Source organism: Magnolia sinica, chromosome 15 (assembly GCF_029962835.1).
Source record: "Magnolia sinica isolate HGM2019 chromosome 15, MsV1, whole genome shotgun sequence".
NCBI lineage: Eukaryota > Viridiplantae > Streptophyta > Magnoliopsida > Magnoliales > Magnoliaceae > Magnolia > Magnolia sinica.
Genome location: NC_080587.1, coordinates 66,092,420 through 66,236,598, shown reverse-complemented (window position 1 = coordinate 66,236,598; position 144,179 = coordinate 66,092,420). Strand labels below are relative to the sequence as shown.

Sequence of the window (144,179 nt, the reverse complement as noted above, 5' to 3'; positions counted from 1 at the left end):
ATACATGGGCCAAATTTGGAATAGGGTCTGTTTGGATTGTTGGAAAATGGGATACAACAATAGAGGAAAGAATATTGTCACCTGATGTGATGGTTCCAATGGTTTTCGAAAATCAGTTTTCTTTTCCTACGACTTCCTCAGTAAGGGATCATTTCCTTTTCCTCTCCATGGTAATGTGAAATGGAATTTTTTATCTTTTGCCAATAAAACAGTCTTTATGTAATAAAAAAGATGAAGTTAGTAGATGGGTTCTCTCAAGTTCTCTTCATCTCTATGTATCATGCTTGGTGTGTATTAACAAGTATAAAAATGACTATACATTCATATCACTACAACAAAAAGGGGATTAGTCGGCACTTTCGGAGTCGCATTGTACCGGCACTGAGCAAAACAGGGCGCTGCTAAATGAGGTGTATAAATACAAAAAAAGGGTGCATTTGAGTAGTTTTGTTCTATGATTTAAGTGTTAATCATAGTCAGTTTCAGAGCATTATTGGTAGCTTTTTTTTTTTTTTGCTGCTACTCAGCGGTTAATTGATTATATAGCTTCATGGTTGTTTGAGTAGTTTTGTTCTATAATTAACTCATCTGAACATTCTGGATTTATAGTGTTAACGGTTAATTGATTTGTGATGTGCATTTGTTTATTCATGTTTAGGAATGACTTTTTATTGCAGAACAAAAATACTATTCAAAACTAGATAGCGACATGAACTTGTTGGGGTTATGATTCTATATGATGACTTCATGCTATCAATCTTTCTTTTGCCATTGCCAACTTCGCAATTGTTGAGCTTTCATCATTTTATATCGAGACTAATACTCCAGTCATTCATATTTGAATTAGTAATGTTCCATCAGTTTCTGTTCTTCATTGAAATGCCAATGTTTGTGTAAGAGAAACAAGAAGTTGTCATCGAAAAGGTTGTTCGAAATAAACACAAATGTGTCACAATTGTGAAAGGCCTTGAACTCTTTGGTGAGCAATGTCCATTGTCCACTGCAATTCTTTTTCATTTTTAGTTCAAAAGTTTGATGGAATCCCTTTGTTTGCTAGAAGTTTCTAATTTTATTTTATAACTCCACATGATGCATGGCTTATTGTTTCAAGTGTTAAACTAAGTGAGGCTTCAAAGAAGCTTGGAAAAAAATTCTCAAGAGTGGGTTTGTTGCAACCTTTCTGTGAAAAAAATAAAATCATTAACATTACCTGATGATGATGATTTGTGATATCTCTCCATTTCCTCCTGTAATATAATGGATTGGGTCTTGTACCAATTGTGCCATGCTGACACTTGTACATGAGCTTTACTACACACACGTATGGCTTAGCAAATCTATGTTTTTCATTTTATTTTTTTTGGCTTAGAATGACATGTTCAAAAACATCAGTGTAGTAGTATCTATGCCTGTAACTAAGCTATTTTCTCTTTATGTGCTTTGCTCAGGTATTTGCACTTGACATTCTTACCTCCTATTGCACATGGTATCATAAGGGCCGAGGCCCCTCACTTATATTAAGGAAATTTTTTCTTATTCCCTAGTTTTAAGCTGTTTTTTTTTTCCCTCTTGGGATTGCCAGCTTGGGAGAACACCTGACCATGGATTGTATGGCCTACCTGGAACTATCATTTAGTGTTGTTTATGCAATAGATGAGGAAATTTACAAAGACCTTTGGAGTCTATGCTTTGGTTTTTATGGTTTGATCCATTTTTGGTTTCAGGACATCAATTTTCACTATTGGGTGGATTTCTATAGAAATGTTTGCCTTTTGTGATTTTTGATGCTCATATAATGGTAGTGGAGTAAAATTCTTCCAAGAAACATTCCACTGGTATGCAAGACTTATCTTGGTTATGGCGTTCTTGAAGTAATGGAACAAGAGAGGTACTTGTGTTCTCAATACTTTTAGTTGTGCAAATTAAACATTTCTCCAGTTAGTTTGGCTAGGGTTACTTAATATATCTTGGCTAAAACCATTCTGTGTAGATTGAAGAGGTGATGGGATGTCTTGTTTCCCCTTTCCAAGTACATTTATTTAAAAGAAATTCTTAGATGGCTTCTTGCTAATAAAAGTATTGACTCTCAATTGAAATGATGAGCCAAACCTCATCACTACAAGAAAAATGGCTATTAGGGGCGTTTTTAGCACAGGCGGCCACAAAAAACCACCATTGTAGATGAAATGAGGGGCGTTTTTATGTAACCACTTGTGTACAAAATGGGCCACCGTCGCTATTTTTGGATTGTTGCAAAAGAAGGTTGCAAAACAGAGGTTTATTTTATTTTTTAATTTTTATTTTCAAGTGGTTTGATTTGGGTTTTCTCTAAAACAGAGGCCCTTTGTCTATTTTATCAGTTAAATGATTGTTAGGCCATGTTATATCCATGATAGGTCTGCAATTTAACCGTTATGCATAAGACTATGCAGTTCATGATTCTCCACCATAGAAACAGTCATGTTTTCCATGCCAACCTGGAATTTGTAAAACGGACTTGCTATCTGGTGGAACACGTATACATCAAATGTGTTATGAATCAAGTTTTCTTAACTATCTATTCTTGTCTACACGTGAGGAGCACATGATTAGACCATAGACCCGAGTTTTGGGCCAACACATCTAAGTTGTGGCTCCACCCAATGAACAGTTAGGATCTCAATCATGTGTGGATCAGGAGTCCCATTGGAAAATTCTGAAACAGATTTGTTATAAGTCCATGAATACATTTCTTTTTCTTCACTATTTGGAGTGCTTCATGTAGCTTTTCCTTGTTTGACTGTAGGTTTATATTCTTGAGTTGGGAGCTTTGTGTATCATGTCTTGACATCTTCACAAGTTCACATTTTCTTTTTCCTTTTTGTTCTGTTTTCCTTGTGTAGATTCATATTTTTATAGATGAATGTGAAGTTTCCTATTAATTGTTGTGGGTGTTTTTGGTTTATGGGTTGTTGTCCATCACAAAGCATACTGAAGCATGGACATTTTCCGCATGTAGTACTAAGTGTAGGAAATTCTATATCATGCTCAAAAAAAAAAAAAAAAAAACCAAACAAACTATGGACCTAGCTTGTATAATAAGAAGTAGCTTGATTTTTCTATAGAATATTGATGTCATATTTGGATGAACCTGTTTGAAAATGATTAAACCATTGAGTGAAGGGCATATTATCCCTTGATCCCATCATCTAGATGTTAACATCTAGTCCCCACATAAAAATAGCAAAGGCCAGCTTTTTTTTTTTTTTCAACTAGCTATGGAAATGGGTATTCCTTGTTGTGTTAGAAATTGGTACTTAATGATGAATGTACTACTTGTTGATTTATTTTTTTTTATTTATTTTCTAAGTCGTCATCATCATCTAAGCCTAAGCCTTTATCATAGCTAGTTATGTTAGGCTTTCTCACGAGCTGAAATATGTTTGACTAATGCTCATCATGACTTGAAAATGTAAAGCATGTAGCAATTTTGGATTGAGTTAGACACATCTACACAGTTTATTTTTATCTTAGTTTAATTATGGAGGGCACATCTAAACTCATCTAATCTCTTTAATTTAATTTTAATTTTATAAGATTATGATTTGTGATTTGAATTTTGCATTTGCATGTCTTTAATTTAATCTCTTCTGTTTCTTTTCTTTTTACATGTGGTCACTTAGTCATCATATTTGTATTGTAAGAGTTCCTATCATACCTTTTAGTAAATTTGCATATAAGTCTTAGGCTCCATTTGGTCATCACATCAATCTTTATGAATATAATTTTTTCTCAAACCAAATGGAGCTTAAGCCCTTTTTTAACTCCGCCACTGCAACTTCTTGCATTGCCGGTCCCAAGCCCGGGTAAAGGAGGAGGGAAAAGGGCATCAAGGTGAGTTGTGTCATTTTCTTCCATTTTATTTTACAAACAACATTAATCTTCTAATCACTCGACTAATTTTCAAGTCACTTGACTAATTTTCAGGTCACTTGACATACTCGGCACGGCCCACGCTCTGTTTGGTTGTAAGTGAAATTGATCTACATACTTTCATATGTACTTTCCCTATTTCAAATGTTATGGTCAATATGAATAGAGCAGCATGAATGTTGGGACATGGATTTCTTGATTGCAACCTGTGTTTGCTATCATGCAAGGCCTATGCATGGACAGGACTGGGCATGAATATGGATTACGAAATGATGTATTTTAATAAGGGAGTTTGATGTATTTTAAGAAGGGAGTTGATATCGTCCACACCCACCATTTTTCCATTGTGAGAATTGAAATATTACGCTTTTGTACTATTTCAATTCCCAAATGGAAAATTTGACTGTATGCTAGTGACAAAGGTGGGTGTAAATTGTGGGCTTCTTGAAAGTCACATGAGTAAACAAAGGTGACACTGGACATACATCCGATATACATATGGCACACTAATGATACTCCCAATTGAATGATCCAAATGGTCCAAAGGTTGACTATCTAAATGGGTGGTTAATAAACATTGATAAATTGCTTGTTTCTGATCCTTACATTTGTATGTTACTCTGGCGCATGTGTGGGTTTAGCAAAGCTCTCCCAATCCATGCTCCACCATATCAACCTCTCATTGCTTTTGGATTCTGTTTAGTTTCTGCTTGTGATTCTATCAGATTTCTCAGCACTTTGTATGTAATTCATATTCAATAAAGGAATGAGAAATGGCTAGTATCGTCCTATTGCATTTTGATCATGAATGCATGTTTACCTACCAGTTTTTAATGGTTTATGATTTGTTTGTTTACTTCCTAAAGCATTGATATTAATTTTGCACACCATCCCTTTTGTCAAGGAATACTATTCTTCTCGTGACAACTTAACCATCGATCACGTTTTGCCGGTTTCACGAGGCGGTGAATGGAATTGGGAAAATCTGGTATGCGTTATAGTTTCTTGTAGTAGTCTTCTTTTCGCATTCTGTTTTCTCATTGATATGCTGAGTACCGGTTGTATCATCATTGACATCTGAATCTAATAACCGAATATCACAAGGAATCTTAGTTTCAGTATCAAGTATGTGGAATCTAATGCATGCAATATGTTAAGCAGATCAAGACTTTACATTGAAGTTCTCCTTAAATGACAACAATTCACTGATAACTAATAAGTGGTTTGATCAGCCCCATGTGGCCAATTAGTAAGAATTAGACCTTGAAAAGAGATGAAGAATGGAAGGTGTACTCTCATGTTTATTCCAAAAGGTTCATACAACCAATATTGCCATCATCATCTAAGCCTTACCCTGAATAATTGGGGTTGGCTACATGAATCCTCTTATGACATTCCGCTCTATCAAGGGCCATAACTTCACCATATTATAGGACCAACAAAATAAACATGAAATACCGCTATCCCCGCTCTCCCATATTAAAATAGTTACATAACTATATATGTCTGTGTGCACCCGCTATGTGCCGCTCTCCCATATTAAAATAGTTACATAACTATCTATGTTCATGTACTTGTGGAATAAGTAGCTTATCTTATGCAACTTACGATCCAAACACCCCCTAAATGATTTTCTTCCCGATTGCTCGTTTAAGGCATCCCCTTGTTCTTAACATTTACATTTTGTTCTAGGTTATGGCTTGTGCAAAATGCAATTCAAGGAAAGGGCAGAAGACTCTGGAGGAAGCAAACACAAAGTTGATTAAGGTCCTAAAGGTCAGCCACCTATCCATCTACACCGTTGCTTTTCTTATATGAGAATTATTGAATGCCCCCATGGTGCTCTCCACATCTGATGCATGCAATGTTGTCCAATTCATACAATTCATATCATATTCATGATTTGAATTTTATATCATCTCGTATGGGCATACTATTCAAATCATACACCCAAATTGCAAATATTAAATAATTGTACAATTATCATACAAATTGTGTAGAATCGTACTATAATTGTAGAATTTTGTAAATGGGCCCAAAATTACAGAACATATCAAAAATTTTATTTTTTTTATTCATTTTTTTTCTTCTTTTTTCTTATCCCTCTGCTTTTAAAGCATGAAAAAGGCTCCTTCCTATGCTTATTCATTTTTAGCTTCTTTTGATTTACCCATATTTTCTTTTTCTTTTTTACCCTTTTTTACTCTTGTGTAAGATAATCTTCATGTACTGGAAATGAGCTGCTTGCTCCAATAGTTCTAAAACTGGGTGATTCGACTCATAACTTGGCTAAGTCAACTTGACAAGATTTCTAATCGAGTCGCTTAGAAACTTGCTGATGATGGGGATTAGCTTCTGACTCGCCAAGACTCACTAAATCATCTTGTCAGCTTGGTTGACTCGACGGCAAGATCCAAACCAAGTCACTCGTTGAGTTAAATGTCATTTAAACAAACACCCAAAAAAAAAAAAAAATCAAAGCGGGAGAAAGGATTCAAACACCTGACCTCACAGCTTAGCTAGACACGCAATTACCACCTTGCCATGCATTGCTTTTGGTTAAATTAATCCTCTATTTTATAATCATACTATCATAAACATTTGTTGTTATTCTAAACACTTCTTAGTCTAATCATTAAACATCAAGATGATTAAAGTAGAGTCTTCGGGTCAATCGGACCCTACTGGACATCGAATCGAGTCAAGTTTTTAGGTTTTTGAACTATATATGATTACCCTCGATACCACAGGCCCCAAAAGTTTTTGACATACTGGCAATACCCCTAACAACAACAGCACTACATATGCTCAAGATGAGAAGAGGCATGCCTGATGAGTGGCGCTAGTACCTATCAATAATTGTTGACGGGAACTTGAATACTGCAATCACATCCCTCCATTTCTTCTCCCCAAGAACCTTTTCAAATCCACCTCTTTAGTCACCTCTCCATATAAAAGATGCAAATCAAGCCCTTTCCCTCCAATAATAGGAATCATGAATCTTGTTCCAAGGGTAGAATGAAAACGTCTTAGAGTGTCCATGAAAACTCCAGGCTTGTTCATAACCTCTTCATGTAAGGCAAGGGGCAGGATTGAATGGTATTAGGGTGGATGGCATGGATTTCTAGGTAATGATGGTGTTGTCAGTGGATTGTCTTGAGATCCATGGGATTGCTATATCCAGTCTGTTTGGCACGCCTGGCCAATCCAGGGATTAAACCTTCCCATCCCTTCCAATCCCACGAACCAAACATGTCTCAGGCAAATTTGAAGGGCTTAGGGTGGATTGGATGGGATTTAAAGGTAAAATGATGGTGTTGTTAGTGGATTGTCTTAAGATCCATGGGTTGGGATCAGATTACCGACTCTGTTTAGCATGCCCGGCCAATCCTGGGATTTAACTTCCAATCCATTCCAATACCATCCAATCCATTCCAATCCGACCGGCCAAACGGGCCCTAAGGTAAATTAATGGAATCTTACGAATATGAATGAACTGAATGAATATTTATCATCTATATTCTGACTGTTGAGTTTTCTTATTTCTTCAGGTTTTGGATCCTTCTTGTACATGCCTGACTAGCAATGAAATCCACTTCAAGAATATCAGGTGATAACTTTTGTTTACTTTTTCTTTCTCAACTTTTTCATACTTGGTGTGTTTTTCTTACTGGTTTTCTTTTACAAGGCCAATTTTTGTTTCCTTTGTTGCTTATGATTTGCAATACCTGCCAGCAAGCAATTGAGTAGGGGTTGTATTGTGGTGCTTGTAAACCTTGTAGCACCATATAGTTTGATACAATGACAATTTATTAATGTGATTGAAGTTCCAATTGAAGCCAGATCATTAAGAAAAAAGGAAATGAAAAAAGAAAGAAAAGAGAAGAAAAGTTCCAATTGATACAATGACAATTTTTTTTTACTGTGACACTTTCCCAACTATAGAGGTGACTTGTGAAGCTGATTGTCCTTTTATTTTCTTGTTTATCATGGGCCTTGATTGTTTATAAAGGTTCAAGCCCTCAACAAATAGAGAGCCTGGTTCTGCAACACTCTACAGCTCCAAGCAGTATAATCTCAATGTTGTGCCACTTACTGAATCAGCTATGCTTCTCAGCCCATTGCAGGGAAACTTCCGAAGGAGGAATTTGGGCTCATTGCAAGAAAAGGGCCTACATCACACATAGTGGACATGTGATCAAGGCTAGTGAGGTTGGTATTGTAGACATTTGCCAGAAGATGTGGCTAGGAAAGGAAGACATATGATCGGTCCAGAAGGGGACCTTACTGAAACATTTCATGTGGAAGGCTAGGAAAGGAAGACATTTATAGTTTGTTTTGAAAACTTTAAATAGACCATTAATTGTTTTGTTGATATTGTGCTAATTGTTATCTTGATGAACATTAGATTATTGGGTAATTCAAATTCTTGTCATCAATCATAGGTTTTTGATAGTTATGTGGATAGAGATTTGATAGTCAGATCGATGGAGATTTGATTGTAGGATAGCAATTATAGGAAAGGATTAGTCAGAATCAACAGGAATTTGTGTGAAAGGATTAGTAAAGAATCGGTAGCGATTTCTATTATCGGCACTTTTACCGGCGTTTCTCCCAATCTCTTTTTAGCACTTGTTACATCTTTACCGGCGTTTGTAAGAGGCCTTTGTTTTACCGGCGTTTTGCAGTTTTTACCGGCGCTCGTTTCGTGCGGTTTGCAGCACGCGCTTCTGTACTTTTTAGCGGCAGTCACCAGAAGCGCTAATAAAGTATATAAAGCGCCGGTAGAAGTCAATTTTTGGCGGTGGCGTTAAAAAGGCCAGTAAATGGCGCGACCGCCGCTAAAAGATACAGCGCTGGTAATTCTTCTACCGGCGGGTTTTAGACTTTTAGGGGCGGTTTTGACCGCTGGTAAAGGTCTATTTTCTCGGACTGGTTTGAATTTAGCTGTAAATTTAATTCTAGGGTGAAAATTCGATTCGGCCGTGACAACACTGAGCACGTGATAAAATTGCCGAAAACAACAAGCAACACATCCAACCGTCAAGGATAGCTGTGATGTCCCCACGCAGATTTGGACCATCCAATTCTCTGATCCGAAAGAGCTGATCTCATGAATCTCACTAATGTAACCACGATAGCTTGGCGTAAGCATTGCAATTAGCCGCATACCCGGCAAGTTGATAGGAACCGCCTACTGACCACTCTATCAAGACCAAAGGTGCAAACTAACCATTCAGTCCGGTTCATACGCTGATTTAAACCATTCATCTAATTCACACAACACTGCAATGAACCGTGCAAAGGTCCAAACCGTTCACTAGATACGCATCTTAGGAGTCCATCACAACCGTCCAAATCCTCATCCCAAACGTCAATGGTTAAGGAAAGGTCAGCCACGCGTGTAGTGTTAAGAGAGGCAGCAGCTTGAGTACAGAAGTGGTGTGCCTCTCGTAATCAAGATGGATTGGGATACCAACAACATGATGACCTCCGATATCTGACGTCCATTTTTCATTCAATCCAACCACAACTGTCCATTCAATACAAACTACAACCACTCAATCCAACCACAGCCATCCATTCAAAACATTAGTTAGAGATACCCTCTCAGGCGATCCGAACCAACATGAAGACCTCCAACATCTGACGTCCATTTTTCATTCAATCCAACCACAACTGTCCATTCAATCCAAACCACAACCACTCAATCCAACCACAGCCGTCCATTCAAAACATTAGTTAGAGATACCCTCTCGGACGATCGGAACCATTCGTCGATAAGGCCCCTATGGTCACAACATAAAGTGCAGTGCACACGACCCGAAATTACGCCAGAACACACGTGTGGCATGCCAAACCGGCGCCTCCTTTCCATTTTAAAAACCCCAAAGACGCGTGGCGACGCCCCTGAAATGGCAAATCCTTTCCTTCTTTACCTTTCCGTTTTCGGCGTGCCGTTGTGGGACGCGGATTGCGTCCTTCGCCCGCCCGTCTTTAGCCCCGAACGGGCAGTTCTGTGGGCGGGACCACTGTGATGTATCGGTTTATCCACGCTGTCCATCTCTCCTCTCGATTCATTTTATGGAAGCAGCACAAAAATGAGGCAGATCCAACGCTCAAGTGCAACACACCACAGATTACCCTTGGGTTGCATTAAATGCATAAAACGTTAAATACGAGTTCCATTAAATGTAAGGGTCATCTGTGTCGTGGTCCACTTGAGCGTTGGATCTGCATCATTTTTGTGCTAATAACATAAAATGATCTAAAATGATCCTAAAGGATGGATGGATGGCGTGGATAAACCGATACATCCCAGTGTCCCAGTGGGCCCACCCACAGAACTGCCTGTTCGGGGCTAGAGACGGGCGGGGGTAGGACGCAATCAGCATCCGCCATTATGGGTCCTCTCCGTCCACACGCGTGCATGCACACGAGTGAGGGAGGGATGGTGGACTTAGTTTAAAACTTAAAAAAAAAAAAAGGGAAACAACAGGATCGATCAACGTGATGTTGCTGGAAAGATTTCATGAATCATAGGGATGGCATACGATTAATTGGGGAGGTTTCAACGGTAGCATCTCCTTGACCCACCTTTCTCTTCTATGACCCACATAAACTTTGGATTTGACTCGTCGCAAGGCTTGTTGGAAATTATACAGAATAATAGTATTTTTGTAAAATATGGAATCGAAAAAAATCAAGATGATCTGAAATAAGGACAGGTTGAAGCACGTCTGAGACGCTGTCCTTAAAGTGTTATTTGCCCCCACTCAAAAATAGAGTATACTGATAGGTTACAGGCAAACCACTTCTAGGATACGACGAGCCTGCTATGGGTCTGCATTCAGCAAACACGAAGGCCCACTAATAGAACTCTTTTACACACAGTCTGGCAGAAAAAACAGAAAAGAAAAAATCGCATAAGAAAAGAGAAAGAAGTATTATGATTTGGACCACTGCACTAGTCAGTTCTTCAGCCACTGGTTCAGTTGAACCGTTCTAGATCACACAGCTGGTCTAACCTTTAAGCAAATGTTTAAAGTTGTTGACTTGCTGGAATCACTAGAGTATAGGAGATGGGTGGCTACTCAGTTTATATTGGTCTGCTAGAGTGGGTTGAGATATGGTTTGGAATCCCATCCAGACCCTTTTTATATAGGTTGTGGTGGCTAGGGGGTTATGGTCCAGAGAAATAACTCTCATTAAGCATTTCTAGCTGTTGGAAAACTAACCATTTTATGGCCGTTTTCTAACTGTTGTGCATGAACCATAACCACTGCTGCATGTGACTGTTGTGCATGAACCATAACCACTGCTGCATGTGACTGTTGTGCATGAGCCATAACCACTGCTGCATGTGACTGTTGTGAGACAACAGCTAGCCATTTTCTAGCTGTTGGGCTAGCCATGTAGTAGTTACAGCTGGTCTCTGTACTAATGGCACAGCTGTTACAGTTCTGCCGCAACAGCTTTTTTCAGCATCTCTCTATATATACTGGAGGACTCTCATTCAGTCCTCTAGTCTTTCCTTCAGTCAGCCATAAGTGCAAAGTGCACCACTATAGCCACACTGCCTCACATGCCCTCGCACTGAGCCCGTGACCAAGACCGAGCCCGAGCCCTTGCCCAAGCACGAGTGCGCGTAGGGCTGTTTTAATGCTACGCACTGGAACACGTAAGTCCCATGGTCCATGGACTATGTGGGCAAATAATAAGGTACTCCACTATTTTCATATAAACCACAAAATCTTTCTTCCCTTTCCCATGTGGGACTATTCTTAAAACCCCAAAAAAGATATTTTTCAAACACTTTTTATATAATATATATAATTTTATTATTAAAATATATTTTAAAAATTAATATTTTGCAACAATCCCCCACTTGATTTTTATTAAAATATATTTTTTCAATTAAACATTTCTACCAGAATAATTAGTTTATATGCATAAAGAAAAATATCTTTCGATTTTAATCTTCCCTTAGTGTAAGTATCTCAAAATTCTATCAAAATAACTGGTATCCGAAGCGTTGAACCAGTTATTCTTATATAATCACACATATTTGCTATATGTAATTAGATTTTCCACAATTTTGCTTAACAAAATTAATGACCATGTGCTTATCCTAATTAGTGAACGATCTTGAGAAAAAACTCCTAACTCTCATGAGAGACAGCATCATCTCTACGTTCATATAGGTGAAATCCTTCTAGTGTGTTCATTACTATAAGACACTTGTCCTTTAGACTGGATTTCATTAAGAGTTATAAGACTCAACCCTCTTTCGTAATGCTTAGCACTTATCTATTATGGATGAGGTTTTATTATTTAGTGTTGAAAACTTTTCACATATCAGTGACTTGTTCTTACCCATTAAACCTAAAATCAGAGATTTTTTGACTTTAGGTTGGGTTACCATCACTGGTGGAACTTTAGTTGAAGAGTTTTAACCCATCCTTCTAGATGTTGCCTTTACTACCTCTCTCGATAGATGCTTAGTAAAATGGTCCGTAAGGTTATTACTTAATTTCATATAGAAAATATCAATGATTCCATCTCGAATCAATTGTCTGACATAATCATGTCGAAGACTGATATGTCTAGACTTATCATTATATGTGCCGCTATAGGCTCTAGCTAATGTGGCTTCACTATCGCAATGTAGTGACACAGTCGATATAAGCTTTACATGAAAAGGACCTTTAATAGAAGATCCCTTAGCCACTCAGCCTCTTTGTCTGTTATAGTCAGGGCTATAAATTCAGAGTCCATAGTCGAGTGCGTTATGTAGGTCTGTTTCTTGAATCCCCAAGATACAGCTGCATCTCCTGTTGCGCAGCATGCCAACAACGCAGTAAACCGAGATCTAATCTCTGGTCTCACCCACGAATGATAAACAAGAAGAAATAAAAAAACTAGAAAAAGAATCAAAACATTCTAAACAAACCACAAGACAAGATATGCGTGGAAAAATCTCAAACAAGGGTAAAAAACCATGGATGCAAACTTTCACTATAAAGAAAAATGAATATTACAAGGCAATATACTAACCTCTCCCTTTAGATGTACAGAGAAAACCCTTTGCTAACACCTTCGAATTATTTTTCATACCCTAGAAAAGCGCTAGGGACACTTATTTATAGTTTAGGCAACTTTCCTTTCGCACCTCTGCGAAAACTGACTCAAAAATTCACAGTCCACATCAAATCCGGAAACGAATCTGCGTAACCTTGACTGGTCGAGTAGGCTGCTCGACTGGTCGAGCATGGGCCTCTACCGGTCGAGTATTGCGGAACCAAAAAACCTATGCTCGCTAGATTTTAAGTCGATCCAATCCACGACTGGTTGAGTGGGCTACTCGACCGATTGAGCAGGGCACTCGACTGGTTGAGCGGCCTCCAAATGTGACTTCACATCTCAACAATCTCCAACTTGAAAACATATCACCATAAACCTTCGTCTTCTACATCTGGAGTGCACCACCTCCCCATCTTCAAGCCTAAAGACTAATCAAAGCTGAACAGAGCTTCAGCTTCTCTTGTGTGACCGCCTTGGTCAGCATATTCGCAGGATTCTCACTTGTATGAATCTTCTCCAGAGCAATCGATCCATCTTCCAGTAACGAGCGTATGAAGTGATATCTGATGTCAATATGCTTAGTCTTTAAATGAGAGGCTGAATTCTTAACCAAGTGTATTGCACTCTGACTGTCATTGTATAGCTTGCAATCTGCTTGCTTCTTACCCAACTCTTCCATGAAACCTTGCATCCACACCATCTCCTTGTATGCTTTTATAGCCGCAACATATGCTACTTCCGTCGTACTGATAGATACTATCGTCTATAACTGAGAGACCTAACTAACTGCAGCACTACCCAGAGTAAAGACAAAACCTGTAGTGCTTCTTTTGTTGTCGATATCTCCTACCAAATCTGAATCTACATAGCCTTATAGCTTAATTTTCGATCCGCCATAACACAGCCCTATATCCACAGTACCTACTAAGTATCTGAGGATCCACTTCACAGCTTCCCAATGTTCCTTCCCGGGGTTGTTCATGAACCTGCTAACAACTCCCATTGCTTAAGCAATGTCTAGCCTCGTGCTCACCATAGCATACATGAGACTCCCAATAGCTGACGCGTATCAGACTTTAGTCATGTAGTCCCGTTCCTCCTGCGTCTTTGCACCTTGCTTCTCAGAAAGCTTGAAGTGGTTTGCTAATGGAGTGCTAACCAGCTTAACACCTCCCATATTGAATCAATCAAGTACCTTAGCTATATACTCTGCCTGTGACAAACCAGTTTCTTGTTTTCCCTATCACGCTTTATCCTCATGCCTAGTATTTGTTTTGCAGCTCATAAATCCTTCATGGAAAATTCTCTAGACAGTTGTCTTTTGAGATCTGAGATATCCTTCATGTTTGAACCAGCCACAAGCATATCATCAATGTACAGAAGAAGAATGATATACAACGTATCAAACTTCTTTAAATAACAACAGTGGTTTACATGACATCTCCTAGAACCATTTCCCGACATGAACCTATCGAACTTCTTTTACCACTACCTTGGGGCCTGCTTCAGGCCATATAGACTCTTCTTCAGTCTGCACACTTTGTTCTTCTTTCCTGCTGCCACGTATCCTGTCGGTTGATGCATATATATCTCTTCTTCAAGGTCACCATGAAGAAAGTCTGTCTTAACATCTAGCTGCTCTAGATGTAAGTCCTCTGTACCTACTATACCCAAGACCATGCAAATCGTAAACATTTTCACCACATGTGAAAATATTTCAGTGAAATCGATACCTACCTTTTGTTGAAACCCTTTCACAACTAGCCTAGCCTTGTACTGTTTCGAATCATCATGCTCCTCCTTAAGTCTGTAAACTCACTTGTTATGAAGAGCTTTCTTACCCTTAGGTAGAGTGACTAACTCCCATGTATGATTAGACTCAAGAGAGTCCATTTCATCATCCATGGCCTGCTCCCACTTAACCCGTGTATCTGACTATAATGCCTCTTCAAAACACTCTGGTTCACCATTATCTGTCAGCAGTAAATAATATAAGGAGGGTGAGTATCGGACCGTGGGTCTCCTCTCTCAAGTAGACCTCCTCACAACCAGTGTCTGTAGCTCTGCCTCATAATGCTCTTGTGCATGATCATCCTGTGGCGCTATAACACCCATGTCCGATAACTCTTCCAACTCTACAAATTCTCTCGGCCTTATTTTCTTTCACGCTATCCTGATGCATCACTTTCTCATTGAAGACTACGTCCTTGCTTCTGATGATTTTCGTATGTTCTACATCCTAAAACCTGTAGTCAAAATCATTCTGCCCATAACCTATAAACATGCACCTTCTAGACTTCGCATCCAACTTGTTTCTGTACTCTACATCAATGTGAACATATGAAGTGCAACCGAACACTCTGAGATGTGTAAGGTTCACTTCTTTCCCAGTCCACGTTTCTTCTTGTAGCCCATCATCCAATGGTGTCAGGGACTTCTATTGATGAGATATGTGGCAGTATTCGTAGCATCTGTCCAAAACATCTTAGGCAACCCTGCATGTAACCTCATGCTCCTAGCACACTCAAGGATGGTCCTGTTAATGCTTTCAATCATACCGTTCTGCTGCAATGTCCCTAGAATCATTTTCTAATGTTTGATTCCATTTGTTGCACAATACTCCTCAAGTTTTTTATCACAGTATTCTTCCCCATTATCAGATCTGAGAAATTTTACTGTTTTACCTGTCTCATTTTCTATTATTACTTTTCACTTCTTAAATATATTAAATACATCAGATTTGTGCTTTAAGAAATAAATCCACAGTTTTCTACTAGCATCCTCAATAAAGGAAATAAAATAACTTGAACCACCAAGAGATGATACCTATGACAGTCCCCACACATCAGTGTGTATAAGCTCCAACAGATGTGTCTTTAAAGTGCGTCCGCTCTTCTTGAAGCTTACCCTCTTCTGCTTTCCATACACGCAGTCCTCGCAGAATTCTAAGTCAATAGACTTCAGCCCTGGTAACTTCCCTTTTGACAATAGCACTTTTATCCATTTCTCACTCATATGTCACAACCTCTGATGTCATAACTGCCCATTCACTCCAATTGATGTGACTACGAGTGAACTATACAATCTTAAAGTCATGTACAAAGTATCTTCCTTCTTACCTCGAGATATCACCAAGGTACCTTTTGTGATCTTCCAGGAATCGTTGGTGAATGTCATCACATAACTGGTATCGGCCAACTACCCCACTTAGTCAAGTTCCATTTTAAACTTGGTACATGTTTGACATCCTTCAATTTTTAAGTCGTTTCGTCTTTCTGATTTATATGAACGTCTCCCTTTCCAACGATACTACACGGCTCATCATCACTCAAGTACTCTCCCAAAGTCACCTGACATATAATCACGCAGAACTTCCTTACATGAAGTGGCATGAAACGAAGCACCCGAGTCTATAACCCAAGACTCATTCCTCGTATCAAGAGATAAGATGAACGCCTCTGTGTCACTCTCTTCAGATAAATTCACCAAATCCTTCCCGCCTTAAGAGTTTTCTTCTTATTTCTTGAGCACCCTTCAATCACGTTTTATGTGCCCCTTCTTGCTGTAATGCCAACACTCGTATTTGTCTTTCGATCCCTTGGACTTCTTCCTCGACTTAGAACGTCCATATTTATTGCCTCCTTTGTTAAGCGATTTTCTTCTTCCTTCAACGTTTAGAGCATTCCCTGAATCCCCTGAAACTCTTGATGGCTTTCTTCTAGATTCTTCGCTGAGAATTAGACCAACCACATCATCAAATTTCAGTTTTATCAACCCTAAAGAATTGCTCACAACAATCATCAAACAATCCCAACTGTCTGATAAACTGGACAAGATCAATAACGCCCTGACCTCGTCCTCAAAATAATACCAACGAATTCCAACTGGCTCATGATTGTATTGAACTCATTTAGATATTCAGCCACGCTCCCACTATCTGACATCTTCATGTTGAATAGTTGTTTCATAAGATAAAACTTATTGGATGCTGAGGGTTTTTCATACATGGTAGCTAGGGTTTCCATTAATTCTTTTATAGTTTTCATCTTGGATATATTGAAGGCAGTGCTCTTAGACAAAGAGAGTCGGATCGTTCCAAAGCCTTCCAATCCAATAAAAATTATTCATCATCTGTCATCTTTTCTGGTTTCTTCTCTTTTCCTCCTAAAGGAATATAGAGGTCCTTCTGATACAGATAATCCTCCATCTGCATCTTTCAGAAGGCAAAGTTTGAACAATCAAACTTCTCAATTTTAGTCTTCCATTCTTCCGTCATCTCTCCCAATAGAACTAAACCAATAGCTCTGATACCAATTGTTGCGCAGCACACCAACAATGAAGTGAACCAAGATCCAATCTCCGATCTCACCCACAAACAATAAATAAGAAGAAATAAAAAAACTAGAAAAAGAATCAAAGCATTCTAAACAAACCATAAGACAAGATATCCATAGAAAAACTCCAAATAAGGGTAAAAAACCATGGATGCAAACTTTCACTATAAAGAAAAACAAAGATTACAAGGCAATATACTAACCTCTCCCTTTGAAAGTACAGAGAAAATCCTTTACTAACACCTTAAAATTATTTCCCATACCCTATAAAAGCCCTAAGGACACCTATTTATAGTTTAGGCAACTTCCCTTTCTCACCTTTACGAAAACTGACTCAAAAATTCGCAGTCTGCATCAAATCCAAAAATGAATCTGCGTAACCTTGACTGGTCGAGCAGGGGCCTCAACCGATCAAGTACCGTGGAACCAAAAAACCTATATTCGCTGGACTTTAAGTCGAGCCAGTCCACGACTGGTCGAGTGGGCTACTAGGCCGATCGAGCAGGGCACTCGACTGGTCGAGCGGCCCCTAGATGTGGCTCCATATCTCAACACCTCCTAGGGTGAATACCCACTCTGTAGTAGACTTGTTGTCTCTTACACTTGATATCCAGCTCGCATCGGTATATCCTTCCAATACGGATAGAAACTCTGAATAAAATAGTCTTAAGTCTTTGGTTGCTTTTAAGTAACCAAGGACTCTAATGATTGCATTTCAGTATTCAGTACTGGGGTTACTAGTAAACCTACTAAGTTTACTCACAGCATATGCAATATCTAGTCTAGTGCATTACATAGCATACATAAGACTCCCTATAGCAGTTGCATATTCTAATTGTGCAACTGTTCTTCCGTTATTCTCCTTTAATTTGATACTTGGATCAAATGAGATTTTTGCTTCTTTTATATTTAGATGGTTAAACTTGTTTAGTATCTTCTTAATATAATGAGATTGACATAAAGCATAACCCCCACAATATTTTTTAACTTTGATACCTAGGATGGTATCAACATGTCCAAGATCCTTCATTTTGAATGTGGAAGATAAAAACCTCTTCGTTTCAATCACACCTTCCATTTTATTACTTATTATTAACATGTCATCAACATACAAATAAATAATAATCATGCAGCTGTTATCTATTTTAGAATATATGCATTTATCAGCAACATTATGCATGAAACTATGAGATAGTATTTTGGAATCAAACTTCTCATGCCATTGTTTTAGTGCTTGTTTTAATCCATACAAAGATTTGACTAATCTACATACTCTTTTTTTATTTTCTGGGAGAACGAATCCTTCAGGTTGTTCCATATATACCTCCTCATTAAGGTCACCATTCAAGAATGCGGTCTTTACATCTATTTGGTGGATGTGAATATGATGTATAAAAGCTAGCGTAAATAATATCCTAATGGATGTTATCCTAGATACGGGAGAGTATGTGTCAAAATAATATATCCCTTCTTTTTGTCTAAAATCCTTAGCTACTAGTCGAGCTTTAAAGGTTTGGATAGTCCCATCAGTGTGATATTTCTTCCTAAATACCCACTTACAACCTATGAGTCTAAAACCTAGAAGTAAGTTTACTAGTTCCCATGTTTGATTTGACTTATGAATTCCATTTAATCATTTATAGCTTCTTTTCAAAAAGCTGAGTCTCTAGAGGATACAACCTCTTTATATGTTTTAGGATTATCTTTTATAGTCATTACTATACGTATTTTTCTTATAAAATTTTCTCTATCTCCTTCTACAAGATGAAAAATGATGCATTGTGAGTCTATGTAGTCATCTCCTAAACTCTTCTCTATTCTTTTCCTTTGACTCTTATGAGGTTCAACAGGAGCTTCCACTATCTGTGAAGTTGTGCTATCTAGTTCTCTATCAGGAGTTTGGACTTCATTATCCTTTGACTCCAAGGATAGTGAGTTCTCAAAGAACTCGATGTCTTTTGATTCTATTATTGTATTACATTCTATGTCTAGAAGTCTATAAGCTTCACTATTTTGTGCATACCCTATAAAGGTGCACTTAATAGCTTTGGGTCCTAACTTAATTCTTTTTGGATCAGGAGTTCTGCAGTATGGAAGACACCCCCACACTTTAAGATATCCTAGGTTAGGTTTTCTTCCTCTCCATGTTTCATATGGAGATATTTTATTTTTTTAGACGGAATTCTTTTTAGTATATGGCACGCTGCAAGCAGTGCCTCTCCCCATAGACTTAGTGACAACTTTACTCTTATTAGCATTGAGTTGACCATCTCCACTAATTTTCTATTCTTTCTTTCCGCTATTCTGTTTTATTGAAGTGTGTATGTCGCAGCACATTGATGGATTAGTCCATATTCTTCACAAAATTTATCGAACTCATTAGAGAAGTATTCTCCTCCTCTATCGCTATAGAGAATTTTTATCTTCTTATTTAGTTAATTCTCTACTTCTGCCTTATATACCTTAAACATATTCAATGCTTTATCTTTGCCTTTTAATAGATAAACATACACATATCTAAAGCAATCATCTATAAAGGTTATGAAGTACCGTTTACCTCCACGAGTAAGAATGTCGTTTAACTCAAAGATATCACTGTGCACAAGATCTAATACTTGAGACGTTCTTTCAACACTTGGAAAAGGTTTCTTCGTCATTTTGGATCGTATGCACACTTCACATTTATCGGTTTCATTATCTGTGTATGAGATTAAACCATTCTTAGTCATGAACTTTAAGATATTATACCCTATATGGGCTAGTCTATCATACCACAATCTAGCGGATTCAACCATATACGTATAAGTATTACTTTCATTCAGAGAAAACTTAACCATACTATTACAAGTATATCCCTTTTCGACAAAATTTTCATTCTTAGACATAATCAGTTTTCCTGACTTGTACACCACTCTTATGCTTGGTTTACCCAGAAGATCCCTAGAAACTAAGTTTCGCCTCATGTATAGGACGTGCAGTACATTATTTAGAATCACTTTCTTCCCAGAGATGAATATCAGTTCGACAGTTCCTTTGCCAACAACCTTCGATTGGACTTCATTACCCATTTGGACTTCTTGACCATCAGTCAATTCCTCATAGGTTTTGAAGGCTGATTTATCGTAGCACACATGTATGGCAGCGGCAGTATCATACCACCAACTTAGAACTTTGCCTTGGATGACATTCACCTCAGTGATCATAGCCACAATATCACCTTTTTCTACTGCGCTTGCCTCTTTTTTAGATTTGTGATATCAGCATACTCGAGCATAGTGCCCATTTTTCCTACAGACATGGCATGGGCCTTTGAACTTTTCATTCTTCTTTTAGGCGATTTCTTGAATTTTCCTTTATTGGGTTTCAGGGAATCATCCTTCTTCTACTGCATGTACCTTGGACGAGGCATTCCCGTTATCATTCTTTCTGTCGCGGTTACAGGATTCTTCCTCAATTCTAAGGTCTTTCTAGATTTGTTCAAGTGTGCAGTCCTCAGTCTTATACAGCAACTTCTTTCTATAATCTTTCCACATCAGCGGCAATTTAGCGATTATAGCCTCGACTTGAAATGATTCAGGAAGATCAATTTTGATAGCTTTGATTTTGTTAATTGTTAGTTGCAGTTCTTTGATTTGGGCTAGCAGCGGTTTGTTATCTACCATGTTGTAGTCAAAATACCTGGTAATGAGAAACTTGTTGATACCTTCTTCTTCAGCCTTGTATTTGAACTCCAGAGCGGCCCAGATTTTCTTTGCTAATGATGTCTGTTGGAACAAATCGTACAGGCAGTTGGAGAGCACGTTTAGAATGTGTCCTCAACACAGGAGTTCATCTTCAGCTTGTTTGGTGCGTGCAACTACTTGTTCAGGTGTATCAACTTCAGTTGCTACAGGCAATGGCTGAAGATTAGGATCTAGTATGTAGAAGATCTTCAATTTTATTAAAAGAAATTTGAACTTGTCTTGCCATCTTGTAAAATTGGTTTCATCGAACCGATCAAGACATATCAAGTCCTAATTCATCAACTTAATGGATGAAACACTATCGGCTTTCATGATAAATAACGCTTTAAGATTGTTGGAAATTATATATAATAATAGTATTTCTGTAAAATATGGAACCCGAAAAAATCAAGATAATCTGAAATAAGGACAGGCTGAAGCACGTCTGACATGCTGTCCTTCAAGCATTATTTGCCCCTACTAAAAAATTGAGTATGCTGATAGGTTACAGGCAAACCACTTCTAGGATACGACGAGCCTTGTGTGGGTCTGCGTTCAGCAAACACAAAGGCCCACTAATAGAACTCTTTTACACACAGTCTGGTAGAAAAAACAAAAAAGAAAAAATCTTATAAGAAAAGAGAAAGAAGTATTGTGATTTGGACCACTGCACTGGTCAATTCTTTAGCCACAGGTTCAGTTGAACCGTTCTAGATCACACAGCTGGTCTAACCTTCAAGCAAATGTTTAAAGTTGCTGACTTGCTGGAATCACTGGAGTAGAGGAGATGGGTGGCTACTCAGTTCATATTGGTCTGCTGGAGTGGGTTGAGATATGGTTTGGAATCCCATCCAGACCCTTTTTATATAAGTTATGGTGGCTAGGGGGTTATGATCCAGGGAAATAACTCCCATTAAGCCATTTCTAGTTGTTGGAAAACTAGCCGTTTTATGGCCGTTTTCTGACTATTGTGCATGAGCCATAACCACTGTTACATGTGACTATTGTGAGATAATAGCTAGCCATTTTCTAGCTGTTAGGCTGGCCATGCAGTAGTTACAACTGGTCTCTGCACTAATGGCACAGCTATTACAGTTCTGTTGTAATAGCTCTTTTCAACCTCTCTATACTGATAGACTCTCATTCAGTCCTCTAGTCTTCCCTTCAGTCAACCATCCGACTTAACCAGTTAGTCGCACCGCAACTCGCACCTGTCTTAATGCACATGTGCGAAGTGCAAAGTGCGCCACTACAGCCACACTGCCATACATGCCCACGCCCTCGCACTGAGCCTGTGACCGAGACTAAGACCGAGCCCGTGCCTGAGCCCGAGCCCAAGTCCGAGTACGAGCGTGCGCGAGTCCCATGGTCCATGGACTATGTGGGAAAATAATAAGGTACTCCACTGTTTTCATATAAACCACAAAATCTTTTCTTCCATTTCCCATGTGGGACTATTCTCAAAACCCCCAAAAAGGTGTTTTTCAAACACTTTTTATATAATATATATAATTTTATTATTAAAATATATTTTAAAAATCAATATTTTGCAATAAGGCTCATGTCCAAATTGCTCTCTCTTTTTAGTTTCAATTTCAGTCAAGTGATATGTGCAGGCATGTCAGAATTGAAAGTGTGGCTCAATTCAAACCTAACAACTATAACCTTAGGCACCAAGATGGGTAGATATGTCAGAAACAACCGTATGTTACCAACATTAAATAAGATTAGTCACCTATTCAACCACTTGCACATCCATATTTAAAATGATTAGGCGATTACTAGAAGGTGGGGTTCATCCCTTGAAAAATGGGTTAATCTCTACCATCCGTACGAAAGGACTTCTTTTAATACAAATAAAATAAAAAGAAAAATTTTACAATTGATGACAAAGAACAACTGCAGAGCACATTTTTGAATAGAAAACTTGTTTGATACTCAAACTGAATCCAGTGTGTAAGTGTAGACTCGAATTACAGATGAAATTAACAAGTATTTGGCTATTGCTATCGATTACACTAAGGACTGTAAATGACAAATAATGTTAAGGAGCACAAAATAAATAAAAGATAGATTTGGTTTAGTTTGGTTGGTATGAGACCCATTCTCTACTAAATTTCCTTGTTATTTATAGTCTTAATTAAACTAGCCATGTGGATGCTTTCCTCATTCTAATGGTTGTTATAACCGTTTTAGCATTACTCGCCTTCTGGAGCCTTACCTTCTTAACTTGCCATATGTCCCGATAATCACTATAAGCATTCTTATTAACTCGACCATGTTCCACTCGACCCCTCCCATTTTGTGGATGACATGGCATCGCTTGATAAACGCCGGCTATATCACCACAAAATCCTCTTCGAATATCTCTGCAGATGTCAAATACATCATGCAACTCTCGTAAAACTATATGTGTCCATCTCTGATTGGCTCTCGTAGGAATAGATAGAAATAGACAACATTACCCGTTGCTTCGCTTTTGGTAAAAGGTGAAAGCAACGTGACCCCTCATAAACGCATCCGTTCTTTATGCCATGTGATGACGCTTCATTTACCACACATGACCAAGACAATTTTGAACGACGATCATGTTTTCCTTTTTTTTAACAGAGAAATACTTCTGTGGTGACGTGTGTACAAGTATTGTACTATATGAGATCATGATATCATCTCAATTAATACACCCAATTTCAGCTAATATAAACCCCATTTTAACACATTTCCCAGTTTCTCAAGCTCTCTTCCCTATTTCTTCGTCTTTGAAATCCTAACTCTCTCATTCCAGTGACGGCTGTTTCCTCATCCTTTGTCTCCCCAACCTTCTAGCAAGATGATTTAATACATACATTAGATGGCCTTTCCAAAAAGTTTACCAATGAGATTATCTTCAAATCGCTAATCGAAGATTATTATTACCTTTGCCCAACTTTCTTTACTGAAATCAAAGCTGATGGCATCTATCCATTAGACTGTTTATTTCCAAACTACCTTTGTGAGAACATGCTAATCTAATCTCAATCGATTCCAAATCTTTCCAATACCCTAAATACTTCGCAATCCTGGACGAAAGTCTTGCTAGGATGGTGCGATTGGTTTGACCACATCGTTACATAATATGAGGCTTCTTGGGGAGAGATCGGCATCTACGAATGCATTAAACTGTCAGTATTTGATTACGTACCAATCCCTCCTTTTTACTGCATCATCATTCTAGAATCTGTCCACTGACACTTTCTTCTTTGGACGCTATCCTATGAGTCTGACAATTTTGGATGTTTGTGCTCATAACCAGCTTCTTTCTTTTGGCGAAGCAGTTTTTCCAAGCTTCACTCATGATGAAGAAAGAAATTTCAACAATAAGGTTGGCAAAGCCTATTCTCATTTAATGCTCGCTTACCATAAACATGAAGGCCAAGTCGAGTATAAAGAACACATGGCCTTTTTAATGTTATGGATTTGTCACCACCTACTCTGTGTTAATGCTCTCTAGATCACCAACAAATACATTTAACTGGCCGAGGCACTTACACGGTAGGAAATTAGCACTTAGGCCCTTTATACTCGGTCACTTGTATAAAGGCATGTATGAGCTAACCACTAAGGGTCTATTTCACAGTGGAGGACCATTATAGATTATATAAATATTTTTATTCTTTTCTTGTACATTCTCCTCTTCCTTCTAATATCATCTATACCTCTTACAGTCATCACAACATTCATTTCCCCTAAGAAGCTCATATGTTTTCTACATACATGGACTCTCTTTTCTTTCCTCTTAATGATGGTTACCGTTATCGCACCTTTACCCCTTTCTACTTGAAAGAGTTTGGTCTAACTTGGTTCATAGGCAATTTTGAAGAAAATGATGAACAATCGACCTCACTGATGCTTCAGGCATGGAAAAGTTATCTCATTAGCAGGGATGTCCCTTATGGCAGCACAGTGAAAACTGGTAAAAATGCCAAGGATGGAATCGAGCAATACTATTCGAATTTACTTGCTTGATAATTCAACCTCTTCCAATGTATACATTATCTCTTTACCCAAAAGACTTGCAACCAACCCCTTACTCTTGGCCGATCGTCGATCAAGTTGAACTCTATCATTCTCTCCATTCCACTTTTCAGTTAGCCATCATGTCCTTTGAGCTTCCCACATTTTCAAACCGTCCCCAGATGATGGATACCTTTTTTGAATGGTTGAAGGGGCATTATAAGTAATTGGTCGCCACATCTACTAAGCCTATTACTACTCATCTCTATTCCTCGATGGACTTAAGAGGAAAGAAGAAAATTGCATCCCAATCAGTCGCGACTTCCAGTTGAAGCACAATCAAGTTGAAGGATATATCAGCCAAAACTACTCCAACAGCAGCAACTCAAGTGGCCGAGACTATTCGTAAACTGAAACGCCCAAAAGTTATGGTGAAGGGGCTTGTACCTTGAAAAACTCCAGCCCTACTATCTTTTTCATCTGCTCCCACAAGGATTGCTGATTTGGGACCTTGTCTCGTTCCACCTCCTGAAGCTCCTACTCTAGTCATTGTTCGAGATGACCCAACCACACGTCCTCTTATTGCTACTCCCTAGAGCTCTCAGAGAGTGTCATCCTCATGATGCACTCCGACATCCACTCGACAACCATCTCCAGTTTTGGGATATTCTTCTCATGATGAAGAAGAACCACTTTAGTCGTGCACAACATTTGAAGTTGTCATCTCTGGCCAGGTAATGATAGAAGTTAAGGCAGCCGATATTTCTCTCTCATTCAGAACCGGTACCTTATTAAGCACTGATGACATTTGATTATGCTTCGGTATCTCCTACAACGATTGAAGACGTGCTTTCAATTGTAGACATTCTCTCCTCCCTCCAACAAGCTCTTAGCGAGGATATTTTTATGATCGAGTCTCCTATACCCTCTTCTAAGCTACAATAGCTTAAAGAGGAAACCCAATAACTCGTACGCTTGGGGGTGCAAGAGGCTGCGTCGACCGAATTGATTGAGAAGCTTATCGAACTCATCGACCTCATCAACCTCATTCAAGTCTCTCTTGCTCGAACAATAGCCTTGTGGTCAAACTGCCAACACTTAGAGAATTTTTTGATCTCATCAAAGAATGTCACAAGCTCCATACGATATTCGAGCATCTTGAATTTGAGCAAGAACATGATTTCTCAAGTGGCTACAGTCAATGATGCCACAAAGAAGCTCTCGATCGAACATGAAGAGTTGAAAAAATCCGATGCCAAGTTAGAGGATATGAGCGTATAGATAGTCGCTCTAGAAGCACAACTGGAGGTGTTGAAGAGGTGTCTCGTGGAGAAGAAAGCAAAGCGTGTCATAGGAAGAAGGCAATTAAGGACCTAGTCATTTTTGCCAAATCATAGACAGAGGCAATCGGCCAGGTTAGACACACAACCTTGAAGCATCAGGCTATTTTGGATAGGAGGAAAGATAGACATGAGAAAATGAAGGATGCGATTGCTCGATTTTATTCTTTTGATTCTAACTTTCTTCCTGTATAATCAACGATTAATATAATCGACCTCCTAACCATCTTTGTCTTATTTCCTTGATCATCTATTTACTTAGCATTTTCTTTATTTTTACAATCCATAATTGACTTGGTGATGTGACATGTAGAAAATGAGGAGTCACATGCTACTGCAGCCAAAATAAATGCCATGATGGCTAAACGTTCTGACTTCCTAAGAATATGAGGCATTATTCCATGCCATTACTGCCTATGATGCAACGAATATGGGGGAGGCATAATCGGCTATATAAAATGCACTCAATCTCATACTGTAGCTCACTAAAACCCACACACTTCCCAAAACTCCTATCTTAGATTTTATGAATATGGCTTCCAACCAATCCTCTTCTTCTTTTCTTGGTTAGGGCAAGGCCTACATGAAAGAGATTCTCGATTTTGGCTTTACTAATTATGGCTAGTCTTCTATCTTGTTTGACACTGCTTTCTTAATCGGTGATACCTCTGAAGTTGTCACTACTAACACACCTATGGGATAACTTTTAGAGGTACTGAGGAAACTCTATCACCATAGAGAGATTCTTCCTTCTTGAATTCGAGTTGTACAGGGTTGTTGAATATCTGAGATAGCATGCCTCTGCCCAAGAATAATCTGATTCTATGGGTGAGGCTTATGGGAGACCATGGAACGACCGCCTTCGCTGGAACAGGGTGCACCAGTTCAACAGGATCATGCTACGAGTCCTCCAATCTCAATGTACTGAACTCATGGATGATATCAAGGAGAAAGAGCATCCTTATGTTATAAAGGATCCTACCATCCCAAAGGATCTCCTTTCCTTCCTGAACTTGCAGATTGCCGACTACCAAGCTCGGTCGTGCATGAGCCTTGTTGGCAAGAGAGAAGCAGATGACAAAGTTTCATCAATCGGTGGTCGTATCAATCAACTCCTATACTTCCTGAACATCTTCATGGCTAAGGGGTCTCACTAGAAGAACTAGAAGGACTCTCTAGAGGACAATAAGATGTGCGCCATCAGTGAGTTTGAGGAAATCAAGGCAACAATACCTAATCAGCTTTTCTCGGCCAGTGGTTGTTTTCTCTTCTTCTTCTTCTTCTTCTTTTTTTTTTTTTTTTTTTTTGTAATTCAACCGATGACCCACCTTTCATTAAATAAAATTGCTTTATTTTCATATCCTGTGTATCACATTATATTACTATTCACTTGGTCGTATCATTCCCAACATATGACAATATTATTACTATTGCGATATCGTCATTTGACATTTCATATCAAAAATACTAAATAATAGTATTGTTGTTGTGATCAATCACTTCTGATATAGGATACCTACTGATGAATCTTTCGACCATATGTGAAAGAGGACAAGATCATTGCTTTTACTACAATTTACATTATCGGTTAACTTCATATAGAGATGGTCATTGATTGGGTTGTTGATGATTTTTCGCTTAATAAAATCAGCCAATGTAGTGTTAAATTCCAAGTTCGGCTACCGTCAACACTTAGTATTTTCCTCTTTCTTCTAGTCATAACTTCCTAACTGACAGGGCAAATAAAAATGGGGAGACGTGCATGCTATTTTTGAAGGATCGACATTTATTGCGACTACGCGTTCCAACTTCTTAGGAATACGATTCGGCGCCATAAACTACTCGAGGACATCGTCCAGCTTCGATGTCATCGAACAGTGCAACAGGTAAATTTAAGACATTTGTTTACAACAATCTTCACCATGTCTTCAATCTTCAACCGTATATCTTCTTGTCCTCTTCTCTTATCTCTGCATCATATCAAAGCTTCTCGTGCATACTCCGTCCTTCTTTTACGTCATCGCTAAGCCCAGAGAAGTTACACAGAACTTGAACTTCTCTACAGGAACAACCTTGGTGAGCATGTCTGTCGGATCTAAATCCACATGCCCAACCACCTTTGCTCTTGTCTTCCCAAAAGTAAAGACGTAGTCTTCTCACCATCTCACCGCTACCCAATATTGCTTGCTGGGGTATTTGCTCACAACATTGATAACCTGTAAAATAACCGATCTAATACAGACCATGGCATACACTGTCAACCGCTTTTGAATAAGGCTCATGTGATATATTCTGCTTTTCCTCATCTGTTTTGCGATATATCCTGAGGAAAACTTGAAGAGAGATGCGTAAGGAACGCTCTCCAGCTTTGCCTAGTCCATCACATACTTGATCAATACCTACTCAAGGTATTCTGCCTAAGATAATCAAAGCCTACTCCTCTTTCAATCTCAATGCCAAGAATCATCTTTGCAGCCCCCGATCCTTCATCCTGAATGTCCCACTTAACAGAGTCTTCAGTACATTGATTTCAGACATGTCATAATTGGCGATCCACATGTCATCAACATACCATTCCTGACTCACCATGAAGGAATCAAACTTTATACCACTGCCTAAGCGAAAGGTCGTACCATGACCTCCTGCAAACTTTTCTCAGCCCTTTTAAACTTCGAACCCTTCTAGTTGCTTCATGCAGATCTGTTCTTCCAATTTTTCGTGTAAAAGTTCAGACTCTACATCCATTCTTTCCAGCTCAAGATCTGTAATGCCCTGTGTTTTTAAGACCCGAGTATACGGCCTGTTTCCCAAAAACCCAAGTGTTAACCTATAAAGAGCCAAATTTCATGTATTTATTTTTTTTCTTTTATCAGAGTTAGTATATAAGCGTAGAATGGACAAGTCAGCATAGAGAGAAATTTACATTTACGTTTAAATTATACAAGGGGCTGCCCATAATGACTTATACAAACCAATATTTTTTAAATTAACAAGGACAAGATTTACATGATTTAATACATGAAAAATAAGAGAAAGTATATAAATATAAGCCGCAAGACCGTGCAGTTCCTCTTAGCAATACAGCCGTGCATCCCTGACACTTGTACCCGACTCCTCATCAGTCTGAACCTGAAAATTACTTAAGATACCTATGCTACCTGTATAGTTATATATTTGATGGATGAGTGGCCAACTCGGTATGAATTCCCCTTAAGATTACACACCGCCGCCTCAGACAATTAAAACATAACAAAATGCAGTCTTATTATACGCATGGATGCATGAATGCATCAACGCCCCAGGGATACGCATCCGTGCGAAAGTTGGGCTCATCACCTATGCAAGGGCTGGCCATTAGCGAAGCACATCACGTGTGCATATCACGTCCCGCATAACGATTTCCTATCGTACATCACGTACGTTACCGATAGACGATGGTCTGTGCCATATATGCATGATTAGTCAGGCCTTTATTAGTTCAATCACAATTATCCGATTTAGTAAAAGTCAAGATCACTATGAGGGCTCGTCACAAGCGTAGGCCGAAGGCTCGGGCATAGTGTCCCATGACCACCATCCCCGGCCCATAAGTCTACCGCCTTAGAGTGTAGATAGAACCCATCAACACATGGTCAATTAATTCTCAATGTATGGGAAACTACCATCCTATGTTGAGTGGAAATGAAAGTCAAAGATACTAAAATACGACGATTAAAATAGTCGGTAAGCCTGTCTTAAACACGAATAAGCAGCGATAATTTTTAAAAAAAAAGGTTAAATGGTTCATCCCAAAATGAAATAAGTGGATTCACCCCATAGATGATAAGTACCATGAATAAATTGCCACTAACATAACCTCCATTTTGAGGGTCTATTTCTAGCACAATCAGTATTATTACACCCTGAGTACGGACTCTCTTTCTTAAATAGAGGTTCACCTCACAAACTAGAGAAATTTCGATTCACATGTGTCTTGCAAGCAGTACAATAGCATATCCAAATAGCATAGGGATCAATTATCGAACTAGGATACCATTCTAGTAAAATACAACTTAAGCATAAGTGTACAAATACAATTCAAGAATTATTAAATGAATCAAGGCCTAAGATATGCGTTTGATATTCATGATCAATTCTCAAACATATATCCAAGTAAATTAATCATATAATTAATCGGGCTCTAAGGCATCATTCTTAATCAATTTAAAAGTTATCCTTGATTTAATTTAGAGATGAAAATCTCAAGGAAAAAGTCATCACCTTATGTTTGAACCGCCTGTACCATTGCTAAGAAATGCGTGTTCCCTTAGAATCAATTCCTACCATCAATCCTAAAGTTGTACAATTAGATCCAAGCTTACACACTATTTAGGGTTAGGGTCTTAACCTAAGGTTTAGTTAAATGCTTAGATTCTAGGATTTGAATACTAAATTATTAGTATTATTATTATTATTATTATTATTATTATTATTATTATTATTGTACAATGGGTCAAATAATATTCATAATAGGAGTATTAATCCATCAATGTTAATAATGATGGTTCATAAGTTCACATTTAAATACACCGACATTATCCAATATTCTTATAATGACTGATAACCTCTTAAATAATATAAGTAATAATAATAAAATCTTTACTAACGATGATATTTCCTAATGATAATAATAATATTTATCATTAATGAATCTAGTTATGATTTAACATTAAGGATAATATTTAAGAGGGTTAAATGAAATACTACTATTAAAATTTTGTTTGCAATAACTAGATTGGGTACAAATAATCTATTAATGGCTAACCAATCCATCTCAATAATTCCCAAGGCCTTTATCAATCTAAATTATCGAAGTTGTGTGGGGGGTTTGTAAGGGCCCATGAACAAGGGCATTTAGGCCTGCATTAGAGTGAACAGGCCCACACTTGTGGTCGAGGTAATTACATGCATTGGTTTATAGTACATGCATAAAGCTTGGTAGTGTGGTTATATGGGTTATGAATTCTGTTTCGAAAGGTTCCCTAATGAAAATGATTGGATTGAGTGTATAATCTCCAACGTGCAATTTCTCCAGGCCCATCTACCTTTTTTTTTTCCTCTTTTTTTTAATAAAAGGTGGAGTGATGCCACCAAATATATTCAAAGGGGAAAATGTACATCCATTCAGGGCGGTCCCGACAAAAAATAGCGGGCCGCACCAAATGATGGGGATTTGTGCATATCTAAGCCATCTAGACAGGGCCCGAACTGGGCCTAGATTAGCCCAGCCATTATTGTATGGTAGTGGGCCCAAAACTGGGCCTAAACTAGGCCTGGTTTGGCCCACCCTTTACTGTCCAATGGAGACCCAGCAACCGGACTATTCCATGGTCCCTGCGGCCCACTAGGATTCAAACTGGGTGCAGCCCACTGGATTTGGAGGGCGAGGCCCACTATGATGTTGGCTTGGGTTTGGGCCTATTTCAGCCCAGCGTGTAGCCCACATCCACGGTCCACCTGATGGGCGTTTTCAGTGTATTGCATGGCCCATCTGAAGACCCGTTTTCGGCTCTTCACAAGGCCTGATGGAGGCCCATTTTCAACCCTTTCTTGGCCCACTAAAAGACTAGTTTCAGTCTAGTTTTCCACAACCTAACAGAGGCATTCTTCAGTCCATTTACACTGCCGGACTGGGAGCCATTTTAGGCCCGACTAGGCAACATTTTCAGTCCAGGTTGCGGCCCAGCTAAAGGTCTGTTTCAGCTCAGTTCAACACCTTGACTCGGTTGTATTAGATAAATCTGGGAGGTGGGCCAGCACGAGTTGGGGTCCGAGCCACGTCTCTGGGCTATAGTTGCTACCATGGCCTAGAGAACGGTAATGGTCCCAACCACAGTAGCTATGGCTGGAAGAAAATGGAAGGGTAAGGGGGCGGGGCATTACCTGGGCTACCCACAATGTCAGCTAAGTCGGCTCAGTTCGAGTGTGGTAGTGCTATGCAATAACTACACATCTTTTTCTTCTTCTTTCTCCCTTCTTTTTCTTTCTTCACAGATGGGCCGGTAAGGAGGTTGCGCCGGAGCCAAAACAACCCCGTTCAACCAGCTGGTGACTTCCGCATGACTCAACCGAGTCGGGTTGGTGCAACAGCCACCAACTCGACTCTCTTCCTTTCTCGATTCCCCTCCTCCTTTTCATCCTTTTCTTCCGCGACCTGCATGGGTTGCTGTAGAGATGTCTTACCTAGTAACTAATCTGAGAAACAGGAACTAACGGCTGAGCTTCTGACAAGGAAGACGACCTGGCATTAATGGTAGATCATGAACGTCCGCCTTTTCCTTCAAAATGATGCCTAAGGACGATGTAGACAGGCATAAGGGAGCTTGGGAAATCAACGGATCGAAGCTTCATGGAAGTTCTCATGGTGGGTTCGATCATTGAAGGTAGTGACTGGTTTTCAACGTTATATATATATATATATATATATATATATATATATATATAGTATTACATCCAGAATAGGAAACAAATCGCACAGTTATGGAAAAATGTGCAAGTCGTTGATCTAAGCATTGATCGAGCAACCCTTGATCGATCGAGCTTGAATGTTTGATCAAACAAACATGCTTAAAAGTATCCAGAGATTTAACATAAATTTTTCAAATTTTGTTGATCGCTCAAACCTCTAAAATTGATTAATCGAACCGGTCCAAAATTGTCCAGAAACCAGTCTATCTAATTTGAGATTCACTCGATTGATCAAGCAGACTGTTCGATCGATTGAACTACCTTGTTCCTACACAGATTGACATCCAGACCACACATAGCTTATTCTTATTCTTCTTCTTGATGACCAGGGACCGAAAGCCTATCTCACAGCCCCATCCTGGACATCTAGAACACCAGCCTCACCCAATTCCAGAAGACCACGAGCCACCGCAGCTAACCGAGCCCAACCCAATCTAACCCGATCTGACCTGAATTTGGTTACGTTGAGTATAAATACCTTGCGTTAGGTTGTGTGTAGTTGGACCTTGGGCCTGCTCTTCTTGATGTTAGGTTGGCTTGGGTTGACCCAGCACCCTGAGTTGCACCCCTACTGATAGGCACTCAAAGCTGATCAAATGCAAATCCAATGTCACTGTATATGTATGGTACTCATCGGAACCTGACAAGACCTGATCCCGTTTTGTTAGTTGGGTCATCCAGCAAAACCAACCTACTGTCAGCCGTAGGTCACCTGTGGCCCATCTGCTCAGCCGACTGGCTAACTCTTTTGGTGAAGGCACAATGCAGTATATGGCCGACATGATGACTCACCTAGATATGAGAAATTGTAGGTCCTGATGCAACATAACATGAAAACTGTGCTGATAAATCCAATTCGTACAATGATGCCGAGGTTAGGTTATCAGTAGCATTAACGTGACGGGCAGTACAATGGAAGACCGGAACCCCTAAAATCATTCCAGATCATTAGAAAACATTGATCTAATATCTGGCCTTCCTAATAGACTGTACTGTGAATTTTCTGACCCGTCTATAGGTAGGGCTCTGATAAGAAGTCATTGAATCTTCTAACTTGGTTATTTTTTAATGGTTCCGCCATCCAGGATGGCACTTATCAAATCAATGGTTTGGATCACCCAACCATGAACACCACTTTCACAAACTGGCACATCACCTTTACAAAATTATAGGAGCTGGATGAAGTAAGTTACTTCTACCACAAAATTCCTCAAGATTTCGATGTTACCAGACTTCTTTTACTAACCCAAAAATGATCCTCGGGAGTGAAATGACCAAAATGCCTTCATCTATTTAATTTTTTCCTAAGTGGTCTAGTTCAGTATTGTGGGTCACATGGTGTACGCATGAGATCCAATCTATCCAAGAGGTGTAACTGATATAGAGCAGGTCACGAACAGTTTCATGGTCAAGATGGATCAGAAAATGCCCAATAGGAGGCAGAAGTGATCCAGTCCGTTATAGCCTTAAAATGGTTGTATCTCGCAAACCGGAATGAGTTTTCATATGTGCCATATGTGATTTTGGGGTAGGACGAGCTACTTTAGCCACCCAACCCCACTATGCTGGGTTATGTACACCAAATTTACGAAATACCATCTGATCGACGGTTGAATTATTGTTTTATTTATGTTTTTACTATTTATAGTAAGTTTTAGTTAGGTTATAACTCTTCATCTGTTCGGCTTTAGGAGTTGCACCAAACATGAAAAGTGCTTAAAATAATTAGGAGAACAGCATGGTAAAACCAAATAGGACACATACTATTTTTGACCGAAAACCATGCGCGCTAGTAGGCATCACGACCATCTATAAATAGTAAGTTTACTATATATAGTAAGTCACGATTTTTGGGAGTTTTAGTTGTAGTTTAATTCTAAAACTTCTTCCATGGCTTAGTATCCCTATTTAAAGGGGTGTAAACTCGTTTATTGAATCACCAATCAACTTATGGATATTCTAGAATATTATTTCTATTTTCTTGCTATTTTCTTCATGAATTTGAGAAGTCTATGAGAGGAGTCCAGCAAAACTTTGTGAATTTGAAGTAATTATTCTTGAGGAAGATGGTGATTGATGTTATCACGTTTATCCTTGCATCAATAACCCACCATCATGAATAAAAAAAAAAACCAAAAATTATGCTGATTCAATCATCAGGTGGTTTTTTTAGGTCCAATTTCATCCATTTTTATTGAGGTAATTTGGACTTGTTTATCGGGAATTGATCTAGATCCTAAGATATATGACATTCTTGATCATTCATTTTCTTGGTTTTCTCCGCTGGAATATGCCAAAGAACGCTGAGCATTCACCTTGATTGATGCGAATGAACAGCCAGCCTGATTCGTGCAGTAATTTTACCAGGGAAGTATGTGGGTCTTTCTTGTATGGGACAACAGAAGTATTGATAGAAATACCGGGGGTTCGGATCCCTCTCCATCAGCAAGGTTATAAGTTCCCTCTTGTGTTTATCTATAGATAAGAACGAATCGGATCTACTTGACTGATGTGCCACACCATAGAAAATAATGTACACCACCCGAAAACCTCTGAACCCACATGCAGCCCACCGGAAGGATGGACCGGCCTGATTTTTGGATTCCTGATTTCCATAGCATAGTCCAACCATTGGTCGGGTTGGATATCATATACTCACAACATGGTCCTTACAATTCTCGGAAGAATATATATATATATATATATATATATATATATATATATATATATATATAGACTGAAGGGCATTTTAGTCATTTCATTAAAAACCACACAGTAAATGTTCCAAGTCATGTTTGGTAAAATCAGAAGTCTGAAGTAAATTTATGCTACAAGTCCCGAATAAAGGAGCCACAAAGAGAGGGGTACTGAATTCCACTTTTGCATTTTTACTCCATTTCTTTTTTTTAGGTTAGAAAGGGAGACAGCTGAACAACCCACAAGCGAAACGGGTGGGGGAAAAGGCCTTCACTCTCAGATACGGCCCTCTTTTTTCTTTTCTTTTCTTTTATTATTTTTCTTTTATTTATTTATTTATTTAAATTAGGAGTCTATGGGATAAAGAACCGGAGGAGAAACGAGTCCAAGTCTCCGTTTCTGGTGCTGCTTTGCGTGTCTGTTGATTGACTATTATTAGAGGGAGAGAGAGAGCTCTTCCTTATTCCAAGTGTCATTTTCCAAGATATACTCTCCAGAAGGAAGAAACCCAAATTCCCCTCCTTCTAATGCATTCTTCTCCTCCTCCTCCTCCTCCTCCTCCTCTCTCTCTCTCTCTCTCTCTCTCTCTCTCTCTCTCTCTCTCTCTCTCTCTCTCTCTCTCTCTCTCTCTCTCTTCTAAAGGAATAAAGTCTCTCGGAATTTAAAGTTCTTTCCGTTTCCTTTATACCCTATTGAAGAAAATCAGATCCACGGCTCGTCTATTGGGATACCTTGAAAAAATGCCCCTTCAAGGTGTTTTCATGGAGTCATCCTCGGTCTCAGCTCCTGATCTATCCCTACACATTAGCCCCCCGAACAGTGCCCGGTCGTCTCTATGTAGTGGAAACAGCGACCAAGAGATCGGCTTTGATCTTTGGCCTAACCATGAAGTTCTCAAATCCAACAGCGACGGGACAATCCGACCTGACTCACTTGCTTACACTAATCTCTCCCTCGCCTACCCAACTAATGCAACGGAGGCTGAGAGTCCGTGGAGGAGGAACTTTGAGAGAGGAGTTGAAGAAGATGAAATACGACAAGAACAGCCAGAAATGAATCATGGCCTCTCGATCTTAGAAGCCCCTAATACGCTGAGGGCAGTAAAGGGGATCCCTCTCTATCAAAACCATACATTCCCCTTCATCGGTTCAGATCATTCCAGAGAGAGAGATCCGAGGATGGGTTTCTATCAAATGGCTTATCAACCATGGTCATCTTCTTTTTGTTCATCGTCGACATCATCCCTATCTTCTTGTTGTTCTGCTTCAGTGGCTTCACCCGTTCTTCTGGGGAGGGGTTTGGATCCTGTGGCGGCACTGAACTCGGGCCCTGCCTCATCTTCTCCATCAGCTGCTTATCTTATGGCAGCTGCGAGTAGGTATAATGGGATTTCGTCAGATTTCATGAAATCCCACCACTTGCAGCACCAGTCACAGTATAGTGTCGGAGTGTCTGATGGTTCTTACGGCATGATTAGGTCAAGATTCATGCCCAAGCTCCCTAGTAAAAGAAGCATTAGGGCACCAAGGATGAGGTGGACTACCACCCTCCATGCGCGGTTCGTTCATGCCGTAGAGCTCCTTGGAGGCCATGAAAGTAAGGGATTTCAACTCTCTCTCTCTCTCTCTCTCTCTCTCTCTCTCTCTCTTCTTCTTCTTCTTCTTCTTCTTCTTCTTCTTTCGTTTATATAGTATCATCAGATTCATTTCCTTTGGATTTCCTCTTATTCTTTTTTAGATTTTATTTATATATGTTATGGATTTTTAGGGGCTACTCCAAAATCAGTTTTGGAGCTCATGGATGTCAAAGATCTCACACTAGCACACGTTAAGAGCCATTTGCAGGTATGCATAAAAATGAAAAAAAAAAAAAATTTCTCTCTCTCCCCTAATCAAAACACCATCTATTCCTTTCGGTGTCTGGCACATTAGCCGATGTATCAATGAATGAATGGAGGAGTCTTGTTTTCTCAGACGAGACAGCTTCTACTCTGAGAGAGAGAGAGATGAAGAGAGAGGGTGGAATGATACAGAAAAGTAGCCATCATTTCACAATAATACAATGCCATTACTGCCCTCACCAAACATCAACCTCGTGGTTAATGAAAAAAAAAAGGAAACCTCAAAAAGAGAGAGAATACTCATTTGATTTTGAGTGCTTTTTTTATAGGGAAACGCGGTCTTTATGGCAGTATCCTCCCACCTTCCTCTCCTTCTTTTCTATTTTATTTTATTTTTTTTTTGTCTCCTCTCTCTTCTTTCTCTCTCTACTTAAGGCTTTGTTTTACTTTTCCTTTGCAGATGTATAGAACTGAGAAGACAACTGACAAGCCTGCAGTTTCTACAGGTAATTCGTATTGCTTAGCCTTCATCTTTTCTATTCTCTTTTTACCCCATTTATTTCGGAATCTTCACTTCCCAAATGGGAATTTGGAATTTCCTTTCTCACTACAATCCTCTCTCTCTCTCTCTCTCTCTCTCTCTCTCTAAAGCTCAAATACAATCTTCTGGAGGATTTTCCTCTCTTTATCACTACAATCATCTCTACTATGCCCTAAGCCTCTCTCTCTCTCTCTCTCTCTCTCTCTGGAAAGAAGAAAAAAAGAGTCGATACAATCTTACAATCTTCCGCCCTGCAACTTTCCTTAGCATTCCAATCACATATCCTCCCCATACATACCAATGATGTCGTGTGCAAGATACAGGCTGTTCATCGATTTAGTCCCACCAAAATATCCAGAGACCTGAAAGTAAGGCCCTTCCCATCATCTATCGGGCCAAACTTGTATATTGATCACGGACCGTTGATCAATTCCTTTGTACATTATTTTCATGCACTTGTTGACCACCTGATTACTGGACCAGCCTGATAATTGGACTAGGCATATAAAATGGAACCCATCAAATAAATGGCTCAGATCCTGCAAGCACGTGCCACACATGGACACACATCTTAGGGATCCTACATTCATACTAGAAAACGGATTGGAGGAATTGCAGAGAAGAGCTCTTCCTGATCCTTGAGAAACAAATGCCCAAGCAGATCCACAACATCAAGGATTTCCCTCTCACTGTGAGAAGGAATGATGCTCAATCAATTAAGATCAAGAAGAGCAAAGATGTCATGAAATTTAAGGTCCTGTGTTCCAAATAACTTGACACGCTTTGCGTGTTTGATTCAGAGAAGGCTGATAAATTGAAGCTGTCTCTTTGGCCAGGTCTGAGTGTCCAGAATCTGTGGGAATGGGTTGGTAGAACTTGAAGAGCATGTTGGTAGGAACTATTTAGGTTTTGATGTTGTGGTTGATTTTGGTATGTTTTTGGATTTTATACTTTTGATGTCTCAGTGACTCTTTTTTCTTTTCTTTTAATTTTCTTTTTCTTGCTTCATATGGTTAGAGAATTAGTTACATATCTTGCGTTGCAATGATTTATTGAAGTGTTTCCTCAAAATAAATAAATAAATAATAAGACACTACATTGATGAACCGATTTTTAAAAACAAAAATTGAAGTGTTTGATTGTTTCTAATCATTGATCAACAGATAATTCTGGACCAATGCTCTGAACTTTTCTTGACCATCAAAAACTGGCTGATGTATTTATGAACTTACAGATGGTGTATCTTAAGATTATGGCTCCTCCAAGAGGTGGTCCACCAATTCCATGGCTCAGATTATGATGGCCCGTAATTACCCCCACATGGTTACATTGTCACTATACTAACAATTGTCCTTTTTTTCTGAAGGCCAATCTGACGGTTCAGGTAAAGAAGATTTCCAGCAAGTGGCTGTGGCAAGCGATCTCCACCTTCGACGATTTATACACGAAAGAGGGTCAGATGGGCCAGGGCAACATGACATAGATTACCCTTCTTCTACCACTCTATGGAGTAACTCATCAAGGTAATTTCCTCTCTCTCTCTCTCTCTCTCTCTCTCTCTCTCTCTCTCTCTCTCTCTCCACATACACATATGAGAATTTCTCACATCCAACCACGCCTTATTCGATCAACCATTAGAATCACCTTGTGCAAAAATCAGGTGGTCACACTATAGAAACAAATTTGTAACCGTTGATAAATAATAAAATACAAGTGTGGACCACATAATGAGTGGATGGAGCTGTTTTTGTACAAATTGTTATATGGTGGAGCTAACCTATTCGACGGATTGGATTTTGCAAGCATAGGACATTTCAAATTTATCCACTGGGTGGAGGATAATGGTAACTTATACTTCAACGGGTTGGATGAGAGCATCTCTCTCTGTATTGACACACATACATGGGAAGATTATGTACACCCCCAATTTTAAAATACGCCCTTCTTTCTTTTTCTTTTTTGAATGTCCAGACCTGCAACGTTAGTAAATTAGTAAATTTTGAAAAGAAAAAAAAAAAAAAAAAAAATACCCTGAAATGTTACTGCATTAGGGTAGGTAATAAAGAGGGCGTGTAAATATTAATTACCTGTAATTATGTATTGGGTCACCATTTGAAAATGGTGGTCACTCATCCTCCACACGTGTCACTTATGCACTGGATATCCAGACCATCCAAATTGTGGGACACGTTATTGATGGAGCATATATCTGAAATCACATTCATTGGTTAATTCTAACTGTCCAATTGATGATTATCTAATGGATGGTAATAAGTAAAATAGTGGGTGGTGCGAATTCCAAGGTAAAAATCTGATGGTTGCTGTCATGTCTCACTTCGGTTTGTGCCATCCAATATACAATTGGGTTAGGTAGTCCGGATCGCGGTACAACAACGACATGTGGATGGTTGAAGAGTCATCTCAACGGTGGTGAAATACCATAGGAGTTAAACCGAATATATAAATATGTTCGTAGGGCTAGACAACTATGTTACTTTGGCACCATTTATAAAATAGTGGTGACTCGTCCTCCTTTCACATGGCACTGATGTACGACGTTAGAAAATTTTGCGGCTGCACTTTGTAGGGAGCTTTAATTTCCTCTAAGATTAAGCTGATCAGGCAATCCTAACCATTCAATTAATGGCTATCAAATGAATGATTAAAAGTACAACAATAACTCTTCTTAAAATGCAAGGGAATTAAAAATCAGGTGGTTAGTATTATCTTCTCAGTACAATTTCTCTGCAATAGGCGTAGTTATTTTGGACGCTCAGGATTAATCTATGTATGTGTGTACGTGTATATATCTAACGTGCTGGTTACAATGGAGAAGTATGATTTCTCTTCCCTTTTCTGTTTTTATTTTTTATTATTTATTATATTTTATTATTTTTTGCATGGATAGCTTACCCCCACGTCCTCCCATTTCTGAAGAATAAAAGGGATTCTATGGCAGCTTTTGCTTTTCTGTTTGTCTTTCACACTTTTAATGGAGATGAGCTAATTAGGTTAAGGGCTAAAAGAAAAGCTACATTCAAAAACTAAAACCCTAGTGCAGAAAAGGGCAACCCATGCTAACCTATAATATAGAAAGCATCCAATGCTAACCTACGATATCTTACCATGCACAGTTTCCATGCAAGTGGAAGATACAAATCAGATCCAGACCGTTCATCTATTTTATCCTGCTCTGGATTGGCTAGATGCCGACGATCACACCATTCAAATAATCCTAGCCTTCTATTGGTGGGTTACTCACCAGTGCATTTTTCGAGGTATGCCCTAGTAAGACTTGAGAGATTAACGGTCCCGATCTTGGATTGGCAGCATGCGAAAGTACAACACTCATATGATCCTAGCATTCTATTGGCGGGTTACTGACCGATGCGATTTTCAAGGTATGACTCCACAGTAAGACCTAAGAAATGAAGAGTCCCGATCTTCCGTGGGTGCACGGAGTGTACGGATATTAGATGCTCTCTCTCTCTCTCTCTCTCTCTCTTCTTGATATTAGGTCCTCGGTAAGATCCAAAAGTCCACCTTTGACTTTAGGTGCTGCTCTTTGTTTTTTTAGGGCGCATTATATGATACCCTGGCTGCCTATCACAGTTGATACGCAGTAACTTATAAACGGTACATGTGCCATCGAAGTAACAAAGATTAAATTGGGAACTATTGTTACAAAGTAATAGTCCCAAAATCAGATTGGTCGAGCAATCCTAACCTTTAAATCTTGGACATTTATTTGTTAAAATAGAACTATTGGCTATTTAGCGTCCAATAGCTGTCCACCAATCCTGTTGCTGGATAATCAAATAAACGTGGCTTTTTCTTTATTCATTATACATCTTACCTGAAAAACAGTCCAACATAGTCCGAAAACCATAGTGTGGACGAAGGGGACTGTATTGAGTAACTCAATACCCAATTCTATGGGGGCCACCACGATGTATATGTCTTATCCACGCCATTTTAGAGCATGAGCCCAAAATTGAAGCGTATGAAAAGCCCAAGCGGACCACAACACACAAAAGAATGAGATAATGACATCCACAGTTAAAACCTTCCTAGGGCCGATGGATGATGGGAATACAAATATCTGCTTGATCCAAAACTTCCTTGGTCTTCAAAAAGTTTTCAAATGTAGGCATTCAATTCACAACGTTTCATTTGGTGTAGTTTACTTGAGCTTTAGATATGCTTCAATTTTAAGCCCATGTCCTAAAATAAGATAGTAAAACAAATGAACAGCAAGGATAAGATACATACATCACAATGAGTCTCATAGAGTTCACCGTATTAAATTATAACTATTAAAGGCCTGTTTTATTCATGAACTACCGTAATAATGCAATGTAAAGCTCATATTATTACTTCTTAATTTTGATTGAATATTGCCAACCCTCAAATCACTATAATCCTTCATAATCACCCCACAGTATGTGTTATATCTACACAGTCTATTCCCCTTGCATGATCATCTATGGAATGAGACAAAAAATGAAGTAGATCCAGAGTGGTAATGTACCACACCACATTTGGCAGTTGGGATTGTACACCTATCATTGAAAGCTGCCTAAGATCCACAAAAGCGTTGGATCTTCCTCATTTTTGCGGACATCCTAAAATAATATCCTATTATAGATAGGCAGTATGAATATAACACATATTGACAAAATTACATCCAACGAAAAGTACTATAAATGCTGAAAGTGGAATTGCCAAAAGAATATTAAGAACAGTAATTATTTTCCTTTGCTTCCTACTAAGGTAATAATTATTATTATTACTTTTTGACTGCACATTAAATTACATTACTGTTGTAATCTCTAAACTAAATAGGTGGTAAGTTACTTAAATATACAAACCACGTCCAACATGGACTGTATAATTTGAATTACTTATATTATGCCTATGCAATTTCTCATTAATTTCTATATCCTGGGTTAGGTTATCCAGGTATTTCAGGTTTTTTTCTGGTTTAGTAATAGTATAGAAATTACACTTGCACTCTTACACCTACCCATTTGATAGATACAACCTTCATTTCTACTTTTTCTACTTTAATAATACAATACTACAAAGTTGTACTATCTTAATACCAAAAGTATAAAAGGGTTTGTTTATCGACGAGTGGGAGCAGATATCAATTAGCTTTCCGTACGTGGTATCATCTGAGGGGAAAGGATCCAATGCCTCTGGAGGCACTGCATTTTCGTAACCCCAGATTGTGAGCCATACACGTGGCATGCGTATATAGTGATCCAAGCTGGGGCATCCTGTAGTATCCGCCGGTGAATGTCCAATGACCAAAAACTGCTTTGAATGGATTATTTTTGTTTTATAAATGAACTTTTTTGTGTCACTGAATTAGAGCCGATGCTGATTTTTGATCTCCACGTATTCATTTATACGCCGTCCAAACGTTGTGATTGTTGGATCACGGCTCGCTTGCTACTTGAAGTATCTAATCAACGGTTCATTTTGTCCATTATGCCACGTGGACAGAATGACATGGAACTGCAAAAACACGCTCGCATTATTATGTGGTTTCACACTAGCTGAATTTGCCTCGAGCATGATACCTTACACGTCGACGGCCTGGTAGTAGATCTAGACCGTCCATCTGGTGTATCCTATCTACGGATTTTCCACGATAAGAAATGCATCAACGAGATGATCATCCAAACTATTTATTTATTTTGCCCGTGTGTGGGCTGACAATTACTCAATGTTCCACTCAACCATTTCCTTGGCCGTACATTACCTCATTACTAATGTAGCAGCTAAGATGGGTAAAGCTTTGTAATATTTACCCACTGACGGCCTACTATATCAACATGAGTCTATTAGGGAAACGAGTTTTGTTTTTCACTCACACACGCTCGACCAACGTCAGAAACTGATCGACCTAGAATCTGAGAACTTATCCTGTGTATAAAATATAGGAATAACACATATGAGGGATGATGTGAAGGACCCAGGGATACCATCTCCATGGAAGAGAGATCGGACTCTCCTGATGTCTTGCCATTCATCTCCCAGCATTCAATGAAGAACGCTCCTCAGAAGCCATCAGCCCCGCCGAGTTAACGGCATGTGCAAACTCCTGAAATTGGTGGAATCCGGTGTGTTACTCCCAAGTCTTTCCACAGAACTCAAACTGCATTGAAGTCCCCACAAAAAACCCATAGGTTACAAATGAAGTTGGCTAAGTTCGTCATATCTTGTCAAAGCTCTCCACACAAAACCTTCGAGCACTTGTCATACTTGGCCGAAACGGAGGCCTTAATGGAACATCATTGCAACCCCACTGATGTAGAGCGCGTCGTGGACACTTTCATGGCCAAGATGGACCAGAGAAGGCCCAATTAGAGGCGAGGACCATCAAAACCCTGAAGCAGGCGTATCTCGCAAATTGAAATGAGTTATTTGACATACTATATATGATTTTAGGGTATGATAAGCTACTTTATTGACGCAAAGATGAACGTGATGAGGTTGATCATGGTCTTACTCAAGGATAACTACTCCGAAACGACGGAGCTTCTCTAGACTCCTCATAGAGACTTCTCGAATCCACGAGGAAAGAAAGCAAGAAAAAAATAATAAACTCTAATAAATTCAAAATTTGATTGATCAATGAAATAAATGAGTTCACAACCCTTTAAATAGGGATACCAAGCAATAATAGAGAAATCAAAAGCAAACTATAACTAAAACTCCTAGAAATTCATAATTTACTTTTTATAGTAAGTGTCCTATGTGTCTTAACCACGTTATTCTCCTAATTATTCTAAGCGCTTTTCATGTTAGACATAACTTCTAAAGCCCAACGGATGAAGAGCTATAATCAAACTAAAACTTACTATTTATAGTAAAAAATGGAACTAAACATGGAATTCGGCCGTCGATATGATGGAATCTCGCAAATTTGGTGTGGGAAACCTGGCTATGCAAAGTTGTTGGCTAAAGTAGCTCGTTCTACCCTAAAATCATACATGGTACGTCGAGTAACTAATTCCGATTTGCGAGATAATGCATGTTTTAAGATTCTGAAGATCTTAATGGCTTCTGCCTTTGATCGGGTCTTCTCTGGTCCATCTTGGACATGAAAGTGTCCGCATCTTGCTCTACATCAGTCATCTCCACTTCAAACAAACTCGTCCTCGAGTTCTCGTGCTACTTCGGTTCATGATACTCGGTCTGGTGCGCCCTAACGATACCTGGATCAAAATTTATGATTAATTTATGGTCCACCTTTTGGTCCAACCATGCTAGGAATATATTTGTGACACGTTCTACATCAGACCCCTCTGCTTGGAAAAAAAAACTTGTCCTCAAGTTATTTAAGGGACTTGGTTCATGATTCTGAGATAACTTTTGATACCGATGTTTATTAGCCATTTTTTTATACTTGACATTAGACTCTTGAGTTAACACAATACATGTATTCATGCTCTCCCCTAGTATGAATCAGTTCCTTCACTTCTGTCTTCAAGATCTCACTTTCCTTTTGATAATGTGGGTAATTAGGTAGACTTATCCATGTGACAAAATCAATGTAATTTTGTATATCTCATATGGGAGGCAATTTATTAGAGAGTTCATCAAGCACAATCGCTTTAAACTCCTTCAACACTGGTTCCAAATCCTCTACAATATTCACAGGCTCTATATATTTTTTCTTTTCAACTAATGGATATATATCTCTTGTTTCCTCAGATTGTTTAATAAAAGTCTGTTCAATTGTGAGAGATTGTCCCTTCACTTTAGAAGTCTTAAGTTGGTTCTCCCTTCCTATAGAGAGAAGGTCAATCTTTCTACCATCTTTACTAAATATAAATACGTTATCCTGACCTCTATGTGTAACAATAGCATCAATATTATTTTGTCATGGTTGACTAAGTAATATATGACAAACTTCCATATCGACTACGTCACAAAATACTTGATCCTTATAATTTTTACCAATTGAAAATGAGACAATAAATTGTTCGGTTACCTCTGTTTTGTTCACCTCCTTAATCCATCCAATCACGTACGGAGATGGATGTTTTTCTATTTTCAGTCACAGCTTTTTCACCATTATTTTCGACACGAGATTCTCACTGCTCCTAACATCGATGATTACATTACAGACTTTTTGACTTACAGTGCACCTCGTTCAAAAGATATTATCTCGTAGTAAATTTATTTCTACCTTTGGCATGTATAACGGCTTTCTCATGATCGAAGTGGTGGCCTACGATTTACCATCATCTGATGGTGGTTTGCAAAAATCGAGGTTGTGTCGTATAATGACCATGGGCAGTTGAATATCGCTTCAAGCTTAGGATAAAATTAGCGCATCTGTAATACAGTTGAGGGTTGCCTACAGTTCTTGCATGGTCAACTGACTCTCTCGGTAGAAAACTTCAATTCTTTCCGAAAGATAATGAATCCCTGGATCACCGTCCACAGGATTTTGGCTCATACCGTTATTGTTTGTCATTAGCCTGAGGGGTATCCTCGCTCTGATACTAATTGATGTAGGGATGAACGTAATGAGGTCGATCACCATCTTACTCAAGGATAACTACTTCGAATCCATAGAGCTTCTCTAGACTCCTCACAGAGACTTCTCGAATCTACAAGGAAAGAAAGCAAGAAAATATAAATAAATTCTAATAAATTCAAATTTTGATTGATCAAAGAAATAAATGAGTTCATAACCCTTTAAATAGGGGTACCAAGCAATGAGAGAAAAATCAAAAGCAAACTATAACTAAAACTCCTAAAAATTCGTAACTTACTATAAATAGTAAATTTACTTTTTGTAGTAAGTGTCCTATGTGGCTTAACCATGTTATTCTCCTAATTATTCTAAGCACTTTTCATGTTGGATACAACTTCTAAAGCCCAACGGATGAAGAGTTATAATCAAACTAAAACTTACTATATTTAGTAAAAACGAAACTAAACATGGAATTCGATCGTCGATATGATGGAATCTCGCAAATTTAGTGTGGGCAACCTGGCTATGACAAGTTGTTAGCTAAAGTAGCTCATTCTACCCTAAAATCAGACATAGCACGTCGAGTAACTCATTCCAGTTTGCGAGATATGCCTGTTTTAAGGTTTTGACAGTCTTGATGGCTTCTGCCTCTGATCGGGCCTTCTTTGGTCCGACTTGGACATGAAAGTGTCCACAACCCACTCTACATCATTTATCCAACAAACCCACTATGTCGGGTTGCCTACGCCAAATTTATGAGATTGGATAAGCTACCTTAGCCAATCAACCCACTGTGTCAGGTTGCCCACGCAGAATTTATGATAAGCTACCTTAGCCAACCAACCCATTATGTCGGGTTGCCCACGCTGAATTTACGAGTGTCCATTGGATTTATAGTTGAAAGTCAATTTTAATGTCGTAAAGTTGATTTTAATTTCATTTTTATTATTTATATTAAGTTTTAGTTCGATCATAACTCTTAATCCTTTGAGCTTTAGGAGTCGTGCCCAACATGAAAAGGGCTTAGAAAAATTAAGAGAATAACATGGGTAGGCTAAATTGGACACTTACTTGTTTGGCCGAAAACTATGAAGTCCAATAGAAATCATGACCGTATATAAATAATAAACTTACTATTTATAATAAGTCACGTTTTTAGAGAGTTTGATTTCGAAACTTCTTCCTAGGTTTGATATCACTATTTAAAGGATTATAAATTCATTTTTATGATCAATTAATTCATTAGAATTTGTTTCTATTTTTCCTCGTGGATTCGAGGAATCTCTGGGAGGAGTCCAGAGAAGCTCCGTGGATTCGGAGTAGTTATCCCTGAGGAAGACAGTGATCAACCTCATCACGTACATCTTTATGTCACCCACTGAAAAGGAGAGGTGTTAATCAACTGTCACAAATACCTCCACCACTAGAGAAGACTTTGTGAACATCTAAATCTTACCACCTTGAGTAGCATTGGAAAACAATGAGTGAAAGCCAAGCTTAAGACCTTTGTGAACTCTTTTATCATCTAACCATAGGTTCCAGAAGAATAACAATCCCTAGGTCAAACTACTGAATCAACCTCCTAATGGAATTGGTAATAAGGGCATTGCTCGCTCCCTGAGCATTCTACACAAGGGCTCTATCCATTTGTAACACTATAAGATTTCACATTCTAACACTTCGGCTTTCTCAATATACCATTCCACTCAATTAATTAATTTTTCCACTGAAGGTGGGAGACGACGTTATTGTCCCTTAACTGCTCTATTTAAATTAGGCTTCAAGACAACTTTTGATTAAGCAACCACAGTTGGTCCTACACTAGGATCATCATCGGTGTGGCTGATTACTTCTGAATTGCTACTAGTTCTATAATTGTGCCTGAGGGAGCTGATGATACTCCTAAACCAACTACATTGTCCATTCCTCCCTTGGGAGCATCTACCTCCATCTCTCCACGCAACAATCACTCACTCATTATTAACGGAGGATATTCCGCAACAATTTCCTTGCTATTGATATCATCACCCTCCAAGCATGTTACTACCATCTTCTCAGCCTCATGATCAGAAGGCATCAACAAACTTAACATGTCAATATCTTCTACTCAGGCAAGGGAAGCCCCAATGATATGATTTTCTGTTGCCAAGGCTGAAAAATGGTGATAGATCAACTGCTAAGGCCTTAGAAGTTGTTAGCAATGCCCGTACACCAAAGAAGTTGATGGCAGTGAATGAAAGCTGAAAAATGGAGTCGAAATGGGTGATGATGGGTCCTTCGAAGACATGTTTAAAAAGTAAGAAGAAGTCCCAGAAAAACAACAAAGAAATAAGAAAAATAATTTCCATATGGACATCAAGTTCTAAAGTAGGGGCATTTTTGTCCACTAACTCTTCAAAACGTGATAACAATGCCAACTAAGAAATATATTTAAGAAGGCTCTCTGGTTGAAGTTGGGGTGGGCTGCCAAGTATAAGGAAGGTAATAGCCTGTGAAAAATTTTCATTGAGGCGAAATACAAGTTACTTCAGTCTGCGGCTGGTTCTGTCAACCCGTCATTGTTCGCCTGTCCCCTTTAGAAGCAGATTCATGCGTTGTTGCCTATTCTGGATTGTAATGTGCATTGGCAAATTGGTAGTGGATCCTATAGCTTCTGGACAGACAATTGGTCAGGTATGGGCCCACTTATCAATCATTCCACGTCTCATATCCCTACATCTTTGCTTGCCACCCCAGTTAACCAGGTGCTTGGGCGGAACGGGCCTCTCCCGCCTTCGTCTCTCTTCTCCTTTCTCCCTCAGCATGTTATAGACTTTATCTTTCAGGGAGGCTTCTGCCTGTCAGATAGAGCAATTGCTGTATCTGGCCTTTCATTGCATCAGGTGTGTTTTCGGTTAAGTCAGTGTGGCAGCTCAGCAGGGCAGCCCTCCTGCGCAGGGCCTGGTCGAGATGGGTCTGGCACGAGAAAATGCCTCCCAAAGTCTCTTTGTTCGTCTGGAGAATCTTGCATAGGGCAATTCCAACTGATGTAGACGTTCAAGGGTGAGGTGTATCATTGGCCTCTAAGTGCGTCTGCTGCGATGGCATTGCATTCGGTGGCCATAAATATGAATCCTTACATCATCTTTTCTTCAGCAGTGAGACAGCTTCAGACGTATGGAAAAAATTTTAGCAGGCTTTCAGCATTCCTTTTGTTGCCAATTTGTCTATCCTAGACACCCTCGACTATGGTGGAACCCAAAAGGACTGCATCGGCATCTTTCCCCGCTTCTTAGGATTTCCCCCTCTTTGATTTTGTGGGAGATCTGGAAGTCTAGGAACTCGGCTAAATATGATAGCAAGCCTATGAAGGTAACTGAGATTGTGTTCAAGGTGAGGTGTGAGATTTCTTCGCTTGTTAAGCATGCCCCTGACCTATTATACCCGCCTCCTTCCAGTTTTTCTCGCTCTTTTCTGGGGATATTTGTTCTCCCCGCCCTCGCTCTCTCCCTACAGTCGTCAGGTGGGAGAAACCTCGTAGGGGTTGGACCAAGCTCAACACTGATGGCTCGGCAAGGGATAACCCAGGGCTGGCTGTGGGTGGAGGCATTTGCAAGGGCGATAATGGAGAGTTTATCTTTGCTTTTTCAGCTGGCTATGGGCTAGCTTCCAACACATATATGGAACTCCGTGCGGTCCATGACAGGATTGCCCATTGTTTTAGTTTAGGCTTCTCCTAGATTATGGTAGAGTCCGACTCTAAACTGGTGGTTGACTTCCTGAACAGTACCGCGTGCCCCTCCTGGAAATGAGTCTATTGGATAGATAAAATTCTAAGATGGAGATCTTTTGGTCAAATTCTTTTCTATCATATTTATCAAGAAGGTAATGGTCCTGCAGATGGTATGGCTTGTATGGGCAGTAGTCCCAGGTTTCTTCACTCTTTCGTCGCTCATCGCTCCTCCCGAGGCATGTTAGAGGTAGCCTTCTCCTTGACAAGCTGGGCCTAAGGGCAGTTCGGCTTGGTCCTCTCAGTAGTTAGATCAGTGTTACTTTATTATCCGTTTTCTGTTCTCCGTCTTATGATAGGCTTCTTTCAGGTCCTTTTTTTTCCTGAAGAAGCCTGAATGTCTATAGGGTAGTTTTTCTTTTGTCTTCTCGGGCCCGGGCCGCTCCACGGGGGTGTCTCCTTGTCTAGGTTCGGCCAGGTTTGCTTTTCTTTGGAGCGCCTTGGAGCGTCAGGCTATATTTCCTCTATTTAGTTCATATATGGAAAGCATTTTCGAAAAAAAAAAAATAATAATTCATGTTAATGAAATTTAAAAAATAAAAAAATAATAAATAATAATAATTAAAAAAATAAAAATAAATAAACTAAGAAATATATTTAGGAGATCGGATTTTTTAGGCTTTTGACAATAGCACAAGGCTAGCACAGTCAAAAGCCCAACATTTAGCTTTATATCCACCATGAGTACTATATAATATCCACCCCACATACCTTTAAATCTTTTGTTTTGACTCATGTTACTAAATTAAGCATATCATCAACTCAAATGAGCCATGGAAACAATGAGAAAAAGAAATAAAGTGAATCATCAACTCAAATGAACAATAGCAAGGGAAACAATGAGAGGGGCAGTCCACCTTTACTTCTCTTGCTCAGTCTGTCTCCTTGTGTAGCACCCCTACACGTAGCTTCTATCATTTTATTTTATTTTTTTCGTTTTTTTTATTTTTATTTTTTTGTTATCAAATTGTACCATCTTTTCATATATGCAAAGAAGTGTTGTACACCGTATGGATGGGCCTGCAGGCAAAAAAGGAGTAGGCTCGCAAAGAAAGAGGAAGCGACAAAAGGCGCTCTCTACATCTCACGCAAATAGCCTTAAACCTATTTTAAGACCCCTGAAGAGAGTGGGTAGCTCCAACATGAAACGGAAGACATGGTGGATCTAACTACTACTACCCATGCGAGCAAATTTGTTCGCCAATCTTATATTCTCTCTTTCTATCTTTGTCTCTCTCTATCCCCTCCTCACTGCCCATGCAACTGCCATAAACCTAGTCACAGATAAAATCAACAGTTCTAAAATAGAGGGTGACAACTGGTCCAAACCCCCAATTGAATTCTCATTAAACGTGTACAGTTAGTTGGATTTTTATCTAATAGTCTATCTTTTATGCTTTCCACCAATCAGTGGTTAGCATATCCTCGTCAGAGACCAACAGATGAAAGGTTCAGATCTCTTAGACATATCCCACATGCACGGATATCGAATGCTTGACCACCATCTTGGGTAGTACGTATAGCGTTAGAACCCTCTCTCTTAAGATTTTTACAACATTGCTGTACAAATGGTTCGCTTCTTTTTTAACTTGTAAGGGAAATATACGGTTGGTATATACTACTGTGTAGTGGAAATCTACACGTACACGTGGAAAAACGGACTACAACGATCATACACGTGTGATGATGAAGATAATGACGATTATGAGAAACAGACGGTCTAGATCGTGCGTCCAGATCTGGAAGATCTCTCTCTCTCTCTCTCTCTCTCTCTCTCTCTCTCTCTCTCTCTCTCTATATATATATATATATATATATATATATATTCAAAGGTTGATTGTGCCAGCATTGCATTTCTACCATCTATTTAAAGGGCCACAATTTGCATGACCAAGATCCTCCGTTATTAGAGGACAGTTTGCAATCACAGGCTCACCCTCCACGTGTCAGCTTATAGTTCTTCCTTCGTCACGTTCTTTCTGCGTTTGTATCAACAGGTAATAGGACAAGGACGTCTGGTAGCCAAACAGCACCCTTACAGGCAGACAAATGGCACAGGTCTATGACATCCGAGCTGCATGTCAGGTGGACCCATCATCTGACGAAAAAATTCAGGCTGTTCAACAATCAGGTAGGCCACACATGTACGGAAATAACTACTACCAGCTTAAAGAACTCACGGGCATTTTTAGGCCGTCCATTATTTTCATACATGTTTGGCTTATGTTATAGTCAAACAGCCTTAGATATGTCAGATGATCTAGACGGTGGATCCCACCATGCCAAAACCTCTGACGTCCTGTAGGCATCCCAGGTTGCGTATCTGGCTACTTGTGGAGAGGGGCATGGGCGAGATAGTAAACCTACTCAGAAGGACTAACTACTTAGAAATTTTCCAAATAAGACCACTCAAACCTCATTAAGTAGAAAATTTAGAAAAAACCCTTGTAAGTAATGCTACTTCATACATCTACACGTTAAAGTATGTTCTATTTTGATAGAATAGACCAATCGACATTCATGTTACTGTGTCATATTACCTTACTATGACATGATTTATTTCTTTTGGTTGAAAGTTTGTGTTTTGTACACATTAATTTGCGAGATCTGAGCTTTCCATTTGATTGGGAATAATGTTTAGGTCTTTTTTTTTAAAATTTTTGAATAGAAAGGTGGGAGCTCACCTCCTGAATCTTTGTTACTCAAGATGACTTTTAGAAATATTTCGGGCAGGCACCACAAAAAGAAGAGCCCCCACCTATCATATGAACCCTTACACAACGAATCTGAACCCCTATGAAACTCAAAAGGAAAGACCCAGAATGCATGAATCTCAAGAATCAAAAAAATTAGGGGCAAGAGGAGAGAGCATGAGAGGATTCAGCTTGCTACTTACCGGGACCACGAGTACCTGGAAGTTAAGGTCTGGAACCATTTCGCCCGTCTTTTTTATATGCATGTCCAATTGGATAAGTCTATAGCTCAGAGAATCAGGCAGTAGACCAGCGGGGCCAGTTCATTGTCCAGATTTCAGCAACTCTAGGGGATAACCTTGTGTTTTATTGTTTGAGAGGTATGGTTGGGGTGCAACGCCTGCAGATTTGATATTAAGATCTTGTCAGCTCGAGCTATTATCTCTATGATATGCAAATGGCTAAGGTAAGTGGGCATGTGTCTGAGATTGTCATTCTGCAATCCCTGGGCTTAAAGAGCAGCAATATTAGGAATGAGGAAAGGTTTGAGATCATTAAGTGGTGTAGACCAGAGTAGGATTGGCTAAAATTGAATGTGGATGGCTCCTTAAGAGGAAATCGGGACAATAGTTTAAGAGGAAGGGTTTGCAAGGACCATCTTAGTCATGTGATTTTTGCATTTCACAATTTCTATGTCGGGTATCTAATACAATATAGAGAAGTACTAGATTTAATCATTTTCTGGTATATTCCTTATGAAGGAGTTCTTATAGAGAAGAAGAGCAGTCAGAAATAAGTTTTTTATTTCTGTTTTCTCTTATTTCAGTGAAGAAAAAAGCTATACGTTAATGCATATAAATGTATGTTATTTGAGTTGGTACTTTGACTTGTTGTATTGGTAATTTTCTTTTTGTGATTTAGCTAGTCCTACATTATTCGTGTGCGAGTATTTTTTTCACAACAACAAAAATAGTATATAATTCAAACAATATTCTAGCTATCCATTTGTTTTATAAGCTATGTGTGAAATAATCTGATTCTTAGGCCAGAAGACCTGAAACAGTGCAGCCCACCAAGTGGAAAGCTCAGATTTTGCACAGGCATTTATTTCAATTTGCCACATGTTCTATATAAGAGAATGTCTACGTTTACCACCTCCCTCATCTTTGCAATGAAAAGAATGTATACATTTACCAACTTCTTTGCCTTTCTTCTTGTACAAAAAGCATGATTTTCGTTTCTACACAATAAATAATAATGATTTCGAAGATTTTCCACCTCTGGCATGCATTAGACACATCTGACCAGAGAGGTGGGTCCAATGCAGCCTCCATTTTTCTTCATTGTTGGATACCCTTATCTTCTTAGAAGATTTCAGAATGAGAGAATGCAGGATGTAACTTTGCCATGACAAAACTTCAAAAGGGCCAAACTTTCCACTCAAATGTCTGTTTTCTAAATATTTACATGATTTCGTGGTTATCTCACAAAGGTTTTTGTCTACAATGAGATGGACAATTACAACTGCCTAAATTGCAATTTTTATTTATTTTGACCCTTTAAACTTCTTCCTTGTGGTTCAAAACTTAAATAGTATTTTTTGTCTTTTATCTAGATTTTGGGTTCTTATTTTATTTTATTAGAGTCCATTCATCCTTATTGTTCTTGGATGTCCTCTTATAACTCCATTGATCTGCTTGCCTTTCTGGAAGTATACATCATACTTCTACATGTTTTACTAAATGTTGATGCTCTTTCATATTGTGTTTGGTTGGGTGTATGAGTATGTTGGTTTTCCATGAATTCTATATTGATGCTCTTTCATGTTGTGTTTGGCTGGGTATATGAGTATGTTGGTTTTCCATGAAAGCTATTTTTACGTACATGTGTGCCTTATCAGATGAGCATGCGAAGCCAATTTTAATGCAGGACATTCATGGGTGGACCCATATGATTAACATTCTTGATTTGCAATGCATGGGTTGCATCACTTGTCTTGGATGGCATGTTTGGCTACCCTCTTCTTGAATTTAAATCCATGCAGTAATGTTCAATTTAAAAGAATAGGAGAAAAAAAAAAGACCCTAAAACCTCAAATTTCTAGAAGGTTAAGATCATTCATCAATGTCTATATATTTTTCATATTCACAGCCAAATGGATTTTAACCTCATTTCTTTTGGTACGTGTATAATGCCTACCGCATATTAAAAATGGGCATCCAGTCCCCATACAGCCCACCACATATGCCCATGTCTGCCACGTGTAGAACATCCTATCCATCCATGAGGGAAGCCCCACAAGCCATATTCCCTGACTCAAAGATTAGACAGACCAACTCATCAGGTGCACCACAGTTTAGAAACAGATAAATGGGGCCGACCATCTTCATCTGTCCACCTGTTCCATAGATGGATGGTTTGATCTTGCACAAAGGCATCATGATAGTTTAGTAATCTGACTCTTTTGCATGCTCTTTCATTATATTTCTATGTGAAATTTTTCAGTAGTAGAGGAGCATGGCTACAGACTAACTCAAGTGACTTGGAAGGGCTGAGACCATCAAGCTTCTCCCCTCTACAAAGATCCGGACTACCGTTTGAGGTACTTCTGACCTACTAAACTCCATGCACCAAAATGAAGAGTTAGGATTTTAAATTGTTGGGTGGGCCACACATGTATGATAACGATGGACGGTCAAGATTTGGTGGGCTATCCCTTTCTTTGGTGCATGTGTGGCCTTTCTGAGTGTTGAACAGCCTGGATTTTCGAACAGATCGTCAATGGTTGGATCCAACTGATACACGTATGGGTGTCCTATTTAGTGCCAGGTTGGCACGTCTACGTGCTTGTGGAGTTGCATGCTGATCACTACGTGGGGGGCTGGCAAACCTCCACACGTATAAACATGGCCGTCAGAAATTGGCACATGCGGGATTATCATGCGGACGCGGATTGCCAACTGACGCTGTCAGTAGCCAGTAGCTACTGGACGGTGGTCCGTGGGCCCATCATGATATTTGTGCTTTATCAACGCCGTCCATCTATTTTTTTCAGATCATTTAAGGATATGACCCCAAAAATGAGCCAGATTCAAATTTCATGTTCACCACACCACAAGGAAACAGTGGTGACTGAACGTTCACCATTAAAAAATTCCTGGGGGCCACAAAAGTTTTGGATGGAAATATTACTTTTTCAATTCATCCAGCTCTATCTGGAATAATCAACAGATTGGATGGAAAGTAAACATTACAGTGGGCCTAGGAAGTTTTTAATGATGGGTGTCCAATCACCACTGTTTACTTGTGGTGTGGTCTACTTGATACTTTTTATCTTTCTCATTTTTGGTCTTATGCCCTAAAATGATATGGAAAAATGGATGGATGGCGTGGATAAAGAACATATATCATGGTGGGGCCCACAGAGCAGTGTACAATAGCCACCTCGCTACTGGCAACATGTGTAGATGCCACGCCAGAATATCAAGCCAATCCACTCATGAGGTGGGCCACATCGTACGGAAATATTAACCTACACAAAGTTCCAATGGTCAACATTCCAAATACAGCGGACGGGCTATTCATCAGTAACCCTGGCTCAGCCCACCCAGACACCAGGCCTACATTTCAAACTGAGCCTGACCCTCGGGCCAAGTTTATGGGCCCAAGCCCTGGCCCATCGCATCCCTACAAATACATGGTGTGCCGAACGGTTGTACGGCTCAGATAAACCCTGCAGCTATGGGGATAGTATTTATGACCAGATGGGGGAGGCGTGTATACACACGTGTAGGGTTATAACCCCTCTATCTAGCGTGCAACCAGCCATGCATAAGCAGATGTTTGCTAACAGTACATGGATGTATTGTATTGAGGATTTGGGATCATGTTCGTGGGCCATTTTTTTAACGTTCAGGATCTTCCAACCATGAAGACTTTCAATATAGCCACTATATCTTATCAGATGAACGACCTGGATCACTCAACATGACCTCATATCCAACATATATATAGTACTCCTAACACATAACCACAATAATAGGTCGACATTGTAGCGCACATTTGCGTTAGTATACCAATGAAAGCATGCATATGGCCATCTCAATATGTCTGGGTACATTCAATGCATTACACGCACGCTACACATACACGTGCATGAAGCATGTACTGATTAACCACAGACCAGTGGCTGTAGAACATTAAAAAGATGTTTGTAGAAAATCTGAACTCCTGTAGATTAAGATATTTTAACTGACTTTTCACATGTTTGTATATAAATAGTATAATTATAATGATTGCACTTGTAAATTATTGAAATATCACATCAATACCAATCATTAATATCAATGATATATTGATTTTATGCTCTCTTTTTTTTTGGAAACCAAAGTTTATATATATATATATATATATATATATATATATATATATATATATATATATATATATATATATATATATATATATATATATATAAAGATATAAAGATATAAAGATATACAACGCCATCAGGCGGGCATATTGATTTTATGCTTGGATTGGAAATTTCAAAGGAAATACAATGTAAAATTTATAATGATTCCTGATTCCTTTACCACCCTCTCTTTACATTTGTAATTGACTGATTACTCTTTTACATTTCTTTTCTATGGTTAATGGCAATCCAAACAGGCCTTAAGTGACTCTAGCAGGATCTTGGGTGATATTTTAATGATCAAACCGTCTATGTGATGGGCCTCATCATGAATGGGGAATATCAATTTGGAATATTTCGACCCTTTTAATATATTACTAGTTTTATGGGCCATTTCATTTAATCATTATTTTGGGTACCATTTATTGACACATAACTTTGAATATTTCTTGGGTTCCCCCATTAATGGTAAGACACATCATACTGACGGTTTAGATCATTGAAACATGTCTCCAGATCCAACGGCTCAAATCCAATTAAACCAAGAAAAAGCAATGCTTTTGGGTGTATTGTAGCAAAACCCCTAATAAAATGGTTTTAGAATGAGATGATTGAAGCGTTTAACTTGTTATTATTACAGGAAAGTTATTCTACTCAATCCAACGGTTCGCATGCGTTCCATATGGACCATAGAAATCCTAGCTTGGAGATCACCCTAGGAAGACCGGATTGGCATGGAAATGAACATGATTGATGACATTAGAGGGTCTAAATATTTTGATTTTGAGTTTGAAATCCCTAATTGGTTCAATATCATGAGAAGAAGATATACATATATATACATGTAATTCTCTCACTTCTTTTCCGAGATAGATCATTTTGGAATGTCTGCCTAACTTGCAGCAAAGGAGAGAGAGAGAGAGAGAGAGAGAGAGAGAGAGAGAGAGAGAGAGTGTGTGTGTGTGTTTGTTTTGAGTTGAAGTCATCATGTAATTGTGAAAATCAGGAAAGGGAAAAGAAAACGAATCCTGTCTGAATGATGCATTACAAGCTTGTTTATCATGAAATGTTCACAACTAATTTTGCATGGAAACTGTAACATACAATGCTGTCTACTTCATAAAGGTGTCACTTACTATAACATCTCATCCACACGCAAGGCATGGTATAGCCAGCAGGTGTTGCCGCTGCTGGTCCGGAGCTGTACAGAGCAAATTACAATTAGGGCTGTCCTTTCGCAAAAACAGGAGAAAGGAAAACCCATCTTGCCCTCGAATTCTACTTCTAGCCAAGTTTCAGTTCGGGAAATGATTTGGCTGCCACCAGTGTTTTTTATTTTATTTTTTATTTTTATTTTTTGGGCGCTTGTGTCATCTGTTTCCGAGGTAGCTGCTCCTTATGGCCTGCAAAAGTTCAGGCCCTATTCTCAGTTTCCATGGCTGGGAGGTACAATGGAGGCGGCATCCGTAGCGGTAGGGTTTTCAATGCTATTAAGGATATCCGAATCCTAGTGCTATGATTCGGACACCACCTACAATTTATAGATTTGAAAAGGGGTCTGTACATCTATACGGGCACAAAAGAAAAAGAAAAAAAAATAAAAAATAAAAATCGGTGCCTAGCCTATCATGATGGCACTTGCGTGCATGCAGTGGCACCTGGTGGATGCGGGTTTTGAAGATGAGTGCAAGGTCTTGCCCAGGCTTTATTTCTGCGCCTTGCATAATGAGAGATAAGTATTTTTTAGGCATATTTTTTGGATGTCTATATAAATAGGTAAATTTTATTTTGTTTAGTTTTATTTTAGGCTTTATTGAGAAGTCTCTTTATTTTATTTTTTTGAAGTGGCTTTGATCGTTTGTGTAGATCCTGTGCAAGAGGCCAGGCCTTGCCATCCCCTTGGTTAGTGCAAATTGACCCTATCAATAAATTTTAGATGGTCCTCTCTTGTTTTTTTTTGGGGGGGATTTTGACCAAAGTAGCATCACGGTAATGTCAAACACCCCAAAAATCAGGACCATTAAAAAATTTTCAGGGATAGACTGGATCCAGGGAATTTAACTTTAACAGCGGAAGCTTTCGAAGCGACGCAACGAGAGAATCGGCAAGCTATGCAAGGGTTGTAGGCTTCCATGGTTCGAATGGTGGATTGCATAACGGAGGTCATATGGCAACTCTATGTTCATGGTGGGAATCCACCACCAACTATTGCTGGAACTTGTAATCATCCTGATCGCGGAATAGTGTCAGCAACGAACCAAAGGTTCATTCCTGAGGAAGGAGGATCCAGCGACGAGGAGCTTGACAACATAGTCCTCTAATATCCTAGACAAGGTGGCGATCAAATAGATCGAAAAGATCGAAAATTCAAGATGAAGGTCAATATTCCTAGCTTCAATAGCCAACTACATATTGAGGATTTCCTCGATTGACTTTCTAAAATTGAGTGATTTTTCGACTATATGGACATCTCTGAAGCAAAGAAAGGTCAAGCTTGTGGCCTACAAGTTGAAGGACAGAGCTTCAACTTGGTAAGAGCAACTATAACTCATACAAACGAGACAACCGAAAGCACAGATTTGCACATGGCAGTGGATAAAATAACATGCACAATTCCTCCCTAGTGACTACGATCAGGTACTATTCCAACAATACCAAAATTGTCGACAAGATAGTCAGACAATGAGAGATTACGCAGAAGAATTCTACTGCTTGGCGACGCTTAACAATTTGACCGAAACTAAATTGCAACAAGTCACCCGATTCAACTGTGGATTGCATATAGCGATCCAGGATTGGGTCTATATGTAGTCCGTTTGGACGATGAATGATGCAATCAAGTTGACTACTCGAGTGGAAGTGCAATTTGAACGTCCCAACACACAGACGTATCCTACCGCTAGAGTTGCCACAACAGGTCCGCCCCGGGAATCTCCACAGCCCAGAGGGAAGGAGCCTATAAGAGCACGCACTTAACCTCCTACACTCGTAAACCGAGATCAAGGAAGCAGACAAATTAAGCCCCAAATGGGCGTATTGACTGCTGCTGGCCCAAGCAAGATCCCAAACCCCTATGCTTAGCCAAGGCCAGACAATTACTTCCATTGTGGCCAGCTGGGTCACCTATCAAATACCTGTCCCCTAGCTACAATTGGCGAACCTCCTCATTAATGATGGTAATGCTGAAAACACCGATGAGGATCCAGGTGTTGAGGAACCAGAGCATACCACAAAAGACGAGACGAATGAGTCATGTTAGGTTCAATAGGATCATGGCAAATTGCTCGTTGTGATGCGATTATTATATGTGCCAAGGAAAGAAATACACCTACAACGACATAAAATCTTCCAAACTAGGTGTACGGTGAATCGAAAAGTTTGCGATGTGATCATCGACAATGGGAGCAGTGAGAACATCATCTCCAGGGTAATGGTAGAAAAATTGTAATTGCAAAACAGAGTGTCATCCATCCCCATATACCAATCGGTTGGATCATGAAGGTCAATGAAACAAAGGTAACTGAACAGTGTACCATATCCTTTTCAATTGGTAAACATTATAAAGATGAAATAGTATGTGATATGATTGACATGAAAGCATGTCACATACCACTCGGTCGACTCTAGCAATCCGACCATGATGCCACTCATAAAATGTGAGATAATGTGTATATTTTTGTCAAGGACGGCCGAAAAATCATATTGGCCCCTATGGATCTAGAGGGACCACCTGAAACTTCTAAAGTAAAGAGCCTTTTTCTCTTAACCATATGAGAGTTCATGGAGGAATATAAAGAAACAAGACAGGCCTATGCACTAATTGTAAAAGGGAAAGAACTCGGTCCCACCAACATCCCCAATGAACTAAAACCCTTACTGCATAAGTTTAAAGAAATTTGGCCTGATAACTTTCTCAATGGATTACCTCCCATGCGATATATACAACACCATATTGATCTTGTCCCTAGGTCCAACTTGCCCAATCGTCCTCACTATCAGATGAGTTTGAAAGAGTGCAAAATTCTACAGGGGCAAGTGAAGGAACTGATCCGTAAGGGTCTTACCCGAGAAAGCATGAGCCAATGCAATGTACCTGCTCTATTAACTCCTAAGAAATATGGGAGTTAGCGCATGTGTGTCGATAGCCGAACCATCAACAAAATCACCATAAAATACAAATTTCACATACCACGTCTGGACGATATGTAAGACATGCTTGAGGGCGCAAAATTATTCTCTAAATTGGATCTAAGGAGCGGCTACCATTAGATTCAAATACGGTTGGGTGATGAGTGGAAGACGGCCTTTAAGACCAAGAAAGGGTTGTACGAATGGATGGTCATGCTCTTCGGTCTTTCGAACGCGCCTAGCACATTCATGAGGTTGATGAACCAAGTTCTCTAAACATTCATTGGGCAATTCATTGTGGTTTATTTCAATGATATTTTATTATACAGTCAAGATGAAGCAACCCATATGGAACACCTCAAGAAGGTCCTTCAAGTGCTCACTGAAAATAAATTATATCTCAATTAAAAAAATCAGCTTCATGACCGATAGCATGTTGTTTTTAAGATTTGTCGTGACATCCATGAGCATTCGGGTGGATGAAGAAAAGGTGAGGCAGTTAGGGAATGGCTGGTTCCCACAAACATTCACGAGGTATGGAGCTTTCACGGACTGACGACATTCTATCGTCGGTTCGTGAAGAATTTTAATATCATTATGTCACCAATCACAAATTGCATGAAGAAGGGACAGTTTCACTTGACTGACGAAGCCGACATGAGCTTTGCTGAAATTAAGCACAAGTTGTCCATAACTCCAGTTCTTATACTTTCCAAATTTGACAAAATGTTTAAAGTCAAATGTGATGCCTCATATGTCAGAATTGGAGGAATTTTGTCTCAAGAAAGTAGGTCGGTAGCCTTCTACAGTGGAAAACTTAGCGATGCACGTAAGAAGTGGTCTTCATATGAGATCAAATTGTACACAGTAGTCCAGGCACTGCGACATTGGTGACGTTAATTGTTTCAAAGAGAATTCATACTTTATACAGACCATTAAGCTCTCAAATTCATTAATCGTCAAGCTAACGTTAACCGTGTGCATACTAGGTGGATTTTGTTTTTGCAGGAATTCACGTTTCTGCCGAAACATAAGTCTGGGCAACAAAACAAAGTAGTCGATGCACTAAGTCGTCATGCAACTTTGTTAGTCACTATGAGCAGTGAGGTTGTCGGGTTCGAGCTCCTCAAGGACATATATACCAACAACGACGACTTCAAGGACGCATGAGTTAGATGTCAAGAAAGTCACCCCGGTGACCTACATATGCAAGACGGATTCCTTTTCAAATGGAATCGACTATGCATCCCCAAAAGTTTGTTGAGGGAAAAGATCATCAAAGAGCTACATAGAGGTGGCCTTAGTGGACACATTGAACGGGACAAAACACAAGCGTTTGTTGAAGAAAGGTACTACTGGCCACAGTTAGTACGTGATGTGGGTAGAGCGGTATAGCGTCGTCATGTTTGCGAAGTCTCCAAGCAGCAGTCTCAAAATATGGGCCTCTACACACCGTTACCTATACCTGACAGCCCTTAGGAGGACCTATCAATGGACTTCATGTTGGGTCTCCAACGAACACAATGTGGCATGGATTCGACGTTCGTGGTGGTGGATCGTTTCTCGAAGATGGCTCACTTCAAACTATGCAAGAAGACCCTTGACACAACACACGTAGCAAAATCATTCTCACAGAAGTCGTGCAGCTACACGGGGTTCCTAAGACTATCGCTTCTGACCATGATACGAAGTTCATTAGGCACTTCTGGTGGACTTTGTGGAACCGATTTGGTACACGACTACAATTCAACAGTGCCTACCACCCACAAACCGACGGACAAACTGAAGTTGTAAATCGCATGTTGGGGAACCTCTTTCGATGTATTTCAGGAGAATATTCGAAGCAATGAGATTTAGCCTTATCTCAAGTAGAGTTTGCATTCAACAACATGGTAAATCACTTGACAGGGAAGTCCCCATTCCAGGTTATTTATGGTCGAGTGTTTTGCCACACACTTGACTTGGTCCTTTTACCCAAACTCGCAGGTATGAGCATTGCAGCAGAACATATGACAAACACGATCATGGGCATTCATGTTAAGGTACAAGACAAGTGACATACCTTGAACGACAAGTATAAGGAGCAAGCCAACATGCATCAACGACAAAAAATATTCGAGGTAGGCGACCAAGTTATGGTCCATTTACACAAGGAGAGATTTCCGACTAGGACGTACAACAAGTTGAAGAACAAGAAGATTGGACTGGCGCTGATCCTCTGAAAGATCAATAACAACGCTTACGTTGTTGATCTTCAGACGACATGGAGATCTCGAGGACCTAATCAAGTATCATGAACTGAAGAAGGACGAGTTCTTTTGAAGTGGAGGAGACTGATGTAGCGTGGGTTGCAGATAATTTCATGGCCAAAATGGACCAAAAAAGGCCCGATCGGAGATGGAGATGATCCAGATTGTTTGAACTTAAAACGGTCATATCTCTCAAACCGGAATGAGTTATTGGATGTAAAATATATGATTTTGGGGTAGGACGAGTACCTAACCCCTTCCTTCTCCGTCACTAAGGTCCTTACTCGAAATCCCTAACTTCGAAGTATATGCGGGAGTCATATTAGTTGGGGATTTCCTAACCTAAGGACTTGTTTGGTCTGTGGAATAAAATGGCATTGAATTGTATCCGATCCCATGTTTGGGATAAAATTCTTACCATGGGAAAACACTAGATTAAGCAAAATCCTATTTGGTGGACCATGGAATTGTAATCAACGGACCAAATTCACAACAGGTGTTGTTCACTTGTACACATATATAACCAGAATATCATGTTTAAATGGTGTATGTGGATGGAAGGCATAGATAAACGCATGTATCAATGTGGGGCCCACATGTGTAGTGGATTTCAAAATCTACAGAAATCCCATGTGAGACCAAATGCAATTCTATCCCACCTAATCCCATCAAATACCCCTTGCCAAATGCCCCCTAAGGCGATTCTACAAATCTAGCCAACCATATATTCTAAGCTTATATCAACTAGTAGCTATTCCAAGTCTTTCAAACGCACTATTTTAAATTCACACAATATCCTATTTAATAATTAAAGGAGCATCCACTTCATACCTTTAGTGTGCAGGCACCCTACTCATGTAAAGACCACGGACACAACGTGTCATTACTAATGATCTGATGAACCACACAAAGTCTAATACTTTGGAAAAATAAAATTCAACATTAAATGTCGTTCAAGAAAAGCCTCACAATGAAGAACCTATCACATGACTAACCTTTTGTTGTGGATGCACTAAGGTAACATCCATATCTTCAAGTGAATGAGGTGTGGGACTAAATCTATATGCGGAATAGGCTCACGGATCTGTCTGTGCATGGGACATGGTGATCAGGGGTCGGATAGCTTACCTAGCTGAGACGCCGCCATGGAAGCCGGATAAGAATACCAGAATACCTATAGAGCTTAGGATCTTCCTTTCCTTCACACTCTTTCTGCAATTCATAAGATGAGACTTGAATTTCTGCTGTGGTGTAGGATCGGGGACCCAGCTCTCTTTTATAGAATCTGTGGAGAGAGAGTTTGAAACTCATCACAACTCTCTCTCCCACGCTCCACATTGTAGCATCCTAGTGCAACTCAAATTGCTGTCTGCGTAAGACAGCTATAGCATTCCAGCCCTAGTACGCAGAGCTGCGCAGATAGACTGCGCAGCGCATCACCTGAAGTGGGGTCCACTGGTCTACTCAATCATCTAATCCAACTATATGACAATCTAGACCGTTGATCAGTGAGGCCCACTAAATAGAGTTCTTACATTCTCCCACTTGGGCCTCATTGAGCAACGTTAATGATAGTCATATAGAATTATTTAGAAAATAAGTTTTGATCTTTTAAGAAAATATCCAAATGGTTAACCAATGAAAACAGTTGGACAGTATGAGTAATGTTATTCAATCTGGTCCATTAAGACAGTCAGTATCGAAACACGGTAGTTATCACAACATTTAGGCGAAGTGAGTCTAAGCGCGATCACAAATACTTTCAATCTTAACGACATAGATCATGAACTAAGAAATGTGGTATAAGGATTACACACTTTAGTGTGATGTTATGTGCCTTCCTTAGGAGGTCCTGAAGCTTTTACATGTTTCCAACGAGACACGACTGTAGTTCTACTTACTCAAAATTTGCGCATATATATAGAGAAGAAGAAATAAATCTTTATATCAAAATCATCCAAACAAACTGTATAAAACGAAATCTCTACGTGTCTGTGAAAATTAAAGTACGCTCAACTCCCACTAACTGAAAACATCTGTGGGATCAGTGACTCCCATGAATGTTACATGCTCCTGAAATGGCGTGATAGAGAGCCCTTTAGTGAGCGGATCTGCAATCATCTGCTTAGTGCCGATGAATTCCATGGACACTTGATGATTCTGAACCATTTCCTTTACAACAAGATACCTGATGTCGATATGCCTCGACCTTGACGAATGCTTGTTATTACTAGAGAAGGAAATAGCAGCCGAATTATCGTAAACTATTCTCAATGGTTTCGGGATATGCTCCAGTACCCACAAACCTGACAAAAAACTCTGTAACCATAGTGCCTGATTAGATGCCTCATGGCAGGCAATAAATTCGGCTTCCATAATGGATGAGGCTGCAGTAGATTGATTCACGCTTTTCCACGACACAGCTCCTCCCACCATCATGAAGATGTATCCTGAAGTAGACTTCTTAGTATCAACGCAGCCTGCGAAGTCTGCATCTGAATATTCGATTAACTCTAACTGATCAGACCTTCTGTATGTGAGTCTGAAGTCTTTCGTTCTCTGAAGATACCGTAATACTTTCTTTGCAGCTATTCAATGTTGCATTCCTGAATTAGATAGATATCTTCCCAACATTCCAGTGACAAAGGCAATGTCCGATCGCGTACAGACTTGAGCATACATGATGCTCCCTTCTACTGATGCGTACGAAAATTCTTTCATTCGATTTTTTTCTAAATCATTCTTTGGACACTAAAATAAACCCAATTTGTCGCCTTTCACAATGGGCGACTTTCCTGAAGCACAATTTTACATGTCATACCTTTCGAGTACCCTAATAATATAGGCCCTCTATGATAAGCTGAGCAGTCCAAGTGTTCTGTCACGGCGAATCTCAATGCCGATGACGTAAGAAGCTTCACCAAGGTCTTTCATTTCAAACCTTTGAGATAAGAATTTCTTAATGTCACTCAACATCCTGGTATCACTGCTAGCTAAAAGAATGTCATCAACATACAAAATCATCATAACGAACTTACTCCCACTGGTTTTAATGTAGATGCATTCATCTGTAGTGTTTTCTACAAAGCCATATGAAGAAATTACTTTAAGAAACTTAAGGTACCACTGTCGCGATGCCTGTTTCAACTCATAGATGGACTTCTTAAGTTTGCAAATCAAATGTTCTGAGCCAGTAGCTACAAAACCTTCGGGCTGCAACATGTACACATTCTCATTCAGATCCCCATTGAGAAATGCAGTCTTTACATCCATCTGATGTAACTCTAAATCCATATGAGCTACAAGAGCCATTATGATCCTGAATGAGTCTTTCTTAGATACTGGTGAGAAAGTCTCCTTAAAGTCAATGCCCTCATGTTAGTTAAAATCCTTGGCAACAAGTCTGGCTTTATATCGTTCGACATTACCTTTGGAGTCCCATTTGATTTTAAATATCCATTTACAACCAATCGGCCTTATTCCAGTGGGTAACTCTACAAGATCTCATACTTTATTGTCCTACATGGATTTCAACTCATCTTTCATGGCATTAAACCAACGAGAAGGATCAGCACTTTGTTTAACTTATGTAAAGGATTCAAGATCCTTTTCCACCCCTATGTCAAAGTCGTATTCTTGTAAGTATATGATGTAATCGTATCGATTTACAGGCCTTCTCTCTCTTTCAGATCTTCTTAATGGTTCAGCTTATTGGGTCTGATCTTGATTTTCCTCATCAGTGGTTTGTATATGAGGTTCTACGTGGTGCTTTGCAGTGACTGCAGAATTGACTGTATCATTAATGTCCATGTGATCTGGATTGACTATGACAGGAGCCGTAGTCCTTTGTTCCTCAAATACAAAATTTCTTATGTTCGTGCTCCCACTATTTTCAGTGTCCTCAATGAATCTGGCATTCCCAGTCTCAACAATCCTAATGGAGTGGGAAGGAGAGTAGAATCGATAGCCTTTTGATCTTTCTGGGTATCCAATGAAGAAATAACTTATGGTTCTAGGATCAAGCTTCTTTTCATGCAGGTTATAAATTTTGGCCTCAGCAGAACAATCCCAAACATGTAGATATCGGAGACTTGGTTTTCTCCCATTCCACAACTCAAAAGGAGTTTTGTTTACTGCTTTACTGGGAACCCTGTTTAATATATGAACTGCAATTTTAATCGCATCACCCTACAGAGATTCTGGCAATGTTAAATTGCTGACCGTACTTCGCACCATATCCATAAGGGTGCGATTACGTCTCTCAGCAATTCCATTCTGCTCTAGAGTACCATGCATAGTGTACTAAGCAACAATGCCACAATCCTGCAGGTATTTAGCGAATGGCCCTGGATTGCGTCCTGATTCGTCATATCTGTCATAGTATTCACCACAACGGTCAGATCTGACAACTTTAATTCTCTTATTGAGTTGATTTTCAACCTCGGCCTTATAGATTTTAAAAGCATCCAGGGCATCTGATTTCTCACTGATAAGGTATAAGTACCCAAAGCGAGAGTAGTCATCTATAAAGGTAATGAAATATTTGTGGTCACTCCATGAGGCTGTAGGAAATGGTCCACAGATATCTGTATGTATAACCTCTAATAGATCTACACTCCTGGTTGTACCTTTCTTTCTCATTCTAGTTTGTTTCTCTTTTATGCAATCAATGCATACTTTATAGTCAGAGAAGTCTAGAGAATGCAAAATTCCTTCTCGCATAAGCCTGTCTAATCTCTCACAAGATATATGGCATAGCCGCCTGTGCCACAACATGGAAGAATTCTCATAGTCTAGTCTTTGCTTGGATCCCACTACATTTCCATGCAAGGTATTAATATTATAGACGTGAGAGGCAATCAAGTCTAACTGGTATAAGTTGTTTACTAAAGAGCCGGTTCCAACTTTAATCGAATTAAAGTAAATACTAAAACTTTTATTTCCAAAGTGGAACGAATATCTCAACTTATCCAAATAGAAAATTGAAATTAAATTGCGCCTTATAGACGATACACAGAATGTATTTACTAAATTCAAAAATGACCAGACTTCAACTTAAGCCTATAGACTCCTATTGCCTCTACGTCAACTTTGACACCATTGCCTACGTATACTGAGCACTCCGCATCAGTTGGTGGCCTAACCTGTAGTAATTCCTGCATAGAAGTGCATATGTGAATAGTAGTTCCTGAATCTATTCACCAGGAATCCGCTGACACATTGGTCAGATTAGATTCAAAACAGACAAGAACAGAATGATTAGCTTTTTTTATGAGCCAATCCTTAAAACCTTCGCAGTCTTTCTTTAGATGACCCGTCTTTTTACAAAAGAAGCACGGTTTACCTTTAACCCGTTTGCGTTTAGATCCATTTCCAGATTGATTCTCATGGTTTCCAGATGGAGGACCAGAGAATCCATTATTAGAACCTTGTTTCCTCTTCCTTCTACCTTTATTCCCTTGCCCATGCCCTTATCCTGAAGTCACTATATTAACATTTTGAACTTTTATCATCTGTTTGATCCTGTCTTCTTCTTGGACGCACTGAGTGATAAGTTCATCAAATGTCCACATGTCCTTTAGAGTGTTATAGTTTACCAGGAACGTGCCGAATTGGGGAGGTAAGTTGTTCATGATCAAATGAACCAGTTGATCATCAGTGAGTACAAGCCCTAGAGCACGGATCTTAGAAACAACTTCAATCTGCTCTACAATGTATTCACGGATGTTGCATTTTCCATCGTAGGACGAGCGAGTCAATTTATTCAAAAGAATGCCCACTTCAGATTTATCAGATTTCTTGAATCGTTTTTTCATTTCAGTCAGGAAAACTTTAGCCTTATCAGGCATGGCACCCTTCATCGATTCAGAAATTGAATACTTAATGACTTTCAGGCATGTATCATATGATCTAAACCATACAACCCATCGATTATATTCAGCTTCAGTGGCATTATCAGATGGCTTTGGCGGTTCTGGTGTTATTAGGGCAAGATCTAATTGAAGACAGCCCAGTACAACTTCAATGGCGTTCTTCCATTGAGCGTAATTAGATCCATTAAGGGCAGGGACTTGATTCTGGCTAGTTGGAATTGAGACTGAAATAAAAGAGATGCATTTATATTCACATTAGTTCATAATTTCACAAAACAATTTAGTGAATGTAAACAAATATCAGCCAAAGTTAATCAATTCAATTGCTAAGGGAGGCATCAACTGAATCATCCAGGATGACGATGGGCCCAACCATCTCATCCTGGTGAGAATCTGTTACATCATCATCATTCCTCCTGTGGGTGGTAATAATAATATGCTAGTGATTCTCCTGAACATGAAGCTAACTGATGTCAGTCATGTAAATTTGAGACACTCAACACCTGTGGGTGAGATGAGTCTTTCAGCTTTACATCACCAACACCATTTACTTCACCCGTTCACGTGTTTGCAACCGATAATCGTCTATGTTTTCGTTACCGTACGCATGAAAATGTGAACACAATTGTATGTTATCCTCCTTATCCCAATGTTATAAGTCTGTACTTGTAGAATTTTGATTGATTGAGGTCACTATGGTGGCTAACACAACCGAATCCAATATTACTAATACAGACATAGGATAACAATTATAATCATGCCTTTCAATGGATTATATCTTAATCAATCTGATACGGCCCACAAGACGGTTAGTATTGATCATTGGAAAAATAGTAACCTTAATATAAAACAAACTGAAAGGTTTCACACCATATATTCCAATGGTCCATATCAACTCTTAAGGATGGGTGATGGGCCAACGATAGGGCCGAATTAGAATTCTATATGATCAGAACGTGTCTAATGAGCATGACTGAATCAGTCCCTGAATAGCATGGAGTTATATAATTAGATGGGTAGGTTCGTGCACAAGTCACTACCAAAAAAACGGGCAAAGGCTACGGATTTAATCCGTAGCCATAGGCCTAAGGCTACGGATTAAGTCCGTAGCTAGTCCATAACACGACCGTCGTCGTAGGTGCCATAACGATAGGTCTGGAACCTATGGCTACGGATTAAATCCGTAGCCTTAGACATATGGCTACGGATTAAATCCGTAGCCTTTTTCCCTGTAGCAAAAAAAATAAACAGCTATAGATATTATTTGTAGCTGAAAGTCCATAGCAATAGGCCAAAATTTAAAAGGCTACACCTATCTGATTATTAGCTACGGATTTAATCTGTAGCTATATGTTAAATAGTTACAGATATAATCCATAACAATTATATCTGTAGCAAAAACTTCAAACAGCTACGGATATTATTTGTAGCTGAAAGTCCGTAGCAATATGCCAAAATTAAAAAAGCTACACCTGTCTGACTAGTGGCTACGGTCAGTATCCGTAGCTATTTTGTACATTGAAAAATTAAATCACCTGTTCATTCAATTACCACCTGTTCATTCATTAACCACCTGTTCATTCAAATACCACCTGTACAATCATTCATTCATTCAATTACAATCATTCATTCATTCAATTACAATTATAATCCTTCGTTCAATTAATTACAATTACAATCAATTACAGTTACAAATACAATAATGCTGAAAATATAAATCTTTGGCTTCATTAGAGAAATGTGCTCGACTTCACCGAATTTCAGCAGCTTCGTATATTCCATCATCCTACAAACAGTCATGTCATTCATAAATTAGAATGCCCATTAGAGAAAAGAAAGATAGTGAAAGAAGTGCATCACGTATAACCACTTTTTTTTTTCTTAATGAATTAAAAAAAAAAACTCAAAGAGGAATGAAATTGACACAAAAGAAATGGTCTCACCATATGATTATAGGTTTAGGTTTGGTTTAGGTTTAGGTTATAGGTTTAGGTTAAGGTTAGGCTATAGGTTATAATTAAGTTTAGGTTATAGGTTAAGGTTTAGGTTATAGGTTTTGGTTTAGGTTTAGGTTAAGGTTTAGGTTATAGGTTATAGCTTTTGGGAACTTGATTACAGGTTAAGATTTAGGTTTAGGAAATCGGGTCCGGGTTTGGGATCGGGTTTAGGTTTGGGCTTTCAAGTTTAGGTTTAGGTTAGGGAGTTGAGATTAGGATGAGGTGTAGGTTTGGGTATAGGGATAGGTCAAGGTTTAGGTTAGGTTATAGGTTATAAGTATAGGTTTAGGTTAGGTTATAGGGATAGGTTTAGGTTATAGGTCAAGGTTTAGGGATTTGATTTTAGGCTATAGGTTTAGGATTAGGTCTAGGTTGAGGTTTAGGGAATTGAGTTTAGGTTATAGGTTTAGGTTTAGGTTTAGGTTTAGGTAATAGGTTTTGGGATTTGGGAATAGTTTTAGGTTATAAGTATAGGTTTAGGTTAGGTTATAGGTTAAGGTTTTGGGATTTGAGTTTAGGTTATAGGTTTAGGATTAGGTCTAGGTTGAGGTTTAGGGAATTGAGTTTAGGTTATAGGTTTAGGTTTAGGTTTAGGTTGAGGTTTAGGGAATTGAGTTTAGGTTATAGGTTTAGGTTTAGGTTTAGGTAATAGGTTTTGGGATTTGGGAATAGTTTTAGGTTATAAGTATAGGTTTAGGTTAGGTTATAGGTTAAGGTTTTGGGATTTGAGTTTAGGTTATAGGTTTAGGATTAGGTCAAGGTTGAGGTTTAGGGAATTGAGTTTAGGTTATAGGTTTAGGTTTAAGTTTAGGTTGAGGTTTGGGTTTTGGGATTTGAGAATGGGTTCGGGTTTAGGTTATAGGTTTGGTTTTGGTTTAGGGAATAGGTTTTGGGATTTGGGAATAGTTTTAGGTTTTAAGTATAAGTTTAGGTTAGGTTATAGGTTAAGGTTTAGAGATTTGAGTTTAGGCTATAGGTTTAGGTTTAGGTCTAGGTTGAGGTTTAGAGAATTGAGTTTAGGTTATAGGTTTAGGTTTAGGTTTAGGTTTAGGTAATAGGTTTTGCGATTTGGGAATAGTTTTAGGTTATAAGTATAGGTTTAGGTTAGGTTATAGGTCAAGGTTTAGGGATTTGAGTTTAGGCTATAGGTTTAGGATTAGGTCTAGGTTGAGGTTTAGGGAATTGAGTTTAGGTTATAGGTTTACGTTTAGGTTTAGGTTGAGGTTTAGGGAATTGAGTTTAGGTTATAGGTTTAGGTTTAGGTTTAGGTTTAGGTAATAGGTTTTGGGATTTGAGAATAGTTTTAGGTTATAAGTATAGGTTTAGATTAGGTTATAGGTTAAGGTTTTGGGATTTGAGTTTAGGCTATAGGTTTAGGTTTAGGTCTAGGTCTAGGTTAAGGTTTAGAGATTTGAGTTTAGGCTATAGGTTTAGGTTTAGGTCTAGGTTGAGATTAGGTTATAGGTTTAGGTTTAGGTGTCATTTTGGGTTTAGGGGATTTGAGAATGGGTTTGGGTTTAGGTTATAGGTTTTGGTTTTGGTTTAGGTTATAGGTCTTGGGATTTGATAATGGGTTCAGGTTTAGGTTATAGGTTTTGGATTTGAGAATGGGTTTAGGTAATAAGTTTTGGGATTTGGAAATAGTTTTAGGTTATAAGTATAGGTTTAGGTTAGGTTATAGGTCAAGGTTTAGGGATTTGAGTTTAGGCTATAGGTTTAGGATTAGGTCTAGGTTGAGGTTTAGGGAATTGAGTTTAGGTTATAGGTTTAGGTTTAGGTTTAGGTTGAGGTTTAGGGAATTGAGTTTAGGTTATAGGTTTAAGTTTAGGTTTAGGTTTAGGTAATAGGTTTTGGGATTTGGGAATAGTTTTAGGTTATAAGTATAGGTTTAGGTTAGGTTATAGGTTAAGGTTTTGGGATTTGAGTTTAGGTTATAGGTTTAGGATTAGGTCTAGGTTGAGGTTTAGGGAATTGAGTTTAGGTTATAGGTTTAGGTTTAGGTTTAGATTGAGGTTTGGGTTTTGGGATTTGAGAATGGGTTCGGGTTTAGGTTATAGGTTTTGGTTGTGGTTTAAGGAATAGGTTTTGGGATTTGGGAATAGTTTTAGGTTTTAAGTATAAGTTTAGGTTAGGTTATAGGTTAAGGTTTAGGGATTTGAGTTTAGGCTATAGGTTTAGGTTTAGGTCTAGGTTGAGGCTTAGGGAATTGAGTTTAGGTTATAGGTTTAGGTTTAGGTAATAGGTTTTGGGATTTGAGAATAGTTTTAGGTTATAAGTATAGGTTTAGGTTAGGTTATAGGTTAAGGTTTTGGGATTTGAGTTTAGGCTATAGGTTTAGGTTTAGGTCTAGGTCTAGGTTAAGGTTTAGGGATTTGAGTTTAGGCTATAGGTTTAAGTTTAGGTCTAGGTTGAGGTTAGGTTATAGGTTTAGGTTTAGGTTTAGGTTTAGGTGTCGGTTTGGGTTTTTGGGGATTTGAGAATGGGTTCGGGTTTAGGTTATAGGTTTTGGTTTTGGTTTAGGTTATAGGTCTTGGGATTTGATAGTGGGTTCAGGTTTATGTTATAGGTTATGGATTTGAGAATGGGTTCAGGTTTAGGTTATAGGTTATGGATTTGAGAATGGGTTTAGGTAATAGGTTTTGGGATTTGGGAATAGTTTTAGGTTATAAGTATAGGTTTAGGTTAGGTTATAGGTCAAGGTTTAGGGATTTGAGTTTAGGCTATAGGTTTAGGATTAGGTCTAGGTTGAGGTTTAGGGAATTGAGTTTAGGTTATAGGTTTAGGTTTAGGTTTAGGTTGAGGTTTGGGTTTTGGGATTTGAGAATGGGTTCGGGTTTAGGTTATAGGTTTTGGTTTTGATTTAGAGAATAGGTTTTGGGATTTGGGAATAGTTTTAGGTTTTAAGTATAAGTTTAGGTTAGGTTATAGGTTAAGGTTTAGAGATTTGAGTTTAGGCTATAGGTTTAGGTTTAGGTCTAGGTTGAGGTTTAGGGAATTGAGTTTAGGTTATAGGTTTAGGTTTAGGTTTAGGTTTAGGTAATAGGTTTTGGGATTTGGGAATAGTTTTAGGTTATAAGTATAGGTTTAGGTTAGGTTATAGGTCAAGGTTTAGGGATTTGAGTTTAGGCTATAGGTTTAGGATTAGGTCTATGTTTAGGTTTAGGTTTAGGTATCGGTTTGGGTTTTGGGGATTTGAGAATGGGTTCGGGTTTAGGTTATAGGTTTTGGTTATGGTTTAGGTTATAGGTCTTAGGATTTGATAATAGGTTCAGGTTTAGGTTATAGGTTTTGGATTTGAGAATGGGTTTAGGTAATAGGTTTTGGGGTTATAAGTATAGGTTTAGGTTAGGTTATAGGTCAAGGTTTAGGGTTTTCAAGTTTAGGTATAGGTTTAGGTTAGGGAGTTAAGATTAGGATTAGGTGTAGGTTTAAGTTTAGGGAATTGAGAATACATTTAGGTTATCGGTTTAGGTTTAGGTTTTAGGTTAAGGTTATATGTTCAGGTTTAGGTTATAGGTTTAAGTTAAGGTTGAGGTTTTGGGTCATAGGTTAAGGTTTTAAGTCATGGGTTTTGGTTTAGGTTATAGGTTATAGGTATAAGTTAAGGTTTAGGTTTAGGTTATAAGACATAGGTTTAGGGAATTGAGAATAGGTTAAGGTTTACGTTTAGGAAATCGGGTTTGGGTTCGGGATGGGGTTTATGTTTGGGTTTTCAAGTTTAGGTATAGGTTTAGGTTAAGGAGTTAAGATTAGGATTAGGTGTAGGTTTAAGTTTAGGGAATTGAGAATACATTTAGGTTATGGGTTTAGGTTTAGGTTTTAGGTTTTAGGTTAAGGTTATATGTTCAGGTTTAGGTTATAGGTTTAAGTTAAGGTTGAGGTTTAGGTTATAGGTTAAGGTTTTAGGTCATGGGTTTTGGTTTAGGTTATAGGTTATAGGTATAAGTTAAGGTTTAGGTTTAGGTTTAGGTTATAAGACATAGGTTTAGGGAATTGAGAATAGGTTAAGGTTTAGGTTTAGAAAATCGGGTTTGGGTTCGGGATCGGGTTTATGTTTGGGTTTTCAAGTTTAGGTATAGGTTCAAGTTTAGGTTTTGGTTTAGGTTAAGGGTATGGTCCCTGCAAAGCAAATACAGATATAAATACGGCCATCCGACATAAATGCCAGGCCCCTCCAATGCTGTCCATAAAAAATGGACAGCTTCATCATGGTCATAATAGCGGTTCCCTCTTTCCAGGGAACCCCACTCTTCCGAATAGCTCCGACGCACATCTGGGTCTGCTCCATTAATTTCAATCAAATACATAAACACGGCCTGTCCAAATGGCCAGGCCCCTCCAATGCTGTCCATAGGAAATGGACAGCTTCATCATGGTCATAACAGCGGTTCCCACCTTCCAGGGACCCCCGCTCATCCGGATAGCTCCGACGCACATCCGGGTCTGCTCCATTAATTTTGAGCAAATTTAATGGAGCAAATACGTAACCACTTGGTCCCAAATACTTACTTTATAAAAGAAAATCTCCTCTGTTTTCTCAAATTTTTCATTTCGATCTTTTTTAGCCCAAATCCATGTTAATGCATGAGAATCATGCATAAACATGGATTTTAAGCAAAATACATAAGGGAAATTATAACATAGATATCATGCACACGATATCACATAATGTATTGTTTGATGAACTACACATGTGCATTCTTGACAAGAGACGTACCAGATGCTTGAATCTGAAATATGCAGCTCCAACCCTCCCACATGTAACATCCACCTGAGGCAGAATAGATGCCGTCATGCTTGAGTAATCAACACAGGAATGTACAACATCCACCTATACTTTAAAGCAAATAGCACCCTGCCAAATTAAATGCTAAAGACTTGGCCCTTGGGCACAAAGCACTTGATGCAGCTTTCACTTCGCACACATGCATCATCTCAAGGTGCCCTAAACTTTTCCCTAACTGGCGTGCTACACCCAAGTGGCAGTTAGATGGTCTGTAGGCTGGTGTTGGTTATGTGGTCCTGAGGATGTGTCAAGATGACTAGATTGTTGGAACGGTTGCCTGGGTGAGAAGGGGGTGCCTTGAACAATCACATGACTACTAAGAACAGGAACAATACCTATTGCAAAAGACAATAAAACCTCTACATAAGGAAGGTCCATTGAATAATGATATAACTATTCAAAATAGGCACAGGATCCATTGCACACACCAAAACCTCTGTATAAGGAGGGTCCTATGAGGGGTTTTGTACATTACAGCATTTGGCTTTTCTCTACAACTTCTCTTTCACAAAACTCTATCTAGAAGCCTTCATTGTTCTTTATTTATTTCATTGTCTTTAATTTGTTATCTTGCCACTACAAAGGTAAGAAATGGACTTACAGATACAGCTTCTGTTTACATTCATTGTTAAGAGGTATTTGGGGTCTCAATCAACTAACACTATTGAGTGGGAGATCAAAGACGGGTACCCTAAGCTTCATTGTATCCTAGGTATGGATTGCAGTAACCTAGTTGCACACTCGGATTTTGTCCATAGTGGGGGTCGATACTGCGTTAAGGAAAGTGACTTCGTAACACACCTTGAAAGCCACTTTCCTTGTCAAATTTCCATTCCCCTGCCTTATTTCACTTCAATATTCTAGAGATTTTGCAATATGGATCAGCTATGGTGCATACAACATGAGTCTTGCAACCGTGCTAGCAACTAGCTTGGTCAGGTTTACTAAAGAAATTGCCACAAGCCCAACCATGGTACATTTTTTATCCTCAAAATTTTAAAACTAAAAAAGAAAAAGAAAACAAATGGATAATTCAGAAAAAAAAAATCAAATAAAATTGAATCATCAAAAACATTGAATAGATGCATTGCAATAGAGCTCTTGGCAAAGGTAAGAGAATAATGGCACACTTGGTTGAGGGTTTGAGTACCCATTGGTGGTGAAATCCCACCATGGCGTGAGTGTGTGGTGGTGTGTGTGCGTGTGTTTAAAAAAAAAAAAAAAAAAAACCATCCATATGCTATTACACAGTCTACCAATGCAAGGAATGTTGAAACCTAAAGCATGCCTTTCCTTCATCAAGTAGGATAGATGCCCAATTGATTTCAATCAACCAAACACATAACTGTTGTCCTAGACCCAATCACAATCATCCATTGTAGAGATAGATTATACCCTATGTAGCCATTGGAGGAGCAGTTGACCACTCTAACCTCTCCATTCATTTCTAATTTCAAACACAAACAACACGGCTAAAATAAAAATGTTTTTTTTCAGATTAATTTACAAATAAGATTCTTCCATTTATTTAAAATTTATGAAATATTTTGTTCGGAAAAGAGGCAACATGTCCAGATTTGTCCATGAGGAGCTGCACTAGATCAAGTAACAAGAGAATGAAGTTCTTGAATACATGTCACATTGGGTTCCTACAGCTAGCAGTACCATTTAGAACTTTATAGGAATCATCCTTAGGAGAGACTCTCTGAATGATTGTACCAGGGAATTCTACCATACATGCAGCTACTACTGTCGATCCTAGAGAGCCTATCCAAAGGCTCATGCTAGATTTTACAAAGTGGGTGATGCGTTTTTGTATTTCTATGTCAAGCTCTTTGGTAACCATGATTCCTAGTAGTGATTCTCAGCATATTGCACATAAGAAATCCTTCCTATGCCAAGGAAGGTGTTATCCAAAACTAAGCTTTGTATGGCTGATTCGTTCCCTCTCTCTGGATGTACGTTTTTATTTCACAAATAAATAAAACAGCGAGTGCAGTCCCATGAGAAGAGCAAAGTAACATTAAGGACAATAAACAAATCAACAAATATAAAGGCTTGAGATTGCGGTCTTGGCATTACTAGAACATAGACTTACTAAAAAAGAAACACTTATAAAACAAACGAGAAACCCAACTAAATCCAAACAATTTATCTGAATAAATCTAAATTACCATAGAAACCCCATACAAACTATAACTAAAACCTGGGAAATAGTTGAAACATGCACCAATTATAGCAGAAACTTCTGCCACAATTTGTCATTTCCGCTCTACTGAACAAATTATAACAGAGTCCAATTCAATGGTGAGTCCAAACGCAGCTTAAAGAACGGAATGGATACTGGGGGACTACTTGCAGCCAACGCTCATCGAATTGTCAGTTTTAAATGATCATACAGACATATCAATCATAAAGTAACTTACTTCACTACATATTCTACTGAAAAGGATGGGAAATTAACCTTGAGGCATCCAAGTCTCTCTGACTGAATCCCGCCTTTTCCTGCTGCTAAAGGCGGTATTAATTCCAATCACAATGAATGCCTTCTTCCTCGTGGCCTCACAAGAGTCCGAGGCTACAGAAGAATTGCCAAGGCCTACCATCTCCTGAGAACTCCGAGCAGCAGCCAGCTCCATCTGAAGTGTGGAAATTGTCTTGTCCAAAGATCTAAAATTAAGCACCGAAATAAATTAATTTTTAAGAAATTGTAAGAATAAATTAATAAATATCCGAGGAAATGGATGGAAAATCCGCTACTCACTAAATTGCTTCATGGGTCTTGAAAACCTCCCCCATAATATCTTTATCTTTCCCAAGAGTCTGACTTAAATAAAAAACAAGATTAAGGGAATCTGTACAAGGCGAAAAATCATCGCCATAAATTTTATTTAAAAAAAAAAAAAAAACCAATGGCATACTAACCCTCTTCGTCTCACGTGCCTCAGAGACCACCAGTAGCTTCTGCTCTTTCCTCTACTGCGAGATGATCTGATTATTCGATTCCGGTGGGGCCCATACCCTGCAATACAATCGAAAGCATACTCAATCCAACGGTCGAAAATGTTGAAATCTTTAGGGAGTTGAGATTAAGATTAGGTGTAGGTTTAGGTTTAGGGATTTGAGAATACATTTGGGTTTTAGGTTTAGGTTTAGGTTTTAGGTTTAAGTTATAGGTTTAGGTTTAGGTTTAGGTTAATATTAGGTTATGGTGGAATCTTGTGTGGTAGGCGAAGTACTGAATGTTTACCTCTAGCACTTCGTCCAACTCAAGAAAACTTCTTTTTATTCCGAAGTACTATCTCTACATTAATTTGGAGGGCCAAAAGACGCAAAAATTTAAGTTGATAATTGTCAAGGAATTAAATACCTTGTGTAGTTTCAAAAAGAGCAAGATTTAAACAACTGGGTGATAATAGCTAAAGGCTTGAACCACACTATTTTACAATTATATCACCCTAAATGGGTACATCCACATTATTTATAATCTTTGATAATTAATTTAATAAAGAGGAACTCAAAAGTCGAACTTGAAATGAATCAGATGCAATTCTAAAAGCATCATTGCCATCTTGGAATTTAAAATCACTAGAAGAGAATTCTAAAAGTCAAAATCATAAAATAAATAACAAATAGAGATGTGTTATATACCTTGTAAAGGGGGACCTTCTTTACACTAGCCCTGCTTTGCAAATAACAACTAATGCTACTAGCATAGCATTTGGCACCAAGCTAGAAAAATTACAAACAATCATTATCACCAGAGTGCAGAAAAGGCCAAGAACATGTGGAAGACTTCATAGTTTAACTACGAAGATGCAACTAATACACGAAGGAGAGGAAAGGCAAACCAGGCCTAGTTGGTTTAGTGATACAAGAATAAGTACACCCTTGTCGCGGCTTTAGTTTTTAAGTTTGGTTTTAATTTTTATCACTTGAAAATCATACGAATACCACAATGGGGAAAAAAAAAGGACAACGCAAAAGGCACCCATCACAACAACAAAAAAATTAATTCCATCCATTTGGGATAAAATGATTCAGAAAATCATAATATTAGGGTGTCTGCACTCACGGAAGGCTGCAAGCAACACATCCCGACTCATTCTCCCACAGAAAAAACATAATTGCAGATAACTATTAAGTTAAATTTCAGCATATAGGGAAGAAACAAAGCTCAGCTTTCAATTGAAATATATAGATCAATGCTATGAATTTAATCTGTGGAATTTTTATTTTTATTTTTTTGTTCAGGCAATTTCAGTAACTAGTATCAAAGTGAGCACAAAGCAAAGCAGAGAAGATAATGGTCCAACACCAAAATTTAAAACTTCTTTAGATATTATATGTTATTAATTAGCCTGCATTTTTCAACAAGGATTTACAGGATGACTTTGGGTTGGTGGAACATACATCCAAGGGGTGTAGCCTATCACATATGTAGCCGCTCAAACCTCCACCACACAACCCTTGTCACTTGAGTTGGATCCTTCACATAGCTCCATCAGCCCCTTTCTAGTCCATGAAATGAAGACAACCGGCCCTAGAGTCCACATTACTTGCATTTAGAAAATAAGAAAAAAAAAAACTCAGGATAAAAGCCGTATCCATAGACCTATTACAAACAGGGAGCAAACAAATGCCACAAAGCAGAGCCTCAGTTAGTTACTAGCATGAATATGAGCCTGTCCAATAATGGTACTGCCACTGTGAATGAGGCAAAGGCAACTCTGTTAGACAGTGAGAATCACAAAGAGATTAATGCTAGCGGAGATCAGTTCCCTGTTGGGAGTGGCGACAACCTGATAGGCGCTTTGGTCGAAAATCCCTCTATTCCTTTTCAAGCTGACATGGGTCTTGATGGGACTGCCATTCTGAATTCAATGACTAGGGAAGAGAAGATGCCAGTTGATCATCTAGCAGGTGATTCTAGAAATGATGTTCAAGTTATAGAGGAAGATAAAGCTTGTGATTCAGGAAACCATGTTGAAACTGCAGGTGAAGAAGATACTGCAGCAAATAGTAATAGTTATGTCGAATCCAAGCTACTGGTTGAGGATCATTCCTCTGTTTCAGAAGGCCAAAACCCAGATGCTCTTCCTATCAAGCAAGTTGGTCATCCCCTGACAACTGCTGCAGGAGACGGTGGTAACTTGGCTACAGTGGAGAAGGAAGAGAAAGTAACGGATGAGGTTAATCAGACTCAAATAGCTGCAGGGAACATAGAAAAGGTGATGACCAATGAGGTTGATCAAATTCAAATGGCCACTCATTCTACATCAGATGTGGGTGGAGACACGAAATGCAAAAATATCGATCCAGCTACTGGGATCGATGCTGTTCCAAATGAGAAGACCATGGAATCAGATGGAAAGCTGGTGGAAACTATTGCGAGTTCTGAACAGGCAAGCATAGAACTGGATAGTGAGATAGTGCTTCGATGCGTGAGTATGCAGATGCTGGAAAAAAACTTGCTGTCAACCGTTCAATGTTCTCAGAATTCGACAAAATGATTGATTCAACATTCTCTTCATAATCTTAAAGGTCCATCAATGTTTTCTTCACAATATCCATGGCCCATGAAATGAAATCATAAAATCCCCAAATCCCCAATTTGTAAAATCAGAAAAACCCAAATTCAGGGTCCACAATCAAATCTGTAAGCCCTAAAATCCCTAAATCCCTAAATGCGGGTCCATATTCGAATTAGAAATCCAAATTAAAAATTATTAAATTCCCAAATTCATAAATCAACATTGAGATTGAGAGAGAGAGAGAGATACCTCGTCGTCGAGGATGGGCAGGGAGAGAGAGAGAGGGAGAGAGAGAGAGAGAGAGAGAGAGAGAGAGAGAGAGAAGTGGAGCCGTTCGAACGAGTCCCTCACGCAGTCGAGGGTGGGCAGGGAGCGAGAGAGAGAAATGGGGAGAAGTTAGAGAGAAAGGAGCGAGAGAAGATAGAGAGAGAGGTGGGCGCGCGAGAATGAAAAACGCAATGGGCGGGCTCTTTGTTTTTGGTGCGCGCGGCCGCGAAATTGAGATGAACGGTTATGTTAGGGGCTCCGTGTGGCCCACCATGATGTATGTCATTTATCTATGCCTTCCATTCAATTCAAAGAATTATTTAGGGATTTATCCCAAGAAATGAGGCAAATAGAAGACTCAAATGGACCACACCACAAATCAACAAAAGGCACTTAATCTCCATTGTTTCTTATGGTGTGGTCCACTTGAGCTTTAACTTTATCTAATTGTTGAGCTAACACATTAAAATGATCTGTCAAAATGGATGAACGGCTTAGATTGAACACAAAAATTGTGGTGGGCCCCCCATAGAACTTCTAAGAGATCATCAATAGGAGTAAATGCTACGAATGATTAGAGCATTCAGCTACGGATTTAATCCGTAGTAAAATAGCTATGGTTTATATCCGTAGCTAAAGACTCCAATCATCCGTAGCCTTTGCTCATTTTTTTGGTAGTGAGTGTTCATAATACGGACAAATTAGTCTTAATGCTTAATACTTAGCATATAAAATTTTCATAAATACCCAGCGCATGAGTTAGTTAATATGCTCATGAGACAGTTCAGATCTAATAAACATGGAACGTTATTTGAACGGTCCAAAACTTGGCATTAAATGTACTAGATTGAAATCATGGCCCCACCATCAAAACAGCATACCGGGGCCACTACCAGCGACAGGCCCACAAGAGAGTAGGAATACGTCCCGTTCGCTGTTACTGAGGTCGGACCCGAGTACATGTAGTCGGGTCCAACGACCCGAAACTTATTAAGGTCGATTTCGACCTAATAGCTGTTGTATGCGACCGAGCAGCAGTCGTCTTCGACCGACTGAGGGCAGCAGCGAAGGAGAGAGCGAGTGAAAAATCTCCCCTTCCTGAGATGAATCTCCAGCCAGACGAAAATCTCTACGCCTCCATCATCCTCGACGCCGACGACCATGAAATCTTCCTCGAATCCGTATGAGGAGTTTGTCAACACGATAATGATGGTCGCGGTCGGACGATGTGGCAATCATCAGGATTCATCGGCCATGAATGGAGGTGGTGGGTTTGGATCCAGTTGAATCGAGGGTTATAGACAGCATCGGTGAGAAAATCTATCCTTGGCTGTCTTCCACAAACCGCTGGTAAGGGTATCGAAAGACCTCAACTCAGGGATTTTAGAATTCCTAATTGCTGGTTCTGGATGCTGAATCCGTAATCAGATTACTTGATTCAGGGATTTCAAAATCCCTAATCACCACCTGGATTTGGGGACTAGAATCCGAAATCCCTAATCGAGTGGATTTAGGGATCTGGGTTCAGAAAATCCCTAATTAGAATCTGGAATATGGGTTGGGGATCTGAAATTCCCCGTAGCTGTTTTGGGAATTGAAATTCCTAATTTGGATTTGGGATTCGAATCTGAAATCCATAATATGGATGGCTGGATTTGGGGTTTAGGACTGAAATCCCCAAATTAACTGGATTTGGGGTTCGAATAATCCCTAATTAATATCTAGATTTGGGATTTGAATTCGAAGCCCCCTAATTATGGTATTGAGGATGAAAATCCCTAATCGGATTCGAAAATCCAAATCCCAATATAGCTGATTTGGGAATTTGAAATCTGATCTGGAATTAGAATCCCTAGAGGATGAATCTGATTGTGAAATAGATAATCTGATCGCCCATGCCTTTGCATAGTGGCTCTGATACCAATTGTGGGACTAAATCTATATGCGGAATAGGCCCATGGATCTGTCTGTGCATGGGACATGGCGATCAGGGGTCGAATAGCTTACCTAGCTGAGACGCCGCCATGAAAGCTGGATAAGAATACCAGAATACCTGTAGAGTTGAGGATCTTCCTTTCCTTCACACCCTTTCTGCAATTCACAAGATGGGACTCGAATTTCTGCTGTGGTGTAGGATCGGGGACCCAGCTCTCTTTTATAGAATCTGTGGAGAGAGAGTTTGAAACCTATCACAACTCTCTCTCCCACGCTCCACATTATAGCATCCTAGTGCAACTCAAATTGCTATCTATGTAAGACAGCTATAGCATTCCAGCCCTAGTACGCAGAGCTGCGCAGACTGCGCAGCGCATCACCTGAAGTGGGGCCCACTGGTTTACTCAATCATCCAATCCAACTATATGACAATCCAAACCGTTGATCAGTGAGGCCCACTAAATAGAGTTCTTACATGAGGTAGGTAGTCATTATCAAATCCGAATCAAATAGCAAGGATGCCAACGCTTCTCTAAACAAACTTAGATATGCCAATGGCATTTTCTTTGTGAATATTGTCCATGATATCTTCTTTACTCCTCTATAACGAACTTGGATATTATAACAAACTCTCCTTCGATTTCCCCAGTGATTTTTTTTTTCTTGCAAAACCAGTCCAAGCACAAGCCCATTTATAAACCGGGCCTTGGTGACAGCCCTAAAAAGACCCATGGGCCTTTATTGACTTGGCCCGGTTGAAGGTTCCTAGTAAAAGAGGATTCCATGGTAGATCATAGATACAACCAGCCCAACTATAATCTACATAAGCCGTTGTGATTGCGGATTTGCAGTACATGAGCCCAAGGGGCACAACTGTAGGAGATCTGGATCATTCACCTAGTGGGCCATTGTGATTGACCTGGTCCAACAAAGGGTGGCCCAGTCAATTAATCGGGCACAGGTATATCGAATGAAGACCACTGGTCATTTTCTTCTAACCATCCATTTTTCTAATATAAGTGTGGCCCACATGGTAGGTGGAGCCAGCCTAATGTTTGGACCAGGGTATTTACACAATGCAACCCACATAATGAATGGCCTGGATCTCGCTCAGGGACCCTATATATACTCTTTGACTTTCATTACATGGCACTTATTGTAGTGCCCGTGGTACACTGATCTAAACCATTGGTTTGTTGGACCCCAATGTAGATGGACCATGCCCTGAATTACTCTCTGTAGTAGTTGCAAATAGATGGTACAGTAAAAGAAGTACACCAACGGCCCATAGATAACTGAAAAAGGACAACAATATGTGGCTTGGATCATCCAATCTGGAAAGTCTTGGGGTAGAGGAGAAGAGATTTCCTGTGGAAAGTGGGTGGCAGGTTGCTAATCAAGACATTGGGCTGGATAGAGCCCAGCTCATAGGCCTGTAATGGGACCAACCCAAGATTTCCGGCCCAACAGTAAAACTGTTAGGGCCTGGTTTGTTGTCTGCAGAAATACTACTGAACCCAACGGCTTGCCATAGCCATAGATTGACCACTCACCAGAGTCAGACACTACTCGTCTGAGTCGTCTTGGACTCAGTTGAGTCTAATCCGGTTCGGCAGCATGAGTCAAGATTGTGAAAGAGGGTGAATCAGCCCTGAACAAGTCGGTCCAAGTCACCGAGTCAAAAAAACCATGGTCCCAGCCCATGTATTGAACCTTGTAAGAAAGTGGACTGGGCTGATCTTGGCTAACCCTATACAAAATTTTATTAGCTCATAGATGGAATTCTCATCACTAATAATGAGAGATGATGTGTGAAGTTGATAGCACAGAAATACGTGGACACATGGTGGTGCGATGTATTAATCAGGACCAACCATCTAGTGGGTCCTGCTGTGGTGGAAAACGGTTTAAAATACACATGGATTGGATAATACTTGTTGTTCCTCTTTCGGTTCAAATTTGGTTACGTGATTTGTGCGGGTGTGCCATAATTGAATGTGTGGCTCAATTCAAACTAAACAACTACAACCCTAAGCGCCAACATATATAGATACGTTAGAATTATCAACCGTATGTGACCGAGAATGAATAATATTGGTCGCCCATCCAGTCACTTGCACAACACTTTCTAAGATGATTAGGAAACTATCAAAGGGTTGACGATCGTCCTCTAAAAATAGGCTACACGCATACCTTCTTTACAAAATGACTTTTTCAATATAGATATATGAAAAGAAAATTCTTATAGTCGACCATGAAGAGCAACTGCAAAGCACCTTTCTAAACAAAAAAAAAAAAAAAAAACTTGCTTGATACTCAAACTGAGCCAGCGTGTGAGCATAGAATCGAATTAATGCTAAGATTAACAACTATTTGTTTACTGCTATTGATTACCCATAGGAATATAAACGACTGATAATGCTAAGAAGCACAAGGTAAATAAAGATAGATTTAATTTGGTTGGTATGTGACACCTTATCCTGCTGAATTTACTTGCTATTTATAGTATTAAACCGATCATCTGGATGTTTCTCACATTCTGACGGTTACTATAACCATTTCATCATTACTGACTTCTAGATCCTTTCCTTTTTAGCTTGTCACCTGTCCCAATAACCGCTCCCGGCTTTCTTATCGACTCGACCATGTTCCGCTCGACCACTCTTATTTTGTGAATGACATGGCATCACTCGATAGACATCGGCTGTATCACTGCAAAATTCTCTTCGAATATCACCACATATCTCAAATACACCACACAACTCTCATAAAATTACATATGTCCCTCTCTAATTGGCTCTCGCGGGAATGAAGACTAATAAGGTACAACAATACTAACCATAGGCAGATGCAAGCCCAAATCCTTCTCAATTAGTTAGCCTAAAACTCGGACCCCAAGTCCAACCCATTGGCCTCGAGGCTCTGCCCGAAAAGCCATCCCAAGTGGGCTGGACTCAGACAGGTCCGAACAGCCCAGTCCAATTGCCAGCTACTGATCCCTACATCATAGCCGTTGATTGAGCATATTCTCGGATCCTACTTAAGATCCGAAAAGGCCCAGAGCTGTCAATGGGAGTGGTTTAGGAGTATCCATGCCCAACCTGTTCGGGTCTGGGTATTGGATCCTTTCAGGTCCTGGTCTTCTTCTTTTAGTCACCGTTGGGGTACCCATTGGATCTCTGGACCTTGGTTTTGAGTTAAGTACATGGTGGAGTGAAACCATTTACATGATCAAGACCATCTGATAGATGGATTGGATTGCACACGTGTGCCACTTTTGACACATCCAACGTGTGTACGGCCTCTATCTTTGGTGCATGTGGCTTACAAAATCTCACTCTCTTACCAGCTGTACAGCACCAACTCAGTCTCAACTGGGTCCAAGATGGTTGACACGACCCGATTTTAAAACGGGTCCAAAATGGTAGACCCAAACCCGACCCTGATTACTAACCAAATCTAGCCTGGTCAGGTCCATCGACTTTCTGTAGATGCTTAGATCACCGTATTTCCATAGCAGTACATTTTTCTACTACAAGTATTACACATTGCACCAGTTAAAAGCATGTACGGTGCCATTTGAGCTTTGGGTTTTATACGAGTGTGGTCAGTGGTGGCCCATGGCCCACTCATCCGAACCGTTGATAACTATGGGCCCCACTGTGGATGGTCTATGCACCAAAAAGTATTCCAATTCCGGATCTCTTTTGGCACATGGTCCATCGCAATGAATGAGCCATGGGCCACCACGGGTCCTTTTGCATAAACCAAAAATATTCATAATAGATATAATAAAATATTTTCATATTTACTCGGCAAGTAGCGTCGTTGTAGTATAGTGGTGAGTATTCCCGCCTGTCACGCGGGTGACCCGGGTTCGATCCCCGGCAACGGCGAATTTTTTTCATTTTCCATATTGTGGGCCCCACCTCACATTTTTCACTTTTTCTTCCGACGATGTTAGCCGTCTGATTTTTGCAATGCTGATTGTACGTTTTACTTTCGAATGTGAACACTATAATAATTTGTGGGCCCCACCTCACTATGACCACGTGATGGTAACCGTCTGATCTTTGTGCCTGTTGAGTCTGGACTGTGACGGCCTTATCTTTAGCCGCACCACCCAAGTTTAGCAACATGTCTAGCAGCTGAAAGAAGAGGGAAGCTTTAAAATCATTTCTAATAAGGGAAATGCGCTATGCACCATTCATACGGATTCTGAAATCTTGGACAGTCTAGATTCCTTGCATGTAGGCCAGGCAAGGATATGTCACGTTGTCATGGATATTAAAAAATTAATATAGAATATACATTCTGATACCTTTTAAAATTTATTTTCAATAGGTTGTTTGATTAATTTAAGTAATTATTATTGTAAGTTGTGGCGATGTCGATGACTGGGGCAGGTTCCACTGTGATGTTTCTGTGAAACCCATTTCAATACTACTTGTGTCACCCAAAGTTAGGCCTAGGGACAAAATATTACCCCCATTCCTGATTCAATTGGACCACACGTTTGGAAACAGTGTATATGACCATGCTCACCCTCCAAATTACTTCCCTTAGTGTCACCCACCTAAATCACTAATGGACCTGAGTTTTTGGATCCATTCTTAAAGTTTGGTGTCGCATCTAATGAGTGTAATCGATTTCATATAATCATCACGATGGGTCCTGTACAAATCAAAGGTGGACATCTCTCTTGATTGTTTCTTTTGGCGTGGTCCACTTAAATCACATACCATCCTAATTTTCTAGCCCTGTGACTAAAGCAGATTATATGACTAATGGTTAAAGCAGATCTCACATATACATCACCATGAACTCTCGGATATATGTAACAATTGAGAGTAAGAGCCCACCCTTGATCTTTTAAGAGGACCACTGTGATGTGTATGCAAGATCTACTCCCTCCATTAGATGTTAATATTATTGTTGATTGTGATTTGGATCATATATAGATATTAAATAAATATTGCATCAAAGATTAACTTTATTATCATTCATTCACAAGACATTCATAAAACATTCTCAGCGTATTACATTGTCCTTATAAAAGTGATAAGAGCACATGTAGCTAGAAAGTTCTACTATTATTATTGTCTGAGTTCTTATTATATGTCAGGTTATGATTTATCATAAACTCTTAATTACATTTCATATAATAATTCTTCATTCTAAACTAAAATATAGTGACAAAATAGTGATGCATATAGATATGGTGAGAAAACAATGATTTGTTGTATAATGCAAAATATGCATGATAGGCATAGATGAATGTAAGGATAGCGTCTTTGGACAATTTATGGATCAACTGTGTGATCATTAGTCCAGGTTATATGGCATCCTCGCATGGTGAGATATCAAAATACAGTGCCCCATTTAGTATTCTCCTTTCCAGTATGAATCCATAATAGTAAAGACGGGGTGAAGTCCATACCAATAAGAAAATACATTACATGTTGGGGCCACGCTAATCTTAACTTGCACTCACTTTGTACCAACCCGACACCATACTTAGCCAAACTTAGAAAAATATAAAGTTAGTACTTTTTTTGTCCTAATAACCACATTAGGCTTAGGGCCAAAAAAACAGGGTAACCTATAATTTAGGTGGTCCCATCAAAGGAAACAGTTGGGAGAGAGCCATCCACCCTTGATTTTTACAGTGCCCACCTTGATTATATGAAACCCACACTAACAATTAGATGCTACACAAAAATTTAAGCATGAGACCAAAAACTCAAGCCTTTGTGATTCAAGTGGGCCAATGGAAATAATTTGGAGAGTGAGCATGATCCTATACACTATTTTCAATTGTGTGGTCCACCTGAATCACGAATGAGCCTTTTTTTTGGGCCCCAAGCCTAATATGAGGTGAAACACCTAACGATTGAAGTGGATTTCACATAAACATCACAATGGTACCACCCAAGCTGCAAACCGCACAGTCACACCAACTTCATTTAAGAAAACTCGCCAAAGGTACTCCAATAATTACTTAAATTATTCAGTTGGCTTATTGAAAGGTAAATTTCATTATTTTCACTAAATTCCCTTAACCTTTTTAAAAAGGTAAGGAATGTAAATTTCATTTCCCCCCTAAATTTCCTTTCTTTCTTTCTTTTAAAATAAATAAAAAATAAAAAACTTTTTCTTTATTCCTCCATCAATCACAGTGATAGATCATTGCATGGCTCATATGTAAGGCAATCCAAACTGTTCAAGGTTTGAGCATTCTTATTGATGGAACATAACCCATTTCCACCTGGATCTAGACCAAATAAATGATGATAACCATTGAATTGGGGCACGGTCCACCTGAATCATAGATGGACTGATCTTTTGTCCCTGAGCCTAACATCAAGTGACCCACTTAGAGGTTAGGGTCGATTTCACATAAATATCATGGTGGCCTAGAGCTGTACACAAACTGTGTTAGCTCTGTTAGCTTGCTTGAGTCGACTCGAAAAAGCTCGATTCGACTCGGTTCAAAACTGAGTTCAAGCCGAGCCGAGCTGATTTTTTGAGCTCGAGCTTGCCCGAGCTCGACTTGACTTGGATTGAACCCTAACTCAAATTGAACTTAGATCAAGCCAGTTTGGTGACTCGGTTATTTTGATATTGATGTTGCTCAACAAGTGTGTAATGAAATGATTCAATGAAGTGTTGGCTGGTGGCGAGGAAGGTATGGATATGAAACAAATACCCTTGTATTTTCATTGTTATGTTGCCTAGTGAGTGTTTGATGAAATTCCTGTAAACTGATTCTGTTGTTTTATTTTCCGTGAGAAATTGAAGGTGCACTCCGTGTGTTTGAGAAAATGTCGTAGAGGAACTTGGCTCGAACTGGCCCGAGTTGGTGACTGAACCAATCCGAGCTGGCCAGTCAAGCTCGAGGATCGAGTCAAGCCGAGTTCAAGTTGGCATCATCTAGTGGCCAAGCCGAGTCGAGCTATCCCAAGCTCCACTCGTGTACACCACTATGGTGGCCCCATCTCAGTCGTCAACCATTTACTTGCATGGTTAACCCAACTTTGGAAAGGTACTACAATGATAATTACTTAAATTAATTGGGTAGCTTATTGGAAAACGGAATGTAAATTCTATATCAAATAGTTTTTTGGTAGAATTCCTTATCAATGTCTTATAGTTGTTCAAGACCGTCCACCTCTTATTACTAACTCATCTCAAGGTTAACTTTGATCATATGATCCTAACCATTCAGAAAATGGCTAACAAAATGAATAGCCTGGATAATTTAGGACCAAAGGATATACCATGCTAGAGTTTTTATTGTAAAAGTGACTGTAAATGTTAGCCGTGTAGTTCAGCTTGGGTAGGTCCAGCGAGCGGATTAGGTGTTACCTGGGTAACACTTTAGTGGCTGTTACCCTTACCATGTGGGGCTCACTTTAATAAATTAGTTATGAATCCATGCTGCCCATCCGTTTTTTCAGTTCATTTTAGTACATTATCCTAAAAATTTAAGCAGATCCAAATCTTTGATAGACTGCACCAATGTAAACATAAAAAAATAATAATAAAAATAATTTTGTTTTTAAAAAAAAAAAAGGCGGTGAATCACCACTAAAATCTTTTTCTAGCCTACAAAAGTTTTGGATCAAGCTGATCTTTGTATTTTCTCTTCATCCAGGTCTGTTTGACCTTATCAACGGGTTGGATGGAAAATAAACATTACGGATCTGCTTACACTGGCCCTGGGAATTTTTTAATGGTAGGCATTCAATCACCACTGTTTCCTCAGGTGTGCTCCACCTGAGATTTCGATCTGCTTAATTTTTTGGACCACTGACCAAAAATGGGTGGAAAAACGGATGGACGACATGATATATAAGACATCATCAAGGTGGGCCCCACTGTAAGGATAGCACCTACCCGGGTAAAAACCAATCCGCTCCCGTCCAAGTGAGCCTAGGCGTGTACGTAATCGTCGTGCTTGTTTGTTTTATTAAAAAAAAAAAAGACTTTTGGTTCTCTTTATAAAAAATCCGTGATGGCCCACCTACCGATATTATAATCCGAGCTTCGCTAAGCTCCCACACACGCGTGAAGCTGACATACGTGCCATACTTGTACCAGAATGGCATGATATATCCAAGATCCACTCCAACTGTTGGAACTGCACCACTATATTGATACTCTAGCCTAATCAGGTTGATCCACTGGTCAGGTGGACCACAGTTTGCAAAACAAATACACGGCTCTGAAAAGCTTGGTTGAAGTCTTCTTATCTTACGTACTTTTCTTCTTTTTTGTTTTACACACGTACTCACACCATACGTGTTGAAACTCTTGCAAGCCTACCACCGAGGCCATGATTAAGGACCTTCTTATCATGTAAAGGGCCCAACCAACCTGATGAATGGATTGGATCTCACACCTATGTGCCATGCATGCTAGCAGATGTGTGCCTGTACATGAGCTTTATTCCACGCACGTATGCGCTGGAAAGCTCCGATAACTCTCAAGCCAAACAATAATGATCTTAATAGGTTCGCAAGAAAACAAAGATAAGAAGGTATTATTAAAAATAGAAAGTCTCAAGTCTATCCTGTTGCACCATAAGTTATGGTCCACCCAGCTGATAACTCCCAACTTTTCATATATGTAAGAAATCTAACCCATCCAACAGGTTTCTGCGTCATGAGGATTGTGTTTGTCAAATATCATCCCCATCCACTCATTGAGTGGACCACACTGGTATTTTTTTTTATATCAATGGCTATACATTGTTTTATACAGTGTGGCTGACCCTACTAGTGGATATGGCTGGCTGATTTTTACACAATGTGATCCTTATAGTGGTCCAAAACTGTTGGAAGAGTTGGATTTTTCATGGAGATGATAGGTTAGAATTTATTGGCTGAGTGGACTATAAGTTCTGGTTCAACTTGTTGGTCTTAAGATCTCCCCTTGAATTATATTCTTCAAAGAATTCTACCCAAATTTTTTAAAGAAAATAATACTAATAAATTAATAGTTTCTTTGAACCCAAGAACCCTTTTTTTTTTTTATTATTATTATTTAGAAAATACTGTAATAAAGCTCACTACCCTTCTTCCTAGAGAAAGAGTTCCATCTCTTCTTCAAAATGACATAAGAGCTGATGCTTTAATATGTATGATTTTTTCATACATGAACCATTCATGATGATGCTATCCAGATCTTGATTGATACATGTTACAGCCACATGTACTGTCAAGAGATGTTTCTATCATATTCTATGGTTCTATTAGAACTTTTTATTAGGTGGGCCTGGCCACTAAAATATATAATATTTGCAAAAATTACTTCTCAAAAGGGGGACATCAACCTACCTCTACAGCTGTAACAACCAAAACCTTCCAAAAGCTATGCTATTCTCAGATTTTTTATTCTGAAACTATTAAGTTGAAAATACCTTTAGCTTTAATTATATCATAGTGGAACCAAGAAAATAAAAATAAAAATCATCGATCACCTTGATTTCAGGTAGGTCAGATTGAATCGAAGACAACCCAACTCAATTTGATATTTAATTAAGAATAAATTAAAATATTAAGATTAATAATGGATATTTAATATAGTTAGATCTCGGGTAAGTAATGTAAAACATAACTCAAAGCAACAATGCAACAATGTTTTATTTATTTATTTATTTATTTAAACCTCCTGGTTAAGGGCGTTGACTACCTTAGGGGTTGTTTGTAAAATCTTTAACTTGTAAAAGGATTGGTTTAGATACCTGTATTTGGCTTTAAAGGCTTTAAAAATTGTAAACACATTACAACTTCTGGTTGTAATCTATAATTTGACAAAAAGTCATATTTTAATTAGATTACAAGTAAAATCTTTAAAGCTAAAAAGACATTATACATGGTAGAACACATTAGTTGATATAAACTCATGATATGTGAGGTCCACCATAATGTGTATGATACATCCATTATATCCATCGTGTGCTTCCCTTGATGTTCCCCTATAACCTTAAACAAACAACTAATTGATTATCAATTGGACCACACCAGGGAAGGATATATAGGACATCACTATTAAAAACTTTATATTGCATTTGGAGCCCATTGTGATGGGCGGAGGACATGTAATCCGTCCAGTGAAGCCATGCTTTAATGCTCTCTTAGCCCCCCCCCCAAAAAAAAAAAAAAAAAAAAATCTAAGTCCTTGTTTGATTTATAGATTTTCGAAGGTTTTACCATCCAAGCTCTATGGTATGAATACCCATTTATCCATTGTAAACACTTTACAAGTTAACCAAACACATAATTTCTTTACATGTAAACATATTACCACTAAAAAGCCAAGCAGAATAGCATATAAACTATTAAAACCTTAAGTTCTTTTCAAGTGTAAAGTGTTCACAAATTAAAACTTTACGGGCATCCAAACGACCCCTTAGATGATGTTGGGTTTGAATCTCACTTACAACATATTTCTTATTTAACAAAATCCACCTACGGTGAGTAATTTAGTTCAAGTCTAGACCTCTACGGATCTACCACATAATCCTTCTTAATTAATGAATCTTGTAGTTAGATCATTAAACCTTCCACTTTTTAAATCATTGGCCCACCAAGTGGATGGTCTGGGTAGATATCCACATTTCGAATGTATTGAGGAACTAGAATATCTACAACACCTCTTCCAGGCAAGCCATAAAATACCTAAGCCTTCTGAGGCCTATCATGATGTATACGTAAAATCAATTGCATATATCATCTACGAAGCATTAGGGCCTGTTTGGGAGCGTGGATTTGGAACCCCCTATATTTGAAATCCTCGTATTGTGTTTAGCACCTTGGATTGGGAATCAACTTTAATCCAAAAGTAGCTACACATGGTCTATTTATGGGGGTTTGAATTTAATTATTAAATCAACTTTAATATCTCTAATTAGTGACGTATGTAATGTTTGACACAATGGTTGTAATAAGCCCGTTGAAATATATGCTTTGCCTGAAAATAATGAAATTCCAAGTCTCAAATGGGCCACACGCACAAGATCGTATCCGAGTGACTAAGCAATGATTTTAAGCCATTGATTTATATGGACAATGTTTGGACGGTGTTGATCATTATATCAAAGTAATTATAGTAATGCAATTAATAATCTAATTGTTTTTAGATATCATTAGTGAGCCATGTGCCCAATAGAATAATAGTATGGTGACACACATGTTACACATGTAACTATTGAAAGGATTTTAAGTATAATCCAAGCTCTCACTGTGGATTTCAAACCCCCTCTTTGAGGGGATTTGAAACCCCCAATTCCTTTATGCTGCGAAACAACCAGGGGATTTGAAATCCCTCCAGATCCATGGTGCCAAACGACCCCTTATGTTCATTGTACATTGTTCACACCCCAAGTATAGGGTTGCGATATAGTAATAATCTTGGTAAGACCGAGGTCGAGTCCACAGGGATAGAACCTTATACGTAATTTGAAAGTAACCAGAACTAGAACTAGATGAAGATGTAATCTAAATTAGGAAAGTTTAGGAAAATAATGATGAATAAAAAAAACTTGTAAAATTCAAAGGTGGGAAACTAGAGATTCCAAAGATCCACTTATAGAGATCAGGAAGATCTATGCTTGATTCATAAACTCAACTGGAGTTAGAGTCTAATCTTCATCCAATTAGAGGATAAAGCATTAAAAATCACATCTGAACTTCCTTTGATCTAGTTATCAATAGAAGATAGGTATGATAATTAGAATTGATTCTGTCACAAAACCATGCCCATGAGACAAAGCAAACAACAAAATTTAACCAATCCACATCCCATCTAAGGGAGTTATGAACGTTAGGAAGGGTTCCATCATCCAACCATGCCCATGAGACGATAGTGAACAAGAGGGCTCCCAAGTTCACAATCCATGTAATGAACAGAACATACTCAAAGCTATTGCAGATCTATTGTAATTTGAGTCAAAACAAACCATTAAAAACTATGAATATTCCATATAATCAAACCATAATCAAAGAGAGTTCATAAACATAAATCAAAACCGTAGAAAGCTCCCCATCATGCTACAAGCTTCACCTCTTAGCCCTAGCTAAGAGGTTTAGCCTGACATGGTCATACTAAAACTAGGAAAAACATGAAAGGAAAGAAGAAAAATAAAGATGAATGAGAAAACTCGTTAAAGCCGACCATGATCTCGCCCTCTCTCTCGTGCTCCCACGCTTCACGGTCCAAGAGTATCTGTTCTCCATGCCCTCCCTCTCCTTTTATAGAGCAGGAAGGGCAAGGTCGGTGGCTGAAGTCGGTGCTCTCTTTCGCAGCACCATGCGCAAGAAAGAAACGCAAGAACCTGCATTTGGATTGAGTTTCTGGACGGTACACGGCCAAGAAACCTGTTTTGGCTCCATGATTGGGGTAAAAAAACCCCCCTGTCTGATCTTTTGGATGGTTTAGATCATCCAACCGACCATAAACGGTGGCCCATAACACCCCGCAATGTCTGAAAAAATCGGACATGCGTACGATACAAATTTCATTGCATTGACGTGTTCAATGGGCCCTACAGTGGTATTTTTGGGGAAATCCACCCCACTCATTAGATTCCTGGTGAAAAACCAGTAGGGAAGGATGGTTTTGGTCGAGTTTTAGTGCGGTCCACTGTATCAAATTAACTCGCCATTCTTCTTGTATTTTTTGGCGATCCACCTGTGTTCGTGTGCATGGGACCAGAAGGATTCCATGGCTAGGGTCGTGCTCCCTCTAAATGCAATGGACGGTCCTAATCGCCCAAATGGTTGACGAGTGGGGCCCATTGCTCATTGCAGCGTCCAACGGCGGAAACAAAAACAGTTTTTCCATTTTTTAAAGAAGAAGCTCGGGTCAGCGTGTGCGGACCCATTCTTGATTTTTGGTGCACAGCCAGTGCACTTGTGCATTGTGCACACACCACTCAAGGTGGGGTCCACTGTGATGTTTATGAGAAATTCGCTCCGTCCATCCTTTTTGCCACCTCATTTAAGGGGTTAAGACAAAAATTGAAGCATATCTAGATATCAGGTGGGCCGTAGATCAGTGTTTTATGGGCTGATCTATCCGTTGGACCACTTCCACAAGGATCCAATAGCTAAAATTCAACGGTTAATTTAGGGTCCTTATGCCAAACATAAAGTTTTGAACCAAACGGATGATGAGAACCCTGTGATCTTGTATTCTGGATAACTTTCAGGCCTCTTTATCGTCGATCTCTTAATTTTCTCAAATCTCTGGCATGTAAATTCTTCGATCTCGGTCTCCTGGGGTCTATCCTTGCCTTGGTGACTTCTAAGTTTTAAATTCATGCTTTTAGTATCATTTTTCAATCCATGCTCCAAAATTCACCTTGCAGCACAAACATAATTAAAATATGGCGTTAAACAGTATCATGTTTGTAAAATCAAGTAATAACTAGGGTCTAATATGCAATATTTCACCCTCAACATACATGCAAAAGATCACCCCAATAAGAAACTCACTATTTGCAACAAAATGTCTTTTACTAGTTGATGGATTGTATTAAGAGCATCTTTGAATTTTCTTTAGGTGTTGGACATCTGGTGTATCGTTTAGCCCTTGGTTATTAAGCTTTTCATATAAACGAGGTTAACATCATAAGGTTATCCAAGAGAAGCAGTGGTGTCAACTACTCTTGTATCCATAGTAATAAAAGGAATCATGAACTCAATAATATCTAAATCCATATATACTTTCATAGGTTTAGGATATCTAAAGTAAAAGAAGATTTGAAAAAGATAAAAACAAGAGAGAGAGAGAGAGAGAGAGAGAGAGATCAGAGAAAACCCTTAAATCAAATAGTATAGTATACTAATAGAGGTTTGAAAATGTATGGAAAAAAAAATTAGGTTATTTTGGTTGACAAAGTTATTAAAAATATAATAAAAATGAAGAAAATGTTAAACGAATTATATATTCATAAGAATAGAGGAGACATATAAAACTATACTAACTATCATATGATTAAACTTATGAGCCATAGTATAACTTTGAGAAAGAGTGATTAAATAAAGGTTAAGGCATGAGATGAGTGTATTAGAAAATCAGTTTAGTTTCATGCAAGGGATGTTTGCAGCAAAAATTATTTTCCTACTTAGACAATCAATGAAAAATATAAGGAGAGGAAGAAAGATATCCACAATCTTTATTAACTTAGAAAAAGCTTACTATAGGATCTTGGAGTTTATTGGCTGTTGAGAGAAAAAAGAGTTTTAAAATGATATATTAACATGGTTAAGGATTTGTATGAGGGTGTAGTAACAAATGTGAAAACTAATAGTAAAGAAATAAATGAGTTCCCGATTTCTATAGATTTAAAACAAGGGTTGGCATTGAGCCCATACATTTTCACCTTGGTTGTGGACGAGTTATGAGCCATTTATGAGAAGAGATCATATGGTATAAGTTGTTTGTAAATGACATAGTTTTCATTAACAAGATAAGAAAGGACACAAACATAAAGTAAGATTTATAGAACGTTCTCTAGAATCTAAAAGACTTAAAATTAGTTGGACTACAAAAGAGTATATAGAACATAATTTAAGTAATAATAGGAGTAGGAGCAAGAAATTAGAAAAGATGTTAACTAAGAAGTTTTCTAAAAGGACCACTTTCAATATCTTTTGAAAACAATTCATAAGAGTGGAGAGATTGAAAAAGATGTTGCCTATAAAATTCAAGCTGGTAAAAGATATGGAGATATGAAGCAGGGAAGGGGTGAGGTGGAAGATCATCGTCTACCTCAAGTATGCAAAACCTTGAATCTATAAGATTTTAAAAAAAATTAAAAAAATTAAAAATTTATTAATCAATAATGCTCAGACTTTCCGATTACATCACTTTAAAAAAATTAAAAAAAAAAAACCCTAATTAGGAGTCCTAATTCAACTAAATCAGAAATTACTTAAAATAGTAAATTTTACAAAAAATTAAAAGTCCTAATTTAATCGTGTAGAATTATTCCTGGTATGATTAGAAATAATTCCTAAAAAAGTTGTCTATACTAAACTCTAAAACAAAGGAGATGTGTTCAACTTAAAACTTACTAAAAATAGTAGGCCTTTTCTTTTCTCGTAAAATGGACCAACACAACCTGCTTATGGGGTTAGTTGACCCCGAATGGATTGTTAGAGTAAAAATTCATAAGTTGTGCATCTCGTAACGATAACCAGATTAAAAGTTATAACCAATTTACGGTTCACACTTTGAACAACAATTTCTCCCTGTTCGAAATGATTTCTTCGATCCGAACACGTCTGAGGCCTAGTTAAGTCATGCCCTACATAGGACTAAACCTGAATCTGACGTACTATGTCTGCTTCCTTCACGCTTCTTCGATCCAACTGTGTCAAGAATAGGTTTGTGACCCGCTCTACATTAGTGATCCCCTCCACTTGGAAAAAACTCTTCCTCGAGTTATCCATCAAACTCAGCTCATGATACTCATATAAATCCGCCACATTGAATGTCCATGGGATCTCAAGTTCTCAGGAAGATCAACGACATATGCGTTATCATTGATTTTCCTGAGTATTGAGACTGAGCCTATCTTCTTATTTCTCATCTTATATATTATATGTTTTAGTAAGAATTGCTCCTTGCGAGAGTCAACTAACACATTATCACTCCCTCCAAACACTTTTTGGAACTGATGTTTATCAACCATTTCCTTGTACTTGGCGTTAGACTCCTGTAATTTTTCTTAACATCGGCATGTATAGTCGTAATTTGATCTGTCATATTTTTTGTAGCAATACTTATTCTCAATAACTTAAGTTATGGGACTAGGTTAAGTGTATGCTTGGGAACTCGAGCATACACAACCTTTAATGGGAACTTGCTAGTGTACTGATTCTACATGTTGTTAAAGGCGAACTCAGCCTAAGGCAAAGCAACATCCCGCTACTTAAGCTTATCACCAGAGATTATACAACATATGAGGTTCTTAAGTGTATGATTCACCACTTATGTTTGTTCATCCATCTAGGAGTGGTAAGCACTGCTAAACTACAATGTGGTGTCAAATCACCGCCACAAATTCCTTCAAAAGCAAATGTGAAACTTGGTATCAAAATCTAATGCAATAGTCATGGGGACACCATATAATCGCACGACCTCTCTAAAGAACAGATTGGCAACGTGGGTCACATACCCTGGTCCTTGTAGGCCATAAGCTTTACCTTTTTCTTCTCAAGAATCTCCATGTAGTCGAAGAATAACTCAACTTAAAAAAGCCAATCGAGTAAGTCCTCAATGTGAAGTTAGCCATTGCAGCTAGGGAGATCATCCTTCATTCTAAAATTCATATCTCAATCTGGCTTGGCGCCTCTTCATTCTTTCTGCTGGAGAATCATATTATCAATCTCCTCATCTCTCGAGTCACCATTAACGAGTGAAGGTCTGCGATTTAACACCAGTGTCAACACACGAACAGGTTGATCGCGAGCTCCCCCGTTGATCCGGTGCTACTCGTCATTACAAATAAATGTTTGTTTAAAGGCTTTCGTCATGTGGTTAATCATTGCCTGCACTTCTTACATGGCTTGTAGATTCTCCCACTGTATTGCTTCAAACACTGTTGCTATTAAAGGATAATCCCTTACAGCATCATCTATAAGATTTTTGCATGAACCTTGGTTAAATGCCATTGAGTCAAGAAAAAGCCTCCCTCTACTACCTATTGATTTAGGGAAGGAGTGAGGAGGATGATATTGTCTACCTCAAGTATGCAAAACCTTGAACCCACAAGGTTATTCTTAATTCATAAGATAAAAAGGAAAATTTTAAATTTTATTAATCAATAATGTTCAAACTTCCTGATTACATCACTTATAAAGAAAAGCCAAAAAAAAAAAAAAAAATCCTAATCAAGAGTCCTAATTTGACTAAATCAAAATTTACCCGAAATCATAAATTTTACTAAAATTATAAAGTCATGATTTAATTGTGCTAAATGATTCCTAATAAGCAATTCCTAAGAAGACTGCCTATACTAAAACTCTAAAACAAATGAGATATGTTCAACTTAAAACTTACTAAAAATAGTAAGTATTTCCTAAAAGTAGGATCTTAATTTGTAAGGTAGGGTTTTCTCCCGACATGACCCTAGATGGCCTGCTAAGGTAAAATTTTATAGGTCGTGTGTCCCATAACGATATTCAAATCAAAAGTTATGGCCAATTTATGATTCATATTTTGAACAAGAATTTCTCCATATCCAAAATGAACTTCTTCAAGGAGGCAATTGTGACCCAATTACATCATGCCCTACATAGGACTATGCCTGGATCCAACGGACTATGTCCGCTTTCATTCGGACTTCTTTCAAACCAATTGTACCAAGAATAGGTCTGCAACCTGCTCTACAAGAAGATGTGCTTCTAAAGTTTTACTTGATTGTTATGTACTACTCAAATTGAAAAGAAAATTTTATAAGATCGCTATATAATTATTCATACTTTATAGGACAGAATGTTGGGTCATTAAAAAATAACGTATTTATAGGATAAGTGTACTTGAAGCGAGGATGTTGAGATGGATGAGTGGCCTGTCAAGGAATGGCATTATAAATGAATGCATTTGAAAGAATTTAGTAGTAATATTAACTCATAATAAAATAAGGAAAAATAGCCTTCGATGGTAGATAGTTGATCAAGTGCATTGAAGACCAAGAATTACACCAATTAGTAGCGCGTTCCGAAAAACATGAGGGCTTCCAAGAGGGTAAGGAAAAGCTAGGGTAGTAAAAACAAATAAATTTCATAATCTTTGATCTAATTAAAATTATGACCATTGATAGAATAGTGAAATGGTGAAAGACAACACACATGGCAAACCCCAATTAGTCCGGATAAGTTTTAGACGATTATGAAAGACACATACAACGGTGGCCCTACACATACACATATGGTTGGCAACCCATACCTCATTGTTCCCAATTGTGTGGCCCACATGAGTGGTGGCTTTGGCTAATGTTTTGTCCGAGAGGGCCTAGCACCAAAGTTAGCACATGTTAGACGGAGTAGAGTTTACACATACAACATGGTGGACCCCACAGGCGGGTGTTTTACACGCTGTACAAAGTGGGCCTTGTATGAGATTCCGGTCCTACATTGAGTCCAAATGAATAGTAGGTTGCAATGATCGTTTCCCTTTACAATATAGAAATAAAATTGAAATAAAGCTATAAAAGTGCAACACATCAATCTTTGTTTTCTTTTATATCTATATATAAAGAGCATTACCCATACACAATTATTTGAGTGGGGCCCATATTTCGGTACCTTATCTTGGCCCCAAGCATGAACAACAACCTCCAAGATTGGAAGATAATTCATTTTGGCTCCTTGCTCTTCAATGTGGATGGTACATGTGTTCAGCTCCTAACCGTCCATTTGCAAGGCACCAATTGAAGGATAGACTTATGAAATCGGTGGGTCTTTCTGGAATATATTCTATCCACTGTTTAGGCCATCATACCAACGGTCCATATCACTGATACCATGGGCCCACCTAATATAAACTTAAGGTGTAAGGATTTTCTGGGTGTATACACTTCAACATACAAATTACTTGAAATTTCTTACGTGGCACAAAAGTATTTCAAATTAAACTGCATGTCCAAGCTATGGCACCCAATTTAGCTTTATCATGAACCAAAAATCACGATTATTTTATCATCTGACTATCATATTGGTGGGCATTTTTTAGACTCCTAAAAATGAAAATATCTAATGGTCCTGATTCAACAAGCAAGTGTCCGTGAATCAAAAGTTAGGATTATTCAATTAATTTAATTTTGTGGTAGTGATTTAGTTGTTTTGGTTACACAATCTAACTAGTTTAACTTGGGTTTATGCATGCCACTTATACAATTTTTGAGTGCCTTATGTAACAAGTTTCATATTCTTCAATATCAAATAACTATACTTTGGAAAGAGAAATGATCCCGCACACCCAATGTGCTCAGCTTCTTGTATAAGTACACTAATCAGTGACTCTGGATTGTCTTTTAAAGTAGGTGGTGATGTGGCATTTTGTGGGCCTCATGTTACATATAAGTTTCTCATCCAATCAAATCATGTCACGTTATTTATCTCTATTCGTGTCCAACATAGACATCACCTGATTCAATTCAGTTTGAAAATTATACAATTGCATGTGAACTTGATTGAGACGGCATGAAAGCCAATTAATTTAGACATGAGCTTATCATCCATTCAAATCCCACCACATCATGGCCCATGGTTGTTTAATATAGGTGTAGGTTGTACCTAATTTCAGGTTGAAAGTTATTCGGCCGAGTCTGTTATTGGTGAAGACTACCCCATAAATTAATTAAATCAAGCGTGAAGCTTTGACCTGCCATCCAATCAATTCCAACTCATTTGGGTTGATTACACGCGCATATAAAACCTGGCTCAAGTGATCTTAAAAATAATCCCGTTGACTATGTATTTGATCGAGATTGGCTGACAGGCGTGCCACATCCCCATGGATACTTTATTGCAGGTTAATTAAATATTCACATTTTGCCAGCGTCCATTTCTCTAAAAATCAAATTGTCTTGAGATTCCATCCACTCATGTGTGCTTTCTCTTTCTTTTTCTTTTTACCTTTTATGATCACGAGCCATGGATTGGATGGCTAGGATTCTCTAACAAAAATAATTCTTAAATCATAATCTACACATGTTAGTCCTCAATAATTAGGTGGTTAAAATGGTTGATTGTCTTTTTAAAATGAAATTGACCGTTAATTTAGTACTTTGTTGATCTGATGGTTAGAATCGTTTCATCACTCTGTATTTTAAAATATAAGCAAATCAATTCATAGTGAATCCAATAGACGGTCTGGATTCGTAGATTGGACTCATCAATTGTGCTGCTGCTACAAGGAACACTATAACTCACAGTTCTTGAGGGCCACTCAAAGCTGCTGCCCGTTCCCAGCTGGAGACGGGCGTGGGTAGGACGCAATCCGCGTCGGGAATATTCTATACTTCTGATCCGATTCGGATTGACGATGACACGCGTGTAGACTCCACAGAACCCTTATATCCACACGCGATCACACGTGTTACCACACGTGCCAATATTTTATAATATTTTAGTATTAAAATCAGGAAGTTTCGTACTGTTTAGAATCGTTTTAGCCGTCCATCTATTTTGTACATTAATTTATGAACAGTAAAATCCGATCGGTGTGGCTCACCTAATTTTAAAAATCGAATATTTCGTGCATTTACTGTCATGGATCGGGTACTTGCGTGTATGTGTGGATGGATTGTGATTGATAGTACTCGACTCGAATAATCTCCAAATATTCCTTAGAATATTCTCACCTCTAAGCAACTCACAAGCAGACACGTGTTGGTTTGTAACTCACGGCGGGACGTGGATTGCGTCCTACCCCGCCCGGACAGTAATCCGTCCGGGAAGGGCTCTGTGGGCCTACCGCGATGTAAGTATTTTATCCACGCTGTTCATTGCTTCTATTAATTATCATCCTAAAAATGAGTCAGGTCCACAACTTAAGTGGACCCCACCAAAGGAAGCTGCAGTGATGATGGCACCCACCGTTGAAGCCTTTCCAACGGCCACTGTAATGTTTTTTTACCATCCATCCTATTAATAAGTTCAATGTAAACGTTGATGAAGTGAAAACACAAATATAAGCTTGATCCGGAACTTCTCCACTCACCAAGAACTTTTTAATGGTGAAAGTTCAATTCCTACTTTGTGGTCCATTGGAACTGTGAACCTATTCATTTTTGGAATCATACCTTAAAATGATGTGGGACAAGATATGAACGACGTGGATAAAATATTTACATCATGGTGGACTCCACAGAGACCTGACTACACAGATTACAGGCGGAGAGGTAGGACGCAAGCCGCATCCGCCTGTTTGTTATTTCTAAGCCTAGGTAATTATTTTGATCTACCGCGTTTGAAAATTTATTATTTGTGCCATTAAAATTAATTTAAAAGAGTTAATTTTAATTTTTAAATGTTACAGTAATGTATATGATCCATCCGTTCTGTCCACCAATTTTACTACAATATTTTGAAATATAAGACAAAAGATAAAGCAGATACAACACTCCAGTGGCCTACATCAAAAGAAAAGTTGGTCTCACAAAATTTTTAACGGTAAGTATTCTATTCTCTTTTTCGTAGGGTGTGGTCCACTTAAGTTTTGGATATAACTCTTTTTTTTCTTTTATTATAAATTCAAATAGCATAATGAATAAATGGTGTGGATAAGCTAAATGCATCACTGTAGACTCATATATATTTTATAATGTTTTTGGTATCCTTGTTTAAAAAGTAAGTAGCCAAATCAACTATGTTGTAAGGAAGTAATTATTACTCTTTTACTTGTATTTTACTCATGTTGAAAATCAAACGGGCGAGCATTTATTTTCTTACGGCCGTGAAATACACGGCGTCTCTTTTTTTTTACAGCCGTGAAATCCTTCCGATTCAACCGGATGACAAGGTTACTATTGTACTGGAATCATCTGCAACACACGTTTGACGCAGCACGAGCTACACCCGAGCTTTTGGGGCCCACCGTTCTGTTTATAGGAAGTCCAATCCGTTCATCAGGTTATATCATGGATTATAGATCTTAGGGATGAAAATAAGAGAGATGAACCACTCAGGTGGGCTACGCCACAGGGAACAATGGAGATGGGATGTCAACCATACGTTTATGTGTAGCCACAGTGGTATTTATTTGTCATCAAACCCGTTAATCAGGTGTAAGGAACTAGGAAGAAGTGAAAATACAAAAATAATCATGACTAAAATATCATATGGACCACACCGTATAATCGTAGAGGTTTCTTAGAAACAGTTTTACATATTTCCCATTATGTGTTCAAATGAGGCTTTTAGTAAGATAATATTTTATATGTACGGTAAAAACTATGGTTCTAATCTGATGGACGGAGTGGATTTACATATAAAACTCTATGAGCTCCACAGATCGATGGTTTTTACGCAGCTGTGTAAAGCTGGTTATGCAGACGATCCCGTTCCGTTCCTAACGGAAGTTGTCGGTTTTAGTCCATAGCGTATGGACAGTCGCGGTCCGTACATCATCCTACGCGGGGCACATGGAAGCATGTACAGCGATCAGAACCGTCCAACCGGAGGTAAATTACTGGATGTACCACGTAGAATTTTAAACTAATCATTCGATCCTAACCGTCCAATTTGGTGAACGGTACATCAACAGTTGAAAAAAGAATCATAAGATGCAGTTCGGACGAGTAGGTCCATAGTTTCTTGGTCAGATGGGCCCACTGGATGGACTGCCCAAAAACCTTCTCAATAGGCCAATCAGAATGTTTTGATTTGTGGCTCACAAATAGATGGTTCAAAAAGATAAACAAGGAAGAGGCCCAACTGTTCACAAATAGTTATTATTATACATTTTTTTGTGGACGTCTCGATCATGAGTCATCTATGGTGGGCCCAGCTCTTATCGTGGTGGACGTCAAAACAAGGAAAGATGCTGAGCAACAAAAGTATATAAATATTAGTGGATGATCTTGACCGTCGAACTTATATCTATGTGATAAATGTCAGTGGGCTCCAGCCCAATTCAAAGCATGGCATGGAAGTACAACAGATCACCAATGTCCCACTTGTGTAGAACATCCGTGCTATGAAGGAAATCATGACCGAATACACACGATGGACGGATTGGATCTCATCCGAACATCACAGCGGCCCACATATTTGGCTTGTAGGTTCCCCCAGCCTCACCCCTCTCCAGCTGGGAACGGGTAGGAGCTTTGAGTGGCCACTATGATGTATGGGCCTTATCCACACCATCCATTCATTTTTTTTCATATCATTTTAGGGTATAAGACTAAAAATGCGACGGTTCAAGGATCAAGTGGACTACGCAATGGGGATTAATCTCTTACCTTTGAAAACTTATGGGGGCTACAGAAGTTTTGAATGGAGCTGATATTTGTGGTTTCTCTTCATCCGGGTATATGTAACTTTATGAATAGGTTGGATGGAAAATAGAAATCAAAGGTGAGCCCTATAAAAATTTCAACGGTGAGAATCATTATCACCGCTTCTTACTGTGATGTGGTCCAATTGAGCTTTGGATCTTCCTCGTTTTCTGTCCTTATACTAAAATAATACGAAAGAATGGATGGACGGTATGGATAAGACCCATAAATCACGTGCGGGGGTAGGACGCAATCCGCATCCTTCCTTTAGAACAAAAAGCTGTGGATCCGACCTCCAAGATGGACCCTACAATGACACATAGGCGACGAACCAAAACTACTCAAACAAGACCACCCGAGGAACCGGCTCAACCGGTAATAAGGAATATATGTCGTGAGCCATCTGCCCGTTTTTCTCTCTCGTAAAAATATTCCAAATCCATTCCTTATATAAAGACTCCCTCTTCCAAGCCATCGAAAACAAAGGAAAAACGCAATAGGAAATAGAAAATCTCTCTCTCTCTCTCTCTCTCTCTCTCTCTCTCTCTCTCTCTCTCTCTATCCTCCATTAATCAAAGCCATGGTTTCGTTCTCATACAAATCCATGGCTTTGGTTCTTCTACCCAGTATCCTCGCCCTTTGTTTCATATCATCCTCGGCAGAGTTCCACCGGTTAGAACATGCAGCCAAGAACGACGGTTCTCTTAGCTTTCTAGTAGTTGGAGATTGGGGGAGAAGAGGGACGTACAACCAATCACAGGTCGCCACCCAGGTGAGGAATCCATCTCCTTTTCTTTTGGGCCTTTGAATTTTTCTTTATATTCATGGTGGAATGAATTAATTGGTCTGATTCTCATATCAAGTGCTAATTTGGGTGGTTGAATTTTTGCATGGAGAAGATATTGTATGTATGTGATGCATTCAGAGAAAAGAAATGGTTGTATGTGAAAGTTCATGTACCGTAGGTGTATATGATCAGAAGCTTGGTCTGTTGGATAAAAGAAGTTCTTTTGCTTGATCTGACCGGTTACCAAACTATTATTTATATCATATATGCCAAATAACGTTGATATACGACAGGGATGCGGACTGGGAGGCGGATTTCCTGCGAAAGGCTTTCGCAGGGAGTTCCTGCGGTGGGAACCTGGGTGGGGCCCACCGTGATGTTTGTGAGAAATCCACTCTGTTCATCCGTTTTGTGAGATCATTTTAGGAATTGGTGTCAAAAAGAGACGGATACAATACTCAAGCGGGATGAAAATGTGAGGATTGAATGTACACAGTTGAAATATTTGTGGGGTTATATAAGTTTTGAATCAGGCTAATATTTGTGTTTTGAGTTCATCACAGTAGGAATGATGTTATGAATGGTATGGATGGAATGTAAACATCACTGTCAACCCCAGAGAGGTTTCAACGGTAGGAATTTTTCTGCCCACCGTGGCCCACCTGAGTCTTGGATCCTTCTTATTTTTGGTCTAAGTCCTAAAATGATCTCAAAAAATGGATGGACGGAAGAGAATGCTCACGAACATCACGGTGGGCCCCACCTAGGTTCCCAGCGCGCAGGAAGTTCCTGCAAAAGTGCGAAAACCGCGGACTCGCATTGGGTAGTGACCCCTCCAGTGGGAAGCGGATTGACTGGTGTACCACACACCAGCTATATAGCTGTAGGTGCGTGTCGTGCCAAGATGAGCACTGACAGTCCTCGAGCTCCGAGTCGTACGAACGGTTAAAAGGGAATCAAAGTTACATGGCCCCCCAGTGATGTATTGATTATATCTACACCGTTCTTCTTTTTTTAGAGATCATTTTAAAGCATTATCTAAAAAAATGAGTCATATCCAAAGATCATATGGACCACACCACAAATAGCAACGGAGATGATGATTTTCACGGTTAAAAAATTCATAGAGCCCACCGTAACGTCTACTTTCCATCGAATTTGTTCATAAGGTCACAGAGACCTGAATAAAGAGAAAAAAAAAATTAATATTGATACAAAACTTCTGTGACCTCAAAAATGTTTCAATGTTAGACGTTGAATCCCCCATTACTTCTTTTTTTTTTTTTGTGGTCCACTTGATAGTTAGATCTCTCTTATTTTTCATCTCAAGTCTTAAGACTAGCTCGCCAAATGAATGGACGGTTTGGATATAACACATACCTCGTGATCAGACCGACAAAACTTGCTGACGTCAATACAGCAGCTAAATAGCTATTGTCAGGTACACCAGCCAATCCGGTGCCCGGGGCAGCTCCGGTGAAGGTGGGTAGATCCCTGTGGGGCCCACCTTGATTTATGTTCACTATATCCACGCGGTCCGTTCGTTTTGACAGCTCATTTTAATGCATCATCCCAAAAATGAAGTAGATTTAAATGTAAGGTCGACCACACCACAGGAAATAGTGGTGATTGAGCATTAAAAGCTTCTCGTGCGCTACGAAGTTTTGTATTCCTTTTCTAGGTTCTGTGACCTTATCAACAGGTTGGATAGAAAATTAATATTCCAGTGGCAGGTTTTGGATTACTTTTTCTAGGTTCCGTGACCTTATCCACAGGTTGGATGGAAAATTAATATTCCAGTGGCCCCCAAGAAGATTTTAATGATGGGTATTCAATCACCACTGTTTATCGCGGTATATATGGTCCACCTAAGATTTAGGTACGCTTCATTTTTTAGATCATGTCCTGTATTGAGCCGTAAAACCCATAGATGTAAGGCACATATATCACAGTGAGCCAAGGTAACAGCTTAGTGGGTGAGTCCCTGACAGTGGGGCCCACCTTGATAAATGTGTTGCATAACCACACGGTCCATGTATTTTGCTATATCATTTTAGGAAATAACCAAAAAATGAAGCAGAACCAAATCTAGAGTGGACCACACCATAGAAAACAGTAGTGATTGACTGCTAAAAACTTTTTTTTATAAGTTTTGAATCAAGCTGATATTTGTGATGGATTAGGTGAATCCAAGGTAACAACTTAGTGGGTGAGTCCCTGACCGTAGGGCCCACCTTGATGGATGTGTTGCATAGTCACACAGTCCATGTGTTTTGCCCTATCATTTCAGGAAATGTCCAAAAAATGAAACAGAAACAAATCTCAAGTGGACCATACCACATAAAACAGTGTTGATTGACCATTAAAAACTTTTTTAGGGCAACAAGTTTTGGATCAGGCTGAAGTGTGTGTTTTCCCTTCATCTATATTCATGTAACATTATCAATTGGTTACATAGTAAATAATAAACGTGGATAAAGGGAAAACACAAAAAACATTCAAGTGTCCGCTACCATGTTTACTTGACATCCAACCAGTTAATAAGGTTAAAATAAAAATATCAGCTTGATCTAAAACTTTTGTAGCCTGTAAGAAGTTTTTAACGGTCAATCACCAGTATTTTGTACAGCGCCATTTTTGGGCTACGTCCTAAAATGACCTGACAAAACAGATGAACGGGATGGATATACAGCACATACAGCAAGATGATATACAACACATACATCAAGATGGCCCGCATACACATACACCAAGATGATATACAACACATACATCGAGATGGCCTGCATGTACATACATCAAGATGATATACAACACATACATCGAGATGGCCCGCATGTACATACATCAAGATGATATGTATGTGCATGGCACGGCCTAACCCAACTCGGTGTTACCATTATTATAATGAATCCACTCCCTAGTAGCCCATTTAAATATCCATCTTTAATTATTATTATTATTATTTTAACCTTTTCTTATGCAGATGGGAAGGATTGGAGACAAGCTAGACATAAACTTCGTAATATCCACTGGCGACAACTTCTATGATGATGGATTAACAGGCGTTGAAGACAAAGCCTTCCAAGAGTCTTTTACTAACATTTACACTGCTGAGAGCCTACAGAAACAGTGGTACGCTGGTATGTATAGTACTCTAAAACTAGACGTCGAAACAACGGTCAAGATTATTCATTGGACATCAATTTCTTATCATTTTTTATTTTTTTTGGGGGGCTTCTTCAAAATTCACTAGTTTTAGGGAATCATGACTATAGAGGAGATGCAGTTGCACAACTGAGCCCAGTACTCAGGAAACTCGACAGTAGATGGCTTTGCTTGAGATCCTATGTTGTAAATGCAGGTGAATGAGTTTGCGATTTGGTTATATGGTTTGTCCAAACAGACCAAAATCAGAAAACCCAATAAACTAATATTCTTTTTCTTTTTTTTGTTTTTCCTTTTTTCTTTGGTAGAAATCGTGGAATTTTTCTTTGTAGACACAACTCCTTTTGTAGAAAAGTACTGGCTCGACCCAGAGGAACATACCTATGATTGGAGAGACGTGGCTCCAAGGAATACTTACATGGCATCTGTTTTGAAGGTACAACAATTACATCTTCAACAATACACGTGGCATAGTTATATGGTGATCCACACCGTCCAAATCGATCCAGACCATCCAAATTGAAAACCCAATTGTGCATGGAGCATAACTCAAAAATTACACAGAGAAAAGATGATGGTAACCATCTGATTTTTCCCTTGGAATCTAGACCACTGGCTGTTTTACTTTTAACCGTCTGTTTGGTAGCCATCAGTTGTGTGGTTAAGATTTCATGATATGTGATTTTAGCTATTGCTCCATGCAGAATGGGACCCACAAGTTAGATGGTCCAATGGGTCGCTTTTATTAATTTAAGACAATGGGTCTCTTTAATTAATTAATTTAAGACATGAGATTGATCAAAGCTTTAATGGATTTTGACCATTAGGATCTTGAATCGGCATTGAAGGGATCGTCAGCGACATGGAAGATCGTCGTGGGCCACCACACGATCAGGAGTGCAAGCCATCATGGGGATACCCAAGAGCTTGTAAACCTGATGCTTCCAATGCTTAGGGTAATCAAACTCCTCTTATCTTGAAAATACTACTAAGTAGAACTGCAACTTGGACTAATGCATCTTATTCTTACATTTTTAGACCTACAAAGTCGATTTTTACATAAACGGCCACGATCATTGCCTGCAACATATCATCGATTCCAACAGGTAAACATCATGACCCTAAAAATCCTTCTGATTTTTCATTGGCCCCAACAAGCTATAAATGGGGGGCACACTTTCTTCGATCACAATCATCAGCTAGAATTATCAATTTGCAAGCTTGTGATCCAAAGGTTAGGATCGTGGGCTGCCCCACGGCTGGCCCCACCTGCTCTATTGTTGGGCCAAACGAAAAACCACTGTTCAGCACAACCTATCATCATATAATGTCATTAGGAAAGATTTGATTTCTCGTGTCTTTGATGCAGTCCGTTGCTGCTCCTCACTAGTGGAGCCGGTTCGAAGTCGTGGAGGGGCGACACTGACATGAACCACGACGGTCTGCGGTTCTTTTACGACGGGCAGGGGTTCATGTCAGTGCAGCTGACACCGGCCGACGCCAGGATCATATTCTACGACGTCGCCGGCAATGTATTACACAGGTTGAACATGTCGAAAGAGATATATGCAGCCATTTAGAGAAAATATGTGCACCCAAACACACTGTTTGAGGCCTTAGTTCATTGTACATAATTAGCCACTAGAGATTTCGTTAATCATAAATTAGTGTATTTTCGTAATTATTGCTGATTTTCGTTGATCTCATCCGTCCGTTTCATGCATCAATTGTTGATCTATATGATTCAAAAATAGCAGAAATTCGAGAAAAATAACTAATATCATTTTGTGAGTGAGGCGTAGAAGATCCAGACCAGTCGTCAAGATGGCTATTGTCCTAAAATTAGGCCTATAGGATGATCCAAAATGACCCATCAAAATAAGGCTTAAAAATGATTTCTAGCCTTGTTTTTTTTCCTTGATTGAGCACGTACGATCATCCACTTTGATTGTTGGGCCACAACACATATCAAGTAGCTCACTCGATTAGCTGTCATGATTTTGTTTGATGTCTTAAATCTATTTGTAACCAAGTGATGTAGAGCAGGTCGCAGACAGTTTCATGGCCAAGATGGATCAGAAAAGGCCCGGTCGACAACAGAAGTGATCCGGACCATCGGACCTTAGATCGGGCGTATCTTGCAATCCGGGATGAGTTATCTGACGTAAAATATATGATTTTGGGGTAGAACGAGCTACTTTAGCCAACCAACCCCACTACGCCGGGTTATGAAGCCCGAAATTGCGAAAAACCCCTTGATCGATGGTCGTTTCCCTGTTTTAATTTCGTTTTTACTATAAATAGTAAGTTTTAGTTTGATTATAACTCTTCATCCGTCGGGCTTTAGGAGTTGCGCCCAACATGAAAAGAGCTTAGAATAATTAGGAGAACGGTTTGGTGAAGCCAAATAGGACACTTACTATTTTTGGCTGAAAACCTTGCGAACTAGTAGACATCACGACCGTCTATAAATAGTAAGTTTAGTATTTATAGTAAGTCGCGGATTCTAGGAGTTTGAATTGTAGTTTGATTCTAATTTCTTTCTCATTGCTTGGTACCCTTATTTAAAGGGTTGTGAACTCGTTTTTAATTTATTCATTAATCAATTTTGAATTTATTAGAATTTATTTCTATTTTCTGCTTTCTTTCCTCGTGGATTTGAGAAGTCTCTGTGAGGAGTCCAGAGAAGTTCCGTGGATTCGGAATAGTTATCCTCTTGAGGAAGATGGTGCTCGACCTCACGTCCTCCCCTGCGTCACCAAGTCTGTCGTTGGGATCAACAAACCACTCAATCCTATCGACAAAGTTTTAAATTTTGGCATTTGCTCGCTAGACATTTTCTAGGTCCAAATCGATATGATCGAAAGTGGCTTTGATCATATTAATAGACATCGAAGTCACTCTATATGATCAAAGTTCCCATTGACCAACTTGTCCAGTTTTGCAGAATTACAAGATTTGTTTCGATTTCGATTTTAACTCCTTAAAAGGGTTTATAATTGAGGATTAGGGTGTGAAAAATCGTGTATAGGGCTTTTGGTGAGCAAAGGTGAAGAAAAGCTATGGTTTTCTCTTAGGGCTTTGATTTGTTAGGGTTTCATCTCTTATAACTTTGTTATTCGTAGTGAATTTTAGTGTCGCTTTGTGCCATGGTTTTTTCCCATAAAGATTTTTCCATGTAAATTCAGAGTGTTTTCTATTGGATTTGCTTGTGCGATTGTGATTACTTTGTTTGATTTATCTCTGTGTGCTTCCGTGAATCCCAACAAGTGGTATTAGAGTTAATGTTTGAAAGCAGACGAATCTAAAGACAAGGTATCTATGACATCTAGTATGAAATTAGATGTATAAAAGTATTATAGGAAAAACAACTTTGAACTATGAAATGTGAAGATCAAGGATCTTCTAATTCAGATCGAAATGGAAGACGCACTTCTTAGAAAGTGACTGAAAATTATGAAAGAATAAGAGTAGTTGGATCAAAAAGGCCAATATCTTAATCTAGTTTTATCTAACGATGAAGTCCTCTACAATATTATATGAGAGAAGATTGTGGCTGGTACATGTACAGTGCTAAAGAACATATATGTGAAAAAAATCTCTTAAAAATCATTTGTATCTGAAGCTACAATTGTTCAATCTGAAGATGACTGAGGGGGCTGACATTGAGACCTACATTAGTAACTTTAATAGGCTTGTTTGAAAATTGTTGGATATGAATGAAGTGATGAATGATGAAGATCAAGCATGCATTTTTCTGAATTCTCTTCCAGAGTTGTATGAGTCATTTAAAAACTCTTTATGCACTGGTAAGATGACCATTAGCTTTGAGATCATTATCTCAGCTCTTCAATTGAAGGTAATAAAAAAGAAAAGTAATGACTTGGGTGCTTTTATAGATGCACTGGTTACGAGGGGAGAAATTCTGAGCGGGATAGAGGACTTCGTGATCGAGATTCAAATCAAAGGGCAAGGGTAAGGGCAAAGTCTAACAGAAGTGCCGAAATTATGGCATAACAGGTCACATGATTAATGATTGTCAGAATCCTAAGTCTAAGAGGGAGAAATCAATGGATTCTTTCAGAGAGACCAACACTACAAAATCCAGTGAGGAGGCGAGTGGTAGTGAGGTGCTGACCACATCAAAATTTGGATATTTTGACGATGAATGAATTTTGAATATTGGGGTTTTGTATCACATGACCCCTCATAGGAGTTGGTTTACCAGTTACAGTAAATGCAATAGTGGCCAAGTGTTTATAGGCAATGACAATGTTTGTAACGCAATTGGTGTTGGATCGGTGCGCATCAAGATGTTTGATGGAATGGAGTGTATCTTAACCGATGTGAGATATAATCCTAAGTTGAAGAAGAATCTGATATTTATGGGGATAAGGTTTAGAGTCTATGGATTAGGTTTAGGGTTAGGGTTTGGATTTAGGGTTAGTCTAGGGTTTAGAAATGCCTTCGCTCAAGCTAGCCTGGACGCACCATAGTCAGCCCGACTACACCCAGGATAATCCATGCACACCACAGCCAGTCCGACTACACCCAAGCCAACCTAATGCACCACGCGGTGCACACCTAGCTCGGACACACCACATCCAACCTATCCGCACCACATGGTCCACCCCTAACCCGAACACACCTGATTTCAACCATACCTGACCCCAATTTCACAAACCTCCCAAATTAAAAATTAGTAAAATAAAACTTAGTAAATTACCTTGATTAGGCAAAGTCGAGTGGCTAGGTGGGTGTGGATTGTCTAGACGAGCTGTTGTGGCATTGTCAGGCTCGAGACGAGCGGCTGCTGGGGCCTGGGCTCAAGCGATGAGAGAGAGAGAGAGAGGAGGGTGGTGGTGGGTGGGTGGCTACCGAGCTTGGGAGAGGAGGATGAGAGAGAGAGAGAGAGTTTGGGATCGAGTCAGGTGCGGCGTGTAGGGTTAAAGAGTTATGCAAATTAGGTTTTATATATATATATAATCTGAACCCGAGTCGAGTCAGGTTTCAGATTGAGTCAAATCTAAATGCATGAGTCGAGTTTCGGTTGGAGTCGGGTCGAGTTACTGGGTAACCTGGACTCGACTTGGTTTGAGTTCAGATTGGGTGAAGTCTATTTGGTTTAGATCAACTCACCCGTTCGATTCAGATCGAGTTAGGTCTGAACGAGTCAAGTGCGACAAGTCGAGTCATCCCGTGCCTAGCTCTGGATATGGTTGATGACCCCATGTGGTAGTATTTAATTGAGCTATATGCCACTGCTAAAAATGAAGCCACACGAAACATGTTTGAAAGTTGGACCTAAATTGCATGTTGAATTAGTCCTCACGTAATAAGATTTGAATGGGTCATAAGCCGCTGTCATAGATGATGGCTTTGCACGGCCCATTTTTTAGAGTAACACATGCCCAATCAATTTTTAGCTTTTTAGGTCATTGGTCACAGACAATTCACAACCTAGAAAGTAGTTTAGAGGAGTGCTTACTTGTCGGGGAAAACCGATTGGCTACTCCATTTGCCGCTAGCCCATGGCTAGTGGTCGGTTTTCTATGGGCTCCACCATGATGTATGTGTTTCATCCATGCCATTCATCCATTTTTACAGATCATTTTATGTCTCGATGCCAAAAATGAGAGGGATATAAATATCAGGTGGACCACACCACAGGAAAACAATAGTGATTGGATATCCACCATTAAAATCCTCCTAAGGCCCACTGCACTGTTTATTTGACATCTACTCTGTTAATTAGGTCATACTGACCCAGATGAAGGGAAGAAACAAAGATCAGCTTGATCCAAAACTTTTATGGCCCCCAAAAAGTTTTTAATTGTCAACATTCATTCAACACTGTTTCCTATAATGTGGTCTACCTAAGATTAGGATATACCTCATTTTTGGTCTCATACCTAAAATGATCTAGAAAAATAAATGGACAGGATGGATGAAACAAATACATCAGGTGGGGCCCACATAGCACCGACCACCAGCCACTGGCTGGTGGCAGGGGGAGTAGCCAATCCGTTCCCATCTTTGAAAGCAGCACATGGCCAATAAAATCCTAAAATCTCATGTCTAGTCACAAGCAATCCAAGTGCTTGAAAGTGGTGCAATTGAGTATAATGGGACAAGCATTGAAAGCATCAAGTGGCCAATAAATTCCAGCACGCCAGGTCACTGATTACAGCAATCCACGTCTCCGAAAGTGGTTAGGAGTTGTACAAAACAGGCCCGAAAGCATCAATTCATGTGCAACACATGGGAAGCAAATTGGCTAGTGTACCTCACACCAGCTATATAGCTGTTGTAGGTACGTGTCATGCAAAGATGAGCACCGATGCTCCTCTGGCTCCGAGTTGTACGAACGATTCAAAGGAGATCAAAGTTACATGGGCTCCACAGTGATATATTTATTATATCTACACTATTCATCTATTTTTAGAGATCATTTTAGAGCATTATCCAAAAAATGAATCATATTGAAAGATCATCTGGACCACACCATAAATGATTTTCACCGTTGAAAAATTTTTAGGGCCCACCATAACTTTTATTTCACATCTAATCTGTTCTTGAGGTCAAAATTACCTTAATGAAGAGAGGGAAAAAATTTTCTTATTGATCCAAAACTTTTGTGACCCCAAAAAGGGTTTCAATGGTAAACGTTCAATCCCTCACTGGTTTTTGCAGTGTGGTCTACTTGATAGTTAGATCTGTCTTATTTTTCGTCTCACGCCTTAAGACCAGCTCGTAAAATATATGGACGATTTGGATATAACACATACCTCATGATCAGACCCACAAAACTTGTTGACATCAATACAGCAGTTATATAGCTGGTGTGAGGTACACTAGCTAATTTGCTTCCCTTTGGTAGGGAAGCGGATTGGCTGGACGCTCCAAGAGCTCCGAGTTAGGAACAGTTCAAAGGATATCAAAGTTACATGGGCTCACAATGATGCATTTATCATATTTACATTGTTCATTCATTTTTTTTTATATCATTTTAGGTCTTGCTCTAAAAATTGAGTAATTTAAAAGTCTCGAGTCAACCACACCACAAATAACACTGGGACAATAATTCCTAATGTTGAAATATTTGTAGGCCCTACTGTAATGTTTATTTTCCATCCAATCCATCCATAAGGTCACACGGACTTGGATAAAGAGAATAAGCAAATCAAAGAGAATGAGAATAAACAAATATCATATTGATCCAAAATTTTTGTGAGCCCCTAAAGGAATGGCAGGCATTCAATCCTTCCATTTTATGGTATGGTCCACTTGATTTTTGAATCAGTCTTTTTTTTCGTCTAAAGACTTACGAAGAGCTCATCAAGTGGATGGACAGGTTTGAATATAACTCAGACCTCGTGAGAGCACCATAAAACTTGGTGACCTCAACACATCGGCTCGGTTGCCTATGCATGGTACACCAGCCAATCCGCTTCCTTTTGATGTGGGTACGTGTCGTGCTAAGATGAATGCTCCTCGAGCTCCGAGTTGTAGGAATGGTTCAGAAAATATCAAAGTCACATGGACCCACAATGATGTATTTATCAAAAGCAGATTGGCGGGTGTACCACACACCATCAATTTAGCTGATGTGCTGAAGCCACCAAGTTTTGTGGATCCCATCATGATGTATGTGTTATATATCAGTCGTCCTTCCATTTGGCGAGCTCGTAGTCAGGCTTGACCAGAAATTAAGGGGGTCTTTGGACAGACAAATTGGAAGGGATTGAATGGTAAAATCCCAGGATATGCCAAACGTGCCAAACAGACTCGGTGAACTTGTCCCGAGATATAGCAAACCCATGGATCTTAAACCAATCCACTGACATCACCATCATTACCTTAAAATGGATCCCATCACTCCTAATCCCATTCAATCAAGCCTGGGGCATGTTTGGACGGATGGATTGGAAGGGATTGGAAGGTAAAGTCCCGGGATATGCCAAACGTGCCAAACAGACCCGGTGAACTTGTCCCGGGATATAGCAAACCCATGGATAGGGGTGTACACAGGTCGATCCGAGTCGAACTAGGCTCAACCCTACCCGGCTCGGTCACCAGCCACACCCAGCCCGAACCTGGCCCGACCTGGTCACCGGGCCAACATGTCTAGCCCGAACCCAGCCCGCAGCAATCGGGTGAGTTCGGGCCAGTTTTAAACCTTCAAGTTAAAACATTTTTTGGAGCACGGTAAATCCTTCTTTTTTTTCTTTTTCCTTTTTTCTGTGTTGCAGTTAGAGAGTTTAAACATGCATCAAGTTGATGGCCCACCAATTGGATGGTCCCAATCGTTGGGCGTCCACCAATTAGACTGTAGAGATGGTTCATGCATCAAGTTAAGGTATATGAGGAATCCATCATGTTGAAATAGAACTTCTTAGCATAGCACAAGATGAACAAGTCTATGATCCTCGGCCTGAGGATATGAACACCTGTGCTTGGATTTTCACTTTTCTACAACTGGCCCTTTTCATTCTGTGATCCACACCACTATCTCGGTGCAAACCACCATCGATGGACCATACACCAAAAATCTCCCTGATCTGAAGATCCTGCAACCGATCTTTCTCCATTCTACAGTTGATGTCCTAACAGTTTAATTTTGGGCCACAAAATGAAAGGTTGAGATTTTCTTATTTAAGAGATTTCTGGGTCATAATCAATCCACAGTAAGACCCAACAAGCCAATGCACTGGATCACTGAACATTGGCCCTCCACATGTATGAACTAGAAAAATCCAAGTATCCTGTCTCCTCAGGCAGTAGTACCTAGGGACTGAAACACGCCATTAAAATGCTAAAAATTCGTAACATAAACTACCATAGTCATCTCTTTTTTTACTCTGATCTTCCTGTTTGTTGTCCCCTCCATTGAAAACCATGTCCCTGAATTTTGAGTTTGAGCCACATGCAAGAATGCTAATTAGGCAAAAATGTCCATAGGATGATTTTCCATCTTAACTTCATCCTTGTGAGTACTTGATTAACGGTTTTGATGAAAGATACACACCTTGGTGTCCCCACACAAACCTATGGTTGCATCCCTTCCCCATTGTTCCGTGTGATTTGGCCCACCTGAGCTGTGAATCTGGCTTCTTCTTCTTTTTTTCAAGCCTTAGAATCGAGGATAGATCCTGATGGATGGAGTGGATTTCACATACGTGTTTTCCACGCTAACTAAAATATGTGACGGAGTGGATTTCACATACGTGTTTTACACGCTAACTAAAATAGGTGCTGCAGAGTACTTCGGTTATCTTATTACATCTTGACTACGGTGATAGTTTACCACTATTTTCAAACCGTCGGTGGCTCACCCACACGCCTGGAATGAATGTGGGATGATTCAGGACGTCCAAATTGCGGTCCCGCAATGTTGGACCATCTGATTTCAGCCGTTGCATTCCAAACAACTTACTGTTAATTTTTAACCATCCATTTGATAGCCAGAAACAGATGGTTTAGATTTCCTTACGATGACCCTAGCATAGCCATTCATCAAATACATTCACCACTGTCTAAAGAAGAGAGAGAGAGAGAGAGAGAGAGAGATCATACTGTGGCCGGACGAGAGAGAGAGAGAGAGAGAGAGAGAGAGAGAGAGAGAGATTAGAGAGGTGAGAGCGTCGAGGGGGGCACCGAACTTTGGTCGGACGAGAGAGAGAGAGAGAGAGAGAGAGAGAGAGAGAGAGAGAGATTTGGTGGGGTCGAGCTGTTGGGCAGGGAGAGAGGAAGCAGGGTTTGGTGGGGTCGGGCGCTGTTGCTAGGGTCGAGCGATCTCAAAAGGCGAAAGGGGAAAGGGACGGGTAGGGTTAGGTTATGAAATACACACACACACACACTTGACCGGGTCGGGCCGAGTCGGGTCGGGTCGAGTCGAGTTTCGGACCGAATCAGGCCAAACTGGGACCTATCCGAACTCGGCCAGATCTCAGTTTCGGGCTAAGGAAAATGGCCCGTCCCGACCCGGAACTCGGAACTCAGGCCGAGTCGAGCGAGCTAATCGGGCTAGCCCGGTTCGTGTACACCCCTACCCATGGATCTTAAACCAATCCCCACATACATCACCATCATTACCTTAAAATTGATCACATCCCTCCTAATCTCGTTCAATCAAGCCAACCAAACAGGCCCTAACACAGTTCTAAAGATCAAGTGGACCACACTGAAAAAAGCTATGGGGGATTGAACATCTGCCATTGAATAAGTTTAATTTGGATTAATATAGTATTTGTTTTTCCTCTTCATCTATGTCTAGGTGACCTTATGAATAGATTGGATGGAAAATAAACATTATGTTGGGCCTTATAAATGTTTTAACGATGAGAATTATTGTCTCCACTCCTATTTGTGGTGTGGTCCACTTGAGGCTTGTATATGAATAATTTTTTGATCTGTGCTCTAAAATGATCTTGCGAAATGTATTGGTGTAGATATCATGAATACATCATTTTGAGAGGCATTTGGTGAGATCATTTTAGATCTTGATCCCCATTGCTATTTGATCTCCTTCTACACCGTTCATCCATTTGGTGAGATCATTTTAGATCTTGATCCCAAAAATAAGTAATTTACAAGGCTCAAGTACACCACACCACAAATAGCAATGGGGAATGATTCTCACCGTTAAAACATTCATAGGGCCCACTGTAACATTTTCTTTCCATCCAATGTGTGGTTCACTTGATTTTTGGATCTACCTGATCTTTTGGCTCAAGCCTTATAACAAACTCACAAAATGGACGGACGGTTTAGATATAACTCATGCCCTCACGATGGAACTCACATAACTTGGTAACATCAACACACCTACATTGGTGGTGTGTGGTACACCAACAAATCCGCTTCAAAGGGATGCACATTGAAAAGGCTTTTTGGTGGAAGCGGATTGGCTGGTGTACCACACACCAGCGATATAGTTGGTATAGGTATGCGTCGCTCGAAGATGAGCGCTGACACTCCTCGATCTCTAAGTTGTACAAACGGTTCACAGGAGATCAAAGTTGAATGGCCCCATAATGATGTACTTAATATATTCAAACCATTTATCTATTTTTCGATATCATTTCAGTGCATGAGCCAAAAAATAATCATATCCAAGGTCAACTAGACCACACAGATAATGGTTTTCACCGTTTAAATGTTCGTAGGTACCACCATAATGTTTATTTTCCATCCAATCTTTTCATAAGGTCACAAAGACCTGGATGAAGAGCAAAAACAAATATCATATTGATCCAAAACTTCTGTGACCCCAAAAGGGTTTCAATGGTAGATGTTCAATCCCCTACTGCTTTTTGCAGTGTGGTGCACTTGATCTTTAGATCTGTCCTATTTTTCTTATCAAGCTTTAAGACGTGCTGGCCAAATGGATAATTGGTTTGGATATAACACATACCTCATTATCAGACCCCCCATAACTTGCTGTCGCTTCCGAAAGGTTCAAACACCAACTGTATAGCCATATCTACTGCCGACAGCCGGAGAGAGGAATAGGACGGTCAGCAAGACACGTAACTTCAAAAGACTTTTTTGAGACAGGAATTATTGTCTCAACGAAGCAGGTAGCCGATGGCCCACTTTATGTAGGTTGCTTTTTTTTCAGGACCGTTCCACGCACCATGAGCACTAGAGTGCCCTTTTATACACTTGTTAGGTGCAGTGCACATGTACAATATCCAACCATCTTCTCAGGGTGGGCATCAGCGCATGGAAGCCGATCTGATCATCAGTGGGCGGGCCACATGTTCAAAAAAGATTTGGAGAATGGATGAGACCCCCACCCGAGCTTATAAGCTAGGGTCATGAAAATCACTCCGGTATACTGCGCACCGAAAAGCACCCATCATTGACACGGATTTGTTAATGCAGACGCAGCAAGCATCCTAATGAATTTTCAGGAGAAAGACTTATTATCTTTATGGGATTAGATCCCGAGTTATTGCAAAGCGAAAAAGAAAAAGAAGGGATTATTGGAATCAATATTCTCACATTTATTGCTAATGTGTTGTTCAATCTAGTTCCTATTGCTTCTTCAATCGGATCACAATTGACATCTGCAATCTGTGAAGGTCATCATAGCCATTGGTTGATGGATCAAACAAAAGTGAATGACTCACTTTGAATGAATGAATAATGAGACCTTGAGATTGACTGAGTTGGCCACTATTCCTAAATCTCGTGAGAGCATGTTGATTAGGTCGGCTACTCGTTACATATCACATTTATGAAGAAATGGTAGGTACGAGTTCCCGCAGATCTCCCTATCACCGGGAAACCTCTCCATATTATCGGGAAACCTACGGAAGTGAAAATGGGAAGAGGAAAAAGCAGATATCCCTATAATCGGGAAACTTACGAAAGTGAGAATGAGAAGAGAAAAAAGAAATCCTACAGGTTGAATTGCTGTGTCCACGGGACAAATCCCATTTGAAATGGATGGTTTAAGTTTGTCAGATGCTCGGCAAATAGCATGGATCGACGATCCCAAGACGTCAATGCTGAAACGAGGTATCTTTCACTCAATCTACACTTGAGTTATGGATTAGGGTGTGACATTCTGGTTATATATGTGTACAGGTAAACTCTATCGGTTGTGAATTTGGTCCATTGATTAGAATTTTATAGTCTACTTAACAAGATTTTGCTTAATCGGTAATTTTCCCCCTAGCAAAATTTGTATCCCACACAAGAGATTGGATGGCTAGAATACCATGATATATATCTCCGTACATGCAATCATCATATAATAATGATATTAATCCCATCTTATACAATTCAATACAATTCAATATCACGGGCCAAACACGCCCTCGACTTCTACATTGGGGACTGACTTTTCAGACACTACGACCCGCGTGATACGCGGCTTGGATCTCTTCCACGTTGGCCACAGACGCCACATGTGAGAGGCGAGTGCTCGACTTGTGCATGGATCATTTTCCACTGTCTAATCAATCATAACAACTCCATCATTGGCTATCACGTCAATGGTTAAAAGTTCAGAAAAAAGAAAAAGAAAAAGTAAGTGGTCTAAATTCCAACATCAAAATCTGATAATTAATATCTGATAAAAGGATCAGTACAATGGTCATAATTCCTTAAAACTATGCCACGTGTACAATTAAAGATTCGCCTTCATTTCATGAAAAACAAATCTCCCGGGCCTTAGTACACCGACACGTCTGCCCTTGCCATTTGTGCTGCAGTAAAACCCGTGAGTCCACCTGATTTTTTATTTTCATCTGGAATGTACTATTATTAATGCAGCAGAGTATTTCCGTGTACTACCATGGTAATGTTTGATAAAACTCACACCATTATATCTTCATTGAGATTAGATACTGCTAACTATAAAATTACTATATTTTCTCAACTTTTCTTTTTTTCGTTAGCTAGATCACACTTCACTGTTAGCCACCCACACTAGGGAATTAATGCAGTAAAACATTCACTTGGCATAGTTTTGTGAGCTGTACAATAAATATGTGTTGTATCAACTTTGTCTATCCATCTTATATGATTATTTTATAGTTTCAAATAAGAAATGAAATAGATTCAAAGCACAAATAAATTGCACCATATTTGTTGGTGGAGAAGAGAGATTTATGGTGAATTTTTTTTCTATTTATAGATTGATTTGATTCTCTGCAATCAATTGTTCTTGAAATATGTTGAGGGTCCTACACTCTTGATCGATTAAATTTTCATCAAATCTTGAGTTGGCCAGGGATGATTTTACCGAACCTCAATTGAATCCTAAAGAGTCGTTTAGTATCATTTTAAATGGTGTCTACAAATGCCCCTCTTTGGTGGAGGTTGCAGAGAATCAAATGGCAAAATGAGTGGACACCCCACCTTTCAAGTTAGCTGTAGATACGCTCTGGTTTATTTCAATCTGACGCAGGGATGAATGTGATGAGGATAACTACTCCGAATCCACGGAGCTTCTCTGGACTCCTCACAGAGACTTCTCGAATCCACGAGGAAAGAAAGCAGAAAATAGAAATAAATTCTAATAAATTCGAAATTGATTAATTGATGAATAAAAATGAGTTCACAACCCTTTAAATAGGGGTACCAAGCAATGGGAAAGAAATTAGAATCAAACTACAACTCAAACTCTTAGAATCCATGACTTACTATAAATAGTAAACTTACTATTTATAGACGGTCGTGATGTCTACTAGTGCGCAAGGTTTTCGACCAAAAATAGTAAGTGTCCTATTTGGCTTCACCAAACCGTTCTCCTAATTATTCTAAGCTCTTTTCACGTTGGGCGCAACTCCTAAAGCCCGACGGATGAAGAGTTATAATCAAACTAAAACTTACTATTTATAGTAAAACGAAATTAAAACAGGGAAACGACCGTCGATCCAGGGGTTTTTCGTAATTCCGGGCTGCGTAACCCGGCATAGCGGGGTTGGCTGGCTAAAGTAGCTCGTTCTTACCGATCCAATCTTCTTATTTTTCAACTTGTTGTATGTCCCGGTCGGAAATCTCTCTTTGCGCAGATGGACCATCACGCGGTCGCCCACCTCGTACACTTTTTGTCGCCGATGCTTGTCCGCTTGTTCCTTGTACTTCTCGTTCGAGGCATGTAGCTTGGTTACACTTACGCATGGATGCCCATGATCTTGTCGCCATATGGGTCTGCTGCAATGCTCGTGCCTGGGTGCTTGGGTAGAAGGACAAGTTAAGCATGGTGGCGATGCACTCGTCCGTAGATAATTTGGAACGGTGATCTCCTGTCGAGCGGTTCACCATGTTGTTGAATGCAAACTCGCTTGGGACAAGGACAAATCTCATTGCTTCGATTTTTCTCCTGAAATACGGCGAAGGAGGTTTCCCATGTGCGATTCACAACTTCGCCCATCATGGGTGGTAAGCACTGCTGAATTGAAGTTATGTATCGAATCGAGTCCACAAAGTCCGCCAAAAGTGGCTAATGAATTTCGTGTCACGATCAGAAGTAATGGTCTTGGGGACCCTGTGTAGCCGTACGACCTCCCTGAAGAATAGATTCGCCACGTGTGTTGCATCGAAGGTCTTCTTACATGGGATAAAGTGTGCCATCTTGGAGAAACGATCTACCACCACGAATACCGAATCCATACCGTGTTGTGTTCGTGGGAGACCAAGCACGAAGTCCATTGATAAATCCTCCCAAGGACCGTCAGGCACAGGTAATGGGGTGTAGAGGCCCGTATTCTGAGATTGCTTCTTAGAAGTCTGACAAACATGACAACGTTGTACAACCTTTCCTACATTACGTACTAATTGTGGCCAGTAATACCGCTCTTCCACAAGAGCTCAAGTCTTATCTCGCCCAAGGTGTCCACCAAGGCCACCTCTATATAGCTCCTGAATAATCTGCTCCCTTAGAGAACTTTGAGAGATGCACAATCGATTTTCTTTGAAGAGAAAATTGTCCTGTATATGAAGGTCACTGGGGTGACCTTCTTAGTACTTCACCCAAGAATCTTTAAAGTCCTCATCCTCGGCATACAGCTCCTTGAGACAGTCGAGGCCGACTACCTCGTTGCTCATTGTAACTAGTAGTGATGCACGACGGCTAAGTGCATCGAGCCACCTTGTCTCGCTACCCCGACTTATGCTTCGAACGACGAGAATTCTGTAAAAACGCAACTCATCTAAAGCATGCACACGATTCACGTTAGTCGACTATTAATAAACTTTAATGCTTGATGGTCGATTACAAAACAAACTCTCTTTGAATCGAGATAATGCGCCAATGTCGCAGTGCCCAACGTGTACAACTCAAGCTCATAAGTCGACCACTTCTTTCGAGCTTCGCACTTCTTGTCGTAGAAGGCTACCGGCCTACCTTCCTGTGATAATACTTCTCCAATTCCAACGTATGAAGCGTCACACCCAACCTCAAACAATTTGTCGAAATTAGGAAGCACTAAGACTGGTGTTGTAGACAAATGATGCTTGATCTCATGAAAGCTCTTATCAGCTTTATCGGTCCACTGGAACGGTCCTTTTTTCATGCAATTTGTTATACGCGCGACTATGGTACTAAAATCTCGCACAAATCGACGATAAAAAGTCGTCAACTCGTGAAAACTCCTCACCTCATGAATGTTTGTCAGGATCGGCCATTCCCTAATAGCTCATACATTTTCATCGTCCACACGAATGCCTGTGGACGTTACAATAAATCTTAGAAACAACAGACTATCAGTTAAAAAACTACACTTCTTCAAGTTGAGGTACAACTTGTTAATTTATAGGACCTGCAGCACCTGCCTGAGATGTTTCCTGTGCTCCGCCTCATCCTTGCTATATATCAATATGTCATCAAAATATACTACCACAAATTGGCCGGTGAATGGTTTTAGAACTTAATTCATCAAACGCATAAAAGTACTTGGTGCATTCGATAGGCCGAGAGGCATGACCAGTCACTCATACAACCCTTCCTTGGTCTTGAATATCATTTTCCACTCATCACCCGGTCGGATACGAATCTGATGGTACCCGCTCCTTAGATCTAGTTTAGAAAAAACCTTGGCCCCTTCTAGCATATCGAGCATGTCGTCCAACCATGATATTGGGAACCGATACTTGATGGTAATTTTGTTGATTGCCCGACTGTCGACATACATGCGCTAGCTTCCATCTTTTTTTAGTGTTAATAATGCTGGTACGGCACATGGGCTTATGCTTTCTCTCAAGAAACCCTTACGGATCAATTCCTCCACTTGCCCCTGAAGTATCTCACACTCCTTAGGACTCATCCGATAATGAGGCCGGTTGAGCAGGCTAGCCTTAGGGACGAGATCTATGTGATGTTGGATGTCCCTCATAGGTGGCGATTCATCAGGTAAATCTTCAGGCCAGACTTCTTTGAATTCGTTTAGCAATAGTCTTAAGCTTGGAGGGATGTTTGAGGGTTCCTCTTCCTTGCCCTTCACCACTACGGCGTATACGTCGCCGGTTTCCTTAGATTCCTCCATGAAATCCCGAATGGTCAGAGGGAACTCCCTCCACTTTAAAGGCTTCGGGGTGGTTCTCTGGTGCCATAGGGGCAAGGATTATTTTTCGATTATCCTTGATGAATACGTATACATTATCTCGTCCCCGATGGGTCTCATCACGGTCCGGCCCAGGTCGACCGAGTAACATATGCAAGCTTCCATATCGACCACGTCACAAAGTATTTGATTCTTATAATTTTTGCCAATTGAAAACGAGATAGTGCATTGTTCGATTACCTTGATCTCATTCACCTTTTTTACAGCCAATTGAGTATAGGGAAGGATGTTTCATCATTGGTAGCCACAACTTGTCCATCATTACTCTTGAGACGATGTTTTCGCTTACTACCATTCCACATGATCACATCACGGCACCTTTCATAGCGTCTATCACAGGTACGAAATATATTGTGTCAATGTGGATGTTACTCCTTCGTGGGGCATACAGTATCGCCTCACAACTAGAAATTCGCCACGATCCTCGCTCGTCACTTCATCGCCACCTATTATTTCTTCCAATGGTTTGTTCATGTTCATCAAAGTGATGGTCTTCTTCTACGACCTCATCTTCATTGCCCCCTTCGTTTATAGTCAAGTGCACTGTGGGACGTTGAGGACAAGTGTTTGATAAGTGACTGGTTGGCCACAGCGATAATAATTGTTCGACCTTGGCGAGTATAAGGATTTGGAATCCTACTCGGAGCCGCTGTTGTGGGTGCTGCACATTGAGGTCTGGATGAGTCGCTCCCGTATCACGGTTTGCGGTTGTAGGAAGTTGAAGTATTGGATCTTTTCCTCGTGGCAGTACTGGATTCTGCGTGGGACCCGTCATGAGGGTCGATTTGAAGGATATGGACGAGCAAGATCTGCACTATCAAGTTGGCCTCCAAGTCAATGAACTACTTCATCCACTATCTTGGCTAGTACATCTGAACTCAGTCCTGAATTGTCGGTCGCAACCCATTTATAAATCGTGCCACCTTCTGTGACTCAAATTCTTACAGATCGTTTCGTATAGCCAATCATTGAAATTCTTAGTGTAATCTGTGATGGTTCGATTTACTTATCGACAATTTTGGTATTACTGGAATAATATCTGCTCATAATCACTGGAGAGAAATCGTGATCGAAGAAGACGTCTCATCCATGGCCATGATGAGATGGACGTCTTGTTCTGGCAGGCTCATGAGAGTTGTAATTGTTCCCACCATGTAGAAGCACCGGATTTTAATTTAAACGCTACCAATTTTACCCTTTTATGATCTGGCACATCCATAAAATTAAAATATCTCTCTACTTCGGCTAGTCAATCGAGAAAATCTTCTATACGTAATAAATCATTAAAACTAGGAAGTTCACCTTACCTCGATAGTCTCTTTCAAGACGATCTAGATGATCACCTCCATGATTGGTCGTCGGGCAACACCCTCATTAAGGTCCTCGTCGCTAGAACTTGAATCATCCGGTGTAGCCCTACGGTTTGCCACTTGGTAGTGCTCTACGAAAATCGGGGTTGTGTCGTACAAGCAACCATGGGTGGTGGAGCACCGCCTAGGGCTCGGGCGGAAGTAGCGCATCCGCAAGACGATCGAGAGTTGCCTACACCCTTGCATGGTCAATTGACTCTCCGGTGGAAAACTTTCATTCTTTCCGAAGATAACGAATCACTGAATCACCGTCCACGGAATTTTGATTCATACCTTCGTTATTTGCCATCGGCCTGAGAGGAATCCTCGCTCTGATACCAATTGACACAGGGATGAACGTGATGAGGATAACTACTCCGAATCCACGGAGCTTCTCTGGACTCCTCACAGAGACTTCTCGAATCCACGAGGAAAAGAAAGCAGAAAATAGAAATAAATTCTAATAAATTCGAAATTGATTAATTGATGAATAAAAATGAGTTCACAACCCTTTAAATAGGGGTACCAAGCAATGGGAAAGAAATTAGAATCAAACTACAACTCAAACTCTTAGAATCAGCGACTTACTATAAATAGTAAACTTACTATTTATAGACGGTCGTGATGTCTACTAGTGCGCAAGGTTTTCGGCCAAAAATAGTAAGTGTCCTATTTGGCTTCACCAAACCGTTCTCCTAATTATTCTAAGCTCTTTTCACATTGGGTGCAACTCTTAAAGCCCGATGGATGAAGAGTTATAATCAAACTAAAACTTACTATTTATAGTAAAAACGAAATTAAAACAGGAAAACGACCGTCGATCCAGGGGTTTTTCGCAATTCCGGGCTGCGCAACCCGGCGTAGCGGGTTGGTTGGCTTCAGTAGCTCGCTCTACCCTAAAATCATATATTTTACGTCAGATAACTCATTCCGGATTGCAAGATACGCCCGATTTAAGGTTCGATGGTCTGGATCACTTCTGTCGTCGATCGGGCTTTTTGTTCAAAAGACATGGACTTACTGATTTATTGAAGAAGATGACTTAACTGATTCATTGAGATCAATGTATCGGCTTTTGCAACATGATCCTTCTTATTCTTGTCAAGGTTCAATTTGAGGTGAGGATATAATTCCCAACATCGATCCTTGGTGTGCCCATTTTTACCACAATGATCACAATGGTAAGGCTCTTTTCTGCCCTTATTTCGATAAGTATTTTTTCCTTTTTCACTACCAGAAGGTTTTCTTCTATCTTCTTTCTCAGCCAAAAGAGCATTCGATTCAACATTCTCAGATGAAGATTTTTGCTCAGAATTCATAGTCTTCTTCCGAGCTTCTTCACGTTGAATAATACCACAAACACTGGAAAAAGAAGGAAGCGTAGTATCCATAAGAATATTACTCCTAATATTTTCATATTCAGGCTTTAGGCTACTGAGCAATGAGAAAATTTTATCTTCTTCATCTCTTTTCAGAAGATTTTTCACATCAGTAGTATGTGGGCGATACGTGTTCAATTTGTCCCACATTCTTTTCAGATTCCCAAGATGTTCGCTGAACATTTTTTCGCCTTGTGCTCTAATCTCAAGTTTAAGTTCAAAAATGTGAGCGGCATTATTTTAACTACTATATAAATCTGCTATTGAATCTTACAACTCTTTTGCAGATTCAGAGAAGGTAAAAATTTTCGGCAATATAGGGTTCCAATGAATTAAGAATCCAAGATCTGACAAGTTGATCAATGGAGATCCAATCTTCAGATCCTGTATTAGTAGATGTAGGACAAACTTTTGTTCCATTGATGAAACCCAACTTTTTCTTGCCAACAAGAGATAAGGTTACAGCCCTTGACCAAGGTACATAGCTAATACCATTCAAGAGGACTGATGAAAGCTTCCAACCAAGATTTGCATCTGATTCACCCATTGATAAAGGAGAAAGGATCAGAACAAAAAAACAAAGAGATAAAGTATACAAAAAAAAATTCTGCAGAAAATGAAAAAAGGAGGCAGCACGTTTCCTTCTTTCTTAATGATGAATTAGATCACAACTGCACAAGATCTTTCGCTCTGATACCATATAGCAAAGAAGAATAATATAGCAGGAAGAAAATACACACGGATTTACGTGCTTCGGCCGCCAGTGTAGCGATCTTACATGCACCGGAGAAGAGGATGGGAGATATTCTTATTCATGGTGACAATGGAGATTACAGCCACAATATATAATGACAATGGATATAAGATGCTAATAATGGAGCAACCTATTTAATTAGCAAAAATATAACTGTAGAGAATTAAATCAATCCATAAATAGAAAAAAAAATCCACTATAAATCTCTCTTCTCCACCAACAATATCTAACCATCGTGATTGTTCCTTCCTTCTAATGTTCACAAAAATGTTGGATCAAATTGATATTTGTGTTTTCCTTTCATCGGAGTTTATTAAACATTATGAGCAAGTTAGATGGCAAATAAATACCTTGGTGGGTTGTAGGAAGATTTCAACGGTAGGCATCATTATTCCATTTTTTTTTCATGGTGTGGTTCATCTAAGCTTTAGATTAATGTTTCTTAAAAACATGTCTTAAAATGATATTACAAAATGAATGAACATGTGAATATAACACATATTAATGAAATTACATTCATGTACATTTAATTTAGAAAATTACTTTGTATTTTTGGACATAAAGTGTAATAGGCGTATTACATAAAATAGTAAAACTTATTTTTTCCGGTAATAATGATAATTATTACTCATTTACCATACATTACACTATTTTTAAGTAGAACTTTAATTATTAATCATTTATTATACATTACAGTACTAATTTTAAGTAGAACTCGCCGGAACAGAAAAACCCTATAAAAACTTGATGCATGTAAGCTCATTCAAAACCAAAAAATAATAATGAATATAACAACAAAATATCATCCATTCCACCCGCATTTCCTGCAGGCTGCAACCAACTCAAGTCTTCGGATTTGATATAGCATATGCATCTAGGCGGACCGTGAAAATTTATGTAGTCCACCCTTGGTGGAGAGTACACGTGTCACTGTAATACAGGAAAGGGAAAGGGATTGTGGTATTATTAAATGGTGGTTATGCCCACATTTCAATTATCCATAAAACAACTAGTGGATCACATGGATTAGTAATTTAGATTATTGCATTCCACCATGGATGGAACGAACGGCCGAAAAAAAAAATCCTTCATAGGATAATATTAACCATTTATTTTGTGGCCTACAAGGAGACATTCAACATATAAATATCCAAGATTAATGACCTTACAGTGTGGTATATTTCAGACGGATGGTCTGGATTGCGAACAATGGCCCCACACTTTATATCTGTTATACACCCACTGATAGGGTTAAAAAGTTTCTATCCAAGGATCATCATGGGCCATCCAAAGTGGTTGCACAAAATATCAACGGCTTGGATCTCTAAAACATGGGCCCTAAAGGCCCCACACATCCTTTGCACGTTGATAGGCCGAGTTAATATCATCGTCATTTAGCCATCAGTATGATCCAGACCGTTGATCGCTGATCGCTGTTCCCTGCCCTGGAGCATCTACTGATCAATGATTCCAACATTACCACTTAATAAGTACTCGAAATTGGATAGTTGCTCATTTTTACCCAGCCGTCCATTTCCAATCCACACAAATGGGACAATTAGGACCATTAGATTGTCGCCAGGCTGGGGAATTTTTCATATCCACATGGTTGGGCCTACGGATGAGTTGTCTGGATCAGGCCAACGTCATCTGGTGGGCCAGGCAATGGTCTTGTATTGATTGCTGTCTGGTATTGTTCCGGATATAATAACGTTTCCTCCTAAAGGATGCTGGCTGGGGCCCACCGAGATGTTTGTGAGAAATCCACCCCGTCCATCCGTTTTTTTAGATCATTTTAGAACGTGAGAAAAAAACTGACGTGTATCTAACAATCAAATTGGCCACACGAGAGGAAGAAGTGGGCATTCAGTGAACACCATTGAAGCAATCATGGGCATAAAAGCTTTTTACCCGGCTATATTTTTAGTGTTTTCACTTCATCCCATTTGGAATGACCTTATAAACGGTTTGGATAGCATATAAACATCAAGGTGGAGCCCAGGAAGGTTTCAACGGTAGGAATTTTTTCTCCAATTTTCCCTCTCGTGTGTCCCAGTTGAGATTTGTAACCACCTCATTTTTGGTTCCGAGATCTAAAATGATCTCGAAAAACGGATGGACGGAATGGATTTCTCACATACATTGCAGTGGGCCCCACCTATTATCCTTGCGCAGGAACTTCCTGCTGAAGGCTTTGGCAGGAAATCCGCTAATCATCCGTTGGGTTTGCACTAACATGTGAGTTTGTCATGATTTACTAAATTGTGGTAACTCATTCACCGTACATATGTGCATATTTTTACGCCAATCCAGGCCAACCAATAATGAGAACATACCCCCGAAACACATTGATCGGATGATCTGGACCCTCTGACCCGAACCATCAAAAATTTAGATTCCTGGTCATTTCATAACCGTCCATTTGATGCCCTAATAAGCTCCACCCACATTGAATCCGAGATTTGAATGACCTGGATCTACAAACACATAGGCCACATGTACCGTGGATGAGCTGCCACAGTTTAGTAATTGTGAAGAACTCACATCATAGGCCATCATCTGTTTAAAGCCATACAAGCCTCTCTCAGTGGTGGGCCACGGCGTGTAAGTAACCAACCCATGTTGTGATTGTGGAATATGATCGAGCATTTCCCACTCTTGTGGGGCCCACCATGTGATTTGGGTGCGTCCGTTAAAGCAAATCTTAATAAATAATGATATCTTAAGACCATTAAACATATATATATTTTTTATAAAGAAAGACGTGATACACGCCTAACACAATCCCCGAGGGTACTCGCAAGAATAGTCAATCCATTCCTACTCCCCCTGCATCTGCTACTATGGAATGTGCAAGAGATCTGGGCCATTCATCATTGGGATATACCATTTAAGTGAGATGCCGAACAGTAAGTACTAAGTACCGTTGTCTGTTGAGCCAATGTGAACGAAAGAAATGGACGGCTAAAAAATCGCCAATGGTCCGTATTCAATGAACAAATGTGGATCACCTAACGAGTGGACCACCATCATTTCTCTTCCGTTTCACCACACATTATACTCAAATAATGAGCAGGTGGGCCCACCCAAATGCGTGAGCCGAATTTCGCCAACACGTCCTGGGGAGAGTAGGTCTCGGATGGCTACTCGAGTGTATCAATAGCCTTTTTTTTTCTTTCCAAATAAGGATAGGTTTTCTTGTTGGCGATCGCTAGACGTGCAATTTGAAAGTGCACTGAGCTCACACGTGGAAATGAGGCAAACGTGTCTAAGATCAGAGCTACTTATCAGGTCCCAATGTTGTAGAGGTCATATCTGAAAAAACCCAACTCTATATTCTTTTCAGGTCGGCTACACCTGTACAAAATAAATGAACGGTTTAAGAAAAATTGACGAATGGCCCATGTGATCAACATATTTTCTAGAATTTACATGCATGTAATTTACACATCGAGGATTGCCTACTGATCCAATCAGATCTTACACACGCATGACTCGTTTCCACGTGCGAAGCGAGTGCGAACGACCTAATACACATTGCATTTCTCATACATATACAATGGTGGGAAACAACGGGGGCCACCTTCACGGAGTCGGCAATATTACTATCCAAACACAAGTGCACGACCTCTATAGACATGGCTGAAAAATAAGCTGGATCGCAGGAAATCTACTACATCACCGTTTATCCACTTCAGATAAGGTGGACCCGCCCCATGAAGCCTCACATGCACGAAGACAAATGCACAGGAGCGGATTCGGTCAGGCCATGGCAACATGCAGATTGGTCAGGCCGTTACCGTGGGCCCACTTTGATGTATGTGTTGTACATCCACACCGTCCACAGGTTACTCCACCTCATTTTAAGGTATGCCCAAACAATGAAGTAGATCGAAATCTTAGAGGGACGACATTACAAGAAGCAATGTTGATAGACCATTAAAATTTGTGGGCGACAAAATTTTTGAATCAAGCTGATATTTGTATTTTCCCTTCATCCAATTGTTTGTGACCTTATCAACATATTGGATAGCAAATAAACATTACAATGGGACTTACTAAGTTTTTAATGGTAGGCGTTCAATCACCTTTATTTTCTTGTTGTGTGATCCACCAGAGATTTAGATCTATTTAACCTTTGGCACATGCCCTAAAATGAGGGGGGCAAAATGAATAAATGGTATGGATACACAACACACACATCAAGGTGGGCCCCATGGTCGCGGATTGACCAAGCTTGGTGTTATCCCCACCTGACTGAATCCTCCCCAAATGGACCATCGCACCTAGTTTGTTGAATAATCCAACAACATAAATGAAAAGTAGTTCAGCTATGTTGTTTAAGCTGTCATGTCTCACCCACCAACAACAAAAGTGTACAATTTTCTCAATCCACACCGTCCAACCGTTTTCAAAGTTTATTTTAGGGTATGATCCCAAAAATGAAGTAGATCCGAATTTTGGGTGGATCATGCCGCATGGAATAATAGTGATTTAATCCCCACCATTAAAAAATTCATGGGAGCCACCAGAATATTTATTTTCCATCCAACCTGTTGATAAGGTCACAAAGATCTGGATGAAGAGACCACATAAATATCAGCTTCATCCAAAACTTGCAGCCAACGAGAAGTTTTTAACGGTAGGTTACTACTGTTTCCTGTATTATGGTCCAACTGAGATTTGGATTTGCTTCATTTTTTGGATCATGCCCTAAAATGAACTCTTAATCCAGATGGACAGCATGGATATATTCACATACATCACAGTAGGCCCCACAGTCAGGGGTCCCACCTACCTTGGTGGATCCAGGGTCACACCTAATCCGCTCCCCCCAAAACAAATTTATTGGAGATTAGGACCCTCTCACCACAACCATCAATTTAGATTCCTGGTCATTTCATAACCGTCCATTTTGATGCACTTTATACGCTCCATCCACATGGAATCCAAGATTTGAATGGCCTGAATTTAAATAAATGTAAGCCACATGCACCATTGATGAGCTGCCACAGGTTAGTAATGATGACAAACACACGTCATAGTTTTAGTGTTTGTTTAAAACCATACCACCCTGGCGCACGGCATGTAAGTAACCGACCCACGTTGTGATTGTGGAATATTATCGAGCATTTCCCACTCCGGTGGGGCCCACCATGTGATTTTCGTGCTCTCTTTTAAGCAAACCTTAATAAATAATGGAGTGTGTTGAACTCACACGCAATTCGAGTGCGGTCGCTTCTCATTGGCCCACGTCATTTCCAATTACTCCAGCTAACAACATACGCCGGATTTCTCTCTCCGAAATCGATTGTAGCTACGCCACGTAACTTTTAACGTGTGGAACTTTTCTGATCCCATCATAATTTTTGTGTTAGATCTAGCCCGTCCATACAATTTTTCAGATAATTTTATAATAAGAGCTCAAAAATGAAGAACATGCTCGAATGCATCACACCACATTAAGTAATGAGGTTGAACAGACTATAGTTGGAACTTTCCTAGGGCCAACGGTGGGGATTATTTTCGATCTGACATGTTCATAAGATAATACAAATCTGGATGAAGTTAAAATACAAATATCAGCTTGATCCTAGACTTCTGTAGCCTAAGAAATTTCAACGGTAGCATCAATTCCTACTGTTTTCAGCGGTGTAGTACACTTAAACTTTGGATCTACATTGTTTTTTGACTGGTAATCTTAGAATGATCTGATATAAATGGATGAACGGTATGAATCTAAGAAATACATCATCATGGCACACATAAATTTCATACGCCAAGAAATTCGGTTGCTTTGTTGTGTGGTGCGGAGGAGCGCATCAGGGTGAGAACTGAGAACCCGTCCTTCCATGCATGCACTCATGGGCTGTTTGATTTTTCATTTCCCAGGTAAATACAGGAAATAAGCAATTATTACTTACGCCACGTGTTTGAAATTCGTTGGGAATTACATTTCGAAAAGCGGTCCATACAATACCCTTTATTACTGATTTAAATATGTAGGCCCCACCATGATATATGTGAGTTATCCACACCATCCATCCTTTTAAAAAATACATTTTAAGGTATGAATCCAAAAACATGGAAAATCAAAAGCTCAAGTGGACCACACCTTAGGGAACAATGATCATTAAGACGTCAATGGTTGAAAGTTGTTTTCTCCCTAGGGCCCACATTGATGTTTATTTGTCATCCAACCTGTTCATACGGTCACATAGTCATAGATAAAGGGGAAACAAAAATATCAGTTTGATCCAAAACTTTTGGGTCTCAAGAAGCTTTTAATAGTAGGAGGTCAATTCCCATTGTTTCTTGTGTTATGGTCCACTTGATCTTTGGATCTGCCTCATTTTCTTGCTCACATTTAAAATGAGTTGGATAAAGGGATGGACGGTGTGGATAAGACACATTCATCATGGTGGGCCCCACGATTTAACATTTTTCTACTCGGGTGGCGGTCAACATCACCTTGGAAATTTAACCGGAAATACACAGGTAAATAATTATTACCCATTTACCTTGAATTACCTATGTAATTAGAAAATCAAACAGGCCCTAAGTGAAGATATCAATAAGCTTTTGTTGAGATCAGTGTTTTTAGTACCGCTAAGCTAAAGATAATGATAATATCAAAGATATTTGGATAATGTCAGAGATAATTCAAACAATAGGCCCACCTAATGTCTGAGCCAGATTTCAACAACACATGCATCCTGGGGAGAGTAGGTCTCTATTTATGAGAAATTGACTAATGGCCATATCCTGTGTACATGCATGTCCTACAATGATCAGCAAATTTTCCGGAGTTTACATGCATGTAATCTACACATCCAGTATTGGGCAATGATCCAATCAGATCTTACACACGACTCATTTCCACAAGTGAATGCACACGAGCTAATGCACATCGCATTTCTCATATAATATACAGAGGTGATGAACGGTGGGAAAGCAATAGGCGCCACCTTTACGGAGTTGGCAATATTACTATCCAAACCCAAGCGCACAAACCACCATAGACATGTACGTCTATCCAAAACGTTTAAATTCTGGCCCATCTCGATGGAGAGTGACCCAATAATTAGACCGAACGTTCTTGACATAGCATCGAGGCTAAAATAAAACGAAATCCACAGTCCAACATGAGCAAATGTCTAGTGATATATGAGACTATAATCAATCAATCAATCTGATTTTGGGGTGTGGCCCCATATAAAGTGGGGCGCATGATTTAGACCGCTTGATGTGAGTTGTGGTAGCAGTGTGTATGCCTACATGGATGGTAACACACTTATGGTACATGTTATCTTCCTGTCAATTATACACGCGTCTTCTGTGGGATGATGGGAGGGTTGAAGGTAAGTTGAGATGACAGATAAATGCATCACCATTTGTCCACTTTAAATAACGCTGGCCCACCTATAACGCCACGAAATCAAGTACCCGAGCACGAAGACTCAGATCCCGCGTTCTATAACACTACAACGGTCGAGTGTGTTGGAACCAACACCAGCAACGTCGTAGTTTTTGCGGCACGAGTATAATGATCTAACCATGCAAACCCGGTTGCCGCTTAGGAATGTCACACGTGAGTAAAAACTGTTGTTAGAGATGTCTTTAATCTGACATTTTTTAGGGATGCTCGACTGGTCGAGAACATGGCTCGACCGGTCGAGGGTCCACTCAACCGGTCGAGGCCCGTTTTTTGATGTCCGGGCCGCTCGACCAGTCGAGAAGATGGCTCGACCGGTCAAGGGGGTTCCTCGACCAGTCGAGGCCTCGGCTCGACTAGTCGAGGTTACACAAATCTTGCGCGGATTGCGTAAATTTGAGGCGGTTTTCGGACTTTTTCGGACTAGGTGCGTAAGTGGAGTTTCCTAAACTATAAATAGGGGTCCCTAAGGCTATTCTAAGGTATTTTAAAGCTTTCTAAAAGTTTTTCAAGGGTTCTAGAGTTATCAAAGGGTGTAGCAAAGGTGAGATTCGAGGTTGTTCGAATCAGGTTAGTCCTCTCTCTTGTAATTTCTTTTGTTACCATGAAGTTTAACTTGATACGTACATATGTACGACACCAACTTAGCTATCCTAACCCTACATCCATTCCCCAACAAAAATTGAACCATTGGAAATGATCTTCTTTCATAGATCAAGCGATCTGACCGTAGACTTCAAGGTAAGATTCTCTGTCATGAGATCTAACGTACGTGTCTTCCCTTAAAGGAATTGACAAATAACTCCCTATCCATAGCAATTTAGATATACATTCTTTTCTAAGAATTGCTTAGAAGCACGCCTAAAACCATGTGGAGCCATTAGATTTCACAAAACCCTCATATCAGTAACAATTACAAAAACACCATTGCCTAGGCCACTTGATTCTAAATCACGTGGTCTTCACTATCCGTTTAATGCAAAATTTTATACCATGCCTAATTACCAGAAATTAACCGTACACGTCGAATTTCAGGCCTTAGATCACAGTAAATCAACTACTTGACCTCTGCATCCGTATGTACGTTTATCGGATTGAGATTCTAATCTGTTCACCTTGTTCGCCCCATAGGAATATGCTTAACCCACCATTAGAATTATAATCCGAGGAACTTATACATGTGAATAAGTCACTTAAATTTAACGGTATACATGTCCTACCCTTAATCACTACAGAAACTCGTTTTATATCTATCCATTTACAAAATTGACCATACATCCACCTATATACATGGTCAAAGTGCTAACAGTAAAGTTTCTTTATTTTTAACAAGTCATCTGGCTATCCATCAGGTTTGTATCCGCCAAATGGGCCAATTGAATATTAGGGTAAAGTAGTCATTATGAAGATCTTCGGTTTTAAGTTTATACTACCGAGTTGCTCGTCAATTAAATATGTACAAATGTTTTTTGAATTTGGGAAAGACTTAGATATCGAAAAAGCATCTTGGACGTTCTAGAGAGATCGGAGCCCAAACTGCGGTGAATGAAAGAGCATGAAAAATAACAAACAACGGTGAAGTTTCGTATTATTTAGACGATGCAGTTGGGAGTTACATAAGATAGATGGTATAACCATAAAAAAGGGCAAATTTGTAAATTATAAATGAAGACTCATATATACAGCAGCCTCTTTTGCTTCACATAGGTTTTGACGTGTGAATTTCACTCACTCGTTCGGTTGTTTGGCAGCATAAAGCAACTGGGGATTGCCAATCCAGGGGGTTTCCAATCCCCTCCTTGAGAGGGTTTGTAATCCAAGGTGAGAGCTTGGATTACACCTAAAATCATTTGAATAGTTGCGGTATAAATGTATGTCACCGTACACTATCATTCTACTGGGCACATGGCCCACTAACGATGATCGACATCGTCCAAACATTATTCATGTAGATCAACACCGGCCAAATATTGTCCAGCACCGGTCCAAACATTGTCTATATCAATCAACGATTAAAAATCGTTAGTTAGTTACTCGAGACATGATCTTGTGCTTGCGGTCCATCCGAGACTTGGAATTTCATCACTTTTAGGTAAAACATATATTTTAGTGGGCTTATCACAACCATAGTGTCAAAAATTATATATCTCAATAATCGGAGATATTAAAGTTGATTTAGTAATTAAATTCAAACCCCCATGAATATACCATTTATAGGTATTTTTGAATTAAAGTTGATTCACACTCAAGGGTACCAACACACCGAGAGGATTGCCAATCCAGGAGGTTTCCAATCCTGGGGTTGCGAATCCAGGGGGATCCAAATCCATGCTCCCAAACATGCCCTTATCTTCACATAGGAGGTTTTGACGTGTGAATTTCACTCACTCGTTCTTGCAAATGTGTGGCCCACCTTGGATTACGATCTGCTTTATATTTTGGCCCTAGGCCAAACATGATTTTTTAAAGCTGGTGGACGGAGTGGATTTCTTAACAAGCATCACTGTGGGCCCCACCTGATTTTTTTCCTAGCCGTGCATGCAAGTCCAGTTTTACGTGAATCAATGCACGTAAATGAATTCCTGGTTCAACATGAACACAGTCTCATGTTGATTAAAGGGTGGCCCACCTGAGTTACAGATCGACCCCTATAATATACCCGAACACACCTTAGGATCATTAGAATCCTTTTGACCATCGATGTTTAATTTCGAGATGATCCAACCATTAGATTGTCAGGATCCCACCGTTGGTAGTAGAAGTTAGGTGTATGGCCCACTTAAGAGTTAGGTCAGCCCCATTCTCGAGATCATAGCCTTACACAAGTAAATGAACCTAGTGAATGGGGTGGATCTATCACAATCATCACAGTGGACCCCACACATGCATCGCATGTGCACCACAAGGGATGCACTCGCTGTGCACCGTACTAGTAGAGTATTCAAAGCTCCTCTGACCGAGCTTTCTCTTAAAATAGGAAGTCTCTCTCTCCCTCCGATTTTCAACAGCGGACGGACAACTGTCTGTGTCTATGATCATGGCTCATGAGGGTGGACCCGATTCCATGATCCAATCTGTTCATCTTGTAAAGGGTGAGTTTTTTACCACAACCCTGCTGGTCACTCACCTTGAAGCTCCCATAAAGGGTTGCAATTTCCAACGCAAGAGAGCCATTTGTGTTTCTTTTCTTTCCCAAAAAATGGAAAGCTCGGTTTTCTTCCACGCTGGCAATCCATGTGACGGCCTCTCCTCCAATCACATACCCCTGTTTCAGGCGTACCCAAACCATTCACACGCTAATCACATGCTAGGTTTTCTATGCAAAACCAACGCCTATCCCTCTAATGGTTTTGAGAAAACCGAATGACTGTATTCAATCCGGGCCATCCAGTTCTCATCCAATGGCCCTAGAGAGCTAGGGTTTTTCCATAAATGAAGAGGATGAACAGTTCACTGCCCCGTCCCTAGCAGCCCTACCTCCGAAAATCGACCGCAACCTTCAACACCCGAACCCACCACCCAAATCATCCTAAAGCTTCAAATGAGCTTATCCATAAGCTCCCTAGGGTTCATATGAACCATCCCATGCTGTCAGATCGGAGGAAGAAGCCTCCATTCGAGATCCGCCATTAATGGCGTCATCTTCTTCCTCACCGATCCACCGCACCCGGCAACCCAAACCGAGTCAAATCTGGCTGGATTGGCGTCCTCAATGGGACATTTCTAACTGGAAAAGAAAGAGAGAAGATGGAAGAAAGGAGAAAGAGGAAGAGGAGTGGTGTGGCTGTTGCACCGCACCATCTCAACTCGACCCGTTGCTCAAGCCCTGTCCGCAGTTAGCACTGCTGAACGGCCAGCAGATGAGAAAGAAAGAAAAGAGGGAGAGTGAGAGAGAAGAAACAAAGAGAAAAGAGAGAGAGAGAGAGGGTGCATCGTTGCACCAGTTCGGATCAGACCAAGTCGTGATCGCGACTCAGGCCGAAAAACGCCCTAAGTCACGCTAAGTTGGACATTTTTCAGCAGGTAGAGAAAAGGGAAAAAGGGAGAGAAAGAAAGAAGACTTGAAATGCTGGGGTGTTGCAAGCTGCTGCACTGCTGAGTTGGGTGCAAGTCCTGTCCACTCCAGACCCTGTGAAAGGCTATGGAGAGAAGAAGAGCAGAGAGGAGGAGGGAGAAGGCAGAGGAAGAAGACAGTGAAGAAGGGGGGAGTTAGGGCCGCGGTGCATTCTAGCCACACTGAGTCTAGCTGACTCGGTTTGAGTCATGCATTTGGGAGGACCCAAAACCTATCTGATTTTAAGAACAGGGTAGGGGAAGGAAGGAAACAAAGAAAAGAAAGGAAGAAGATAGAGACAAAAAGGTGTTGGGTTGCTACTGAGTTGACTCGCTTTTGAGTCAACTTATGTAAGTCATCTTTGCTCCCCAAAGTATTTGATTCATTATGATTAGCCATTAACATGTTATTTATACTGGTGTTAATTATTAGATATTAGTAATAGATCACGCTATTTATTACCATCATACTGACTATTATTATCATAATAGTTAATGTCAAATCCATTGTTAATGTTAATGACGATTCCGTGGTTAACATTGCATACATCAATTAACATTGTTACCATCTCTATCCTCATTAGAATTGCTATTATTAGAAATGAATAACCATTAGTAAATTATTTGTATTGATATTAGTTATTTAATATAAGAATTATCATTATTAAAATATTAGCATTTTATTTTGCCGTCCTTAAAATATTAACATTGACGATAGAACATACTAATTATCTTCATCAAAATGATTGTTAGTGTTATGTTAGCTAATATTAGGAATATTGTTAATATTAATAATTGTTTTGGAATTATTAGGACTATTATTCATTGTGGGTTGCGGTTAGATAATTTACTATGATAGTAGCTATTGTTAAAATCCCTAAAAAAATTAATAACCAATTTATTCGATTACTTTTATTCATTCATTATTCCCTTTAATAATATCATTCATGGCCACACAAAATGGGGTTCAAATTCCGTAATCAAAACTTAGAATAATAACCTAGAATTAAACCCTAATTCTACATAAAAATCCTAAAG

At 39.4% G+C, this 144,179-nt stretch overlaps 3 protein-coding genes, 2 long non-coding RNA genes, 1 other non-coding gene and 1 pseudogene across 8 annotated transcripts in view; 6 read left to right on the top strand and 1 right to left on the bottom strand.

Moving 5' to 3' along the window:
* LOC131226967 (uncharacterized) overlaps positions 1 to 1,477 on the top strand; it is a 9,757-nt gene extending 8,280 nt beyond the window's left edge. The window contains exons 4-5 of the mRNA XM_058222657.1: positions 899 to 979; positions 1,449 to 1,477. Coding sequence (XP_058078640.1) covers positions 899 to 979; positions 1,449 to 1,462 — 95 coding nt within the window. The 3' untranslated portion in view covers positions 1,463 to 1,477. The remainder of the gene's footprint in view (positions 1 to 898; positions 980 to 1,448) is intronic.
* Positions 1,478 to 7,420: 5,943 nt separating this feature from the next.
* LOC131227244 (uncharacterized) lies at positions 7,421 to 8,303 on the top strand. The gene is made up of 2 exons (XR_009162132.1): positions 7,421 to 7,522; positions 7,925 to 8,303. It is a non-coding gene; the product is annotated as an uncharacterized LOC131227244 (long non-coding RNA).
* Positions 8,304 to 35,802: 27,499 nt separating this feature from the next.
* LOC131227591 (transcription repressor KAN1-like) lies at positions 35,803 to 58,439 on the top strand. 2 transcript variants are annotated; one of them, XM_058223399.1, is made up of 6 exons: positions 35,803 to 37,185; positions 37,357 to 37,433; positions 37,890 to 37,935; positions 39,337 to 39,493; positions 55,441 to 55,534; positions 57,987 to 58,439. In XM_058223399.1, the coding sequence occupies exons 1-6, from the start codon at positions 36,330 to 36,332 to the stop codon at positions 58,098 to 58,100; spliced, it is 1,344 nt and encodes a 447-aa protein (XP_058079382.1). In that variant the 5' UTR covers positions 35,803 to 36,329; the 3' UTR covers positions 58,101 to 58,439. The 2 variants fall into 2 exon arrangements, with proteins under 2 accessions (XP_058079382.1, XP_058079381.1); XM_058223398.1 differs by having other exon boundaries at positions 36,170 to 37,185; positions 55,438 to 55,534.
* LOC131227592 (large ribosomal subunit protein eL38z/eL38y-like) lies at positions 38,139 to 38,924 on the top strand (annotated as a pseudogene).
* A 17,870-nt stretch (positions 58,440 to 76,309) lies between the features above and the next one.
* On the bottom strand, positions 76,310 to 79,351 carry LOC131227421 (uncharacterized). Of its 2 annotated transcripts, XR_009162257.1 has the most exons (3): positions 79,144 to 79,344; positions 78,844 to 79,049; positions 76,310 to 76,364 (listed from the first exon to the last, which is right to left on the bottom strand). It is a non-coding gene; the product is annotated as an uncharacterized LOC131227421 (long non-coding RNA). The 2 variants fall into 2 exon arrangements; XR_009162256.1 differs by lacking the exon at positions 76,310 to 76,364 and having other exon boundaries at positions 78,843 to 79,049; positions 79,144 to 79,351.
* Positions 79,352 to 87,939: 8,588 nt separating this feature from the next.
* Positions 87,940 to 88,011, top strand: TRNAD-GUC (transfer RNA aspartic acid (anticodon GUC)). The gene has a single exon. It is a non-coding gene; the product is annotated as a tRNA-Asp (tRNA).
* A 19,585-nt stretch (positions 88,012 to 107,596) lies between these two features.
* Positions 107,597 to 112,771, top strand: LOC131227531 (purple acid phosphatase 17-like). Its single transcript, XM_058223325.1, has 7 exons — positions 107,597 to 107,907; positions 110,909 to 111,065; positions 111,179 to 111,286; positions 111,399 to 111,526; positions 111,918 to 112,046; positions 112,129 to 112,196; positions 112,460 to 112,771. The coding sequence occupies exons 1-7, from the start codon at positions 107,716 to 107,718 to the stop codon at positions 112,668 to 112,670; spliced, it is 993 nt and encodes a 330-aa protein (XP_058079308.1). The 5' UTR covers positions 107,597 to 107,715; the 3' UTR covers positions 112,671 to 112,771.
* The last annotated feature ends 31,408 nt before the right edge of the window (positions 112,772 to 144,179 follow it).

Coding starts and splice junctions, on each gene's coding strand:
- LOC131227531 (XM_058223325.1), top strand. CDS start 107,716: ATGGTTTCGTTCTCATACAAATCCATGGCTTTGGTTCTTCTACCCAGT. Junction 111,066..111,178: donor ACAGAAACAGTGGTACGCTG/GTATGTATAGTA, acceptor AAAATTCACTAG/TTTTAGGGAATCATGACTAT. Junction 112,047..112,128: donor TGATGCTTCCAATGCTTAGG/GTAATCAAACTC, acceptor TTACATTTTTAG/ACCTACAAAGTCGATTTTTA.
- LOC131227591 (XM_058223398.1), top strand. CDS start 36,330: ATGCCCCTTCAAGGTGTTTTCATGGAGTCATCCTCGGTCTCAGCTCCT. Junction 37,434..37,889: donor ACGTTAAGAGCCATTTGCAG/GTATGCATAAAA, acceptor TTTCCTTTGCAG/ATGTATAGAACTGAGAAGAC. Junction 37,936..39,336: donor CAAGCCTGCAGTTTCTACAG/GTAATTCGTATT, acceptor TTTTTTCTGAAG/GCCAATCTGACGGTTCAGGT.